Raw genomic sequence first — 142,784 nt, forward strand, 5'->3', positions numbered from 1 at the left:
GAGTGTCCTCCCCTTGCTTAGCATCCACCATTCAGAAGACTCAACTACCACTTGCAGATGATGACACAGGAAACCACAGAAAGTGTCAACATATCTTTCCAAAAACACCAGGATCAATGAGATTCCTTTCTTTTTATTCCCTTTTTATTTTTTTCTCTATTTTCTTCTTCATCCTCTTCTGCCAGTACTACATCAACAAGAATGCTGCATTATCTCTTTTGGCTGCTGTGAACCACTGGCAATACTTTATTGTTGCTAGTAAATCAAACACAGGTACATGCAATGATGCAGAAGTCTGAAATCAAGCACTCCTGAATATGTTGAAGACCACAAGGATGATCTGACTCTAGTAGGAGCTCATTTAGCCCGAAAGTGATTCTGGTATTTTGCCACTCCACATTTGGAGTTTAAATATGTATTGCAAAGATATTTCAAATAAAGTAGAAGAAACTTTCATTTGTGTGATCTACCCACAAGATATAGAAACAACAGAAAATTATTAACAGTGAAATGACAGTGAAAATGGCTCCTTTTGCTACCCATACTAGATTTCTAAAGGCAACTGCTTTAGAATGCACAAAGTATGACAACCAGATGAGATATCAAATCAGTCTTCAAAATACCATTTGAAATACCCAGATCAAGTTAATTCCTTGGCTAATCTTATGAAAGAGATGGATTTACAAAAGGATTGTCTTCAGCAGGCTGAGAACCACTTAAAAATTCTACAAATAGCCCAATACAAAGCAGAATTTGTACTCTCTTCCCTTTAACAAACTGTTCTTTTCTCTTGTGTCATGCCTACTTTTGCATGCATTTCACATGGAAATTCACATCATGCTCTTTTTTTTCCCCCATGAACTAAGAACAGCCTTCTTTTTTTTTTTGGCAGCTTTCCTCTAAAGAGAAAAGATTTTCAAATATGATTTCCCCTCTTATATCTGTGAAGCAACTGTGGCCTCTTGTGGTTATCTAATCTACTCCTAAATCCTCAATAATGGGATTTACGGCTCTGAGCCCTTAAGTAATTCCCAAAGGATTCAAGTCTGTGCTTCAGTGCTTTGTTAAACTAGGGCAAAGAAAAACAGATTTTTTTTTTCATGAAGATAGAGCTGCATTCTCTTTTCCTAATAAATACTTCAAGACATTTAAAACTGCAAAAATGAAGACCTAAAAGGATTTAATCAAGTTAGTTCAGTGTCTTTCTTACGAATGAGGATGTTTGACCATGCACTTTTCACCCAAATTTAATACCAGCAATATCTTACAGAGGTTGTGCAAGCTCTCACAAGATTATGTCATTGAGCAGACAGAAAAGGACCACACCAATACCACTGCTTGTTTGGTTTGCAGGAACCTGTTCTTTCCAGCAGTGCAATAAGTCAAGCTCTTTCACCAAAAATCTCATTTCCTCCACTTTCTGCTTTAAAAATTAACAAGCAATTACAAAAGCCTCCACCATCCAGCCACTCCAAGGTACCTGAGCAAATGCTACTACTGGTTCTGTGTAACCAAAGATGAAAAAAATTACTTTATTTGATTTTTCACTTTATTTTTTTAACGATAACTATTGTAAGAATAAATGAGGATGACCAGATAACTCAGTCATGCTTTTATAGAAATAAAAATCTTTGGTGAACAAACATTACTCAAAAGCAGACAGTGTATGCAAACCAGCTCAGCAGTACAGTCGATAGATCAGGAGAAAAACAGAACAAGATGTGGGGACCAAACACTCTCACCAAAACAAAGCAACTCTGTCAGCTCCAGGTACCAGCACTTGACGCCTGCCTGTCGCTCTTCGTATCCTCACACACGTACCAGCCCCTGTTGAGCCCAGTGGTTCTCAGTCTCTGAGCAGAGTGAACAGAAGGTGCAGGTGACTGTGCTCATGCCTTAAGAGCTGCAACTCAGGCCACTAGGCAAACAGGGGGTGGGTTCTGCTCCTGAACTAACAGGAAATGGAGCTAGGTAGATACAGACACCAGCGCTTCTGCACACAGGAAACAAGGTATGTAGCATAAAGCAGGGTGTACAGCTGCAGAAAAGGAAGCTTCTGTAACCGGGTCCTCCAGAGTTTATCCATTAGAGCGTTAGATCCAATCACTAACCAGAGAAATAATCAAAGATGTACCTACCTTTGTGCTCACAAGGTGATCTCCAGACACAGTGCAATAAGCATTTAAATAAGTTGTTAGGTCAGACATTAAGTTATCCATTAGAGATGAGTGGAGCAGCAGAAGGTTTGTAGCTTTCAGAACAAATGCTTTGAGCAGAGAAACGAGGAAGGTTCTCAAGGACCATATATCAAGATTCTCCTGCATATCCCAGGGCAGATGAAACCAGTTATTGCTGTGGTTTAATCCCATCCACAAATTAAATACCATGCAGCTGTAAGGTCACTCCCCTCAACCCCCATCATGGTAGGGCAGAGAATTCGAAAGAAAAGGTAGAGCTTGTGGGTTGAGATAAAATAGTTTAATAATTGAAAAAAAAAAAAGCTAATAATAAAATAATGATAAGTGGAGGAAGAAGAGAAAAAGTGATGCACAATGCGCCATCATTGAGCAGCAGTCAGCTCCCTTCCAGGTAATTCCTGTGGTTTAAATACTGGGCATGGCATTCTATGGTATGGAATATCCCTTTGGCCAGTTTGGATCACCTGTCCTGGCCATACTCCCACCTTTTTGTGCAGGTCCTCATGGCAGAGCACAGAAAATCGAAAAACCCTCAGCTTAGGGTAAGCACTGCTGAGTAACAACCAAATGATCACTGTGTTGTGAACACTATTCTCATACTGAATCCAAAAACCACAGCACTGTACCGGTTACTAAGAAGAAAATGTACTCTGTCCCAAGACAGTTAAGTTAAAAAAAAAATTAAGAAAACTTTCCATCATAGACTTCCACAATTTACAACATATTTCCTGATGTTGATCTTTATTTTCAGTGCAACTGAATGCTTTCAGTGTCTAAGGCCATCTGTGTACAAGCCTGTGTTGGTTAGAAAAGCAGAAATTTGGAGGGAGGGATTGCTTCCTTAAAAAAACAAAGTAGCAAAAAACCCAACCAACAAAAACATGAACCAAAACCAGACACACACCTATTATAACATTTAATGCTAGATTCTCTCATCTATCTCTGAAACTACACTGGATTCCTAAGAGCTGAAATAAAAGACCTACAGGCAAAAAACCTGCGGCCCATGAAGGGAGCTAGAGAAGCAGCTAGGGGTAGTAACATCAGCAATCACAACTGAAACCAGAAGAACATGAAAATAACCCCCATTTGAACAGCATGACCGTGATACCCTGGGCAAAACTGCACTATGGAGTGGTTTACACTGATATATTTATTGCATGCACATTACATGGTCATTTTCAACTTTTAGTCTTCAGGGCAATAGGATGAATTGGTCTGGTACCATGGAAGGCATGTTGTTATTTGGCTTAGGTTTGCTGTACAGAATTCTCAAAAGAGAAATTTTGAGAGACACTATTGGAATTCTAAAACTTACATAAAAATAAAGCTGTGTTCAAATTAGAGGTTTCACTGAGAAGCTTTTATAGCAATATCAAATAACATTTAATCCAGGCTTTTGAAAAAGATTTTAAGTCTATGAACAGGCAGCACAAACCCACTTGCATTTACTGAGGAAGTTAAAAGACCAGAATGAAGGGATAAAAAATGTTCATGTAGGAAAGACATTGTTCCTATTTGGTAAAAAAATCTTGCCTATATAGAGAGGTCTCATTAAGCATCTGATATCCTTATTTAATAGCTTATTTGGAAGTCTCATCCCACCTCAACCCCTCCCCAGAACAAAAAAGCAAGGTCATGTGATTAAAACGAATCCTTTAGCTTGGGAAAAACCTCAAAGATCAAGTCCACCACTAAACCACATCCCTAAGTGCCACATCCACACATGTTTAGGGATGGTGACTACATCACTTTCCCAGACAGCCTGTTCCAATGCCTGACCACCCTTTCAGTGAAGCAACTTTTCCTCATATCCAATCCAAACCTTCCCTGGCACAGCCTGAGTCCATTTCCTCTTGTCCTGTTGCTTGTTACCAGAGGAAAGAGACCAATCTCATCTCACTACAACCTCACTTCAGATACTTGTAGAGAGCAATAAAGTGCCTTCTGAGCTTCCTTTTCTTCACACTAAACAAGCCCAGGTCCCTCTGAGCAGCTCCCCAGCTGCTCCTCATAGGACTTGTGCTCCAGATCTTTCACCAGCTCCACTGCCTTTCTCTGGACATGCTGCAGCACCTCAATGTTGTTCTTGTAGTGAGGGACCCAAAACTGAATGCAGGGTTTGAGGCATGACATCACCAGTGCTGACTACACGGGGACAATCAATGCCCTGGTCATGCTGGTCACATTCTTTCTGCATTTTACTGAGACTTTTGATACTGCCCCTCAGAGCATCCTTCTGGACAAATTGCCCAACTGTGGGATAAGCAGGTTCATGGGTGAAAAACTGGCTGAAAGACAGAGCTCAAAGGGTTCTAAGGAATGGAGCTACATCTTTCTAGCTGGCAACTGGCACCAGTTGAGGGATAGCATTGGTATTCCTTGTGGTTCAATTCCAGAGCCTGTTTTGTTCAGTATATTTATCAACAATCTGGATGGAGGAGTCGAATGCACCATTAGGAAGTTTGCTGATGGTACCAAACTGGGAGGTGTTGCTGACTCCTGAGGGACAAGAGGCCTTGGAGAGGGATCTACGTAGATAGGAGCACTGGGCTACAATTTATGGGATGAAATTTTCCAAGCTGAAATGGCAGATTCTGCATCTAGGATGGAATAACATTGGACACAAGTATATCTTGGGAGAGTGGCTTGAAAACAGCCCTGCGGACAGGGATCTGATTGCCAGCAGGCTCAGTGGGAGTCAGCAGCATGCCCTGGCATCTTGGGATGCATCAAACACAGCATCAGCAGCTGGTCAGTGGAGATGAAGGTGCTGAGCTCTTCTCCCTGGTATCCAGTGACAGGACATGTGGGAATGGTTCAAACCTGCATCAGGGAAGGTTTGGTCTGGATATTAGGAAGAATTTCTCAGCTGAGAAGGTGGTAAAACACTGGAACAAACTTCCTAAAGAGGTGGTTGATGCTCCAAGCCTAACAGTATATAAGAGGCATTTGGACAATGTCCTTAATACCAGGCTTTCACTCGGCCAGCTGTGAACTGGTCAGGCAGTTGGATTACATGCTCACTGTAGGTCCCATCCATATGAAACACTATTTTATCAAGCTTATGTTCCCCAAATCTTGGAAGTTCTTAACCCATCTAGTTTTCCTTTGCTTGTTCCCATCTGAAAGATGAACAAACCAAAGAAAATAGAGAATGATAATTTGGCTGCTGAACTGCACAAGAATTATTTCATTCTAATAGTGCTGTCAATAAAAGTTCCCTTTTCCCCCACTTGACTCAGGATTCATTTTAAGCAATTTGCTCTGTCGAAACTAGGTTTCAAAATTAGTCAAAAATATTAACAGAACATTTTCCCACCCAAGTTATATATAGCCTGTATTGTACAACCTCTGTGGTTCTTCAAAACCTGAATTTCAAATGAGCTATTAAGAAATACCCGCATAAGCACTGATGCCAACTAATGCTTGCACCTGTCTCTCAAGGCAGCGTTACAAAATGTCCTTAACTCCAGCAGTTTAATCACTGGTTACCACCTTGCTCTTAAAAAAGAACCTCACAGAAACATCTCAAGATGGGCAAAGGACAGCTCACAACTGAGTCTTCAGAAGGTGCCTCATTGAATCACTCACTGAAGTCCCTTGCTGTCTGCACTTCATGATGGCATCCCACTGGAAGGTATCTCACCTGTAATGTGCAGACATGGTGCAGAAGGAAGCCACAAGTTGCCACTGAAAACTGCAGAACAGCTGCAGAGCATCAGCAACCTGTGATGGAAGGGATCAATATGCCATGACCAATGTCCATTAATCCAAGGCAAAGAATGTGGAAGTTTGACAGCGGGGTTGCATATTAGAAGTAAAGTATGCTACGAGCAAATTAATCACCATTCTGACTGCATGCCATTGCAGAGCTAGCAATCTGACTCCTTAAAGCTGTTATGTAAAAGGGCAGATTAGGTTTTAAGAACGACTTATATAAGTTTTATGTTGTATTTTTCTACGGCTCCTTCTAGCCCAATATCAGAAGAGAGTAAACATACAGTAATACTTTCCCAGGATACTTATAGTTTTACCTTTTATCCAAAACCTAAAATAATGATGCAAGATAATGAAAACACAGTGAAAGAATAGGTAAGTTGTCAAACCTTTTGCCTATAAACTGATTTTGCCATTTTGACTCATCTTTGTGAACACATAGAGCCAGAAGGAAAGCAGGCAACAGCATAACATGGTGTTTGCTTGTTTCTATTCCTGGTTTCATCCTTTTCACCAGTTTGCATTGATCTGTGGAATCAGATAGCAGCAGTGAGTTCTTCACGTGTACATTTTATGGTCAAGCCTTAACTCATAGACTCATGGACTTCATGGACTTCTGTCTCATTGAAAGTCTCTCTCAAGCTGTCAAATTTTCTGTATTTTTTTCAGCACACACCTTTAAGAAGAAGTGCAGTATTTATTTTGGTAGTACACAGATATGCAACCCACATTTTACAAAGGCAGGAGTTTCAGAGTGTGAGGATGCCCAGAAAGCAAGAAAGTAAGCACTGACAACAGCCAGTTGCCTGCTCACTATGCAGCTCTTTAGGCTGCTAGAGCCCAAGAGGTACACAACCCCTGCCCCCAGTGAAGTCAAATGTAAAATAGCAATATCAAACTTCCACAAACTTTATTGAAAGTTACTTGAACAGGCGTTTTTTTAAGTATTATAAGAATATCAGTGGGGAAGAGAGTGAACATCAGAACACTGCTACACTCTAAATGGTGTGTTAATTATATTAGTTTACTTATTGTAAGGAATAAACTGTTGCAGCCACTGGATAAAACCAGGGATAACATTTTTCAAATTATGCAGGCAGGATTCCATGTAAACCAAAGTTTTTAATTCCACTGCCGCATTTTTATGCAGAGCCTCACTTGTGCACCCAGCCTGTTCCCATTTTAACAACACTGAGAAGCTGTCTCTAGGAAGTGCTTCACAAAAAGCATCTGCGAGAATTTGCTCACAAGTACCTCCCAGTTATTCTTCCAGCAGTACAAAGTAGGAGACAAGACAGTTTTATTCCACAGTATCAGGTACACTACAGGGTACCCAAAATCCAACTCTGCCAGTCGCTTACTTCCATTAGAAGTAGGATTCAGGCCAAGGAATCAGAGTAATTGAATCTCCAACCCTAGAGAACTAACAGTGCAAGGAAAGCAGGCACAGCAGCTCATACCAAGACAACAGAACAATGAGTGCAATTCTGTGTACCTTGGATCCTACTGTGAGTAATTCTGGTTAATTATTTCCACTGTTTCTGTTACATATTCTAGCCAGTAACTTTGGAAGTGCTGATGGGAATTTTCAGCTCTACCTTTTTCATACAGTCAAGACTTAACACTGACTGATATTTGATCTGTAATGAAATTACATAATTTTTAAGGGCAAAAGGCCAAACTAAGATTAGAAAGTAACTGAGAGAAACCTGTGCCACAGAAAGCTTACTACATAGCCCAGGTTAGGGAATTGAGGAGTTCCTACAGGCAGTCATATCTATTACATTAAAAATTAGTATATATGCAAGCACAAATCAATTATATTTAACATATCCATGCCCATTAAGAAGGATCATAGCCATTGTGTTACCTTTGTCTCTTCAAAAGGCTCTTAATTCTCCTTTTAGTCACATATTAACCACCATACCACCAGGGCCAGCACCAGCAAAATCAGATTTTTGTGATAACTTGGCCTGTTCCCTCCTTTTCACCTCTGTTTTTACCAGCAGATGCTTCCCAGTGCTGGATGCCTTTATTTGAATCTGTTTCTACACTTGTGCAAGGGGCAGAAAGAAAAAGAACACAATGCACAAGCTGACCTGGCTCCTGCTTAAGTCACAGTAGCCTCAGGTTGTTCCAAGTTTGATCAAGAACAGCCAACACATCTTAAAAAAAACACACGTTAAACCTGCTGCTATTTTTGGGTAGTAACTACCTTTTAAAATGGGTCTACACAAGATTCTAACTATCAATCTTGCCCGCAGCTTCTTTCTAGCTAAAACAACATTCTTTCTAGCCAGACCATTCACACGATTCAATAACTGTCACATTCTAGTAATGCTGACCTTCTCTGAGAAAATGCCCTGAAGTTTCTCTTGGTTAAATTTTTGTTCCCAACCAGAATACCTTTGAAGGGCACCTGTGTATCTAAGACGCTAAAGGACACTGTACTGGTGAAAGAGACAGTCTGAGACACAGCAGCAGCCATGCATGACTTGAAGCATGAAATGTCTGATTTAAATGCCTACAGTCTAGAGCATGACCCCAACTCTGTTATTTGACAAAAAACCCCTGTCTGTTTAAGAGTGAACTGCAGCACTACTTTTTGTCATTATGATGCACAATGAAACAAAAAAGGTTTCAGCTTTAAATATTATGTGCACTAAAAACAGAGTGCACCCTAATTTCCAGGCTTGGCTAGGGAAGGGAAAAGATTGCTACAAAAACAAAACTAACAGACAGATCACATCAACCCTTGCCTTTTTTTTTTTTTTTTATTCCCATACTTTGGTATTTGAATTGTTAATATAAAAGTGAGTGGACAGTGAAACAGCTGAAACACTTAGCACCTCAGCTGTGGAGAATATACAAACAGCAGACTATTGTAAAATGATCAAAGCATATATTTTATATAAAAGGAGATGTGGATGTCCTCTCCCTGGAATTGTTCAAGGCTAGAGCCCAACATGTACACAACCCCTGCTGGGGGGTATGCAACCAAAGCGGCTGGGTGGAGCTCTAAGCAATCTGGTCTAATACAAGGTGTCTCTAGAACTAGATTATTTTTAAGGTCCCTTCCAACCCAAACCATTCTATAATTCTATTTTCTCTCCCACTACCCAGGTAAATGCAAGTACCTGTTCTTTAGCCTATACAGGCCTTACACTCTTGTCACCATTCTCTGAGAACAGAAGGAGCTGATTTTGGATCTGTGCCTGTATAAGTATACACCTGCATTTGTGTCAGAGCAGGAACCACACAACCAGATCAGCACCTGACAGCCAGCACAAATCCAAAGAGCAACAGTTGTGGCAGCACGTGCCACAGTTGAGACAGCTACAACACACAAAGTGTCACCATACAATTTCAGAAGGCTTCAAGCATTTGCCCATACAGAGCATCACCATAGCACCTCAGAAAGCTACAAGCATCGGCCCTTCTTGTTCTTCAGCCCAGCCTTTTTTACCCCTCATGTTCATGCATTGCACCTGTGTGCCCTCTGTTCCCTGTGGTGATTGCTCAGTGCACTTGGGCACTCCATGTCTCATTGCTTTCAGTGCTGCTCACCTGCTTTTCACAGCTGTAGCCCATTGGGGATGAGGCTCGGCTGCAGCCCCACTCCCAATTACCATGAACTGTGTGCCTACAAATAGACTAACTGAGCTTTGAGTTCTGTATCATGCCATGTACATTTCAGGAACGAGTACAAGATTAAAATAGTCACCAAGAGGAATGCTCACTGGCTGAAGCACTTTGATTTCTCCAAAAGATCAGTTGTGCTGCTCAGCCACTTTACAGTTGGTAAGAGCTACAGGATAAACATTTTGGAAAGCTGGCCAGTTTCCTTCCGATGTCTGCAGATAACAAGCTCTGTACCTACCTTTCTGTTACCATTGTTCTCTCAGAATACATCTTGTTCTGATACAGACAAACCAAGAGATAACAATCTCTGGGAAAAAACGTCTGACAAAGACTGAGTACATTGCTTGGCTAATATCCACATTACCTCAGAGGGAGTATTTTGAGCTATCTGAAGCCCTGAGATGGCTCTCTAAGGAAACACAGGGAGAACTCCATGGGCCACAGTCTGCTTGGTTCTGTGTCTGCTTGTTTGTTCACTTCAACAGCTTAAAGTGCACTTGAGCAAGCAAGACAACCAAACCTAACACAGAAGTCAAAACATTATTAAAATGTCCACACTGGTGCAATATGAAAGAGAAATATTTCATGCAATACCCTCTGCTTCTGTTCAGAAGATGAACTGCTGCATATGAAGCAACTCCTTAATTCAGCGTGTGTGGTTCTTACAGAAGATCCTGAAGCTAGCCAACAATAAGCTTATTTTCCCCCAAAAAAGCCCTTATCTCAGATAAAATTTCACATTTATTCCGAAAATATAAGGCGAAAGCAGAACCTGGAGAGATGTTCACTGCAAAGATCAGCAACAGTCTTAAGGTAAACTGCAGTTCAAGATACAAAGAATCAAGTACCTGACCAGAGCCCAAGAACGACACAAATTAAATATCTGTAAGTCTTTACCCTGAATCAATAACATTTGATCCATTGTTAGGTAGTGTAATTGGAGGGCAATTATACAAGCTCACCAATGTGAAAAAAACAGTTGCATCACTGAAACTTTAGTGTAGTCAAATTGAAGTTACTAAAATCATAAAAAATGGTAACATCACAGGACCATAAGAAGAAATATAATATTTGAATAAATTATTCAAATGTGGTCTTGTGAGAAGACTTAAAGTAAAACCATCTTGGAATGTGGGTCTGCAAGAGAGAGTTTGGAAAAATATTTTTACTAGCTTTCTGAAGGCACACTTACAAATGTTTTGAGAGCATCTATATAACTCTAACTTCCCTGTGCAATTATTCTGGAACTGTTCCACCACAGATGAAATACTCATGGGAAATTCTCCCTGAAACCACAAGCTGACAAGGAAACAAACCAAGGAAATTCTTCTATCTAGGTACACTACTGGGAAACAAGAAACAAAAAACAAAATCAAAACCAACCAACCAACACCAAACCAACCAACCAACCAAAAATAAAAAAGAGAGAGAAAAATGTGAGAGAGAAGAATTGCAAACAATTCCTTGGAGGAATCTTTTACCTTGGAAGAAGCCTTATACCCACCACCTTGTTCACCTTTTCAGAACTGAGGAAAACAAACTTGGCACAACTGAGTTTGAAAATCAGAATTAGAGTCAATGTGAGTTGTGGTTCCCCCAGCAAGCACCTCCGATCCCTTCTCCTCCTGTGAAAAGAAGGAAGTATTTCAATATACTCAAAAAGCATTGCTGTTCCCTTCCCTGAATCTGGTTAATTTAATGACAGAAACAATTTATATTCTAGTGCTGAAAAGCAACGTTTGGACACTTGTTAAAGACTAGTTAAGTCTAATGACTTAAGCATCCCATCAGAAACAAAGTCAGCATTGAACTACAACTAATTAATTTACAGACTATTACATACAGAATAAAGCAAGTACATAAAAAAGGCAGAATGAAGAAAGTTAATCACTTGGTAAGTCCAGTAGATGCTTTCTAGCTAGTTGCCCCTCAGCACTTTGCTCCTATCCCTGAAGCAAGGCAGATGCCAATAGAAATGCACAAGACCTTCGTACATTAGAAATGTTTTTGTTAAATATTCCCATATTTATGCCCACTAATATTCCCATATTAGTGAAGGAGGCTCAGATAGATCATTCAATAGATTCAAAATTCATTCAAAATGCTTTTGCCCATGTGAATAAAAGTAAGACCAAGTTAACATGAACTTTAAGAATTTTAACTTTTCAGCACAGTCCATAAGGGAAAGTCTTGCACGTGTACAACAGCATATCCAATGAACTGCCTTCTGGATGTAAACAAGGGGCACTCTTATCTCAACCGAATACCTTTGGAGGAGTTACTTTCATTTGCAGTCTCATTGGACATTAACTATTGTTATTTAACCAGGAAGCTTTAATGCAATTCAGTCCCAAGACCTTCCCAAAGTAAGCTGTTATTATTATTATTATTATTTCACTTATAGATAATTGAGGAACAAAAGCTGTCCGATTTATATACCATTTTAATTCCTGCTGATTCTAGGAGAAAAAATGAAACTGAATAATTCAGATGTGACCCAAAAAGGATTTAAAATGCTGAACTATTGGTGGGCATGATCCCCGTGCCCCAAAATGCAGTAAGCAAAGCCTCACCATTGATGATTCCATGACCAAAAATTATCCTTAATCCTGGAGTACTTCTGCCAGTTTCCAAGTTCTTCGCTGACATGAAGGAGGGGGAAAAAATACAGACATACATCTGGTTCCACTCTTTGGGGTAAAAGCTTATCATTACTACTGACCTGCTGGAAAGCAGCTCTGCAGAGAAAGACCTGGGAGTCCTGGTGGACAGCAAGCCATGAGCCAGCAGTGCTCTTGTGGCCAAGAAGGCCAACGATGTCCTGTGCACTGGGAAGAGTATTGCCAGCAGATCGAGGGGGTCGATTCTGCTCCTCTGCTCCTCTGCAGCCCTGGTGGGACTGCATCAGACATGGTGTGTTCAGTTCTTCATTCCCCAGTACAAGAGAGATGTGGAGCTCCTGGAGCAACCAGTGGAACACAATGAGGATGAATGGTCAACTGGAGCTTCTCTCTTATGAGGAAAGGCTGAGGGAGCTGGGCCTGTTCAGCCTTGAGAAGAGATGATTGAGTGTGGACTTCTTCAATGTCTATCAGTATCTGAAGGGAGGGTGTCAGAGGATGGAGCCAGGCTCTCCTCAGTGGTGCTAAGCAACAGGACAAGAGGCAATGGGCAGAAATGGATGCACAGAAGATCCACCTGAACATGAGGAAAAACTCTATCGTGTGAGTGACCATGCACTGGAACAGGTTGCCCAGAGAGGTGGTGGAGTCTCCCTCACCGGAGATACTCCAGAATCATCTGGATGGGATCTTGTGCCAAGTGCTGCTTGAGCAGGGAGCTTGGGCCATTTGACCCATTGCAGTGCCTCCCAACCTCACCCGTTCTGCGATTCTGCGATTTGCAAAACAAAGCAAGACCGCCGGACCGGGAGCCGCTAGCAACTTGGGAAAGAAAGAACAGCGCAGTTCCTTCAGCCGGCGGCTGTCTCGCGGCGCACCGGCGCTTTCCACACGCGTGCGCGCGGGCCCGTGGGCGCTGCCGGGCGTGTGAGGGGCGGGCGGCGCGGGCGGGGCCGGGCGGGGGCGGCGGGCGGGGCCGCGGCAGTCGGTGCGCGCTCGCCTTCCGCCTCAGAGCAGCGCGGCGGCTGCGGTCGGGCCTGTGCCGGGCGGCTGTGGCGCCGCCGTCGCTGCTCTTCGGCTGCGTAACTCTCCCCCCGGCCCCTCCCTTCCCTTCCCCTCGGGCCCAGCGGCGGCGATGGGTTCCCGGGCGTCCACTCTACTGCGGGACGAGGAGATCGAGGAGATCAAGAAGGAGACGGGCTGTGAGTGCGGGGGCCCGAGTGCGGCGGGGCGGGGCGGGAAGTGCGCGGGGTCGGCGGCCGGAGCGGGGCCGCTCGCAGTCCCTCGGGCAGGGAGGCCCTGCCCGGCGCGGCCGCGGCGTTCGCGTCGGGGCAGTGCCCGGTGCCAGCCACCCGCAGCCCCCGGAGCCGGGCATGTCTGGCAGGCCCGCGGAAACCTGGGAAGCGCCTCTCGGTTCCCCCCCACCGCTGCCGGTAGCAGCAGCGAGATCCCAGTGGGATAGAAGGGAAGCAGTGCTCTTGGTGTGTGCAGTATTGTATTCGGTCAGAGGTAACTCCTTGGGTTTTGGAGAGTTGTCTGTCTCGATGCCTGGTGCTGGAGTTTCTCTCAGTTTTTAACCCAAAGAAACTGTCGTTGGATAGTAAATTTTTTCCCCAAGTGTTATTTGTTTCATGGGCTAGTGCTAAAGTTGCCGTAAGGGTATTTGTAATGAATACTGAGTGGCATTTAAACCATAAAGGAAGTAATGTAACTCACGAGAGATAGATATTATAAGCTAAAAAGAAGTGAAAATTCCTGTAGTACTCAGCAACTGGGAGAGCATTATTTAAGCTGGACTCTAATATTTAGATACTTTACCCTACAGTATTTGATCGAGTTGTTCTGCATAAAGTACCTTAGAGAAGGTGAAACTCCAGTGTTGTTAATTTGCCTGATAGAATGATTGCCTGAGAGTTCCAGCAAGTGATAATAAATGATTTAGTTCCACTAAATGATAATAAATGCAGGATGCCTCCCTTACTATCTGGGGAGCAGAGGTCATAACATCACAGGTATCACTTTGCTGTTTGTTTCCCCAGGAAACTTCTCAGGTTAACATGCTGTGCCCAGCTGACAGTTTTTCTTCTGAATATACTTTCTGATCTGTTCTTGCTACTTTAAAGTGCTTTCTTCAGTTTTCTTTCCAATATAAATGGTATCATATATTCTTCATAAGTGTTAGTTTATTTGTGTCAGAAACTGAGTGGCTACAGAAAAGGAGCAGAAGAAGATTTAGACGGCACTGGTGCTAGTGTAGTGGCAGGCTGAGTGAGTTAACATAGTTTCCATAATCCTTTTTCCATCTGTCATGAAAACTTTCTACAGGAAGGCTGTGATAAACAAGTAGAAATGGCAAAGTCTGTTTATCCAGCAATAACTTTCTATGGCTTTTTTCTTTTTAATCACAAAGACAATGGAGTAAAGGTAGCCTCTCTTTTATAAAGATGCTTCAAAAACCAAATCCCAAATCTGGAATATTTTTCCAGAAGGTTTTACATTTTTCCTCACGCTGCTACTTGATTTATCATCTGTGGTGTTTTATTCCTTAAAGTTTACTTACATGATAGTTACATAAATACCATTAAGATGGCTGTATAGGCATTGTAAGCAATAAATCCACTTGACTCTAGTTAGCCTCTAAATGCTTTTCTTCTATCATCAGAGGATGATCAAACTTACGACTGGTGGGTTTCAGCTTTGTGACCTGACGTCTATTGATTTTCCCGTGTTTTTATCTAGTAAATTTTATAATTAATACCACTTGTTAACCAACCATTGCTAATCTCTGACTCATGCTTGCTTGTAATCATCACAGTGTGTCTCATTGACGTTATCAATCATTTTCTTCTTCTCCCCAGTCTGTAACTGCAGTTTAGGACTGTGATTTTTCTCTGCTTTTTATACTTCTCTAGGTAGATGGAAAATTCCGCCAAGGTGTTAGCACTGTTATACACTTCATATAGGTGAAAATATTTATACAAGGTGGGGAAAAAACCCAAACAAACACTGGTTATCTGGATCAAAGTTCACAGGCAGCGTGCTAAGGTAGTGTTACTGAATAGACTGCTGTGGTCTGTTGGAAACTTGATGCTGATGCTACTTTAGCTATTGAAGAGTTGGAGAAAGGGACTTGGTAGATATGAGAAAATCTGGCAGCATTACAAGTCCATCTTGAACTGGTGGTCTGATAAGTGCTCCCAAGGATTGCTTTTTGGCCTCTACTGTGAAATGTGTTTTCTGCTGTTCATCTGGAGTAGGTGTGAAGCACTGAGTAGAACACTTAACCAATTTGATTGAGTTCAACTGTGGAATTATATAACTTCTGCTCAATTTCATGTAGCACAAAACTGAATAGCTAATCATACTGACATGAGTGAGAAACTGTATGTTAATGTTCTTCAGCAGAACGGATGAAGAACATGTCTTTTAGGGCACTATAGAAGCATAGCTTCCAAAAGCTATGCAATGACACAATCTCTTGAATGCAATTTGCTTGGATTAAAACTCTATTTTTTTTTTTTTTTTTGTGGTAGTGAAAAGCACTTTGTAGCATAAGTTCAGAGACTTGTGCAAAGGTAATGCATGAGGTTCTTGGCAGCAGGTGCAAAGCCTGAAGTTGACAGTCCTAAATCTCACATGGTGTTGTCTGGAAAGTGTTTGCTTTGCATGTAAACATTTTGAGATTTGAGCATGAAAACACCTCGAAGTCATCCTAATTGCTGTGATATTTCAGTAACAACCAAAAAAAAAAAAAAAAACAAACCAAACCAGATGAGAAACCCAAGATGTTGCTTCTTTGCATTCTCTTGCACGCTTTTGGAAAGCTGTTGGAATTTAACAGTATTCAAACTATTTGGTTCACACCCTTGTTTCCATGCTTTGAAGCACTCTGCCTAAGGATTAATAATAAATTAATGCTCATACCTGAATTTAGGAGGAAAAAATGTTTGCATGGTGGCAGATAATAGATTTTTCTGATGGATATTTACATATTTTTCTAACTATATAAATATATTTATATGAATTTATGCTACTGTTGTAAATAAGGATATGTAATTGCTAAAAACTTTACTGTTATTTAAGATAAGTAAAATAGAGAGAGCAACTCCTAATTTAGAGGTCTTGACCCTAAATTTTTAGTAGAATCTTAGTGGAGTAGCAGTATAGATAAAATGGTGTTTCAGCTAATTTTAAGCCTTAACGTTAGATTTTCAGTCATAACCTTAGAAGCAGTCATAAATTGCAGCTCTTATTCTCCTAGGTATTCAGGAGAATCTTTATCTTTGCTTACAAATGCTCTGAAAAATGTCCAGTGACACAGCTTTTGTGTGGGATGAGAGCCAAAAGGAAATTACGACAGAAGACAGTGGTGAACCTGAATCATCCTCCTTTTTCACAGAGCTATGATATGCTTTTTGTCTAGTGTGACGCTAATGAAAATATCACTCTTCTCCTGTCAACAGCTACGTACTATTTCTCACATACTAGCTGTTACAGCGATGTTCCAAAAATGTAGATGCTGACATCAGTTTGGGAATGGTAGGCGAGTAGAATTCTCATCACCTTCTTTGTTTACAAGGAGGAGTGGGAGTATGGGGCTTCTAATAGGCGATCCAATTCCAGCCTTCTTTCTTTCACCATTAGTTGTTGTTATGGTATGTAAAATATTAAATCAGAAGGTTGAAGTCTTTAGAGTACTGCTACTTGTGTGTGTGTTGCTTAACTTGAAAGTGAGCAAGCTGCCCAGTCTGATTGTAGAGAAGTTGCCTGAGGTGAAACGGAGCAAATTGCCCAATCCTATGCAAAGAATGCAAGTTGCTGAGGAGCCAGGAAGGCTGAGGGAGGGGGGATGTGTTTGAAAACCCAGCTGCTGGCAGGTCATGCTAAAGGAGGGAACTGTTGAACCTAAACAAATAGCCTCGAGAAAGAAAGAACAAACCTGAAAAAAGAAATTTGCCTCACTTGTCACGGATCAAACAACTACTGTTCAACTTCTTCCCAAATAAGTTTGAGCAAGTAAGAGAAGCATTGTGCATGGCCTGGTGAAAGTTTTTAAACTACCTAATCTGAAAATTACAGTAAATCCTAGTTTAACATTGTAGACAATCACACCTTTATTGAGTACACATTAACATTCAATTCAGTCTTATTTCATGTATTAACTTCATCAGAAGAGACTGAAAAGCCAAGATCTCCTGTAGGGCCTTGTGGTTTAACCTCAGCTGCACACAGATGCTTGCTTACTCCCTGTCAGGGTGGGGGGAGAAGCTCGGGGAGAGGGGAAGTAAAACCCATGGGTTGAGATAAAAAGTTTAATAATTGAAATAAAGTAAAATATAATAATAGTTTAAAAGATGTTAATAATAACAATGATAATACTAATTGTAATGAAAGAGAAATAAAACCCAAGAAAGACAAATGAAGCGCAGTACAACTGCTCACCTCCTGTTGCTCACCTCCTGTTGCCCAGCCTGTCCCCAAACTGCGATTGGCCCCTCCTGGCCAATTCCCTCAGTATACCCCGGACATGATGTTCTGCGGTACAGAAGATCCCTTTGGCCACTTCAGATCAGCTGTTCTGGCTGTGCCCAATGTCAGTTTTTTGTGTACCTCCTCACTGGCAGAGCCTGGGAAGCTGAGAAGCCCTTGGCTTAGGGTAAGCACTACCTAGCAACAGCCAAAACAACAGAGTGTTGTCATCGTTACTCCCCTATGAAATCCAAAAACCACAGCACTGTACCAGTTACTCACAAAAAAATGAACTTTGTCCCATCTGAAACCAGGACGAGTGTTCTTTCAGTGTTAAAGGAATTGCTATTCTATATAGGTTTATCCCACTCACATCACAGACTAAAGATCTAGTTGCCTAATATTGGGTTGTCTAGTGCCTTGGTAATGTTGACACAGTTATGCTGAACTTAATATTGCCTTTGTAATTTATGTTTCAAAGTGCAGATTTATAGTCTGCAATAACTTTCTGCTTGCTTTGTAGCCCAACTCCTTCTCAAATTTCTTTACAAATAGGCTTTTTAATTTTTAATTCCATGTCCTAGAAGCCTGGAAATTAATTTTGTGAGCAATTGGCTCCCGGGTTGGGCGCAGATGGTTTCAGTGAATGGGGTAACATCAGGCTGGTGACCAGTCACTAGTAGGGTTCTGCAGGGCTCCATTTCAGGGCCCGTTCTCGTTAACATCTTTGTAAACAACTTGGATGCAGGACTCGAAGGCATACTAAGTAAGTTTACCAGTGTCACTAAATTGGGAGGAACTGTTGACTCCCTCGAAGGCAGAGAGATCTTAACAGAGGGCTGGGCACCAAAGTATTGCTGGTTCAATGCAGGATCTAAAAAATACTATTAAATTTAATAATAAATCTATCTTTGGCTCCAAGTTCTGGAACAAAGCCTTCCTCATCTCTGCTTTCTGGTCAGCAGTGATAGGACCTGAGGGAAAAGCATGAAGCTGTGACAGGAAAGGTTTAGGTTGGATATTAGGACAAGGTTCTTCACCCAGAGAGTGAATGGGCACTGGAACAGGCTCCCCAGGGAAGGGGCCACAGCACCAGCCTGACAGAGTTCACGAAATATTTGGACAACGCTCTCAGGCACATGGTGTGATTCTTGGAGACTCTCCTGTGCAGGGCCAGGAGCTGGACTCCAGTGATCCTTCTGGGTCCCTTCCAAGTCAGGTTATTCTCTTATTCTATGAACTCCAAAATGTTCAGCAATCCTGAAAAGGAAGAAAAGTAAAGTAAAAATTAAAGCCTCTCTGACCACTTTCCAGATGCAGAGAAACTGAGTTCACTTTCTGTATTTAGGTGGAAAAAACACAATGGGAGTAGAAATAAGCAAAAGAGAAGGAAAGATACTATAGCAGGGGTCTTTAGTGTCATGAGTGATATAGAGGTCATCAGTGTAGGCTGTGTCCAGGTTATTTCTAGCTGTAAAGGAATTAAAGGAAATAAAGTGGAACTGTGAATCAAATATTTTTCTTTTTAATTGACATTTACTGAGTCAGATAACAAAAAATTGTTAAAGATAAAAAATAGAAATGGGTAGAGTTGGACAGATCTTTGAAGAATGAGCTAATTTGTAGATTCTTGAATATTAAGCTGCGATTTATAGCTCACAAAGTCCCTAAATGCTCCTTGTCATGTGCTTTTAATGTAACTGGTTCTACCTGAACTCTTTTTTGAATACAGCTTCTGGCAACAGCGCAGTTCAGTGTAATGAGGTCTTCTCCTATGAGGAATCATTGACATGCTAATTTGTCATCTTCTTTCTTTTGTTCTTCAGTCTCCCACAGTCAAATCACCCGCCTGTACAGTCGCTTCACCAGCCTGGACAAAGGAGAAAATGGCACTCTTAGGTGGGTAATGCAGCTGTACTTGCACTGGCACATCTGCATTGGTGGCTTGCTGTTGCAGGATGTCTGCATGTTTTTCTCATTGGTAGCTCACCGAGGCTGTTGTGACAAGTTCTTTCATACCTACTGTCTACATGAAAGGTTTAATTGTTGGGCTGAGGTGCTCTAAGTACCAACTGTCTTTACTGAAGTGTTTAAGGTTTGTAGTAGTTAATAGAAGAAAGTTCAGATTTGGTATCCAAAGTCTACAGAAATGTTCAGAATTGTGAAACACCACCTTTAGATTGTTATTTCTTACCTTTCTTTATATGTTGCCTCTACTATTTAATACAAGAATGGTTCTTCTGTGTCATCTTTATCCTGGCTTTCATAAGAAAAAAGATCTGTACTTACTTGTTTCTGATATCCAGTGTCTTTAAAGACTACTTGGATCTGCAATCCATTTACTATATTTAACTTTGCACTTCTTGTTGAACACCTATATCTATTAATATGCTTAAAAACAGAAAATGAGCTGGAACCAAACAAACATTCTATTATTTAAAGTGGTAGTGCAGGATATTCTAAGATGTTTACTGATTGTTTCCTATCTACAGTTCAAAAGCTACGCAAGTAAACTGGCTTCTCACAGCTTAGTCAGTTAAATAAAGATGAGTCTTTAGCTTTATCTGCAAAATATGTTTCTTTTTGATGGACCAAATCTGCTAGAAAAGAGTATTCTCAACCAAAAGGTAAACTGTGGTAAGATGATGGCCTGTTAAAATATATCTCTGCCTGCTGTCATTCTGTAGCCTTTCCTGCTCCCATGGATTTTGTTTCCCATTCACCATATAGCCACGGTGGCACAGGAAAGCTGGAGAAGAATGCAGGAGAGAGTAGGAAGGGGAAAGGGACATAGTTGTAGCATAACATGAGATCTGGCTCTTACAGAGTTAATTTCTTTCGTAGCAGCTCTATCCCAGTCAAATTCAGTGATTTGACTGATCACCTGAGGTTTTGTATGTCATCTTGTAAAATATGACTGCAGGATGCACTATAAACCTGGAAAAGCTATAGGCCTACCTATAAACAAACCTAACTGTAATGCTGGAATTGCCTCTTAAAGATCAAAGTGGCAAGTTGTAAGATACACAGTCTTTGGCAGTACTTTGGGCTTACTGCAGTTTCCTTTCCTGAAGGAAATGCGCAGTTCCTTCTGGTGCCACAAATTGCTGACTTCTCAGCATTTAAGTAATTGGATGTGGAATTGTATGGTCAACAGGACTACAGAGTGATTATTTTGGGTTAAAAATACTCTCCCTCCCCTTTTGCCTTGTGTAGGTTTTGAGGCTGATTGATTCCAGTGATTTGGACTGTGGCTGTACTGTAAATTTCTAGACTTGCATAGCTGAAGGGATGACTAAATGGATTGTGCATGTAAAAAATTGGCTTGGGATATGCAAGAACTTCCAAAGCCCACTCTGACACTTAAACCAATGCATTATATAAATTGTAGCATTGGCAATTCTGATGTAGAGATCAACTGATGAGATTGTAGATAAGGTTAATACTCCTTATGTTTAAAATTATTTGGAAAAGAACATTAACAGCCTTTTCAAGCTTTATATGTGAATTTGATATTCATTGATGAATAAAAGTGATGGCTACTGGATTAGCCTAGCACAATTTGAACCTAGGACGTGCTCTTCCTTGACTCTTCCATGTTCTCCTCCAACACTAAATTCACTTAGTGAATCCATAAGGTTTGTATAAATGTCAAAGTGATCGTACTCAGTTTATGTAAGAGGAGTAATTGATTAAATATGCTTTGAATGTCCGTTGCACAATGCTTAGTTTCACAGTATTATGCATCAGGAGGAGGCAGACTTCCATTGTTGATAATCATGTGGTACTTAGGAAAGGAAGTGGATGTTGTTTGGGAAATCCTAGCAACTGTGTGTATTATGATCCCTTAACTTGCAGTCTTGGCCCCTAAGCATAGCCCACTCCTGAACATGTCTGACTTAAGGGTGGCATTCAATTGTTTAAACTTGTCCTGGTACCCTCAAAATGCAGACACTATTAAGTTTCAGTAATGGAAAACTACTTCCTGAAAAATAAAGATTGAGGAGAGAGCAAGAACTACAGCTTGAAAGGTCATAGATGTTGGTTTCTGAGATACAGATCTAAGAGAACTTGCTGCTTTAAGACAAGAAGTTATGACTTGCTTACTACCACCAAACACTTTAGAGGGTATGTCTTCTGTTTGTTTCCTGTGAGCAAGGTTTATTGTTTCCGTAAGGATGACTTACACCTTTGACTTACAAATCAAACATGACAAAATCACTCGTCACCATGATTAGGAAAAGAAATGTCAGTCAGGTCTTTATGGCATGAAATAAATCTTTAAATGCGTACCACGCTTCTGAAGAAGTGCAAAGAGCACTTTGTACCGAAAATCTGGTAGATGATGATTAATCCTGGTAGTTCTGGAACTATAATCAAAAGCAGAAATCTTTTATAGCCAGATGTTTCTGTCCAGTGTACCTATGTGCAATTTCAAGGCACTTTGTTTTTAAAGAGTTACAGAAATGAAATATTAGAGATGGTTATTGATAAAGACAAGGCTTGGTCTTCAAAAAGTTTTTGGTTTTTGCTTCCTTTTTTCCCTCTCACATATTTATTCTCTAAGTGGCTACAGCCATTTTTATCTGTAAAGGTAAAAATGTCAGGTTTACCTTCACCTTTCTTTAAAAGTATAGAAAACTTTTGTATTTTTCCTTAGCTTCACTTTTTCTAAACAAAATGAGAAAGTTCCCTCAGACTTCCACCATCTGAACAAAACCATGTTGGAAAGACAAGACAAAACTGTTCTTGAAAATTCTTTTGTCACCTTTGATTTCAACATTGTGACATGCTGACTTGCATAGCAAAAGATTGATACCCTTGGTTGTCCATAGCTACATCTAAATTATGAAATCTGGAATATACTGGTTCTGTCTACATCCTAACTATAGCTCAGCAGGAAAAGAGTGCATGTTTCCTTACTTACATGCTGATTTCCAATATGAGGAAATAGTATAGCATGAACAGGGTAAGTATGGGATTGCTTAGTGAGTCTCCCTCTTGGGCTGGTACTGCAGTGTACACCACACAGGAATACCTTTGTTCCAAAGTTTATCAACTAGTAAGTAGCTCTAGACAGACATGTATAGAGCTATAAAAGGAGGTACTTATGTACACTGCAATCTTTGCATGTAACTTTTGTGTGGAACCTCCCACTTAACAGTAGTTTCTTGGGCACGGGGGAAAAGACAGGTTAAGCACTTGAGAAGTGGTTTTTACTGTACAGTAATTGGTATAACCTGGTAAGCATGGAATAAGGAAGGAAGGAAGGGAAAATGTTCTGAACGCTGGTAGCTACAGAGAATAGACACACTGAGCTGTTTATGCATGTTTCATGTTTATGAAAACTGTTCACATGTGTCTTCTGGAGAACTTCAGAAAGGGTAACATGAGCCAGCCAGGCCATCTGTCAGTCTTTGTCAGCTGACTGAACCATCTGGATCTGGAAAGATGTCAGGCTTGGTCTTATTAGTTAAAACAGATACTGCAAGATTGCAAAACGTAAAAGCTAGCTCTCTGAATGTGGAATTCTTTACTTTCGCTCAAGAAAATGCAAAGCATTTTTAGCTTTATCTAAAATAGAAAAGACAGGAAGGATATGGGTTTGGATTGGAAAAGACAGGGTACAAGAATAGTCTATACTTGCATCTCCAACCATGCTTCATGCATGCTGCCTTTTTTCTTTCCTTCCTTATTGCTCATCTAATTACCACCTTTTTGCATAGTCCTTGGTCTTACGTTTATGAACCAATTAGTGCTGTGATAGTTATGCAACTTTTAACATTTGTGTAGAGCATGCGTAAGGATGGAGTTAGATGAGATGGATGACACGGTCCTGAAGTGGGGGGGTTTTGGTATTCTTTCCCCATAACTTCTCCAGGCTTCCAGCACCTCATTGTCAGCTGTGGTGCTCTTAGATTTTTTGAAGTTTTTGAACTTCCTCAAGTTGTGAATTCAACAGAAAGCTAATTGGAGAGGGGAAAGGTAGGGAATTTTTTATGGAGGATACATTAGACCATCAAAAGGTTAGATGAATGACAAAGCTGATGTTAACAAGGAAATGGAGCAATGGAACCTCTTCAGTAGTAAGCTCTTAAATCTTTTTGACCAACTTGCATGATACACCTTACTGCTTTTAATTATTTCCCTTCTTCAGGTCATTTCTTGTTACCTGTATCCTCTGGGCATCTTTCCTTTCCTCTACCATTTCTGATGCACATACATGTGGGAGTTTTTTCCTTTCCATTATTTTACTTTCCCTCAGTTCTACATACCCTTCCTCATCCCTCATCCCTCATCACCTCACTGGTGAGGGAACAGTGTTTTGCCAACATCTGGAAGTAACAGAAGAATGAACAACCAGAAATGGAAGGATAAAAAGGGTCTTGTAGGCTTCTTGCAGTCTTTGGGATCAGGCAGAACTACCTTTACAGTAGGGATCTGCTCTGTGCCGTGGAGGGAATACTCATGCTTAGGAACACTTGTCTTGCTTCGAATCTAGAAATTCTTTGCTGCAAATTACATCTAATTGTGAATACACTGGCATATGTATTAAATGGTTGGCCTGCATAGTGTTCACATGCAATTAAAGGTTGCTTTGCCTGTTGCATTTAAGCAAAGATTTCATAAGAGCCAGGTTCATGTGAAGATACCTTAGAAGAGCCTTGTTGCCCATGAACACAGAAGAAGTAGAGGGTATTAAATTTCGTGTAAGCACCAGCTTCAGCCAGGTGAAGTTGGTCCCTAATGACTGCAGGAAAGCTTAGCTTTATAAAGTGGAGAATAACTTACTTCATTTGCTTTTATGGCTGTTGCAGCTATTTCAGTTATAACACTCACTTAGTAATGTGCTCTTAATAAGCAGAAGTGCTCTACTGCAGCCCTGATAATGACAGGACAAATAGATTTGAAACCAGGGAATTATTTGTGGTTAATTGTTAATCTCCTGTTAGAAAACAGAATCACTGGAGGCTGAAATGCCAAGTGTCTACTGAGGCTGAATACTAAAAAGTCATGATATGCAAGTAAAAAATTCTGAAGGATTAGGATTTTGGTCTACATGGAAGAGAGGGCAGCTGCGGCTTTTAGGTTATAAAGTTAGCATTGACATTGAAGTTCTGCTGTTAAAATATTGTTACTAGGACATAGGCTTTCCACATCGCTGCATCTCTTGCTTAAATCACTAATGCATACTTTGCCCTTCAGCAGTAGCTTAAAATGCAGCAGTCCTGAAGGGTCTGGTAACAAGCTGATCAAGCTAAACAGATGTTAACTTTGCCTATTAAAAATAACACGGGACCTGGTCAGAGCAGAACTTTGCTGGGATAACTTAAAAATGTGGTCAGGTCACTCTGTTAGAAGGTCACACAGTTTAACCATGGTGTAACAAATGCACTGTAATTAGGATTCTTAACAGTGCTGTGGTGGTGACTGGGTGCAAAAAGTGCTTTAGAATACATTTAAAAGTAGAACATCTTGCTTCTCTGCCTTTCCCAAGCTAGATTGGTGATAAAAGTCAGCCAATTTCTTTTTTGCCCTTTAATATCACAGCATTATAAAAGGCCTTTATATTTAAATCTCAAAATTTGTTTGTGTTTACTTTAATAAACCAGGTTTTTGGTTTAATGGTGTCATGAGTCAGGCCTTGTTGCCAGTTTAGTTAGTGAGCATAGTTTTGAAAAGTAGCAAACATTCAGTAATCAAGTCATGACAACTCGTATGATTAAGTACCGAAACAATTATTTAAAAACCCCAATGAATATTTTCCTCTTAGAGCCGTAATTTTTTTCAAATCAACTTCAGAAGCTTTCCTTTTCTTACATTGCAAACTAGTTGGCATCACTACAGTAAGGTTTCTAGCACAAATGATGTTAGTGTCTGAGAAATGTTGTTAACATGATAAATGAGCACTGCTAGTTTGTAATGCAATATAGGTTTGGCATTGTTTTTGCTTTATTTTGTGCCATTAGTCATAAAGAAAACATGATCTAAAAAGTTGCATTTTCAAAATCACCAAATGTCTTGCTGCAGAACTAGGATTCCACTGATGTTTTACTGTTTAATTCTTTTTAAGCAACTTCTTCTCTGACTTCAACTTTATGCTGACTGGTTGTGTTCTTGCTTTCCTTAGCCGCGAAGACTTCCAGCGGATTCCAGAGCTTGCCATCAATCCACTCGGAGACAGAATTATCAACGCCTTCTTTCCAGAAGGGTGAGTTTCAATAAACTGAATTTATGAGCAGACACAAAATTTGTAGTTTGTCAGAAGTTTTCATAGGAGTGAAATGCTGATAATTAAAGCACAGAATTTGAATTGACTAATAACTGAACACTTCAAACTTGCCACCCATGTGCAGGTACATTATTTCCTCAGCATATTTTAATTCTCTTAATGAGGAATACTTTATGACTTTACAAGACAATTTTCTGCTTTTTTTACTGACAAACTCAGGCTTCTGTCACAGTTTTCCACTCTTCTTCCTAACCTACTGAACACTTATGAAGAAATTCCAGGCTGTGCGTGGACTTTGGTTCTTAAAGCAAACTTGTATCAAGATTATTCTGTTAAGTAGCATTACAATTAACTAATTTGGTCTTACTGTATCTGATATAGTAAATGTACCCTTGTTATTTGATTGGCTTTTTTGGTTGGTTGATTTTAGGTTTTTATTACATTTAAGACAGATTATGACAATTTTAACACAAATCCAAAGACATGATCAAATTTTCAGTATTGTCTCTCTTCATTATACCTCTCTGGATTGTTTTATGGAGTCTCTTGAACACAGTTGCTATTACTGATTGATGAAGGCTGGATTGTCTGATAAGTCATAATATCAGCTAAAATCAGCAGGGTTTACTGAATAGAAAGCAGACATCCTGGGAAGTACTTACATGGCTGGTTCCCACAGAAACTAGAGAACTCTTGGTCAGAGAGCAGTGAGCAATGACAGCTCCACAGGCAGGGGCCAAGGGTGATGGCAAAGCTGGAAGGGGTGATGTACTTGCTGAAGAAGGGCACACCTGAACACAAAAAGCAGAGCAGGCCCAGTGACTGCAGTCAGGTCAACCAACAGTGCAGTGCTTGACAGTGCTGAAACTAGCATCAAGTCAATCGAGATCAGCAAGATACATTGCTACGCCCGCCTGCGTAGCTCAGGCATGGGTTAAGGGTGAGGGCTTCAGCTTAAACAGACTTTGCAGCTCAGGGAAGGGGAGCCCTCAGTAAGACTTCTCACAGCTTCTGGTTTTTTACACATCATACTTTGTAACAGCACGATCCCAGCGTGCAACAGCATAGGCAGCCAAACCCTGGGGAGGTGGGAATGAAAGAGTTCACATGGTCTTGGTGCTTTAGATATTAATAGTCTTCTTTACTGAAATGAAGAGGTTGTAGAAGGTATGCCAAAAACTGACCTGCTGAATTCTTACACAGAGAGGACCAGGTGAATTTCCGTGGATTCATGAGGACACTAGCCCACTTCCGACCCATAGAAGATAATGAAAAGAGCAAAGACCAGAATGGACCAGAACCACTGAACAGCAGAAGTAACAAGCTCCACTGTAAGAAATATGAACCTTCCTATAGAATCAATTATTTTTCCATCTTCTTTTTGGTTGGGTTGGGTTTTTCCCCCCCCTTAGGAATGGAGGAAAGGGGCTTGGGATTTCCTGCGCAGTTTTTTCCTGTAGAATGATCTCTTCTAATGCCTGATTTTTTAAAAAGCTTACTTGGAACCTTATCTGTTCAAAATGTCAACAATTGAGCCATTGTTACATTAGAATTTGATGGAATTATTTGACTCTTGAGTAATATATATACTTTGCAAAATGCTTCATAATAGTAGTGTTTCAAAATTATTTGTATCAAAATTGTTTCAGATTTAGAAGCCACATCCCATACGTGAATGAGCGTTTATGCTTATTTCTCCAGTTCTTCCATATAATTCTGCTTTTTTTCCCCACCTTCAGCTGAGTACTTTCTTAAGTATTGGATGTCTGCCTGCAGTATATGAGCAGAATGCTCTTTCTTGCTAATCAAAGTTGGCAACAGTCCTCATAGCACTTAAAATTTCTGTCATATCTCATCCAGAATATAGTCAAAGAGAATGAATGATCATGTAAAAATGGTTGGCTCTGAACTTAAGGGTCTGAAGATATCTTAGTGATAATTATTCTTCCGTGACTTGAGGTTTTTAGGAAATATCCTGCGAGCAGAGTGCTTGTGAACATAAAATTTTTCCATTACTGGCAATAATGCTATTCCTGTGGGTGGTAACAATACTTTATGGAACTGAGCATGAGTTTTATGGTGAATTAAAATTCTAAGCTAATTCTCTTAAAATAATTAAAAGTACTTGGTTTTGTTGTTTTTCTTTTAGATACATCTATTGTTAGTAAGAAAAATAATGGCACTTGAATTTAACTGCTCCTTCTTTTTCTTTCTTTCTTTCTTTCTTCCCTGTAGTTGCTTTTCGATTATATGATCTAGATAAAGATGACAAGATTTCCAGGGATGAGCTTCTCCAGGTAAATAGCACAGGGCTGCTTTGAATGACTCAATCATGCTGTTCTCTGTGACTTCATACTCACTCAGAAGAGGGGAGTTGCAACGGTTTTCTCAAAAGAGCTGCTGGAGTAATGTGGTAGCTTTGCTTACCTCTGCCTTAAAGCTTTGGATATGGTCTGGGATTTTATTCTTATTTGGTAGGCTAGGCAGATCCTGTTGCTGGTGACACTTAAATATTCAACAAATACACTAAGCCCCTTAAGAACTACCTTCTGTAACTCTCAAAGGTGCTTCTAAAAGGATTTCAAAAGGACAATCACTGAGGTGGATTAGGTTGTTTGCCTGATCCTCTGTGCATCCTCTGTACACAATAAAACTTCTTGAAATTGCAGCAAAGGTAATCAAAGTTCATCAGTTCTGCATATGTATGAAACTAGGCTTGTGCTAGGAGTAATTACATGCTACTAATCCTGGGAAGTACACATGGCAATTTGTGGTTCCTGATGTAAGAAAAAGGTTTGCTTTTGACTGGAACTGCCCTCTTCTATCTGCTCAGAAAATGCTTTACTGAATGTGGAGGGTAACGGCAGTTGTCACTCGACTGTGTACTTTCAAGATTCCTGTAGGCAGATATCTCAAACAGCAGATATTCAATCAAATGCTGGTATGTTTTCTGAGGGAAAAAGTAGAAGCATTGGACAAAATTACTCATTCCTAGTTCCAAAAGTTTTCTCTTGCTTCTGCCTCTTCCTGCTGCCAAGTGAAAAAGCCAGATTCTTTGTCAATAGTGGCTGCAAAAGATACCTGTACTTCCTGAAAGACTTAATGTACAAAGGACAACAGAAGTCTGGCTAGAAATTACTTCAGTGAAAATCTTGTGTGGTGTTATTTTGACAGTACACATAAAAAGAAAGCACTAAGAATACTTCTGTTCCTATGTCAGTGATGGTTATTTTGTATGCTGCAGGTATTACGGATGATGGTTGGTGTAAATATTTCTGATGAACAGCTGGGCAGCATTGCTGACAGGACAATCCAGGAAGCTGATCAAGATGGAGATAGTGCTATCTCCTTTGCAGAATTTGTAAAGGTTTGTAAACTATGTTTTTAATGACTTAATGAAGCTGCTCAGTAATGAGCAAGTCATTCAGACAAATGCAAATGGGAACAGAGAGGAAGTCATTGAAATAGTTGAGCCTGCATTTGGGCAAAGCCTTCTGCTAGCTTTTTCATCCCTTTATTAGTCATGCTTTGGTTTTTTTAATACTGTCAGGGTGCTAATTAGTCCACATGTTTCTTTATACTCTTAAATAAAGCTACAGCCCTGAATATACTGAAGAGCTTTCACTTTTTGTTTTGCAACTGCTTCTTTCTACACAAATAACCTGACTAGCACAGTTAGAACAGATTAATTCTTCTGCTGTAATAGCACTGATCAGCTTTCATGTGTAGATTTCATCTGTTAGCAACACAACTAGTATTGGTATTCAAGTTCCTAGCTCTGGTACTTTGAATTACATGTTTGATAGTCTGAAATAGGTAATAGTAGGGAGCAGTTTTAGATAGTCAGCAGAGAAAGTTATCCTGTAGCAGAAAAATTTCAGCTACCTAATGGGATACTATTGACAAGAGGAACTAGACTTATCATGGTGGTGACAAAAAGGCGATAGAAACAAGTTGCAACATGGGAAATCATGGTTGCTCTAAGGAAAACTTTTAACTAAGAGGATGGTCATAGCTTCTGAAAGATGTAGAAATTTCTTCCTTGGAGATACTTAAAGCTTAACCAGGACAAAGCCCTGAGCAACCTGATTTAGTAGGTCCTGCTTTAGGTAGGAATTGAGGGATTGGGCTGAAAGACTTCCAGAGGTCTCTTCAAACATAAATTACTTTCATCTTGGAGCACTGAAGTCTACTGCGTGAAACAGCCTGGAGCAGAGTAATTTCTTCATGCCTCAGTATTAATAGCAATTTAGTGAATGAACTTGCCACCCCAGTTTTACAATGATCTTCATTAGTGGTGCTCTGGTCTTGATTTTGCTCTTCAATGATTGCTCACATCCCTTTCTCTACTCCATTCTCCTTTGTTTCCTGGCTGGACATTACCACACAATCTAGTTTTGGAAATCGAGGCCTTTCTGTGCTGTTGGTAGACTGAAACCACATTAGTTACATTTGGATAGACAGCCTTCTTGTGGCTTTGATGGCTAAGTTCCTTCCCTTAGACGGACCTTAGCCCACAATGAGAAACAGCAGTCTCCATCTAGATGAAGGACTGGCATGCTGAATTGAAGACATCCCATGTTCCTGCCCATTTCTTCACTACTAGAATAAGAAACCTTGTAGGAGAGATGTACAGTAACTTAAGTAGCTGTTTCTCAATTTTATTGCAGGTTTTGGAGAAGGTGGATGTAGAGCAGAAAATGAGTATTCGATTCCTTCACTGATGGATGGAGAGCCTATTCCTTTCTACTCCAACTATGTAATGAATAGAACTTCATTTTCTCCTTAGCACCATACCCCAGAGCATTGCTACTGGTGCATATACAATACATCTCCAGCCCCTCCCTGATTTGTTCTACCAATGTGAACATTCCCTGTGCAACAGGAACAAAGGGAAACGGCTGCCATGCAACTTGGAAAAGGAGCTTTTTTAATGCTGTCCATCCTGGGTTTTTTGCCCTTTCTCTTGTCTCCTTCTGCACTACTGTTTCAGTAAAAATGTCTCTCCTTAAACACTACTGTTAAATCTACAAACTGATTCTTCTGAGCTCTGAATCTGAGAATGGAAAAACAGGAACATGCCACAGAAGTGCCCTCTGAAACATTTCAGAGACAAGCATCTACTCAAATACTAGGTGCATTGATAATTATTCACTTTTACCACATTACAGCTGCCTTTTTTTAAAAAAATATTTTTGCCCTTTCCCATTTGGCTCTATACATGCAGACTTGTTCCTTCAGTGCTTCTAAGTCTGCCTTTTACTTGAGAACTTCTCCATTTCTATGGCTTCATTGCACAACTAGCACAAATGCATGATGATAGCTAAGAGTACTTTAAAGTACTGTGAATAGATTTTGTTCTTTGTGGAATGAATTCACAGGGACAATAGTAGAATCTATGGTGGGGACAGGCTGTGGTATTCTCAAAAGGAATAGGAAATCTGCACTGTGTCACTTGAACTGTTCTAGCAGCAGAGGCAGAAACTTGTTTCTTTCCTTTGCATAGCTTGCAGGCTTGACAGCCGGTGGACCATGAAGTGTCCTCTCTAGATTGTTTTTGTCTAAGATCCCTCCCTTATTCAGGGTGGTTTTGCTTCTGAAAGTGTAAATTTGTTTACCAGTGTACAAAATGCAAAAAAAACCCAGTCATGCTAAAATCTGGAGTTGTAGTTCTGTAACTGCCCCCTGGTAACAGTGTCATGAAACACGAAATCGTGAGACTGATTTCCCAATTATAGTTGCCTGCATAATAAGTAATTATTTATATTTTCCAGTATGAAAGTCCTAGCGTGTTATATTTGTGTTGAGGGTGGTAGCTGTATTTAAGAAAGCTCTGGCATAAGAATACAATTTGGGAAAGATCATATTATCCCAGATATTTCAGAATGTATTTCGATACAAATCTCTTTGCAAGTGTAAGATGATTAATACCATTAATGTAATGCTGATAAATTCAAGAGATTGGAATCCTTGAAGGTTCAATAGTAACAATTTTCTGTGGCTAGATTGACAAATGATCTTGTGTAGTTCAGCTGGAGCATTCCACAATCTGGGAGATACTTCCAATAAAACCAAAAAATCCTGGGAGCTTGTTTTTTGAAGAATCGGTGTTATATGACTGCTTCTCTGTCATGTGTTAATGTTTCTATAAATCCTTACCAGTCTCAAAACTACTGTTAAATGTGCATTTCCTTTTTTCTCAGTTCCTTCAATCATCACTTTCGTTGAAAGATAACTGGCTCTCCCGGTTTCATTTTTCGTTGAAAATCCTCTGAAGGATTTTTGATTTGTTATAAATAAAGGAATTCAAAAGTAAAATGTTGCACTTCATAGTTTTGCAGAGTGCAGCACAGTTCCAGAAAGAAATGTAAATTAAAAAGCTCTACTCTGTATGAGAAAGAAACATTATACTTTTATAACTGCCTCATGTAAAATAGGAATGTTAACAGTACTAATGAAAAGTAAAAATTGCTTGTAGGCTTTGTGATTTGCTTAGGTCTTGCTGTCTTCTGACACTAAAGTTGTAACCTACAGTTGTGCCTTATTGTCCCAGTGAGCCTGGATATTGTATTTATCAATCCATAAATAAACCTGCCACTGTATAAACAAAACCCAAAACCAAACCATCCCCCAGGTCTTCCTGTAGGACAACCAACTATCCTTTAATTACTGGCAAAGCTAAATACCAGTAAGAATGGTGCTAGCAGGTCTTACAGATCGGTTTCTTATAACTGAGCTTGTTTTCAGAGTATTGATAATCCTTTATTGTGCTGGCAGAAGCTAGTGCAAAACATGAGCTCCAGAAGAGGACACGCAGGGCTCGTTTGTGACATTTGTTCCTACAAACTCCCACCTCAGATGTCAGATATTTTTGCTAATGTGCTTGAAGGTGAACACAAATGGTCTAACAGATGTACTGCAAAAACAGCCCTCATAACACAATCGATCAAAGAACAACCAACCTTCCTATAATAAAACAAAGATTCTCAACTATCAGAATCTAACTTTGCCATTAGCAGAATAAATCACATGTAAATAACTATCTTACTCAATATTCTGAAAACTGTATATATAACATATAGTTTAAAAGGTGGTAGACAGTAAGAGGAGTTTTAGAGACCTGAGATCTTAAATTTGTTAAATTTAACTAAGCTGTACAGATACAAGCAAATTTCCACAAAAGTAGTATTTTTAGCATGCCTGGTTGCTTATAAAAGTATTTTTGTCTTGAGAAAGGTCATCTTGAAGGTGAACATGTTGGCAGCTCAGAGACAGAGCTACTTAATATTTCGTCTTTGTCTTTTGAAAAAGTAGTACAAGGGATAGGATTTTTAATACAGATGAACCATTCTCCAGTCTATTTAGGGATAGTCTATTTCCAAATCTGCAGCCGTAAGTTTGAGACTGGCTGGAGGCTTGACTGCAGAAATAAGTGGTTGCAGCTGGTTACCAGAGTATTGTGAAGACTGTAGAAAGCAGAAGTAGGTTTGATATCCAATCAGTACTGAAACCTGTAGGGCCCTTAGCTTAGCAACAACTGGGAAAAGAAAAGAATCCAAATACAGGATTTGACTCATGAAGAGCAGGGGTAAAAGTTATGTTCTGTAACTGTACAGTGGGACATAAAAACGTGCTTTTGGTTCTTTGAAACTGGAGCTTTGGTTGTAAATAGAATGTGGGCATAATACTGAAGTTAGCAAAGGCGTTTCATTGCAGTCTGCTCTAAAACGTGACGCGGCAGAAAAGCGTTGTATTAAATGTTTGAACGCACGTGTTAAAATTTCCAGCGAAATGGTTTGTAGTAATCTGGGATGAATCACGGTGAGACGGGGGTGTTTCTCGAGAGTTTTCTGAATGGGTACGTACTCCTCTTCACACTCTTCAATGCATCCACCCGTCAGCTTGAAGTGCAAAATTACCGCTGCTAAAAAAAAAAAAATAAAAAAAAAAAATCGCGGATGACAAAAACCCGGCAGAATGACTGAAGGCAGAACGACTGAAGGCCGCCTTTCGGAGCAACCACGATGCTCGGTGAGCTCAGCGGGTGCTGTAGGGCCGCCGGACCGGGACCCCACGTCCCCGCCCCGGCCGCCCTTGCGTCGCGGTCCCTTTAAATCCCCGTGGAGGTCACCGGGGGACTCGCCCCGGGCCAGTCCCGCTCGCGCCGCCCCAGCCAATCCCTTCCCTGTGCCCTGCCCAGGGCCAATCAGAGCGGGCCGCCTTGGAGGCGGGAGGCTAGTCCCGTGATGGACGGCGCCGCTGGCCAGTCATAGCCAAAACCGGAGGGCTGATGCACGGGCACGGCACCCAATAGGCTCGCGGTCGAGTGGGCGGGCCCGGGCGCAGCGAGCCCCCGCCGGGAGGCCGGGGGAAGGAGGGGAAGATGGCGGAGTGAGGGGCGGAGGAGGCGGAGGGGCCGGGCCGGCCGCGGCCCCGCGGCCTCGGCCGCGCTCAGGTGAGTGCGGCGGGAGCAGCGGTTGCGTCCAGCCCGGAGCCTGGTGCCGGATCCCTGATTGGGCTGGGACCGAGCGCCCGCGCACCCGCCTCCCCGTCCCGCCTCGTGATTGGGCTGGGCCCGGGCTCGGGCTCGGGCTCGGGCTGGTTCCCGCGGCGCCGGGCCGGAGCAGCGGGAGCGGCTGGCCGCCCTCGCCGCGCCGGCCCCAGCGAGCAGCGGGCCGGTGGCCGTGTGGGCACGGACCGCAGCCGGAACCGGACCGGCCCCACCCGACCCGCTCGCCGCCCTCTAAAGTCTGAGCAACTTCGGCGCTGGGGACGAGGGCGTCCTGCAGCTCCGGCTCCGGGCTGCAGCAGATGGCCGAGCGGCAGAGCCTGTTCCCAGCACAGCGATACCCCGAGCCCACTGGCGACACCTGCGACCCGGGGAAGGGAAACCGAAATGTATCATCTGAAATGAGGCTTCGCGTGTCTGGCTACGAGCATAGCGCCGAATACAGCTACGCTGCTGTTACCGTTCTTATTCATGCGATGTGTGGGCTGGATGAATTCCGTTAATCTGAATGGTTATATCCTTTTATGATATAACCTTTTATGTCTGTAGTGCTGACACAGAAGTGCACAAAAGGGATGGCTTCCTAGTTGTTTGACAAAACCAGAAGGTACAAAAATCTACCCTGCAAAACAAGTTTTATGGAAAGTGGAGAGATTATAGTGGAATTTGATTTAACCTTATAAATTCATGTTGATAATAAGATAAAAAGAATTTAAGACACCATGAAACATGTGAAACTATTGCTAAATGCACTATCTCTTCTTTCCAGATTAGTGCCGTGCAGGCCAGGTATGCCCTGAATTCTTCAGAATTGTCTGTGGTATTTTCTGCAAGAGAATGGTACTTAGTTTAAAGCTGAATTTAAAAAATGGGGGAATCAACTGTTCTTACTGAAAGCAAAAGAATTAGTGTCACTAGCATGAGCCTCCTTGTGTTCTGTATTTGATAGCAATTCTTAGAATCTCGAGTTCATCCCAGAATTGTGACTGCATTTTCAGTCTGCATGTCAGGTACAAGAAACAAGTTGAAGTGGTTAAATGAGAAGCATAGCTTCAGATTTTGTGGAGACGTGGTGTGTTAGCACACATGACCTAATAATGAAGTAGTTGCTTGTAACTGGTGAAGTAACTCAAAAGAAGTATAAGCATGTCTTATAATTAGTTCTGAAAGCAGTAGCTACTTAGGAGAAAAATTTCTTAAGGAACATTTTACTGGTTTTCGTGTGCAACATTACTCATTTAGTAACAGTAATAGCATCTTAGCAGCAACATAACACTAAGACACAGGATGCTGCTACTGATGAATATTTCTACTTATACGTGTCTGTGTATGAACTTTTAAAATATGCCAGGGGATTTGTCTTTGGCATACTGCATATAAAGACAATTCCGTTTTATATTATCATTAGAAGAATAATGAGTGATCAGCTTGCTTTTGTGTGAAGTTGTACACTACTTTAGCCGTAAGAAATTCATATGGATTAGTATTTATTCTTAATTGCTTTCAATGCATAAAAGCTGTGAGAAGTAGTATCTTAAAAATAATATCAGAATTTCCTGTTGCTCTGATATATGTCAAATCAATATGCATTGGTTTACAATGTTGCCCACAGTGCTGTGGGTCTGCAGTGTGAAAATTTGCATGAACAGGCTATGCATCTCATGGTTGTCACCTCTTATTCAGAAGTCATGGGCCAGCCAAGGCTAAAAAGACCTGACAAAGTTTGTGAAGAGTCGGAGTATCACTCGAACACCTCCCACGTTCCTTCTTAAAAACTAAAAAAGGAGCAGTGGTTGAAACCAGTCCTGACATGCCAGAGGTTACGTGAGTTTGAGATGCAAAACCTGCACAGTCTTCAGGGGATTAAAAAAAAAGAAGAGGATTTTTCTAAAATAGAGCGTGGAAGAAGGGTTTTTCTTTGCCTGAGCAGTATTCCTAGAGCACATTCCTACAGTGTGTGTATCACAGAATTGAAAGCTCGTCTTCAAGCAGTTTTCCCTGTTTCTCTGCTGTGGTGCAAGGTATTGTTAAAGTATCGTACCAACAATGAAGTAGATGTGCTCTGGAAACCTGGTAAAAGGGGCAAGGGGTTTTATTTAAAAATACAGAGTGAAACAAAAACTTAGGGTGGAGTGTGTGTGGTGCCTGAGATGTCTCTACAGCAGCCAGGCACCATGGCAGCATGCTATGGATCCAGCAGACTGGCAGATTGTGTTGACAGGGGACATCATCTGTCAGGTCCTTACTGCCTCCTGAGCTAGGCTGGCAGCCACTCTAGGCTTCAGATGTGCCTTTGTGTACTCTTCCAGAGGGGACATTGCCCTGTGTCTCTGCATTGTCCTGACTCTGCGGGTTATCAGTGTTGTCTGCAGATCTGGGTGTCTTCTGAGTGGCAGGGGGATGTGACCTGCTAACCTGGGTGCTGCTAACATAAGCCCCTTAGAGCCCCCAGTTCCTGCTCAGTGTTACATTTGGCGCCTCCACACTCAGGCACTCGTGTTCTTTCTCCAGTCACACCAGTCTTAGATTTTCTTTTGCAAGTTCTCACCTTTGCCTTGTAGCTTGGATTTAGATGCTTAGTTCAAAGTTGCCTAGAAAGCCAAAAGAGCATGAAGGCAGCTAATTTTTTGCAGGACTGTAAGCTGCTTTCTGTTGTATTTGTGTTTGTAATTTAAGCGTTCGTCGTTGTCCACTTTCCAGGTTAAATTTGGCAGTTTTTAAGCCATAGGGAAAACCACAGTGGACTTGTGTAGATCTAATTTTGCTTTCCATCTCTCCATAGGTCTTCACTACAGTTTTTTTGTGTTTTGGTCTTTCTATATAAACCTCTTTCTAGATCTTTCCTTCCTTGCTTCCTCATATTTCTCAGGCTCTAGGCAAGAGAAGAGGAATAATCTTCTGAGTCCTTTTAGTTCTGCTCATTTCCTGGAGGATTTGTGTCTGTGTAAAAGTCAAAGATAGTATTTTGGAAAGCCAGATCTGATGGATCTCAGTTTTTGTTGTACCTTAAAACAGAGCATGAAGGGTGGAGTGAAAGTTGGTTGCGTAGCTGTATACTATTATATTAATATAGTCTCCAATTCCAGTGTGCTGATTATGTCAGAACACCGACTTTTGTGGGTTTTTTTTTTTTTGCCGTCCTGGTGGATTGGTAATACAGTATGTTAATATATATGAGAAGACAAATATTGCAGTTTTGCTGGTAAATTTATTTGTGAGATACTACTTCATCTCCTTTTGGCTTTGGAATTCCTGAAGTTACCGAACTTCTTTGATACAGGCACCTATCTGAATGTGAGATTTAAAGTTCATGGAGTCTAATCTTTAGTTATGGTAGAGCAAAAAAATTAATGGGCAATAGGTCAAGACTTAATGAAAATAATACATTTTGAATTTTTAACAAGGAGTCGTGTAGGCAGTGTTGAGCTTTCACAGTTATTTCTTGCTCCACATCAATTGATTGTATGTTCAGTACGGTATGAAACAAGAAAAATGGCATTTTTTCTCTTTGTAATGTCCACTAGCTTTTATCTGAAGAGGTGATAGTGTCACCATCAGTCTCAGTGCCTGCTCATTTTCAATAACCTTGAAATATATCCAGTTGCATTTGCAAGTTCTGTTGGACTGCTGTGAACTCTGTGCTCATGTAATTGATGAAAGTCAGGTAGAGAGTGTATCAAGCAGAGTAGTTAAAAACTGGGGCATTCAAAGTCAGTGAACTTGTTAAAATTAAAAAAGTAGGTTAAAGCGAACTGAATTTCAGTGTTGGATGAACCATTCCTTTGCTTGAGTTGCTTTAAATGTCACCAGCTGCTTTCTTTTTTAATAAGACTTACTGTAGTGTTTAGTTGAGTTAATTCAGTCTTATTGAAAGAAGCCCCAGCTTTTCAAAGATTGGATTGGTTTCTGCTATGTGGTTTCTATTATGACAAGGCAGTTTGGGATTATTACCAATTAATTACCACTCCTGGTAGCTGTTTCCTTTCAAGGTAGTTCTTTTGTGAAGCATTTTTGTGAACCATTTGAGACATGGTTCCTTAATGTCTCAAAGTCACATAGTGCTTGGCTGGTTCTTGAGGGAAAATTTGAGTAGGAAGGATCAGAACTGACAACATGGGAAGAATGTAACTACCCTGAAATAAGGATTGTCTGACAGCTGGGGATTTTCTGAAGGTCCAGGTGCATGGTGCTTGTAGAAATGCTGTGTTGTGCAGGAATGTGGAAGCTAATAATCCTTTGCTGAGGAATTTTGAATAATTTAGGTTCTGTGTGATGAGATAGTTCTGCTTATAGCAATCCATTATTCTTCCAGTTAGGTTGTCAGCTCAGCATCCTCACTACAGTAGTTTGTTATTAACGTGAAAGAGTTTCTTGCCTTACTGGAGACTGAATATGTGTCCATCTCAGTTCCCATGAAACCAAAATGTGTGCCTCCAATTATTTAAAGTTTGTGTGTCCTGGCTCTTCCACACTTGGGTCCAGTTCTCTTGATTTAAACTAAAAGAGGGGGTATATCTGATAATATGAAAAATAACGTCAGCATGTTTTATGTAGGAAGTCTAAAAATGTTAACTGGTTCATGGAAGGTACAGCTAATATTTTGTGTCTTGTGCAGATATTCATGTATGATCTGAGCTGCTTCCTAGATGAAAATTTAATTTTGTTTATTATCTCTTTCTTTCTAAGCTCACTGAAGAGGATGTGGAATGATCAAAAATAATGGTGAGTACAATTGGGAGGTTATTTAGGTACTAAATAACTTTAGTAAGGTACTAAACCAAGTTTGTCAGCTGTTTTAGTTTCCTTTTTCCTGACCAAAGAAATCTGTCATTGAGATTTTAATTTCTTATAGTGTGCTTTCGGAGAACTGGAATGTTGCCACAGTGTCAGATTTATGCTTGGGCTTCACCTTAAAGAAACATTGATTTGACTATTAGATGTTCTAACAAGAATAAATGCCTTGAAAGTTATAAAATCTCTGTCCTGAGATGTCATTTGCTCTGCTAAGACAAATTGTATTAACTTGGAATAGTTTTCCTAAAAGTGTTATTAGTTAAATGATAGGATTTGAAGGATGATAAAATAACCAAATGTAATTTATCAAATGGAAAAAAAGTACATTCAGAAATTCTGTGATTACAATAAACTTCTGTAGTTTTGTTTTATTTTTTCCAGTGAATGAATTAAAGATATTCTGGTAGTTAAGGTGTGCAACAAAGGGCTATATCCTGTTCTCAGCTCTGTCACAAACGTTTGGCATGTTTTATTGCAGCTCTCCAGGCCTGTTTTTCCACATCTTCATAAGAATAAGACTTTCCCAACAGTTGATGGTCAACCCCATGATCAGCTGAAATATTTGAGTGACTCAAGAGAGATATTGATAGTGACATGTGCTATATTTCCATTTTCATGGTCTACTCACAGCTTCTAACACAGGAGCTGAAAATTGTCACTGGAAGACTATTTCTGGACTTGGTCAACGGAATGGTTAAGGTAATTAAAATAAGAAATACAGACAAGGAAAAGAGAGGAAGAGGTTAGTTATTCTCATGTTCTTGTATGTGAGAAAGATTTTTTTTCCTTTTTTTTCTCTATTTTGCATCTCTTATTTTAGCACAAGAGAATGGTAATAAACATTCTGGCAATAGCGATGCAGGAGTGCACCCATGGTAGCTTCCAACTTAATGCAAAAATATAATGTCTTAACAGCTGCTGTAACTAGGTAGTACCAGGTGAGTATCACTGATGGAAGGCCAGGAGATCTGAAAAGATGAGTTACTGAAATTTGTCTATGCTGTGGATATGTGGGGAGACCTGAGTAAAAGTAAGAAGCTAATGTTCGTGATCTTAAAACTGTTGTAAGTGCTCTTCTCCTCTCCAGCACTGACAGTTTCATTAGTTGGGTGGTAGTTTATGATGTCTCTTTGAGCTGTGACCTGCTAGAGCAGAGTACAGAGCTCTGTGCCATGTGCACTCTGCTGCTGCCTCGTCGTTGTCATCTCTGTGTTGGAGGCACGGTTGAAGCCCCACAGCTAATTAACAGTGGTGTATTTTTAGCTGCATCGCTTCTGAGTAAGTGTACAGTTCAGCATTTCTGAAGTGTTTCCTGAGCCAGTATGGCCACCTAAAGTTAGATACAGAATCTTACAGACCAAGGGATTATTGCTGTTTGTGAAACCAGATAATTTTATCCATTGGAGTCAGGCTTTTAAAGTAGTGAACTGATGGGCATTTTAACGTTGAATGGATTTTATTCTGATTCCTAAACTACCTTCCCTGTTTTTTTAATTTGGAATTTCAGATCCTCTCTGAAGAAGGTGAAGAAGGTGAAGAAGGTGAAGAAGGTCCTCTTATTTGCTCAAAGGCTATAAAATGTGGATATTTCTCTTCTAGCAAGCAAAATCCGTCCTTCATTTCCACAGAGCTGAATGAACAAAGATCTGTCCACTTCTGTTTGAATCATCTCACCAAACATTTGATTCACCAGATGACTTTCCTCACAGAAGTAGCCCACTGTTTTATCAAAACTCAGAAGCAGAGTAACAGAAATCGACATTTGTTTTCCTGAAAAAATGTCTTCTGTGCCAGCTCTTCAATCAGCTTTCTTCGTTCTGTTTTAAAATGAAAAATACTTTGTAATCAGATGCAAGTGGAAGCTGGTGTTTTTCACTGGTATTTCCTTCTTAATTTTAGGAAGGTTAAGTACTTCACTGTGTCAAATTGGAATTCCTAGCAGATAAAGCGTCTGCATGCATTGCTGTGTCGGACTGACCTGATATATATGAAAAGTTGCAGCAGGAAAACCAGAATGTTTTCTGCTCTGACATGAGGAAGAAACTTAGCGAACAACTAGGGGCATCTCATACAGGTATTTTCTAGTCCAGGTCCCAGGCTTGACTTTGTAGATAGGTGTCAACTCACATAAAGCAGCTAATGCACAAGAACAAATACAGAATCACCTTGTCTATACTGTGTATCCCAGGCTGTGATCAAAATGTATATTTGCATGTGTGAACCTCTGTAAGTGCAGGATATGAAGAGCTTTCACCTGAAGAAGAAATTACTCTGCATCATTTCATTTTTAGCAAAGAAAAAGGAAGCTTTGAAGGCCTCTGGGGTAACAGCATAATGACTAGGTTTGCATTAAATCATTACCTTCCTCAGGCTTCTAATGAATCCTTAGCATCAAAAGGAACAAGACCATTGTACAGTAGAAGAGATGGGCAGAACATCTTTCTTTATTATAGAAATTAACTTCTGATGGGATGGAAGAGACCAGAGCTGTAAAGTTGCAGTTTATCTACCTGGCTTCCTTGACACAATTTCAGCTTTTCCTACTGCTGATGAAATCTTGTTTTTTGATTCTTTCGTGACTGGGAGGACCTTTATGTTTCCTCCATCTAGGTAGAAATAGGCCCAAGAAAATGGAATGTTAGCCACGTAAGAGGGGTGAGTTGAGAGCAGAAATACTTAGTGCAGTCCTTTTTCTGGCTCTTCTTATTCCTTCCCAAACTAAGGCACAATCTGGTTGTTCTCATGTTTACACAAGATTCTTTGTCTATGTAATTTGTGATTATATAGGATATTTTCTGTCATTCTGAGATGGGAGCATGTATTGTTTACATGATCCCTGCTATGGGATTATCTATAACAAGTAAGATTTTTGGCAAAAAACTACCAGAACTGGGATATGTATTATATTCCACCTGAAATCTGAAACTCTTTTTAGTGCACCTTATTCCAAGCTTGTGATTTAGAAATGTGGCTTGCTAGCTTAAAGTACGGGAGAAACTAAAATAGTTGGGGAAGTGTTCTAGATTTCTTGTTCTATTTTTCCTTTTAGAAAACTGCTGGAGAGAGCCAGACAGCCTGAAAATGGCTGAAAAAGCAAACAATTGAAATCCTTCTTAAATCTTGGTGATTGATTGCCAGGGCAGCATTCTAGTATCAAATATGTGGTGACATTTTATGGGACCAAGTTCCATAGCAGAGTGAGGACAAGTGTTGATGTTGATCCTAATCCTCCAAGTAATGTTGATCCTAATCCTCCAAGTAATGTCTGTGTTTAGACTTGTTTTGTTAGAATAGGATTTAATGACAGCTTTACCCATTTTGTGTTTCCATGAAGCAAAGAGCAGACATGTAAGCTTGAAGAGTGGTGGGCAGGACGCTGCATATCCAAGTAATGCCACCTTTAATGAGAAGACAGGTGCTCTGAAATTGTGTGTAACATTGTGGTGAGCTGTGTGATAAGAGTTAACATTGAGCTTGATGAGGCAACTACCAGCTTGGCCTGACTTTGCTGATTATGGTCTGAACTTTCTGGCATTGGAGGCAACTAAAAAAGCACACTTTGTTTTAGGACCTCCTTACGTTGAAGTCAATAGGATTTAATGGAGATGTCTGTAGAAGCAGGATCCATCTCTAAGTGGTGGAAAATACTGTCCATATCATAGGATTATTGGTCGGGAGGTATGTGGTATTAGATCTGGGAATTTTCTTCCTTCTGCCCATACTTACCCCTCTTGATGTTAGAGATAGCAGTTGTTTCTTGCACAGCTTGATGACAAAATACTTGGGGGACAGGAAGGTATTTTTTGTTTTCTGTGGACATGTACAAAAATTGCAAATTTGCCTGACTAGAGAGCTGATAATCTAAGCTCCTTAAACTCAATATTTTGTAACCTGGCATTGTAACAAAAAAGTAGAGCTACTGATTTTTTCCTTAACTCCTGTTCATGACAGTGTAGCAGCATTAGTTTTCGAGTTTAATTTTAGAACATCAGGATTTTATTAGGTTAAGGGTCTGTGGCTTTCACAGAAGTAATACTCCAATAGTGCATGCCCAGAAGACCCCCATTGCTGTACCTTCCTGGCCAGCACCTTTAAAGAGCTGCTGTGTTTGGAAATGCTGCTTCATCTGACTCAATTTTCCTTGCTCCGCTTTTTCTTTATGTTGGTTGGAAATCTTCCCATGTGAAAGATTACAAAAACAAGGGGCATGTGCAATAGCTCATATATATATATATATACATATATATATTTTAATACTTGTGGACAAAATGATGTTACAAGTTGTTTGAAAACAACAAAATCACCAATGTCTTCCATTTTGAGATGTGTATAGTTCCATAAGCATTAGTGCTTTGTAGCAAACTGTAGTGCCATGTTAGGACCAGTGCATGAGCCTAGTAGTCTTTTTACAATTTCTGAGTGACAAATTTATTAGTAAACAGTGATGATAATGTAATTAACACTAGAAAGGATACAATAGGAATGTCACAAACTTGGTCTAAACATGCAGTATCCTCCCTTTGATAATGGCAATGCTATCCTTAGAAATGGAACTCATTCACTTAATGGGCTTCATAGAATCATAGTTGACTTTTTGATATTTGTCTATCTGTCCAACTGCAGAAGTAAGCTAGAGTATGCAGGTATCCATAATTCTCATCCCTCTGGGTGTGATTCTTTTCTTTTAAATCTTTGTTGGTGTTTTCTTCCATTTTCAATTTTATTGAACCATCTATTACCCATCCTGTGATATACTCACAAAAGTATGAATATGATAAGGAGTTTGTGTGCATGGTGTACACATCTCTTACCTTCAGTTAATTTACAAAGTCTGCTAAGTAATCTTGTCTTTTTTTCAGATCTGACTCTGATTATTACAGCTATCAAAACATTATCCTCATTGTGTGATGAGTTAATAGTTGCAAAATGTGATGTGCTAATTATGCGTAGAAGACTTTTCTCCTTTATTGCAGGAATGGGGAACCTTTTTTGGCTGAAATCCTATTGAATCTTAAAATAACTTTGGTGGATCCTGCATTTACATACATCTTAATAAGAGATAATACGTTAAGGTCAAAGGCTGTTGGAAAATGATGTTGCAGGTTGTTCTGTGCAGCAGGCTGTCTCTAGCCAATGGATCAGAGATTCCCCACCCCTGTATTATTGAGAATTCAGTATCTTGTATTTTAGGTAACTTCCAGTTTTGCTTTCCAGCTCTAAGCTCAATTTTAATGATTTCTGTCTCTCCCTCTGCTTTTTTCAGAAGGAAAGTTTAGACCAGGGAAGTAAAATTGATTTAGCACTCAATGGGCAGCTTGGACTGGTCGAATAGGAGACTGGTATGATTCTTGAGATGTGCATTGCTCTGTGGATGGCATCCTCTGATTTCCTAGGCAACGTCTTTTATTTGACGCCAGTGCTGCTCTTCACCCATTTCTCTCTTTCAGCTTAGAGAGGATACTGCATCTTTTTTTCCTGAGACCTGCCTGTAAATGGCCATTAGGGGGAGGGAGGGAATGGGTAGCTTGGTTTTGTAATTTTGGTACGATATATCTTTAAAGTAATTAATCAAGAAGCATGTACTTCCGTGCAATGACAGTAATCCAGGCAGAGTTAATGTATGTAACAGGGAAAAAAAATACCCCAACAAAACCAACCAAACAACCCTCTGCATCTAATAAATTTCTGAGAAAATTGGACAGGTGGGCCATTTACAGCAGAGCTCTGGGGCACCTGTGCTAAGAGTCAGGTTCAATTCTAAATGGACGTAGCTGTACCATTGAATAAAGTAGTTTAGTGCTTGGGAGAATCAATTGAAAAATACCTCTGAAACTGGAATGCAAAATAGCACAGTATGTAGGGGGAAGAATCCCTGATGCAAACAAAGCCATAAGATGATTTAATAAGAAAATAGAACTTTAGTAGCAATAACTGTTTTGCATGTGATAGTAAATAACTTGCATTAGCAAGACTGTACAGTAGAGTAAGTGGGTAATAACCAAATAAGTTTGTGGCGCTCTGTGCTGCGGGGAGTTGTGTGAAGAGTCTTCCTGAGAAGAAGGGTGAATTCTTCTTATGTTCCTCTCATTGGAGGGAATTTGGCACTTGAATACTAAGTTAATGAACTTGATATATATATTAAAAAAAGAAAAATTAGCTTTGCCACATGTCTGAAGCACTGTCAGTGAGTGCTGGGGGAAGGGCAGACAGTTCTCTTTGAAAGGATAGCTGAAGTTTCCCTGTAATTTTTTTCTTTCTCTGTAGCCTAGCACTTGCTCTGTTTCTCTGAGAAACTAAACTTTTCCAAATACTGTGCTGTGAAGAGAACCCGATTCTAAAGTTAGAAGCTTTTGTGGTGGGAAGTACTTTTTGTTTACTTTGTTTATAAAAACCAATCTGAGGTAGTCTTAAAATAAACCCAACAAAACATTGAAGAGCACTTGACACTCAAAACAGTTGTGCATGCCAAGCACAACTGTAGAATTCTAAAGATGTTACAGCAGAAAATAATTTCAGCTTTGCTAAACACTGTTTCAGACCATAATTTATTTCATTTGATGCCTGAAGTTTTGCAGAGGAAAGCACTGTGAGGCCTTTGGTAACACAAAGGGTTATTGATCTTCACCTGTAGATCTGCATCCAAAAAATTGCTTGCTATCAAAGGGTTGCATAAAAGAGCCACAGGAGTTCTAAACTGTTCCTAGTTGACACTTTTCAGTGTAGATACTTCATCTATGGACACAGTGTGGCCCAACATATAGTGTGTTCTGAACAGAAGCAGAGGTTTAGATCAATCTGGCTGCATTTCTTCTGAAAAGCTGAAGTAATTTAGACTGTAAGCTTCTAGCTTAATGGAAGCTTCTTGTGTGTTTTTAAAGCACGGGGGTGAAGCACTTTGGCTCTTCATAAATTGATAATGGAACTGTGAGGGCTGTGAGCATTTTTGCAGTATAAAGTAACAGGATAAGCATGAGAATGTCTAAATTAAGTGTTGGCTAATATGTAATATGCTTATGAAAACTAATTGATCTGAAAGATTGTAATCAGCTTAAATTCCAACTATTGATTTTTTGATAAAATTGGAAGCTGGCCATAGGCGACCTTCATTTGATTGCTCTCTGATTACATTAGAGAAATTATGAAATTACGTGGTCTGTGATCAGCAAGTACATTTACATAATAATGAAATTATAATGAAAACAAAGTCACATTCATGCTTCAGAAGTATGAACTTTGTGGCTGAACAGAATTCTTCGAGGGTATATCCACTCAGAACAGGGGGGAGGAAATAAAGACTGATGTAGTCAGGCAAGCTATCCATATACACTTCCCAGTTCAGGCTTTTAATAATGATCTGAATTCTGTGGGCTGCTAGACCAGGAATTACTATTCACAGCAACAAAAGGAATCCCTTTGCCTTTCAGCTCTTGTACTATGGCATGACTTTTGCTTCAACCTCTTTAACAGCTTCTAAACCTAAGTGGAAGTGTCAAGTGCTGCCACTCTTGGGTGTGGTATATCAAAAGGTATAATGACCAGTATGGACATGCCTCCTTTAGGAGTACTAAACCCAGATGATACAAATATATTCTGTTTGTATATCCAGTAGTGCTGCTGCAGAAGGTCTGGCCAGTACTTGTGTTGGGAATTGTACCTTCTGAAACTGAGGGTATTTGTCAAATTTACGAGAAAAAAGAAAGTCTTGCAAAGACTTCTTGGTAGTAAGTGGGAAGAAATTGTACTGAGCTTGAGGATACTGACACTTTACATGAGGATTACATTGTCAAGAGCTGGCAGTCTGGTTTTTAAGGGGGCAGAAAAGGAAAAAAAATATTGAAGGTAGAACTATTATTGATGTATAACGAATCTTAGAAATTACTGCTTCTTGCATCCTTAGGAAACTGGCTGGTCTTCCTCCAGAACTAATAATCCTGCTTGCTGATCAGGTACAGAGCTGCAGAATGACAGTTCAGGTTAGATTCCATTTGATTTCTTTCATGGAACGATCCAGCATTTTGCCCCTGTAGCATTTTGACTGGCACACAAAAGCCAACAGTTGAATCAGGGTGTCTTGTTCAACTGTGCAGAACACTAACCATGGATTCTAATGTCTGTTCCCTTTCAATCTCTACACTTCCTCCTGTGTTTTAGAGAAAGTGTCAGTGTTCATGATGTCAGCAGAGTGTGTTTGTATCTCTGAGCCTGTGTACCGGGTTATAATATAGACAAACTCCCAAGACTTTTACCCCATCTAAAGTTAAAGATAGAAGGTAACTTTCTGTTCAGTGTGTCCTATGTAAATCCTGTCTGCTTCTCTCCACTTCCCCTCCAAATGAGTGTGTTTGCAGGTCAAATAAAAGGCAGGTAGTTTGTAATGCCTGAGGCATGAAGAACTGCATGGAGAAACTGAAGGAAAGCGGCACAGGCCCACAAACCAAATCTTAGAGCTAGTATTCTAATTATGCATGATTCAAAATGTCTAGTGTAATGTAGTTATTACCAGTAAATTGAGATATGCATTTATACATAATGAAGCAATAGGAATTAATATACCAATAGCTTGAACTTCCTGCTTTGATTCTCAGATTTTGGGTTTTTTTTAGAGAATGTGCTGCCTCTGTAGAGAAGGGGGCAGAATGTATAGATAGGGACAGAAGCATGGCACCAAAACTGTAAATCAGGAACCGGGATCAGCAGAACTCGCCTTTATAACCTCTAGTCTGGTTCATATCACTGTCCTGAGCATGTAAAAAGCAGGGCATGAACTAAGCATGTTTAGAGGCGAGATGAGGTTTCTCACCTGCTGCAGCTGTAGCAAGGAAAAGGGTGCAGAGTTTCTTAAATGGTGCAGGGGAGCAACTGGTGGGAAAGAAAAAAACCAAACCCACAAAAAAAATCACCCCAAAACCCAAGGCGACAAACGAGTAACAAGAAACCACAGACTCAAATTGAGTGTAGTATTTGCCAGACAGCAGTAAGTAATAGCTTGAGCGTGGTGACAGAAATTATTTGGAGAATACTGAAATTAATAAGCACAGTACTTATTTTTCAGGTGTTGAATAGCTTTTTAAGAGACAGTATTTTCAGGTAACTCTAGCCACATAGGCAGCTGTACTGAAGCATACTGGTACCAGCCAGCAATAATGGCATCTGCAGGAATGAACCTGAAAATACTGGTAATCTTGTATATTTTTTAAGTTCTTTAAAGAGATTTTTAAAAACAGAAATGAGATTTGATCACTGAAGGACTTTATCTTCTGCAACAGAGGTTGCAATTGTCTTTTTATTTCACTTTCTAGATAAAAGGGAATTTGGGTGCCATCTTTCTGTAAACTCTTAGTGTGTTCTCTGTTATTCAAGTCTCTTAGTGGATAATATAGTCAATTTCTTCTGGCAGTTTGAAAATAAGAGAATGTGTGGCATAGCCTACATCACTAATACTTTTCCAAGTTTAAACTTGTAATTAAACATGTAGAATACTGGCTTGTAATTGCAGAATTCCATACTTGTAGCTTAGCTTAATTTTGTAAGTGGGCTTAACTTGTGCAGAACACTTCTCCATGTACAGAGGCTCAGTCCTCTCTCTCTTAAGTAAAAAGAAGTGTCTTGGAGGAAGAAAAGGTGTGTCAAGTTAACTCCTGTTCATACTTCATAGCCAACCATTCATAAAGCACTGTGTTTTGGGTTTAGAATGGGAATTATGGTTTTACCCATGAATGCTCTTTTTAAATATGTAAGGATTGCCAAATGAAGATAAAAATATTATAAGAGAAGATAACTATTCCATGGTATCACAAGTTAGACTGAATGAAAGTCTTTGAGCCAACTTCTTCAAGAAACAAGAAAATTTCTAAGACAAAGTTAGCCCAGTGGTTAACCATGGTCATTTTTAATTCTTTAGAACACTATGCATGGTTTTAAAGTCTGTTAAATATTGTAATGAGTAAGCCATTGTATCCTTTGTATTTTCCTTCAGTATAACCTGGGGAATAAGCTACTTCAGGATATCAGTGAAGTTATTTTCCTTTAGAAAAATATAACAGCAAAGGAGAAGTATTAGGTATAAATTCCTAAAAATTACCTTAGTACTTAATAGGCTAAAGAATACTTATACTGAACTTCTGATAGCATTCTTGCATGGATTAGTGGAGGAAATTATTGGTGTGACTACAAACTATGTACTCCCATTGCACATGTTTTACATGGTAACAGTGAAAGAATGTTTCCCTGCAAATTCTGATTTTTTCCAAAAGGCAGCTTGCTTTTATATCTATGCATCTTTGAGGATTTCAAGATAAGATTTTATTCTTTTGACACTGTAAAGAGGAACTGTTTAAAAATGAACCTGGAAACTCTGCACCTGTATACAAACTTTTTTAGCAATAAAGCAGCACAGGCTGAGAATGCACTAAAACTGGATGTGTCATCTGTTCAGAAGAGAAATTAACCAAATTACTGTACATTCCACTCCACTTCTGAGGTGTACTTGCTGTAGCTTTATCAAAACTTAACAACTCGAGCTGAATTCATATATGCTGGATGTCTGCTTTGGGGCCAGCTGTCCCAGCAGACTTCAGGCACAAGAGTTTCTGACTTAAACAGCAGCTAAACAAAAATTGTTACGCCACTCATGCTAAGATGCATAACTTCAATCCCTTCAAGGGTTTTAGAGGGTAGCAGAAACTCTCTGCTTCTTGTATTGATTGCCTAAAATAACAACCCTCAGAAGACTGTTTTATGGACATATTGCTTATTGTTTTGGTGACTGCACTTCCAAAAAAATTCTTCTGTGGTTGGTGGAGGTCCTGCCAGTTTCGAAGATTACAGAAATGCAGTTTAAAAATTCACCAGCTATTCTTCAGCACATACCCATTATTTATTTAAATCCATGCCATGTAATATAATTTGTGGAACCAATACTTTAATGCTTCATAACAAATGAGGACCCAAGCAAGATAAAGTGATGGTTTTTCTCTGCAAAATAATCAAAGGAAAAGAAGTAGGCCTGTGACTCAGATAATATTGGCAGTGATTTGGACTATATGAATTTCTGCGTTTCAGTTTTTATTTAAGAAGTTCCTTCTTCACAACTTTAAATATAGTACAAAAATGTAACTGAGAGCTTTCTTTTTCTTTTAGGGATCAGCACTAATGAAGCAAAACAATATAGCATTATTCATAATACAGATATAAAAATACAGTCTCAGTGCCAAAACTAGAATGAAAGAGCAAAAGCAAACAGTCCCAATCAGTCCCAAGCAAACAATATCAATCACATTTCTTAGACTCATGCAACAACAACACAAGCACTAAGGAAATCCTACAAAGGTAGTATTAGAATTTGTGAGAGTCCCTCCTCTCCTTGCAGAACAACTGTTGGTACTCTATGGTTTTGCTTACGACAATGAACAGAGACCATAAGAACTTCCAAACAGAAAGCAGCACAGTGAGCATTAGTAGTAGCCTAAGTACCAGTTGCCCACCTAAAACCTCTGAGGTGCCTTACAGTGAGTTTTGTTCCCTCTGCTCCAAGCAGTTATTTTACAAAAAAGACAAAACACAGAACTGGCAGCAGCAGCAATGAGGTCTGCAACCTGCTGGTCATATATATGGAAGGAAAAGGCAATTTGCATCACTGGAATTAAGCAGATCAAGTAAATAGAATCCTCTCTAGACTACTACAGACAATGACTAAACTTTCCGTAAAGTTCATTATCCCTTTAGGGAAAAACATTAGCCCTTTAGGCAATAAAGGGGAGAGGAAAAGGGACCTTAATCTTCCAAAAATAAGAATTAGGGATATGCTGTCCCAGTAACAAAGGGTAAGTAGTGCTTTCTTTTCTGTAAAATTATTTTCTAAATATTTGGAAATAAGCAGAACCAATTTTTAACAGAGACAGATGCCAATGAGCCACGAGTAGGTATGTTTTATGAAACATCCTCACTGGCCAGTTGAAGGCAACAGGCAATCATAGCTTCAGGAAAGCAGTACTTCTACAATTGTGCAGAAGACTGTTCCTTGGTTTCATAGTTAGCATTCCAAAAAGAAATGCTCAAATCTGTTCAAGGCAGTTGCTCCCAGCCTTAGCTGGCAAAATTTGACTCAGTCCTGTTCCTGGGGCTGCACTTCAGCAGACTTGGCAGGCATGTGGGTTGCCTGAAATTCAAAACCTTGTGTTCTGCCTCCATGGTGCCATCCAGACTCATGCTCTAAGAACACTGCAGCATCTGTGACGTCTGCTGCTTTTGCAGGCAACACAAACATGCAAATCTCAAAACCCTTCAGGAGTCCATTTAGCAGTGGCTCACATATCAGATGTAGCTACTGAGCCACTTGACCAAAATCTAGCTGCCATTAAAACCAAGGCTGCCATTAACAATGTGTCTGTATTAAAAGGTAGGACAAGAGCTTTAGGTTTTTAAGAATGTTCAGTCTGTAATGGTGGCTCTTGAATAGCATCACCTGGTTAAGTATGTTTTGCATAGCTCCAGAAACCTGACTTCAGTATTTCAAAGGCTGGTTTTCCCCTTGAAGTCATTAGAAATACCAAAGTAGATTTACACAGCCTCAGAGAGTAACATGCTGCATGGGTGAGCTATTCAGTCTTCCAAGCATAACTTCAGTATGTCAGATTCTCAGGTGTTCCTGAAGGGATGCACTTCATCATCAGTTCTTTCCACACACATGACAGATCAATACTCAAACCTGGTCTGGTGCATTATTTCTTTGTAATGACCACACTCAGCAGAGATGCAGAAACAACGCCAGCAGTTCTTGAAAATGGGTATTAGTTGGCATTAACTCTTGCATATCCTGATAGTAAGTCATCTGAATCTGTGGAAGAGTTTGGCCATTCTGTTACATAATTATTTGGTTACATAATTATTTGATCCAGCTTCCTTGTCAATAATTCTACACGACTACTTAACTCCACAAGCTTTTCTTTCATCTAGGAAAAAAGAGAAGAGTATTAAAATTAGCAAAAAAAGTCCACAGGATCTTTGAGTGACCTGCACCCCAATTTAAGTGGCTAAAGAGCAGCTGACTTTCAAGATGGGAAAATATAGAGGGGCTTGATCTCTATACTGCATGTTTAGTACTGACAAAACCAGCACCCAGATCAGAGGGCTGCACTAAAAACAGGAGATGGATCAATGTGTACCAGTATCAGCCCTTCCAGAGACATAATGGCAGATGGAGATGGAGTTGCTGCAGTTTTACTATGATGAACCTGATCTTTCCTAGTTAACTCAAGTTTTCACACAGCCAGACCTTCCTTGACAATATGTGGACAAACTGTTTCATCATTAGCCTAGGAATACATGTGGGCATTATGTCTCGAAAAGGCCAAATGCTGAGCTTGTTGTAGTCAACAAGCAAACTCTCTACAGTCACATGATTTGCGTTTGCAATGAAGTGCTGTGGTATTTTTACTTTAATTATGTGTTATTACTTAATCATGTCTTGACTTCAGAAGTTTTATCTAGGTAAGATATTTGTATCTTAGCCTCACTTGAACTGTAAAAACACTCTCATCTTATAGAAACTGGAAGATGACTTGGAAGAGGACAAAAGAAATGTAAAAGGCCCATTACAAGAGAAACTAAAACAAACTCACCCCCCTCCCAAAAAAATGAACAAATTATCACATAAATACTGGATATGCTGCCTGTCTCCTAGACACAATAACTTCATTTGAGCTAAGGCACAGGCAATTAACTAACATAACAACTGGTCAGGTTACAGATAAGAACATCCAATTTGAACACCAAAACAGGAGGGAGGTCCTAGAGTTCTCTCTGAAACTACAAATACTGCCATGCTGTTTTGAGCTTACACAAACATAAAAATACAACTCTTTAAAAATACCTTTCAAATAAAAAAAAATCTATTTTTAAATTCTTCAACAATGACAACACAAGTCGTAATACTTAGGCCAAGTCTGTATAAATGATTGGGTTTTTTTCTTTGCAAGGTATAGAGATAAAAGGATAACAAACTTTTGTCAAAATTTAGCTAGATTTGGGTATGTTCTGCAGTTAGAGGTCTTACAAAACGTTTTACATCTCATGCATTGAGTCAGTTATTGTCAAATAAGGCAGCTTTTTCTCAGTCTTGGGCACTAAAAAACCTCACATTTGTGTCAATGGTTTTGAATTAATGTCCAAAATTATCAGCATTTTAAAAGTATTTTCCATTATTGTGGAAATCTTACATTCTGCATGTGTTTCTTTAAGGTCACAGCTGGAAAATTCACCTTAGAAGCTTCTATAATCATTTGATTTTTTAAGAGGTAACTGGAAAACAAAAGGGGAAAGGAATAAAAACACAAGAAAAACAGTTTAAAAACCTATAGTTGCATTATTTAAACAGATTTTAAGATTAGATTAAATCTTAAACAGGTTTAAGATTATTTTAAAGCAGATACAAGGTTGCTGCCGAAAGTAGTAATTACGAAAATATTCAAAACATAATCAAGATCCTCTCATCACCTGCTATAAGTAGGTGCTATAGTCAAGTCCTACAGCTGTTACAGTCGGGTCCTCACCCTATCATGGAATCACTTTGACACCTTACGTTAGCTAAATTAATCTGGAACTGATGAGATTTCAGCATTGCACACAACTAAATATGAAGTCTTACATTACACAAGGACTCTCAAGATGTGCAAAGCAAATCAAAGGGATTCATATCAACATAATTTAGACATCAAGAATATTAAAATCCCACACCAATGTGCTCAGACAAAAGTCAAACCACTTTTGTTAGTTGTAGGCTAGTTGCACAGTGACTTACAACTACCTGTGAAGTCACTGACCATACGAATGCAGTCTACTCACCACATGATGCTGTCCTTGAAGAAACAGAACAAGTCCCGGAGATGCGCCAGGTCACTGCCAGAAGAATAAAGAATGAAGCCCACAGACGAGCCACAACACCGACAGAATAATAAATAATAAGCACTAAAAGGAGAAAGGGAAGCGTTTTTAAACAGAAGCTTTTGAAACCACAGATGCTGTATATTTGTCAGAGAGCATCAAATCTTCAGTTCCGCTGGGGCAAAATCCAAGGCATAGTAACGCCTCTTCCTCAAAAAAGTAATATGTACAAAAGCAACATAACAGTAAAAAATTTGGCATGTTGTGAAAAAGTAATCTCTCTAATAAGTGAAGTTGCTATTAAGGAAGAAAATGCACATCTTATCATTACAGAGTGGTTTAGAGTATTCTACTCAAACATGATTTAAGTAACAAAACAATACATGTGCCAGTTGTAAATTCTTTCTAATAAAATAGATTATTACCCCATGTGGAGAGAAAGGCAAGGAAAAAAACTCAAAAAAAGAGCAAGTCTTATATTGAAAAAGTTCCCAGTCCTGACAGTTTGTAAAACAGCCTTTAGAAATAATTTAAACAAGGTACTGGTTCTGTAAGCCCCTAGATGACATTTGACATTCCTCCCGTTAGACTGAGTTACCAAACCTTGCAAACCGTAGGTTTCTGAATAGGGCAGCACAAGTTTTTTGTTTTCAGTATTAAGAAAAGCCAACCAACCAATAGCCACCCCTTCCCCCAAAACCAAACTGACCAAAAACCAACCAAACCAAACAAAACCCAGAGATGTTTTAAGTAAGAGACCTTTTAGGGAAGGGAAGAAAGGGACCTACAAGTTAATCTGTCTTCTACTGCATTGCTCGAATGTTTCTCTCTACCTACCGAGGTTATAGCAGCAAAACTCTTTGATTTCAAGTGAAAACTACATCCCTACAAAAGGTTTCTCTATCTGGAGTGTGAAACAGGCACAGAAGTCACTTGGGAGTTTGCCAAGCCCCTCAGAACCCCCGCGCACAAGCCGGAGGAGCTCCCGCCCTTGCCGGAGCCCGGCTTTCCCGCACGATTTACCGCGGCGGCCACTCCCGGCATGCCCGGTGCCAGAACTACGGGAGCTACGCACCAGCCCAGGAGGGCTCCCTCCAGGCCGACCAGCAGCGAGTTCTCCCAGGTCACATCGCTGGTGACTTCTGAGGAGAAAGAGAGAGACGCGCTGCAGCCGAGAGCTCCCGGACCAACCCCGCCCGGCCGCCGCTGCCCGCCCCGAGGCCCGCTCGGGGCAGCGGCGAGACCTCAGCACCCGCCGGCCCGACGAGGCACTGACTGAAGCAGACGAGGACGCTAAGCCCCGGCGGCTCCTGCCCGCACAGCTGCAGCGAGTCCCCCAGCACCGTCCAGCAGCCACGGCAGTGGAACACGGCGCACTCGTCCGGCAGCCGACCCTGCCGCCGCGGCGGCGATGCCGGCACCGCGGCCGGCGGCAAGGAAGGCGACGGCGGCGACGGCGGTAGGGCTGGCAGAGGTGGCGACGGCGGCGGCGGCGGGGGCGGCGGGGGCGGCGAGGCCCAGGCGGTAGCGGCGGACGCCCGCTCCAGCACAATGGATCCGACGGGGCGCGGGTCCTGGAACAGCTGTCTCAGCCGCTGCCGCACCGCCATCTCCTCCCGCCAAACGTTCGGGCGCGGGGCCCGCCTCTCGAGTGCCGCGATTAGAGCGTGGTTCGCATGTCTGCATTGCCATTGGTCAGCGGGCGTGTCAATCTTCGCCACCCGCAGCTATTGGCCAGCGGGCCGCACGGCGCGCGCCTTTCTCTGCAAGGAACGCCTCATCGCGCTTGAAAATAAGCACGCGCGGCGGACCGCGCCGCCATTGGCGGCTCCCGCGCTCCGCCCCCCTCGGCCCCGCCCCTTCTCTGGCCCAGCCAATGGGCTGGCGCAGCGGCCAGTTCGAACGGCGGGGGCGGCGCGCGCGGTGTCGGTTGGCGCGCGGCGGGCAGGGCCGGGCGGTCGGGCGGTCGCGGCTGCTGTCATGGCGCTCGCTTCGCTGCAGCCTCTGGAGGCGCTGAAATACGCCGAGCTCCAGCGCATCGCCAAGGCCGCCGGGCTGAGGGCTAACCTGCGGGTGAGGCGGGGGCGGCTGCGAGGGAGCGCTGCCCACGAAGCTCCGGGTTCTGGGGCGTCACCGTGCCCGGTAGCGAGAAGGCGTACCCAGCCTCTCGGGGCGCACCCTCCCGGGTCTGCAGCGGCGCTGGCAGCGGCACCGCCCGCGGGGGGCGGCGGTGGCTTCGCGCTGGGCCGGCCCGGGGGCTGTGCTGCCGTGCGGGGTGCGGGCACGCGCTCGGGGAGGGGGAGAGCGGGGCTCCGGCGTCCCCGGGCTTGGAGAGGGGCGGCTGCCCCTCCTCTGCTGGCCCGGCCGCTCCCCCACGCCCGTGTCCCCGCGGCGTTCGCCCCCGGTGCGGTTGCGGGCGGTTGTGTCTGTTTGTTTGCTTGGTTTGTTTTGGTTTTTTTCCTTACGACTCGGAGTGGGAGGGACGGTGACAAGAGAGTACCTGGAGGGAGGCGAGGGCGCGTTCGCGGTCCGGGTGAGGGCGCGCCAGGGCCCGGCCTGCGGCCGCAGGTGCGTGTGAGGCACGGCCCGGCTGCCCCTGCAGCAAGGGCACAAGTCATAAAGCCTTGAAAGAAAGATCTTGGGTGGACAAGGCAGCTCCCTTCCTTACAGGACTAAGAGTTTTTCTGGGAATGTTAGTTTTGGGGTACTTCGATTTCCACTTAGGTGTTCAAGAGTCTTTCATAGCCTGAATTATCAATAGTGTGTTTTCATTGTTGTTTTGTTACTGTTACTGCTGAACGTATGCGAGGGATGAAAAGAATGCTTTGCATGTAGTATGGGCAAAACAGAAGCAATTGCAGAATTTGACACAATTATAATTCAAGTTCAGCTGCTCTGTGGGGCTTAAAACAGTTTGTTTCCTTCCTTGAACAATTGGCCTCCTGGAAAATAGACAGAGCAGGAGAAACCTAGTCAAGGAAATTTGCCTTTGTGCCTCCTTGGAGAATATGCTGCAGATTTATCTGTGGCCTTAGGCACTTTCTCTAAGAGACTGACTCGAACAAGTCCTAGGTGTGTCCTTACGCTGCTGGATTCAGGAAATGTTCTGCTCGCTTGTTGGGTCAGTTTATAGGATGCAGGTTGGGCCTGGGCAGCTCTTCAGAGATTTTATGGACTGTTTGGTTCATGTGTTATTTTGATTTCTCTTTAGGCAGACAAATTATTGGAATCATTGAAGCAACACTTTGAAAGGACAAATGAAGAAAGTGAAAATATGGTAACATAATAAATCAGACCTTGCTTTTAAGAGATGTAAACCTTAGTTTGTAACCCATGGAGCAGGCCATGTGCTGAAGGGTGATTTTGACCACAATGGGAACTGTAATAGAAATACCTTTTTCTTCTTAGTGCCCTTAAAGTACTTATATACTGATAGAAACAGATATACTAATGTCAGTTTTGAAGCAGCCTCTATGACTGAAGCTGATTTCCTTTCAGATGCCAAAATTAACCATATATTTTTCAACATCAGTACAAACTTATTCTCTGTGAAGAATAGCATTTAATTTCCACTAAACAAACCTTAATTCTTGCTTGTTTGGCTCCAGACACTATTCAGTACCAAATATAAAAATATTTTATTCATTTTTCATGCCTAAATGAAGGGAACTAGGTACTAACTGGAAAGCTTTTTGCATCTACTACAATTTACTTCCTCTATAATGAAAGCAATACAGTTATGCTACTTCCTTTATTTGCCTCTTAGTGTTTTGTTTTCTTAGCTTTAAAAAAAATTTCTGTAAGCAGAATTAGTTTGTTGAGTCTGGCAATGTTTTTGATTAAAGTAATTTGTTATCTGCTTTTTCCTAAAATACATCTCCCTTTAACTGCATCCCTTAAAAAATCTTATTTAAAGGCTGGAGGAACTGGTGTAAACCTTGTCAGCTTTTTAAAAATTTTCACAAGCAGGAAAGGAGCCCTGTTTTTACTGGTGAAGAGTGTTCCACAAATATATAAGTATGGGAGGCTCATGGCATCATGCAAGTTAGATTTCAAATATGAAATATTAGGCTTTTATAATCTCATTAAAATGAAATATGATAAACCAATCATAGGAATTGTATTTAAAGTCTCCAAACAATGAGCTTTGATGCTTATGGGAATCTAGATAGTGCCAGTTTCTTGATTACTGTGCTATGTGGTATGCTACTGTTTATCCTTAGTGCAAAATACTTTTTTAAATAATAAAATTGAAACTCCCTGGAGTATTTAATTCATATTTGTGTCAGATATCTTCCAGTTATAGTATTTTTCTGCTGCAGGGTCCTGTAAAGAGTGCATCTGCATCCATTAAATCGGAAGAACTGAGCAATCAGGAGGAAATTATGTCTGATTCAGTGTGTTTTGTTACAAAAAAACGTGGTAAGGATAAGAAAATAACCAGAAAAACGAGGAACTCCCATGAGGAAACTAATAGCAGTGAAGAAAACCCGATGCTTTTTGATGAGAAGCAGGTGATTTGCTTTGCATGCTTTTGTGTGCTGTCCTCTCTTCCTCTGAGCATGATTTAAGCACACTTAATTTCTTTTCAATCACCATTTATAGATGGTATGTGTTCATATATGTGTGTTTGTGTGTATATAGACACGTACAGAAATTGATATGCAAGCATTCTGGTCCTGGTCTTTTGTGTTCTGTAGCACTGACTTTTGTCCATTTATGCACTGTCCCATAACAAACAGACGTTACTTCTGGTCACTGCTTCAAGAAAATAAATTCCTCTAAGAATTATATAGGAAATATACAATTCTCTAGAAAGAAATATAAGAAATATACAATTCCAAACACTTCATCTGAGAGTAAGACTGCTTTCACGAGTTCATTGTAATATTCTGAATCTTAGGCTAGTTTCAGAATTTATCTAAAATAAGGCTGTTCTCTCTTTTTTGATACAGAAAAAAATTATCAGAAGTTGCACAATTGCCTAAACCTCATAGCTTTGTTTATTGTGAGGGTTGTGTGACTTAGGGAGAGAAATTTATAAGGTGAGATGTAGATTGAATTTTTTTTGAGTTACAAAGAGTAGGTAAATTAAGAATTGTCTGAAAGACTTTTACTGAGGTAGAGGAGGAAAATGAGAAAATAAGGAGTGTTAGTCTTTTAGTGTTGGAGAATTATACAGTATGCAAAAATACAACAGTAAAAAGTAACATCCTCAGTGAATTTAATCTTACTTGCAAATAATTGACTTTAATCCATAAAGGCAATTTTATACTAAAATGTGAGAGCTATGCAGGTCAAAACTTTCTAATATACCTGAGTTTGTGAAGTAACACGGTAAGTATTTCAAAGTTTAATTCAGTTTGAACTTCAGAAAATCTCTTGCTCAATCTCCCAATCAAAGCAGACTCAGCTATGCTGTTAGAGCCCAGTGCTTTGGGCTCTATCCAATCTGATGCTGAAAACCCTTGAGGATGAAGGCTGTGCACCTCTCTGGGCAATCTGTTCCACTGACTCACTCACAGTGAGCAACAGAACAACAGCCTTGCTTTATATCCAGTTGGAACAAACTGGTTAAACAAAGTATGTTTCAATTGCAGGTGCATTCTGAAATGAAAGAAAATGAAGTGCCTCAGGATGAGCACAAAACGGGACAGAAGGGATCACAAAACAAAATCCAAGTAGCTGAGGAGAGAGCTATTGAGAATCCAGGGATGGGTGCTGGACAGAAGAAACAGGAAGAGAAGACTTCTACCAAAGGCAGGGGAGGACAACGTAAGTAGAAAATTGGATAAAAGTAACTTTAATTTGTGCTACTTAGAATAACCAAAAGATAATTTTATTGTGTCTTCGTACCATTTTTGTGGCACATCTGTTGATCAGTACCTTGTTTTAGGGATACTGGAAGAAAATTGGTCTGGTTTGAGTTTGTGTTACTTGTTTAACATTATAACACAAATCCACAAATTCTGCATCGTAGGAGTTTTGCTGGCTTTGACTTCAGAACTCTTATTTTTAGTGAAGGAGTTTTCAGAGAGCTGAGTGTATTTGAGTTTTACACTTCCAAAAGGATCAGTGCCTTTTGGAATACCCTTGAGGTGTTGTTTGGCCTCTAAGAGGTGGCAAGAAAGGGAGGACTTGTTTCCTCACGGTTCGTTTATCTTTTTCTACAGGTGAACAGTTTTTTGTTTGCTTTCTAGGAGTAAAATTAGCAGAAAACATAGAATCCTTTACCATTTGTTTGAACTATCTAAGAGTATCTGAATGTGTTCCACTGGATGACTTTTTCATCTGGTAGTGGTTTTAGCCCTTCAAACACAATGCCACTGAAAATATGAATTAATTTATCCTCTGCTGCTTTGTGTGTGCAGCTGACATGAAGAAATGAGTTTGTCTACCTAATCTGATAATTTCTTGATATTGAGGGGTCTGTCAAGTAAGATACCCTTCTGCATTTGCTCTGTTAGGCTCACTGTATTTAGTTTGTAAGTTTATTATGTATATTCTTGTTGTTCCATAGAATTTACAAGGACAATCTTATGGGAGACCACCAATAATTTTGAACTAACTCGAAAATGGGGGCTTTTCTATGAAGGTTGTTTTTAAAAACAAAAGGAATAGGGTATGTGGGAGAGGCTTGGGGGCATCACTCATCCTGACAGATGGTACAGTGCTCATCTCTTTCTATAGCTGTAGTACCAAGTGAGTGCATTTAATGTCAATAAACTGATTTTTAGCTGCACACTGTCATTTGTTTCCAATAAGGGTTTCTTTCAATATATTGTGGTCATCTAAGTTTACTTTTGAGAGGATGTGAATGACCAGAAATGCAGGTGTTAGCTGTTGGTAGGCAAATACTGAACTTGATGTAAAGTTGTTACCTGATTTTTTTTCTTAAGGAAATTAATCATTAAAATGTGAACGTGAGCATGTTACTACACCTGGGAACCGAGATGACAAAAATAACTTGGACTTTGTATGTAAATAAGGCAGGGGCAGAAAAGTTGGTCAGAAGGTATTTCTTCTTTAGTAACAACATTTAAAAAACACGGATCAAGGCCTGTGAATTTAAAGTTTTTGTTTACCATGAGCACAGTTCTCTTGTAAACTTTCCCTTAAAAATATTTTACTATCATAAGATACTAACCTAATATGACTTTAGGATTCATGCTGGGCTTGTGGTTTGTCAAGATATATTGTTAATGACAAACCAATTAGAGCATACCTGTTCCAGCTGGTTTTATTGCTTAAAACCTAAAACCACTTTGAAGAGGTAAAGTGTGCTTTGAAACAAACATTGGAACAATATTTAAAAACACTGGGATTACTTTAAACCATCCAGGAGTCGTAATGATTTTGTCTAATCTTGCTGTACCAGGTAATGCTCATCCTGCAGGAGGGAAGATCCCTTTACATGTAAGCCGTGCATCTAGGTCTGCAGGAGTGACAGCTACCACACCAAGTAAGATAACCTGCCATCTTTAGGAAGAGTTGTTTTCTCTGTGTAAAGAGAGACTTGACTTAGTTTTTTAGAACTCGGATTTCTATTCCTGCTCAAATAAAAGAATATTCTCTCTTTAAAAAGGAAGCAAGAAAAAAATCCCCAAATGTTACATTTCAAGGTACATATTCCAGCTTGTAAATTCATAGTAGTAAATGACTGGCATGTATGTTAAAAAACTGGTTTATTGAACATTTTGGTGACTTCTCCATACAATACTTGTATTAATGATCTCCAAAGAACAGGAACACATACATGCTGTTATTCCTGCTTGTTTAGTTTTCACTTTATAGCTACTATGGTTGTGCTGTACTACTATACATTAGCTCATGTTCATCACTTCTTAAAATGTGTTAAATCATCTCAAATGTAGAAGTATTTGTTGTTTTCTTTAACTGCAGAGTTTGGGGGTTGGGTTGGATGATCTTTAAAGGCCCCTTCCAACCCAGACTATGATCCTATAATCCTCCAGATTACCAGATAACGGGCCATGTAGCTGGTGAAAGAGATTCTTTTGGTCCTGTTTAGTCAGCTGTGTCTACAGCCTTTAATTAGAGGGATGCATTGGCCATGACAATAGGTATCATAAAATTCTCCTATTACATACTAAACTCCCTTAGAACCATATTATATCTGTCAATGTTCTTATTTTTGGAACTTCTTAGACTTTAAAAAGTTGCATGAGGCTCAGTTCAAGAAAATGGAATCTATTGCTGACTACTTTGAGAGGAAAAAAAAACTGAATGAAAGTTGCTGCACAGTCAAGGTAAGAGATAACACAAGAAGATACCCATTGTTGGCATATCCAATTATTTCCAGGGCCTTTCTGTAAAAGTCCTACCAGGTCTCTTTAGATCAGTAAGTAGCTGGTCATGTGAACATGCAGTGGACTATTATAACTGATATATATTGTTATTTGTATATAACAATACAAGGTTTTACATGTTAACAGTGTACAGCTGTAGAAACCAACAAGTAACTTGTTGGTTTTGAGTAAAAATAATTGTCACAATTACTTTTGTGAAAGATCTCCTGGATCTTTTGTTTATAACTGAATTGCTGCAAAATTTAACCAAGGGGATAGGTTATTTTTCAAAGAGCAGGAATTAAATATTTTCTCTTTTGTGCCTGAACTATCATCCCATGGCTGCATATGATTCTCCTTAAAAATGCATTCAATATGTGTTGTTCTCAGTTCTTGTATTTCACCCTCACATGGGTAAAAGCTGCTAACAGGGCCTCTCACAACGTGCAGTAGATCCTAAAAAAGTGACAGTAATGTATCAATGAATGTGTGAATGAATATGGCAATGGCCATAGAATTGTTCAGGTTGGTTACTCTAGCACTGTCCATATCAAACTGTAACAGGGAATGAAACTCTTGAACACTGCATTTATTTTTTTAATGGCATAGATTGTATCAATGTATACTTCAGACAAATTACTATTGGCAGGTGCTGACCAGAAAGTCAAATCCCTTAAGAGCATCAGAAAAAGACACTTGTATTCTAAGATACGTGTTGTCAGGTCAATTTAATAATAAAAATACTTACATTTAAAATATGCTTTTAAAGAGGAAAAAAAAAAAAGGGAAAAAACTGAAGAGGCCATATGCTTTAGATTCACTGTGTGTTTTCCCTTCCTCTTGGCTGCTTTGTAGATAAATTTTCAGCAGTCTGGTAACTCAGAATTTGCTTTTCCCTAGAAACAAGCCAGCGGCAAAAGATTTTTATTCAGCCCAAATCCAGACAGAGGCAGATTCTCCACCACCAGCACTCCTTGTAACCTGCGGCGCTCACCACGCAATTCTCTGAACGCTGCTAATCGGAGCATCTTATCCCAAAAATCTTCGTTTCATCCTTCTGTACTTTCAACATCCAAAATGAATGTCAGGTAAAAAGAACAAACCAAAGCTACCAACAAGTCATTTGATGTTATACACGTGAAATAATCAACACTGACTGTGATTTTACTATGTTGTTTCTCTTCCAAACATGAACTATGCAAGACTAATTCTGATTACTAACTTCCAGCCTGGCTTTGTGGATGGTTTAAGCCTCACTGTGCTGTTACTGTCTTCATTCTTCATTTTTATGTCTGTTAGAATCATCTCAAATCCTGGCTTTCATTTTTCTAAAGCCAAATGATGTGAAATCAAGCAAATTATTTTTCTTCTATTACTGTGTTGGGTTTTTTATTTTCCCAGGCAGCCTAATAGTTTCTGTTTATCCTAATTAATTTTTCTGTAAATTTTTTTTAAATCAGAACTCTCTTCAGTATTCCAGGTGAGTCTTGCCATGGTTTTTAGGTACTTTCTTCCTTTTGCCCTCTACTTCCCCTCCCCTTCTGTGTCACAGCAGGGGTCCTCTTGTGATTGACTGCTGTAAGCAGACCATTTCTAGCACATGGGAACTGACACCAGAAGTCATGAGGAATTGCTAAATGGATGAACTCTTGCTCAATGCTATTATACCTCATCTCATTTCCTTTTAGAACGTCATGTGTATGTCATCATTCCTCCACAGTAATTTAATTCTCTATTAGTGTTAATACTTCATGAACTTCTGTTATCAGTATGTTTTATTCACTTCTTAATAATTCCTAGTCTTCATCAAGAAACCTTTAAAAAAAAAGGAATTGAAAGGACAGTCCTTACAGTATCCTATTGACAAATGGTCTTTTTGCTTGGCTTTCTAATGAAAGCCTTTATTTCTACTATTTCTTTGTTGATTTCTAACTATTATACTGATTTTGACTTCAGTTTCCTAAACCTCCCACAGTGACTGAAGTTCTGATTAGATATTCTCCCTTGTGTTCCTTGATTGTGTTCCTTTCTCTGATGACCTTCATTTTTCCACTTCTGCATGTCAAAAGCATGGCTGCTGGGGCTTTTTTTTGTCCCTGACTAAAGTGTGTGTGGGATTGTTGTTTTTAAGTCAGATAATGCAACTTCTCATATTGCTGTCTGATAATATATATTTATGAGACTTTGGAATGCAGGTCTTCTGCTGTTCAAAGGCAAAATCAAGATTACAAATTTGATGGCTTTGTTTTTACTTTAAATGTCTTTTTTATTTCAATAGATAACAAATGTAAAAAATACACTGCCTTTAGTGTCCTCTTGGATGAGCTTGATGCCCTCACTGTAGCCCTAATAGATTTCTAGCAATATGTGAACCAAAACATTACTTTCAGAATTTGTTTCCAAAATTCCATTCATCTGAAGTTGCACTGTGGTGGACCTTGCAAGCTGTACTTCATCATGAGCTTGCTTGCCCACGAAAACAGCTTTCTTCAACATTTATTTCTTGTCTTTCTAAATCTTGCAAGCTCATGGCTTATTCTCATGCATTTTTGCAAGATTTTGCATTTTATGCATGTGCACATATATGAGTAATCATAGGTGTTCATTAAAAATGTGTATATACACATTTGGAATACATATGGAATGTGTGTGTCTTGGTATGCATGTAACTTGCATTTTTCAAAATTTTCAGCTTCTTCCTCTTGTAGGTCTTTGAGGTCCAGAATTCTGTTAGTTGACATTCAGTTTTTCTTAATTTGAATTTTAAAACTAATGAAATATCCAGTACTTTACTATAGAATCCAGGTCTAAAGTAAATTGTATCTGTTGGTGAATAAATCTACTAGCTTATTGCACCCAAGTGTATTTGCCTTTAAAAATAACAAGAAAGTCAGTTCTTTGTAGTTTCTAGTAGTGCTTACTGCTGTTCTCGAAGCTAAAGTGTTATACCAGCAAGGTATTTTAGTACAGTTTTTGTATGAGCTGTGAACATCTTTCACACAGTAAATCTTTCTCTCTGTAATAAATAAATTACCAATAAATCATATAGAAGGCAGAACCTTCTATACTCTGGCACTTTGCTTACATTCCTGGTAGGTGACTAAACTTGTCTTCATATTTCTAAAATCTTTCAGGTTCTCAGAAGCCACAAAAGATAATGAGCACAAACGCTCTCTAATCAAGACTCCATCTAGAATGTCTCCATACACGGAGGATATCTGCACACCTGACACTCAAAAGAGCTGCAAAGTATTAAGTCAGAAGAACAGTAAGGGAAATGCAAGAAATAATGATCTGGCTGCATCAAAGGGTAAGGTGGATGGTGAATATTTGGCTCTTTCAGATCAAGACTTTTGTCTTACTGAATTACTCTACAAGTTTTTAACAGCCGAATGTCATGCAGACCCAGGTTTTAATTTCATTTTTATTTATGACTGGTTCTTCAGAAACTGCAGTAGTTTCTTTGTTTCCTTTGTTTTCCAGTGGTTCGACTAAAATGTTGAGGTGCTACAACTTAAACATATGGTACCTAGCTACCTACAGAAAAGAGGATAGAAGACCTTTTAGGGAATACACAGCAAAATATTCATATAGCAGACACAGGGACACTCCATCTGCACAGAAAGGAATTCCTGACACCTTCTCAGAGGTCTCATTCTCCTTGTGGGGTTAGCATGCATCAGGCTTCTAGCTGTGCTTTAGGACAACCTGTTATTAGCCTCAGCACCCTGATAACTCAGGAACTAAAATTAAGAAAAATCAGAAATCTTCTGATTACTAACAATCTCTGCAGCAGCACAGCTCTGCTATCCAGCCATTGACACCCTTAGCATCACAGAGGTATTTGCACAGGTCAAGAACCCAGAGCTTCCTGGTTTGCTGTGTAATAATACTGATGTTTTCAAGGGGCAGGCAAAATTCCACACTGATCTGAAGCTGACGTGTTCCAAAAGAATTCTTTAATGCGAAAAACCACTTGGTTCCAAATAGGCATAGAAGAAACACAATTTGCCTTGAAGGACTAGAAAAACACATGGAGCTGTATGTGTTCTTCCACAGTATAATCATAGCTAAAGGGCCGGTACTCTACAACTCTGGCCCCTCCCTACTTCAAGTGAGAATTGCATTGTTTGTGCAATTCTATCTTTAGAAGTAGCAGCGGGGCATTTAATGGCTCTTTGGTCTTGATAATCGCGGTGTGGTCTTTGTGTCCATCGATGCTCTCGCTACTCTAATTATGGTATCTCGGTGCCTTTTGCAGTTCTTACCCCCTTCAAGTTTGGAGCTCAACCTGCAGAACCCACAAGTGGAAAGAAGACATTTGATCTCAAAGCAAGTCTCTCTCGGCCACTTCGGTATCAGCCACACAAAGGTACTGGGACCCTGTGTGGCCTGTGCTGGTCACACCCCCTACACTCAGCTGCTCCTACAGGGCACTTTGATACAAACTGCGAGAGCAAAGTTTACAGTCTCTTTTCCTGTCCCTTTTCCTTCCTCTCTGGGTTCCCACATAGTCTGATGTTAAATTTCTTCATAATATATGCTTCAAGAGCCTCCTTACTAAAGATTAGCATTTTAGGACCCATAAAATACGATAATAAATATCCTTGCATTCCAATGAATAGATCCAGGTACAGGAAATAAAAAATATTCCTTACACAATGAGGTGGATTTTTTTAATCTCATGTGAGAAGCTGAACTTTTCATGTTGAGTCTTACTTCTAAGTACAGTCACCTGTTTCTACTTACAGAAGAACTACCTGTAGGGAATGGGCTGGTGAAACTGATAATACAGTTAAAGAGGCATTTCATCTTCAAGACAACCAGGAAGAAACAGGCTAGCTAGGATAAATTCATGATAAGAAGCACACAATTAGTTACTAAATGATTAAACTAGTCTCTCTTTTTGCTCCTAAATTGTAGGACGACTAAAACCGTGGGGAGAATGTAAAGAAAATGCTGTTCTCAGTAGGTCTGGTGGTGTCTGTTCACATAGGAAAGATTACAAACAGCCACATCTCCAGACAAGGTTGGTACACCACTGATCTTTTTATAGATAGTGTTACTTAAAGTAATATGATGATTCATTCTTCTTAGGATTTAAATGTAGTTTAGGAAAGAATACTTTTGTATTAAAGCCATTTTTCATTTTCCTTCCAATGCCTGTTCAGTTTCAGGAAGGCCAACAAAAGCCTGCTCTGAATTTAAGACTTTTTTTCCATGAACAGTATCAGTTCCAGAGTTTGGAGATTTACCTTCATCTTGGAAGAAGCCGTCAATATTGATATTGCTGTTACCTCAAGTGTTAGACCTGCATGTCTCAGCAGATGTATTTGCCTGAATGTACTCTTATCTTTGCCTATGGCAAAAGCAGCACACTGATTAAACTTGTGTTAGGCTGTGGTCAGCCTCAGATTCCTTTGGTTGCTAGCGTCTCTATCGTTAATAAAACTTGACATGGTCTCTTTTTTTTTTTTTTTTCCCTCCAGGGAAGAAAGGCGTGAGACGCTTGAGCAAGACAGAAAAAAGAAAAAGGCTCATGCTCTTGGAAAACGTAGAGGCCTATCTGGGTGTTAGGACGAACAAGAAGTATCTAAGACATCACTGTAAATACTGATCCTCTCATGTAAAGGCTTGTGCTCTGTGTATGGTTTATGTTGCTTTGAGCTAGTGGAATCCAGAAAGCAATTCATGAGACCTTGTAATGTGCCCTGAGCATAATGTTTCAATGGTCAATTTCTCCACTGAGATAAGAGTTCTAAACTTTCAGGGGATTAGAACTCTCTTGTTGCTTCATTATGTTTTCATTTAACTAACTTACTTGACTAAAATATGTTAAAGAAGAAAATATAAGTGGAAAAAAGATGCTCGAGAAGCCTCCTTGCAACTTAGGATAGACTTGTGCATCAGAATGCACTTGTTGTGTGCTAGAATGCAAGCTTTAGATAGCAGCAGCTTTAAAATGTTCCACAGTGTTCAAAATGACCAGATTTGGAAGGACCTGCTTGCCCTGTTCTCCAGATCAATCCTTAAATGCTCCAAGTTACAGCAATTCTTCAGCATTTGTAATTGAATGCCTATGAAACAGTAGGGAATTTCAAAGAGAAGAAAAAATATGCAAACTCTGGCAAACTAATGCATAATTGTAAGCTACCTTTTTGAAAAAGTCACAACTAAATTTACAAATTAACAACTAAATGCTTTGAACAGTTAAGGTTTTCTTCCTTTCTATGGTAAATAGCAGATGTTAAAATTCTCTTGCTTTTGACCTCTAAGATGCTTAAAAGAGGTACACTCAATACCTTGTTTTTAAAAGAAGCTGTTATTTTTACATTAAAAAATACATAGAAAAGTTGTATGGATTTTTTAGGGATAGAAGTAGAAAGGTAATTTAGAAGTTGAGCAAATAAATGTTTCACTGAATTTAGTGTCCCATCAAATATATGTTGCAATGTCAAGAAAAAGCAAATTTTTAAATAAATTTAATGGGGTAAATAAATATTTTCTATATGTCCTGTTTATCACTGGCTTTATCATTTATTATAGTAACTACAACTGCTTTCTTACTCTGGCACTCTGTTTTGCTCACACTTTTATTTACTGCTGTGTTTTCCTGTGCCAAGTTTTCCTCACCAACTCACCTGCCTCCCACTCCATGAAAGATGTTTGCTCTGCTATCTTCCTGGTATGATCCTTCTTCTACAATTAAGCTGCTGAATACAGTGCAAAAGGAAAATGACAGTACAAGACCCTCTTTCAGCTTGCTTCATTGTGGTCTCTTCCATATAAAATACAGGTACATTTAATATTTCTAAAATATACTTAAACAAGGTCACTGTGGAGGAGGTCAGTGCTTTGGTTATTAAAATTTGACAGCTGAAACATACGCTTTACAAAGCAAGTGCTGAGTTGTTATCTTGAATTACTGAAAACTAGATTTCTCTGCAAAAGGGAGGTATTAAGGTTCTGTGCCACCAGTTGAGGATGTGAATTCTTTCAACACAGCTGAGTTAGGCTAACTGCAGAAGTGGGATCTGCCCTGTAATGGCGCTAAGTAAGCCAAGCTCTGCCTCCTCAGGGAGCAGACAGAGCTGCAGCTTTCCTCCCACCCCTCCTTTCCAACAACCTTGGCTCTGTATCATTGTAGGATTATCTTCAACAGCTCTGAAGGAAAAGTCAAGCCTGCTGCATAGCTCTTGTTTCCATCTTGGCAGTGGCAGCTTTTTCTTTTTTTAGCTATCTAGAGGAGCCAAAGCTAAAGGTTGAAATACTTCTGCCTTTTCCACTTCTGGTGCTGCTCTTTGTAAATTTCAGTAGCTGAGTCACACTTAAGCACCAGTCCTCAGAGTACTAATTCTCATCCCTTTTTCAGTTTAAAACTAGCAGATGCAAGTGTTTTACAACTGTTAACAAACCACAACGTAGAAAATGAAAGTGTTGGACAAGAAAAGAATAACAAACTCGGGAAATACTTTTATTTCAGTAAAGGTCAGGACAGAAGCCAAGAAGAGTTACTACTTTGTAAGAACATCACAACTGCTCTCAGGCTACACTGCAGTCCATCCATCTATGTATAGTCTCTCCATGATTTTCTGTATGAGGGCATTTAAAGATGCCACTTACCTCTTTAAAGTTTACATAGGCTCTTCAAGTTGTTAAAAGCCACATGGTAAGTATTTTATAAAAATAAACCAAATAGCTGATGAATGTTCTAAAGGACACCAGCCCAACTTAGACTGGAGTGTTCTTGTCATATGCTTCATAGGCAAACTTTTCTCTATGAGCTCTGTCATTTAGCAGACCAATAAAATCGATCTCCAGCTGGAATGGACCATCTACTTTATCTCCAATGGTAAATCCAAGGGTTCTAATCTAGTTAAAAGACACAGAGGGTAGAACAGTATTTATAATATTACAATCAAACTCAGTTGTATCTCCCAATTCAATATTTTACACACTGATCACATCCATAGTCTTTAAACTGGTATTTGTTCCAAATGCAGCAGCATTTTTTAAGGCTTCACTACCCCATTTTCAATACAGGCCCCTGTAGGAAATGACTCCACATCTGCCTTTCTACCACTGTGTTAATAAACCCTTGATTTTAAATGGCCCAAGCCTAAAGCAACAGTTACTTTTATCCTTCATGCTTTGCAAATAGCAACTTTCATCACAATTTCTAAAGACATTTTCATAAAATCACAATTCTTTCATTAATAGGAGAAACAAAGATGTAATTAAGGATGGAAGGGATCATTCTAGATAGTGATACACCATCTACTCTGTGAAAACACCAAACCAGACATTTTAGAACTTAATTTTAAGCTGGCATGAAACTTAATTACTGAGTTTAATAGTAAGACAAGGTTCTTAGCCACTGTTTTCCAATTAGAATAATGTTCTTAAATATAAGAACAAATCTGTGTGGCTCATGCATGCTTTCTATTAGCCTGTGGCTCGCCTGAATGCTCCCTCAACTCTCATATGTTACAAAACACCTCCATCATTAACAGCTCAGTCCAGCAGGCCACCTCATAAACTCAGCTGCCCCAAAGCCTTGCTGAAAGTGCAGGCCCATGATTTCAAGGATGGCTGTAAGTTTGGGAAAATAATGTCTAGGATGTGTCAGATGAATGTGGACTGAATCTAAATCGATATTGCAACTGTATGCTAAATAACTAACAGAACAAAGCGAGGTAAATGCACTGACACTCCTCCGGATCATTCTAATGCTTTCAATGCTATTCCTTCCCCAGCAGCAAGCTCTACAAGCAGCCCCTTGGCTTTTGGAGTCCTGAGAGTTTTTAAAGCTCCTTTTTTCCAAATCCCATTGTAACAGATAATCTACAGGAGTCACCTAAACTCTGCTCAATCTATTCCTTTGCAAGCCCTAGATACGTTTCCTGCCTTTTTTATTCCTATTTAAACAATTATTTTCTGCCTTTCCAGGTTCCTAGGAAAACATACATTACTACCATGAAGGCCATTCTTTTTAAGAGTTGGACTTCATGGTCTCTCTGATCCCTTCCAACTCCCAATATTCTGTGTGTAACCAAGACATTTTATTAACATTTCTTAAACTACCTTCATACTGTTTCCCTGATTTTTGGGTTTCTTTAAAAGATGTTTGTAAAATTACACTGCAAGTGCATAATTTTTTACTGTCAAATGCTACGCATAAAATAATTATCAACAAAACTTCAGTGGAGGATACTTAGATCAAGTACTGATTTGTTCCTTTAACTCCTAGTAAATATTTTAAGTAGCCCATCTACAACTTATGTTTTTATTTACCACACATGACAATAAGTACCTTATAACATGAAGAGGCCCTTCAATTGCAAATTCACAAACATTAGAGAATTTGTAAGTTATCTAGATAAGGCCATCTTAAAGGAAATTCTGAATTTCATATAGAGCAGTGTGTGTTCCTTATACTGCCTTTTCAAATGAAATTTCAAATAAAGTCTACAGAAAACTTGCCTTGTCTAACCAGACAGGATGCTGGTTATCCTGGACTCTTCCCCGACTGGAGAGAAAGAATTTGGAGAATGGAATCTGACATAAACAAAACAAAACAAAATCAGACTTTAGTGTCACCAGTGTATAAAATAGAAACTTAGGGAAAAGAATATAACGTGTTAGTAAAGTAACACTCTGCTGTATCTGTACTAGCATTAGCTGGGTACATAAAACTGGCACAAAGAAATGGACCACATTAACCCTTCAAGTGGTTACCACAGAGAATATTCCAGGCAACACCTGCTAAGTTTCAATTATGTATCTATCCTATTACTCCAGTAAGAGCCAGCAGTAGGCATTCAGAGAAACATATGGTGGATCAATTCTTTAACACAATTGACACACTGCGCCCTCCCCATGTCCAGTTTTGGGAACTCCCAAACCAAAGGCACATGTCTATTGTATAAAGAAAACACTGAGTGGACAACAATATAAACTAACTGAATGTGGAAAGAATTCCCCTTCCTGTGTTTTGGCCAGGACCCCAAGATGGTCTCATTAGTTTGAAAGGTTCATTAGCTCACCTTTATTTCCTCCCAGTACGGGCCTCCTCGGGTAAACATGAAGTAGCTGTAGAGGTCATCCTTTTGGTGAGAGAAGTAGGGGTCTGTATAAATGTTTACCATCCAAGGTCTGCCATCACCACGGACACGTAAATACAGACTGTTGAAGTTTGACCAGTCATAATACTTCTTCCTGTTAAAAGAGCCCTACAAATCATTGATAAATAGAATTATTTCTCCTTAATAGAGGGACACTTTCATTATGAGGAACAGAGCATCGCTGCTTTGATCACTGCCCTTGTTATTATGTCAGATAGTATTTACTGTAGGACAGTGAACACAGCTAGTCTGTTGTCACCCTGGCTGCTGAGCTCACTGAGTTTCCTTCAGCACTATATTAGAGACCACAAATTGCAATATTGCCGCCTGAGGACTCACACTTTCATTATAAGCCACAATCTTGTAGCTATCAGAAATCAGACCTTCTTCCTAGGACTGAATTCCCTACCAGGCAATTACACACATGCTGCAGTGATAGATCAGCACTTAGGTAGTTCACTAAGTTTAATATTCTGTGGTCAGTTCTAGGTCATTCAGAAGTGATGGCAGGAAACTGAAGCAGTGAAATAAATTATCCCCTTTGACAACTTCCCAATGGAAGACTAATGGACACTGTGAGCATTTAATGTTTTCCAACTTTTTTTTTCATTAACTGTGTAAAATAGTAAGATTGCAAGCATGTCTAATTCTTTATTGCATTTTTCCCAAAGATCTGAAAAATCCTGATGTTGTCATTTCCCTGATGACATATCCAAGAATCCTCAGTGAGCTACACTGAAGTCACTTGGAGCAATGAGGGGCAGAGGGCAGGGTTATCCTTGGCCAGACTTGCCAAGAAGTCAAAATTAGCACCAAAAATTCAGATGCTGCCCCTTTATTTTAGAGCACTACCATGATTACCTATCAGCTATTGTTCTACCAACTCATCTTGTAGGTAACAGAATAGGTAGATTATGAGTATATAAATACAAGGCCTGTAGCTACTTCATTTTATGCTTTTAACAGTTTTGAGCCTTTCTACTTAAATAAGGATGGACTGATACACTCCAGTGGAGGTGAAACTTTGAGTCACATTTGCACAAGCCAGTAGCTGAGAGCTTAACTCAGACAAGACTGCACTTGTTGCAGTCATCTGATCTAATGGCACCGCTTTAATCAGTGTTCATATGTCTCTCATTTACCCATTGATTTTGCTTACTCATATTCTCTGCTCCCCAAGATTTCGGCCCAGACATTATTTCACCTAAGCACCTGTGCCAGGACACAAACAACAGAACACATTGAGGATTTTATCCAGTGCGTGAAAATGTTCCTTTGCTTTAAAAGGTGCTTAGAAATAAGGGATGAAACAAGCAGTACCCATAATAAGCACACCCATTTCTGGTTCTATTTTGCTCCATTCTGAGCTATCAAAGATTTGTGTCTTGCTTTTTTTCACAGTAGGAGGCAGACCTTTAAAAAGTACATTTCAAAGCACTGTTTTCTGTTCCTGTGAGAAAACGATTCATTCACCCTAACCAAGTCTGATGAATAGATCAAGTTAAAGCCCAGAAAATTCTTACTTATGACACGTTCAATCAACTTCAAATTTAGAAAGATGTCTATTTTAATTATACCGATTTTGGATATAAAGATTCATTCCAGATCCTTCATTTGTAAGGATGCTGCAAACAGGTCGGTCTATTGTACATAAGTAAATGATCAAATAGGTATTATTCCTTTTCTAAGAAAGGAAAACGAAATCCAAGAAAAAATTTAAGTTCCTTCCAGGTCAAAGCGGGCACAGCAGCTTAGGGAAAATGCAGTACTCCTGAAAGTGATCAGCAGGTAAGAGCAGGCCACTTGCTGTCACTGGGATTCCACAAACACCCTCAGATCCAGTATCAGAAGCTGTGCAAACACGGAGCTGTACTCACCACTGCTGGTCGGGATCTCATACTGCAATATCCACTGTATTGTGTCTCCCCATCACGAGGCACTTCTGTATTGAGGGTTCCATACAGCAGAGCAGCCTGGTTATTCCTGCCCAATTTGATGTAAACTTTACTTTTCCCTCCAATCTCCACATCAGAGGAAATAACCCATTTATTTAAATCTTCTTGGCTCCTAAACTGCCACAACACCTTCGTTTGTTCCAACAAGTGCTCACTTAATGGATGGCCTCCAGGTCCTTTTAAGTAATCTTGGGTTTCCTTCTTCAGCAAGCTTAGCTGAGTCTTCAGGTGATCAAAGCTCTTCTTAAAGCTGAAATCAGCATTCCGCCAAGACAGCTTTTTCTCAGGCTCTGCCCCGGGCCTCCTGTAGCTGCTGTACAATTTTGAATTGCTGAGGAGAGGTCCAAGTGAGGAGAGCAAAACTTTGTGCCTGCAGCATCCACCGTGGAAGGAAGCACCATTCAGCAGCATCACAGCCAGAGCCATACTGGCAACTTGAAGAATTCACGTCCAGCAAGGCAATTAATGGATTGAAAGTTAATTTAACAATAAAGCTAGTATTCAGAGCTATCTTACTGTAGTTACTGTAGTTATCTTCACCTTTAATGAAAAAGAGAAAAGGTTATAAAAAATTACATATGGGATGCTTCTGAAATTATTTAACTTTTATAATCAATAATAGCTAGAAATCCAAGTCACTGGAAAACAGAATGAAAAAAACCATCAGGAATGACACTTCCTCAGAGCTTGAATTTATTTATTGACTTCCACCTTGTGCTTTCCCCTCTCCACATGGTGTAAAACCCCCATGCAAATAAGAGAACCCAAGTAAACTACTTCAAATAAAACTGAAAATAGAAAAGAAAATCAACTTCTCTTCATCTCTTCCACCAATAAGTTTAGTGTTATGGATAGCACCAGCAAAAACAACCCATGGAAGTTTCTAAAAGATGACACCTATATAACTAAAGTTTTATTCCTGCATGAAAATCACAAATTCACAGCAGGCAGATGCTGCTGCCACACAGACAAACATGACAACCTCATCTGACACAGATGGCAAGACTTTTCAAATTCTGAGTCCTGCAGCAGCCATACCACATTCTTCTTCCAAGTCATTCTCAATATACCTGTGTTAGGATTACTGAGACATTTGCAAATACTTTAAAGTTTAACATGAAAGACTACAATTCAGTATGTTTTTGTTTTTTTTTTTTAATAGGGCTTCAGGAAAACTCTTCTCAATGCTCTGTACAGAGGCTATTCTCTCTTACTTGTAAAACTAAACGGGTTTTTGTTTGTTTGGCTTTTTTTGGGTTTTTTTTTTATGCCACAGAACAAAACCAAAAATTATGTCACATGCATTCAACTCCTGCGAGCTTTTAAGAATGGAGTCAGGCACTCCCCTCATATCGTCTATATGTCACTCATCTTCCTTTACTCACTGTAAGATTTACTACTGTTATCGTCACACTCTAATTAAGTTATGTCTAAAGCTACACTGAAGAAATCCACATTTTGCTCTATCGCGCACTTCCCACGATCGGAGGCAAGCTCGCGATCAAGAAACCCTGTGTCCTCATTGCTTCATCCGAGCACAAGGAGAGAACGGAGAATTTGCCCGCGTTCTACATTAGTCCGGTTTTTGTCCCTCGCCGAGGCTTTGGCAGCCCGCCGGTGCAGCGCCAGCCGGTGGCTCGGCCTCCGCCCCGGCCCCGCTCGCGCCGCACCGCGGCCTGGGCACCGGGCCCGGATCCGCCCGCACGACTGAGCCCGGCGGGCAGAGGCGAGGCCGGGACGGAATGGCGGGGGCCCAACCCCGTCCCCGCAGAGACCGACAGACCCCGGCACCCACACCGCCTCACCTTCCCGCCGCCGGGTCCGCCGCGCCCGGGCCGGCCAAGGAACCGGCACCGCGCGCTCCGGTTCCGCCGCCAGCGACGGCGGCCAGCGGCGTCCCGCCCACAGCGGCGGGCGAGGCGCGAGGCGCGGTCCGCGAGGCGCGAGGCGCGGTCCGCGCGGCTCTCCGGGCGCCGCAGCAGCGGCCGCGGGGACAGCGCGCGGCTCCGGGAGGGACAGCGGCAGCAGCGGCCCCGCCCTCGCCCCGCCCCACGCGCCGCGCATGCGCGGTGCCCTTTGTGTCGGGCGGGCGGGCGGCGCGGGTCAGGCCGGGCCGGGCCGTGCGAGCGCCGCCGCCGCCGCCGCCGCCGGGGCGGGGAGGGGGCACCGCCGGCTCCGCCATGGTGAAGAAGCGGAAAGGCCGTGTCCTTATCGACTCCGACACCGAGGACAGCGGCAGCGAGGAGAACCTGGACCAGGTGCGCGGGCAGGCCCGGCCCGAACGCGGGGCCTGGGATCGCCGGCCCGCGCGAGGCTCGGCGCCGCCATCCCTCCCTCGCTCCCGCCCGGTGGTCCCGCGCCGCGCTCGCCCTCCGCAGCCCGATGGGGCCCCGCGGCCGCCGTGGGGAGAGCCCGCGTCCCTCCGGCGGGTCCCCGGCCCGCCCCTGGCAGGAGGCCCGCGTTGGCGGGGGCTCTTTGCAGCGGGCCCGGTGCTCGGCGCCGGCGGGACGGAGAGGCGGTGGATGCTCCGGGGCGATGCTCCGGGCGGTCTGGCCCTGAGGAGCGGTTAGCGAGGCCCGGCTGCCAGCGATCTTCTCACCTCGAGTAGTGGGGAAAGAGGCCCAAAGGGCTGGGCAACTTTTCCATGCTACTTTGGTACGCCGGGAGAACAGCGTGTCGGGTCCCTGCCTCTCCTCGGGGCAGGCAGGCTGCCGGAGTGTTAATGCGTGTTTAATGCGACCCTTTCAGTCTTGGTGACCGCGCTGGGGAGCTCTGTTGATGGGAAACCAGCCTGTAGATGTAAGAAGGGGTAGTATTTAAGTATTTGTCATCAGAGCATCTCCCGGGGTTTTAAGTGCGATGCCTGGTGTGAGTTCAACCGTGTCAGGGTTGCAAAAGGGGTGTCTCCCCCTGTGGAGCGGGCTGCTTTCAAAGATTCACCTTTTGGGGTAGCAGGTATTGATGGTGTGATTCCAATGGTAAATAAAGACATTATAGGTGAAGTGTGTTGCAGCTTGTATGGCAGTGCTTGCTCCTGGGAGAAGTTTGGTGGGTCAAAGATGCTGAAGCCGACGTGTCTGATGTAATTTATGTGTTGGACCTTCAGAGTTTTTGATATAGAAGCTGTTGCTATGTTGCAATAAAAAGCCTTCCCCCACACACAAAAATACGTTTGCAGATTGGGGCTTCAGAAAAATCAATCAGGTGCTCTGTTAAAACAAATACACTGGAGCTGATGTGGTTGATCTTGCATACCTGTAGAGTCCTTAGCACTGCCACTGTATCAGTTTGATAGTTTTAGAACTTGAAAATGGGAGTTGGACTAGCTTTAGCATCAGCCAGACCATCAGAGTGATGGTGGTAGGGGTAGCCACGTGGTTCTGCATCTGTTCCATCCCTCCCTGGCAGCAGGCATCTGCAGCTGTACCTGGGTAGTAGGTGCTTCCCCTGCACTGAGCTGTGGGTAGCAGCTGTGACAGCGGGGAGGTGGGTGTGCAAAGGTGAAGATCAGGGAGCAGGGAAGCCATGTTTTTGAGATGAGAGAATACTGATTTAAATGTTAAATACTGAGTAGATTAAATGTTTGACAGCTTCCCATGGCAATCTAGGCTTGTTGAATCAAAGGACTAGAAGCCTTTTAAATATAGTATCTTGGAAAACAGAGAACAAGTGTAGAAAGAAAGAAAAAAAAAAGGAATATGGCTTCCCAAAGAGAAGCACTACTGAAACTTCTTCAGGAGCTTCCAGAGATCTTTTGATTGTACAGATGTGCTATTTTGATGTTGCAGGGCTTCTTTAGAGAAGGGTTGGTAAGATGCCATTACTAATGAACTAATGAAAAGTTTCTTAGTTGTTAAGTAGGCAGACCATCAGTTTGTGCAGTGTTTATGTTCTCATTTGAGGTAGTAAATTGTAATCAATTTGTTGAGGTAGTCTTCCAGTTGTGAAACTAATGGAAACTAATCCAGCATCAACTTCCCAAGACTGCAGAACTTGGTGTGGCTGTATTTCTACACACAGCTAAGACTCATCAGCCCCAGAGTAATGCTTCTGAGAATAGGTTCTGTGTCCCAGACTGCAAAGACAATAACACAGCTTCAAAAATGTTTGCTTTGTACTACTGCTTGTGTCTCCTGAACAAATGATGAACGGTAGATGATGAGAGTATTTGAGAGCCGTGCAGTTCTTTGTGTGGGTGTGTGTTGCCTGTGAAAGTGCTTCCTTTTGAGCAGAACAACTCTACTAAGTTTCCCAGACTTTGAGTTTGATACCAGCTCTGTGTCTGTCCAGAGCTTTAAGTGCATTCTGGGGCGGGTACCAGCAGTGAAAAGGAATTGAACATGCTGACTAAATATTGCCAACCATGATGTAAAAGTGATGCCTAAAGCATTTATCCTTTAAAGTCTATAATTGCAAACAATCTCTGTTGTTTAGGAGAAGAAGCTGCTATCTACTGGTATTTGGCTTTTTAGGGCTGATGCTTCATGGTATAGTTAGGGTGGTTTTGAATTATTACCCAATCCAAATAAGACAAATCTGGACATGGCTCTGAAAGTAATTTGTCTTATGTTGTTAATGCCAACAAAGTAATGGCACTAATAGTTACCTTTTATAGCTTGTTATCTTTAAAATCCCTTTGTAGCAAACAGTATTAAAATTGTGTGTGCACATGTATATTTATGAAACATAAGTAGAGTTGTTCCTTAGTAGGTGGCAATACTCATGTTACTGAGATGTGCTCGGATATTGCAGAGAGTGTGCACTGACCTGGATTGATAAAACTAATTACGACACTTTGAAATAAATGTGTGTGCTTTTACACCAGGAGCTCCTGTCATTGGCCAAACGGAAACGCAGTGACTCTGAAGAAAAGGAACCACCTGTGAGCAAACCTACAGCATCTTCGGACTCTGAGACATCAGACAGTGATGATGAGGTGACTTTATCATGTTTTCAGTGACATTGCTATGGGTTATTTGTCTGATCATACCTAAGCAGTGGAAATGTATTTATCATACAGTATATTTAGCCTGCTGACTTCATAAGGTGGGACTGGATATCAATGATGGAGACTGATGGAAACCCATTAAGGCCAGGGATTTTTTTTTAAATGAATATGTTTTATATGCAAAATAGTCTGTATAGAGAAAAGATGATTGCCAGTTTAATCCCACATTCATATGGCGTGGTGAGCTGTCTGCTTTAAACTAGAGTTTTTCCTGTGTCGTGCTTGCTGTTGAAGTAGCAGTGAAGCTGCTAAAGCTGGACTGTGAATTCGGGGAGCAAGATTTTCACCTTTTGAGTGGAGCTTCCTTCCTAAAAGAAGGGTCAAGGCAGATAGTACTATTTCACAGGTAGTAAAACTGTTCTACTTAGCTACTTTTATTCTCCAAGAACTGTGCTGTGAATTAGCTGTCTGTCCATTTGGATATGCAACAGGGTGTGTTTTGATCTTTGAAGAAAGAGGCAAGAAAGAGTTGAGCATTACTTTGTTCTAAGGTTTCTCAATTTCTTGTATAAGAGTGCTTATCTGCTAGTTCTGTTTTTAGCATTTGTTCTTGGTACTGTGGTCTAGAGCTGGTTAAAAGCCTGTGCATCTAGAAAAGAAAATAAAAAAAAAACCTATTAAAACAGGCACTGACAAATGTTATACAGGTATTTGAGTAAAAGCAATTTCTGGAAAGCCTACAAATATTTTTGCACACTTTCTGCAAATTATAATGAGGTCATTTATTCCACCTATTCCTAAATATTTGACAGGGAGATGTTTTTGTATGTTTTTTCTTCTAAAGTAACAGTACGGATTATCCATTGTGGCAACTTGCAGACTAACAGGGCAGGCCAGTGATAAACTATAAAGCGTTTGTTAGTGTAGCAGAGTTCTTCCAATAAGTGTGAAGAATGTGCAGTTTAGTTTTCTTTCTGAGGCATTTTTTAAATGAATATGCTTGGAACTGTGTTCCAAATCAATCATTTTCCTAAAAAAACCTGCTTCTTGTATATCTAATACACATTTAAGGCATAGAGACAGACAAAATTGTGAACAACCTAGATATATTAGGTTTCTTTTTGGGGAACTACGCAGTCTGTCACGGTGTGTGTTCAGATCTGCTGGCTCACAGTTTATTTATTCTAAGTTATGTGGAGACCAGCTTGTCTGGAAAAAGTAGACTTGGGTGTGGAGAGCATGTGGATGATAAAGCCTTCCATTCTGCGTTTATCCTGAAAGCTGTCAGAATTTTAACTTGTGTAATAAGTAAGGTCTGCCTTTCTATTATGTGTAGAGTGTGACAATACCTCTTTGCAAATTTGCACAGACCTTGCAGATCAGCAGTGCTACTGTTGCACCCAGCACGTTTGATACTCTTTCTAATCTGTGTGTCATTTCAAATTGATACTATGTTCTTTCTGACCTCCATGCAGCAAGAGGAAAAAGATTTAGAGAAGAGGTAATTAGGACACTTGCTTCTATTCCTGTGCCTGAAATATGCATTCTGAACTGCTGCTTGTCACAGCAGGATGAGCGGCTGGCTTATAACAGTTCTGCTTCTGCCAGTCATCCCGTTCTGTGCGTCCCTGGGCTTGACTAAACTAGTCCTGCTGAATAACTCACGTTTTAATAAGTATTCTTGTGGTTGGTTTGAAGTTTGTTCAGCCTTGGGAATTGGAATAGGGGGGGTCTAAAAGTTGAATTTGTATTCTTTGACTTCCTGCAAGGTGAAGACCTTGAGGCAAAAGCATGGAAATTGTTGGACAAATGTGGACAAATGTGCCTAATCATACCCATGTGTTTCCACAGAGGCTTTTCAGTGTGTGTGTCCTTTGTGATTCCTGGAAAGCACTAAATGTTCCAAGATTGGCACTATGTTGTGTGTACAGAAAAGAAGCCTAAATCTACTACAGAGTGTAATGCAGCATGCTGCTTTATTTTAGAGGGAGGAAAGTTTGTGGGTCATAGGGGAGAGAAAAACATTTTGGATTACTGAATAACAGCAGGTACAAATCATGCTGCATCTATACAATAGTGCCCAAGGGATGTCACTACATCTTTAATGTTATATTTATGTATATCAGTGAGAATGCGCTTCTTGCCCAGATGCTGAGTTCTGTAGCACTTCTGTAACCACCTCTGTGGTCTGAATCAAATTTCCTAGCCACCAGACTTAAAGTGAGTTGCAAGCAATGAAATAGGAGGGATGCTCTAAACTGTCTTCTGGTGGGGCTGTGGAACATTCTTGACTGAATTGCTATAGTCTTTTGTTCAGAGAGCTGATAAATAGCAATGGCTGCGGGGCTTTGCAATGAGGAGAGCTACCTTTGCAAAGAGATGTACTAATCTGGACAGATATGGCTCGTTTTTCTGGTGTGTGACCATGTCTGCTCAAGAGCTCACCATGTCAATCTGGTAGCTTTCTGCATGTAACCAGTTTGGTTAGCCAGGTTCCTGCTGGGGCTACCATGCCAGAGGTTTGTGTGTCCACAAAGTGTTCTTGTTACTGATTGAGGGCATTAGGTGGATGATGTTCCTCAGCTGCAGTAGGTTAATTCTGGGCTCTTCCTTTTAGGCATTTTTGCTTACAGTAAGATAATTCATTCTATTGTGTGAGAAGAGTGGATGACTTCTGCAACAACTTCACTGACATTAGTGTTGATTGGACAGAAACCACAATGTTACAGGAGCTCCTGTTTGTTTGTCTTGAAAAGTACACTCATCCTAATGTCTGGAAGCGTTCAGTTCTGCCTTTCAACACCTACAGGGTAAGGACAGAATAGCCTTCCAGAACTAGAAAAATTATATAATGAGTGCTTAGTACTATTCTGGAGTTTAGTGAGGATTATCTGTTTATACCTTTTATTACAAATGTGCTCATTTGTTAGGGAACTGTATAGCTGAAGATCTTGTCAAGAGCTATGGGACAGAGGAGGAGGTGAGTAGTAGTCATGCAGCTAGTGAGGAGATTGGTTTCAAGTAACAGCCTAGAGGGTTTTATGCCTCTTTGTAGCTCTTTACTGCTACTCTTTACTTCAAGTTAGAGCACTCCAGCAAAGCACAGAAGAACAGAATACTGCATGTGTTCTTTCTGGTTTGGGGATGCCTTTTTGTGGGTTTGTAGAAATTACAGTACTGAATATTGTCTTTTCCTGTGTACTTGTATTTTGTAATACTGTTTAATTAAACCTTCAAAAATGAGTGGGTTCTCCAGTCCTATGAGGCCTTTGCCACACATTTTTTTCAAGCTTAGGAAATTTGAAGCAGGCCTTGCTTTAATCTTCTTATACCCAGGTTATAGACTGTGTGCTTTGTAACTTTGACTTTTCCTGGAGACAGTTTCCTTCAGCTATTAATGGGTGCAATAGTAAAGCTTTCCTGAAGATAGAGAGGTGGTGTTACTTCCTTCACTCCAAATAAAGTGCAAGTGCAAATCTGAATAGCACAAGCTAATTGTATGAAGGCTGGCATGTCCAAAGGAGTAATGTGAATAAGCTGTGGACAAAATCGGTATAAAAATTTAGCCTGTAACTAACTTCTTTAAATTGCCAACTAGCATGGGAATAACTTCTTCGGATTTGATTTCTGGGAGCTTTTTGGAGCTGTACTTGAATGAAGAGAGTAGATCAGGTGTCTGGTGATACTCTGGCCCATGAAGCCTTCTTCAGCCAGTTCCTGGGGAAGCCTCTTCTGTGGCTTCCAAAGGTGTTTTCTTTATTTGCTTATTTCCTTTCCATTGTGGTGTTTGTAGCTAGAGTTTCCTCTCTGTGTCTAAAATAGTTCTTAAAATTTTCTGATTGTTAGGCTATTGTCATCATGAAAGTGTTTGAGGTGTTCAAATGACAGGTGTAGATCCTGAAAGGCAGGATAAATAACAAGGGCTTTTTATTTACTATTTTGTTTTAAAAGTAGTGGTAGAGAGCATTTTCCTCCCTGAAGCTCTTGGAGTGCTGTCTGTAGAGTTTTCCAAGCTTTGAGAAAGCCTGAAGACAGTTAATACTGCCTTATTTTCATATCGGTGCTTCCTGCTGTTGAGTTCAGACAGGCTGAAACTGTAGTTTCATGGCTTGCCTGGTGGACTGCCTTATTTTTTTTCCTGTATGAATGCATGAAAGTTGGTAGCTGAGCTGATGTTGCCTACCTTGGTGCACTTAAATGCAATGACAACAGGACAATTGTAGTTTATCTGACCTTGGAAAGGAACACATTGGTAAGGGTCCTATTTTGCTTTGATGTTGTGGCTTGTAGTTTGCATTTTGCTTATAAAGCCATTGGATGTGGCAGGAGGGAAGGAAATGGAAGACATGCTGGCAACCTTACTTGTGCATCTCTGGCTTGATAGGGGGTTAAAAAAAAGCTGGGAGACCACCTATTTGCAAACTAAAATCTCAGTGTGTAATACATTTAGGTAATGTGTGAATAGAAGGAAACAGCAGCTACCTGAGCAGTAGAACAATTCTGCACTCTGAGCTCACTTCAGGTCTTTTTTCTTTTTTTTTTTTTCTCATTTCATTTCACAATCTCATTTCATTTCCCTACTGGAAATATATGCCAGATTTGCTGAGCTATAAATTATTTTCTTAAATTACTTTGTTTAGTTGTTTTTTAGAAGCTGACTTATAAATCTAGGTAATTTCTAATGTGGTTAGTTGAGGTTTTTTTTTCCCTAAGTCCATTCTGATTACTGTGTCTTAATTTGGACTTCTTAGAATCAAAGAATTATTTAGGTTGATGGGGACCTTTAGGATCATCATGTCCAACTGTTTCTTGGAGGAAATATGCAAGCTATTAGCACTGTGAACCTTGGCAGCAAGAGGAAAATTCAAAAGGCTCTTCTGGCTACTTCTTGTGAGAGAGCCATAAAGCGCTGTTGTTTGGTTGTTTGGTAGTGCTAAACAATGAGCAGAAAGCCACGTTGCAGTACACTTGTGCACGGGTTTATTAACTTGCTGTGTCTGGAACCATGGAGGGTTCCAGATGGTGGCCGAGGAGACAGCGGTGAATAGAGGGGCTGTTCCCAGGAGGCGACAGTCATGGGAAGCATGTGAGAGGCATTGACTGGGGCTGCCTGACTGCAGTGTGGAAGAGGGGACCTGGAGAAACTGCAGTAGAGGACAGATTTTGGAAAGTGATTGTTGTTTGGAGTTAAGGGAAAAAGAGCAAAGAAATGTTTCTGACTGTAACTATGTGCGCTTTTACTTGATGTTGCATGTGAACATGTTGCATTTTGCTGGTGTGCTGGAGCATGAGGAAGGTACTCAAGGCTTTAGCTTTCCAGTATTTCCTTCCCTCTCCCTCACAGACCAGCTAAGCTGTTGTGTCCTCCTGTGTTGGAAGAAGAAATTCATATTGGCCACTCTCTGAGCAGTGCAGATAGGTCATTGAGTGTCCAGACGACAACTGCAACAGCGTCCAAATGCAGAGCACTTTGTGAGCCTAGGAGTCTTGTGCTTGGTTTTGAGTGGTCCAGGATTTGTCCTAACTCTTGTCTTGTCTTGTAGTTGTTCTCGGAATAAGCAGGCATTCATGAGAGATTGAGGTAACTGAATAAGCCCAGAAGCAACTGGGTTGGGTAAGAATTTGGCTTTGTGACAGCGCTGAAATTGGAAGATGGACATAGAGGTCACTTGAATGAACAAAAGTGAGATGAAGTGTTATCTCCAGGGTGAAATATAAACCGAGGCGCACTTTCCTAGATGAGAGAGCAGATTTTTTAATTACCTTGTCCTGTGTTGGTTTGTTTGGGTCGTTTTTGGGTTTGGTGGTCTGTTTTTTTGTTTGTGGGGGCTTTTGTTTGTTTTTGCTTTGGAGTTATCTGGTCTTTTTTGTTGTTGTTGTTGTTTGTTTGTGCGAGTTTGGGATTTTTGTTGTTTGGGTGGGGATTTTTTTGTTTGGTGTTTCTTTGTGGTTTTTTACACATAGATTTCTCTTCAGTCCTATCTTCCTCACAGGTTTTCTCCACAATTCTACTAGTGAGTTAAAAACAGAAATCAGTGATGTGTAACACACGTATGTACAGCTATTAAACATTTTATTCACTGAAGTCCTGCTGGTTTTTATCTGATGTTAGCTTCTTTCATCTCAGCATGACCTCTCAAGGTCTTGATATAACTGTGCTATCTACTGTGGCTTTCTGTGTGCTGCTTCCTTGCTGTGCAGCATGCTGACATGACTTACAATTCAGCATTAGAACACTGAAAAGAAGTGGCAGAGCTCTGGGAGGGAGGCACCTCTTGCTGTTGTGTCTTCTCTGGTGTGCTGGTGGTAGGTGAGTGTTTGTGCAAATAGCAGAAATGCACTTTTCTGTTCACCTGGGAGATGATTCCTTAATGCTGAGATTTGAGTAGATTTAGACAACAGTGCAAGTTTATTCTTTACTGGTTTATATGGGCATAGTAACCAGTAATAATATTAGACAGCAATATTGTAACACTGAACAAGTAACACTTTAATGCTGAAGCCAGTAAAAAACTTCAGTACAAGATCAGGCCGATATAAAGTCAGAAGCTTTCTGTGCAGTTTCTCAGCTCTCCTACGGACCACAATAGGCTCTGGCATACCTGCAAAGAGTATGAATTGCAAGGCTCACCACTGTGCTTTTACCTCAGGAAAAAACCAAAAACAGCTTTTGCCTTGACAGAGACTTTTGAATATTCTGATGGTGCCTAAAGAGCATGACAAAGCATTTGGTAATATGGAAAGTACAAGGCTGGGTATGAGAGTAATTAAAACCTGGGAAATTCCAGAGGTATTTGTTCAGGTATTGTTAGATTGGGTAGTAGCTTATAACTACTTGCTTGAGTTTCATCTAGAGTAACTGAACACCAGGGTTCTCTGAGGATGGTGTCTTATCAGGCAGAGCAATTTATCAAATTTGATGGAATGATGACTGTCTGCAAGAGCTAGACTTGATTCATCCCCCAGGATAGAGTGATTGGGTAAGAAGCCTGAAGTTTGTATGTGTTTGAGGTCAAATCTAAGGTGGTGGTTTTTTCCACTTAGAGCAGTTTTAAGTGCAAGACTTCAGTTATGCACAGTTGTATTTGCTCACTTGCATTATGACTGGTTTTTTAAGATTGCATGTTCAACCGGATGGTAATGTGCATGAAAGATGAGAATAATATACAGGTATTTAGAGGATTTGTGTGTGTATGTATATATATATATATATATATATATATATATATATATATATATATATATATATGTATTTATGTATGTATATATATAAAGCCTGAGGGTCTCATGCCTGGAGAATTTCTAGAAAGAGGTGATGAAGTGCAAAATATTGTAATGCCTTTAAGTAATATATGGGCAATCTTTATTGCGTCTATTCCCTTCTGGCTTTACCCAGGTAGTTGGAACAATGTAAAAATTGTATTAAGAAATCACACTGTAAGGTAAATACTAGTTCCTCTGGGACTTTGGGATTTAAAATGGCTGTCTATCTGGTGTATGTCTGGTGTTGTAAGTCCTGTACTTGGAAACTGTGGTCTAAGTTAACTGAAAATATGACATTAAAAGAAAATTAGTATTAGGACTTGATACTGTATTTTTTTTTCCTGACATCTGTGATTCTGATTTGATTCTACTTTGTGTACATAGGGGGTAGTGCCACCACCTGCATCTGTGAGTGCGCTCTTGGCTTGTTGCATAGAAATACTGACACTTTGTACTTTCCGTAAAACGGAGATTTTGAAAAGGCTGTCATGTATAATTGGTATCCTTCATGAAATGTAAAATCTGCTCCTGGTTAAACTAGTTCTGGAAAAACATCAGTTGCTTCTGTTTAATAATAAACTGAAACTAATCTTTACAAACACGTTGGACACATTTTTAAAAATTATTTTCTTAGGGAAATATTTTCAATACCTCCTCGCTTGGCAGATGTTGCCAACTTTGAAGTCTTCATTATCTTTTAAAAGCAGTGACCTACCAACTGTTAAAACTGTTGTTTGGTTTTTTTCAAAGAAAAAACTTCAACCAACCACACAACACTCTACTCCCAAAAACCTTGTAAAAGGCTCTCATTTATGTGATAAGTTTCCTATTGGCTTTTTTTTTTTCCCTCTTCTTTACACTTATATGATTTTTTTGCCGTCAGGTGTTGGGCTGTTTCTCAGCTGGTTTTACTCCAGTGTTCTGGAGAAGGGAGAAGAGAGTGGTGTTAGTGTCTCACGATTCCTTCCTTGGTTCTTTCCTTGCAGTGGACTGTTGGAGGTTCTAAAAACAAAAAAAAGGGAAAAGCGGGTAAGGCAGAGAAGAAAGGAGCCATGAAGAGACAGATGAACAAAGCCGCCTCTTCCGGCAGCTCAGATAAAGACAGCTCGGCTGAGAGCTCGGCGCCTGAAGAGGGTAAGATAACACACGTGCATTTATTTAGAGTGATTCCAAGTGAACTTACCTGTTATGCACCCTGAAGAGAAATGTTGCATGGTGATGTTGAAGACCATCTTCAAAGATTTTTAGTTGTGTAACTTGCAGTCAGGGTAACTTTTACATTTACTGTGGCTTAAAGTAATTCAGTGTAGCATTGCTGTGAGCACTCCATAACAACTACAAACTAAATGCTATATCAGCTGAAGAATGAATGACATTTCATTGCTTGACTTTCTCCTGGAAAATTCCTTGTTCCTTCTGGCATATCCTATCTATCCATGTTGGTAGCATTTTTGATTCTCACTGGTGTATTTTCCCATCCCAAACTTCTTGTGATAACAAAGGGAAAGGTACACAGTGTTTGTGATGCAAATAAGAGCTTATCTTTTATGCATTTGCTCTGAATTGGAATTCTTGCACATTTATACTGACATAGAAGAAGAAAATTCATTCTATGACTTTGTTATAATTTTTTTTACATGAATATTGAATACATTTCAATGCTGGGCAAACTTTCTGTCTTCTGTTTTCATCATATCCATGAAGGTTTGCAGGTGCTTACTTGCTATTTCCATTGATGGAAAAAGGAAGTTAAAAAAGTATATGAAGGAGCTTGCAGTTTTAAGTGTATCAAGCACAGCAGATACAGACAAAGGCATGGAATGACTGCATCTGTATATACCAGTCTTTACAAATCAATGGTTTTCACAGTGTGAGCTTGCAAAGCTGAAAGTTTCCAGAAATACTAATACCAGAATGGAAGTGAAAGAAGGAATCCTAATGGCCTGCTTTCGTAATTCAATGTAATTTAGTCAATTAGGTGAGATAATCAAAGCGCTTGGACTTGGATCAAGTTTAAAGGTGGTATTACCCAATACTGTAGGGGAGTCAGCTGTTCCCTAAACCCCTGTGTAGCTGGGAGTGCTTATTAAAGTAACAGGGCTAGTGTCCGGGCATTGCCAGTATCCCTGAGGATACTGGTTTCAACTTTACCTTTTGGTGTAGCAATTCATGGTGTTGTAGTCTTCCCATGACTGATTTTGGTCCTTCAGGTTGCTATAATGAAGTAGATAATGTGCAATTCTCTGGTGGTTGATCATGGTGTTTGAGGTGTGTGCACACAAATTCATGGCTGTATAAGCAACTTGTCAGGGACGTAAGGATATGGGCATAGAAGTTTAACTTTAGGACTGCAACACATTACTAAAAGGCCTTTTAAATTTGTTTGTTCTACTTAGAATTTTTAATTATAACCCAGTTTGTATTCAAATGTAGTACCACTCATTTTATAATTTTTTTAGCATACATATATTATGATAATTTCAGTCTGGCCTTAAATTTCATTATATGTATGTTTTTAGTATAGTGGAAGACAAGTGTAGAATTATTTCATGTTATCCCTTGCTAATATGCTATAATGAAGTGATTGGGCTTTGCCCCAGCTGAATCTCACTACCTTATATTTTTGATTTAGGAGAAGTCTCTGACTCAGAAAGCAACAGCTCCTCATCTAGCTCAGATTCGGATTCTTCATCTGAAGATGAGGAATTCCATGATGGCTACGGAGAAGATCTGATGGGAGATGAGGAAGACCGAGCTCGACTGGAACAAATGACAGAAAAGGAGAGAGAGCAGGAACTGTTTAACCGGATAGAGAAGAGAGAAGTGCTAAAGAGAAGGTGAATTTTATATCTGTTGATATTTGGTAGCAAATTCCTAAAGCCTGCATAGGGAGTATGCTGACTGTGCTCTCAGCACTGATAATTGAGTTAAGCTTGATTGTATATTTTTTGTAACTAAACTGTCCCTGTAGTAGTTAAAAAGCACACAGCAGGAGTTCGGCATATTCTTGTAGGAGACCGTATCTAAAAGTTTCTCAGGTGTTGGATATGCATGGTTCTATCAGCTACCCTTGTAGTTATGTTATTGCCCCATAGGTTAGATGCCAGACAGTCAGAAGGTCTGCTTTTTCTTCATCTTTTTCATGTTAACTGTCATGTGCTGATACTTTGGGAAAAGGCAAACAAAGCATAAGGTGTACATGAGTTTCTGCAATTTTTCAGAAAATGACGGTGAAGCACAGATCAGTGTTAGGGTTGCCTGTATATAGGGTGTGAAACTGGTTTGAGCCCTAATAGAAGGTAGGGATACTGAAATAATGAGGAGTGGTGTTGGATATGTCCTTTTCATGGAATCTTTTGTGGATTTCTACCTTATGTACTGTTGTTTTGTTGTTTGTCTATAACTGTTACACTGTCCAGGCAGCTTCTTTATAGTAAAGGTATTTTACTTCCCATCTGTCTTAATCAAAAGGATTTGGCACGTATGGGACAAGGTTTTTCAAGTTTCTTTCTTCTTTAGAGCCTTCTCTTTTCTCACTTGCTGAGAAATTTCCCTAGAGCACTGACATCTGTTGAGTAAATCATGTCAATACAAGCGACTGCCAAACTGTGTTTGTCCAAGCCATAGCTAGAGCACTGCCTGCCTGCCTTGATTTTAACACCACATTCAGAATCTTATGTGGTCTGCTGCTCTCCTCAAAGGGGTCAGAATGATTGAAAGTTTTGATTTGGATCATGTAGGAGGACATCATATCTTTCAAATTTTACTCTCTATTTCATGGTAACTGAATGTCTCTGTTTTAGGATGAATGCTGGAGAATACTTGCTACAAACAAGCTAAACAGTCAAAGCTTGAGTTACTGATTTAATCTTAAATGAATTTGTGCTATCTGTGTAGTCTTGGCAGTTAGAACTAAAGGGATGGTGGGGTAGACATTTATGATAAGTTGAATCTTTCAAAAGTTCTTTGTATGCACATTATGCTGTGAGTTCATTTGGATTACAGAAGACATTGCATCTGAAATAATGCCTGTGCCTTGTGTGTCACGCTTCATGTTAAGGGCATAAAGGGCAATGAGCTCATCTGACGCTTCAGTTTGTTGTCTACAAAATCCAGGTGTAAAGGGCTGAAGAAGAATGGACTGTGTAATGTGCATGTGGATAACACATTTTGAAATTCAGTTTTTGGAAGCTATTTTTTTCCTAGTGTATGTCCATATGCACACTTCACTAACGTCCAGGGTGCAGTGGAATCTTGGTCTTGGGTCTGTTCCATTGAAATTACTACTCTTCTGAATTCAGTGGCTGAAAATAAGACATCAGGGTGATATATTTCATTAAGGTAGACATGGAAGTGCCTAAATTATTCTGCAGAAACTGAGTCTGATGAGAATTCAGCTGCTGAAGGAGGACTTGAAACATGGCAGTCATTCTTACACAGACCAGTGCCAGTAAAAAGGTGAAGTTTAAGCATGAAAATGTTAGCATGATAGTGGCTCTAAAGAAAAAAAAATGTTTAGCTGTTTACGTTCAAATTATGTGAAATAGCCACATGATTTTAGAGTTGAAGGCAGCATGCAATGATCGCTGCACTGGCAAAGAGGAAGATGGAGTAAGAGCTTATTTCTGTGGAATAGTAATTTCTACATGGTCTCATGAACCCTTTAGGATAGTTCTCTGTAAGACTGCACTTGGTATGCTCAGCTTTTCTTCACTGTGTTTTCTTGGGGAAGGGAGGGGATGGGAATATGGGACAGGATAACATAAAAGGGACAAGCAACAAGCAGTAGAAGCGTTACTTGCAGCCTAATAGCAATTGTGATAGCATCTGAGCAATCCTTTGCTCTCTCAGGAAGAGCATTCTTTCATACATTCTTTTTATTCCAATAACTTTTACTAGATTTGAAATCAAGAAAAAACTAAAAACAGCAAAAAAGAAAGAAAAGAAAGAGAAAAAGAAAAAGCAAGAGGAAGAGCAGGAGAAGAAAAAACTCACACAGATCCAGGAATCCCAGGTAGGAAATGAAACCGTTCTTGGTAATAAGCCCTTTTTCCTTGGCGAAAGGAGATAGGATATGGCCTCTCTACCCCTAATGTTTTCCTTTAATGTCAAAGTAGTAAGCAGATCAGAATTTAGTTGATTTATATGCTCAAGCTATTTTCAGTTTTTCCAGTTCATTTAAGGAAGTTGACATCTTTGTCCTAAAGTTGCAGCTATGTTTGCAGTTGCTGTGATAGCCTTTCCACATGAGAAAAGGAAAGCAACTTTTTACAGTTCCTTTAGCCAAACTTCTGTAGTTCAGTCTGAACTATTCCATACATGCTCTTCTTGAAAAGTTTAAGAGAGCAGACCAGAAACTGCTCAGCTGTTGTATTAATTATTTTGCATGCACATACATACAGTGGCAAAGGTGCTTAGTTTCCTCTGGCAGGGATGTCAAGGAAAAGCTTGAATGTCAGGAGGAGCAGAAGTAGTTCTATAGTTTTTCTACCTCCACTAAAAAGAGGACAGCACTATTTTCTGAGGCCAGGCCTCTGTAACTGAACTGTGGTTTCAAATAGTGAAGATCCTGCCATTAATATAGAGTCAGGGCAGGTAGGCTCCCAGAGTGGGATGGAGATTCATCTTGACTAACTCCAGCCGTCTAAGAACCAGTTGATTGTTTACACATTTTGTCGCCTATTGTTTTGTGCAATGTAAGAGGGCATCTTCAGCTGGCAATTCACTCTGTTATTTTCTAGTGAAAGAGATGTTGAACACCTAAAATCAAATTGGGTGGGATGAATTTTCCCATAGGCACACCTTGAGTGGAATGACTCACATTTCCCTACTCCCTCAACTCCATATATGTACATGTGTGTATACTTTAATAATCCATTTATAATACACAAAGTGTACTTTGAAATACATATATGCACGTGTAAAAGGATCTTATTTAGAGTTCTTTTACAGTGCCTTGCAAAAATTACTTCAACTTAGCTGAAATGACTGTCTTTAATGCTTATTATAGAGGCTGCTTTCTCTATAGAGATAGACCTGTTAGAAATGGAAAACACAAGAAGACTTTAAACATTTAAGATTTGGATCCATCTTGCAGATTTTACAAGCAACTTTATTTCTGCTTTAAATATTTTTAACATAACTTTTTTCTTTGCTGCTAAATGAAAACTAGTGCTTTGATTTGGCCTTGCAGAAGCAGCAAATGAGAAGACTATTCATCCAGTTTTCCTCATTACGTGTTATTTGCTGAATTATTTCTGGTTTATTTCTCTAATCCGTTTTTAACTTAGAGGAGAAATTTTGAGACTAAGACTTGGTGGCAGAAATGTTGAACTATAAATATTTTCATTATTTTTTATGTGAAGCAGAATAAAGAAATATGCTCCAGATTGATTTCCCTCTCTAGCTTCCCTAAAAAATGAACTGAAAAAAACTGATTTTAAAAAGGAGTAAGTTAGTAATTTCTATTTGAAAAATTTTCAAAGTATGCGAACAAATCTTCATTTGATGCTTTTCAACTTCTGGATTTCTGGTGTTGAGGAATTTTCTGTACATGTTTTTAGGTCATGTCACATAACAAAGAGCGGAGATCAAAGCGGGATGAAAAGCTAGACAAGAAATCTCAGGCAATGGAGGAGCTAAAAGCAGAAAGAGAGAAAAGGAAGAACAGAACAGGTATGAAAGGATGTTGCTCTTACTGCAGTTTTTGAGGTATTATTGCAGCTTTCTGAAAGCACTAATTCCTTTTTCAAATGAATACAACTATCCTACACCTTGGAGTGTCTGTGTTTTCCTTGGTCTTTGCCCAACATGACCATCTCAGCTGATATTTGGCAATTGCAATTTAACCACTGATGGAGTGTTCCTCACCCTTACCCCTCCCTGGACTCCTGAAAACAGAACTTTCATTGCAGTCCACTGAATGGCTTTTAGTGGGGTTTAATTAATGTATCTGAATTGGTCACTTGGATTCAGGTTTTTAATCTCTGAATCATTCAAACCCCTATTTATTGTACTTGTGATGCCCTGTCTACATTTGTTTGTTTTGCCACTGGCACAGCATCTTGTCCATCTTGCCACTGACTTTTGACACAACCAGTTTTCTTACTCTACTGGATTTTATTGTGATCCTCTCCAAACAGGAGGGTTTTTTTCTTTTTCCTTGTAAAATAGCAATAAGTTGTCTGATCATAATATTTTTTCTTGTATATCCAGTTGTTACCCTCATCTTGAATTACTATATGCAGTCAAGTTGGGAGTCTGAAATTAAGTACAACTGAGGTTTAGGATGATTTTAAGTACTTCATGTATATGCAAAGAGAGAAGTCAATGAAGTGCGCAGCTTACTAGTGGATTTGAACATGTGCCACCTGTATCTAGTGTAAGATGAATACCTGTCTGCCTCTTGGATTTTTTGAAAAGCAATTAAGGTTCAGCTCTTATAGGGAAGCATTTCATAAAATATTTATAGCTTGCTTTTCCTTGTTCTCTGTCCTTCACCCAGCTGAATTGCTTGCAAAAAAACAGCCATTAAAAACTAGTGAAGTATACTCTGATGATGAAGAGGAGGAGGAGGATGATAAGTCTAGTGAGAAAAGTGATCGCTCATCCAGATCGTCATCCTCTGATGAAGAGGAAGAGTAAGTAGTAAACACTGGGCTATGATTACTTGTAAGTATGTTCAAAAATAGAGACCTACTTTAGGTAGATGCATGCTGTCTTAGAGGATTGTTTGGGGCAGTTCAGTGTCTCTAAAGTGTTTTTGCCTCTGGGCACAATTGCATTGCTCAGATTTGAGTCCTTGGCACTATATCACGGTTCGTGGAACTTGTTTACCTTGGGTGGGTTTGCAACTTCAGTTCCCTGCTGTCAGGTTTAGCCCAAATGACACTGTTGTGTACTGATTTGTTTAGTCCTGCAGTTCAGCAGCTGCAGAGCTCTGGCATATATCTGGACAGATACATGTGCTGGCTTATCTTAAAGCATTAGTCTATATAACTGCCTTGGTGTGTGTCATTTTGCTTCCTGGTAGCAGGGGCAGTATTTAATAAATCTAGGATTTCACATTAAGCCTTTCTCATGAGTGCTGAATTCACACAACTACAGTCAACTAGTGCATGATGAATCATTCCTTTTACTGGTAATTTAAATTAAGTAAGATGCTCATGCTGCACCCTACTCAGGACCCCCTATTTAGGCTTTGATTATGTCTCTACTTTTTTCTTTATTCCCTCTCACCTTTCCCAAATCAGGAAAGAAGAAATTCCTCCCAAATCCCAGCCAGTGTCCTTGCCTGAAGAACTGAACCGAGTACGGTTGTCGCGGCACAAGCTGGAACGCTGGTGTCACATGCCCTTCTTTGCCAAGACAGTCACTGGCTGCTTCGTCCGAATTGGCATTGGCAATCACAACAGTAAACCTGTTTATCGGGTGAGTTTAGCTCTGAGGGATTTAGTTCTTTGTTGTGTGCTGTAATAAATTATTTGCAGCTTATCAGGTCTCGGGTACCGGTGACTGTTTGACTGATAAAAAAGATTGCTTATAACCGGAAAACGTAATTGCTGCCAAAGAGGTGGAGGAGGCTGGTTTAAGAGTAAATAAATCTGTGTGACCACCTAGAGGAGGAGATAAATTTAGTGAGAGAGAGGGAGCACTAACAAAGCCTGATCTTCCAGTCTTGGTTCATGTTGTATTGCAAACTAGAGTTCCAGACTCTGCTTAGACCAAGTAAGGATGAGTAAGATTCTTTCCTTATTTCTAGGACTGTTCTCCAGTTATTGTGTGGTCTTGACTCTTTTTTTACGAAGTTTCTAGTACACCCTGTGCCTTCAGAAGAGACTGCATTGAGAACACAGTTTTGTTTTTCTGTTTCATTGCTGTAATCATACAATAATAGTCTCTAAAATTGCCTTAAAAAGGCCCCAGAAGGGTTGTGTTTAGTCTGAGCAGCAGTAGCGTATTTAATTTGAAACATATGTTAACCCAAACCAGCGTTATTTGAGAAGGAAATAGGAAAGGTAGAAGAGTGTACACTATTTAGGCAGGAGGGCAGAGCTGAGAAGATACAAAAACTGCATCAGGCTTTCAGATAGTATCATTTATTAACTCAAAAATTATGTATTAATCAACTCATTCAGTACCTGATAATGTATACTGAACAGTCTTGCTTTCCTTGATCTGGTTAGAATTGTTAGCTAGATTAAGGTTTTTTATTTTTAGTGAAAAGGCTTGAATGTGACAGATACATTCCAGGAACATGAAAAAAACCCCTAAATTTCTCTTGCATTCTTCTTCTCATATATTTTACTCTGTGATACAGGTTGCTGAAATAACTGGTGTGGTAGAGACTGCAAAGGTTTACCAGCTTGGTGGCACACGGACAAACAAAGGACTACAGTTGCGGTAAGATACTAAAGGAATCCTCTTTCATTCATAAATCAGTGTCCTTTTCATAGCAAATAATAGTCTGTGTGGGATTTGGAGGTGAGAACTGAAAAGCAGACTGAGCCTTGTCACACTACTTAATGCTAGAATGTTTGGCTTGGGTTTATTTGGGGTTTTTTTTCCTCCTTAGTGGAAATTATAAAATACCCCAAAATTTCCTGCAGGGAGTTATGATTATGTGGACAGGTGGTTGTTTATTTTTGGACTTCTTTAATCAGATTACACATATAGATCCGATGTCACCACTTTACACCATCACAGCGGTATGCTTTGCGTTTTATTGTTGCAGGCATGGCAGTGATTCACGTGTGTTTCGCTTGGAATTTGTCTCAAATCAGGAATTTACTGAAAGTGAATTTATGAAGTGGAAGGAAGCAGTAAGTTTGCCAGACTTCAGTTTCTTTTTAGCAGCCTTCTGCCAAGCATACTTTAAGTGGAAAGTAACTCTGTCTTGTGTTTAGATGTTCTCTGCTGGGATGCAGCTACCCACACTAGATGAGATAAACAAGAAGGAAGTGTCCATCAAAGAAGCCCTCAACTACAAGTTTAATGATCAGGACATTGAAGAGGTAAATGGTGCATTATAGTGAAGCTGTGTCAGTGCTTAAAAGTGACAGGAATTCATGCAGTAGCAGTTACAAAGCAAAATGGTCATGGTATTTCCTTTCCAAGAAGGAAAGAAAGGGCTCAAAAGGAAGTTTCATAACTAGATAGAGTAAATTGGTGATCCTGCTGTTATTTTGCATTCATGCCTTCTTTTCTTCATCATTTGTGCCCTGTTATCTCCTCTTGAACTTGTGTTGCGTATCTCTGAACTCCTGAGTATGGCAACTTAGTTCTCCAGTTCTGAAAAACTTGACAGCATCATGGTAGTTGGGTTTATCACCGATTTTGCAGTTTTGTATTTGCTTGGTACTGACCAAAAGTGATTAGCATCAGGGTTTTGTAGGTAGTGAGGAAAATAGAGCTGTAACTCATTACCAAAGGCACAAACTGAAAAACAGAACCATCAGAGCATATGTCAAATTCAGTGGCAATAAATAAATTTCTTAGTTGATACTTAGCTGTTGCTTCTAATGTCCGAGTACTGAAATAGAGATTTCGTATTTGCATATTCATGTTATTTCCTCTGCACCTTACAGATTGTGAAAGAGAAGGAAAGGTTCAGAAAAGCACCTCCAAATTATGCCATGAAGAAAACTCAGCTATTAAAGGAGAAGGTGAGAGATGAGATGATGCCTGCAAGCTTAATGCAGTCTTTGATTTCAAAGAACAGAAGCTCATCTGAGTTGGCAGTAGTCAGCAGTAGGCTCAGCTTTAACTGTGCAGCTGGAAGGTGGTTCTCAAGGTTCATTGCTGGGATCAGAATACTCAGAATCCAGTCAGCTATTGCACTCTTTTTTTTTTTTTTAGGGGTAATGCCAACAATTTAAGCCATCTCTTCTTGTGTCCATTAAACAAGGTCTTAAACTGGTCTGCCTCAGAAACTTTTCCTTTTTTCTTAGTTTTTTCTTTTTCTTTTTGGGTTTTTTTGGGTCCGTTTTGTTGTTCTTGTCTTTTGTTTTGGTTTTGTTTGTTGTTTTTAGAGTACTTCATAATAATGTTAGAAAGTTGATTTCCTCTTCTTATTTTAAGATAGGAAAAACAGAAGTTGTGTTACATTTTTTACTCAGGGGTAACTGAAATGTCACTTTATGCCTGGTAATTTCTATTGAACAAAAAAGAAGTGGCTGAAAGGTTTACTTGCCACAAACTGTTTTTACCTGTAGTCTTCCTGGAACAAGTAGACCTAACTGCAAAAAAGCCAAAGCCAAGAAGTGAAGAAAAGGAGCAGTCTTAAGTATCTCTGAAGATAGGAATGCACAAATAGAACCAAAATTTGTCTTTCTCGAGACATTAAAGCTTCATATACAGTAAAACCCAAGAGTTTCTAGTACTGTACCGTTCTTGGTTCCTTGGTGTAGCTGTATTTTTGTGGTCACTGTTTTACTATGCGCGAACATGTAAATGGCTGGGTTCCCGTCACAGGGAGTGCAGTTGCTTTTTGTTGTCACCAGGTGGCGCGATAAGCTGTTGTCGTGCCTCAGGGGACTCTCCGCTCCCTGAAGGGAACGGCAGCTGGCAGTTGTGGCAGTCGTTATTTCCCGGTGTGCTAAATGGGGATGTTAAACTTTAATAAAACTTGTAACTTAATTCATCTCACTGACCTGTCCTCCCCATGCTGGGACTGGTGTTTCTACATCCTCCTTAGTGTAGGGCTTTTCAGAGTTCTTCAGAATAAGAAATCCAGTTTTGTCCTGAGCTGTAAGGAAAGTGTAGCTCCTTTTTTGTACTCTTACCATGCAGCAGGGAAGAATGTTCACGACTGGAGTAGGGTTGGCTGACTGATTCACAGATATATCTATTGTCTGTCTGAGTAATTCTGGGTAGAGAGTAGTGCCTAATGAGTTCCTGTTTGGTTGAAGGCTATGGCTGAGGATTTGGGGGACCAAGATAAGGCCAAGCAGATTCAAGATCAGCTTAATGAACTTGAAGAGAGAGCAGAGGCCCTGGATCGTCAACGAACAAAAAATATTTCTGCAATCAGGTAAGAAGCAGATATTGGGAATTTTCTTACTTAAATAGTATCAAACAATATTTTAAAAAGAGAAACTAATGCATTAACAAATTAACTGCAGGATTTAGTTTCTTTGTTCCTGTACACTGTGTTAATGTGTATTGTAATGACTCTGTTAGTGCTTGTCTATCTTCACTTTCTTGTATCTGTCATGCAATTAAAACTGTCAAAAATGTAAACTCTCTTCTATATACTCCAGGGGGCAGTTGCATTGCAATAAGAATAATTTGTGGTCAGGATGAAGCTACAAGAATGCTTTCAGCTTTTTTGCTGTGTAGGGACTGATAAATGACAGTCACTTTCTTTTTCTTTCCCCCACCCTCCTTTTTTTTCCATTCTGCAGTTACATCAACCAGAGAAATAGAGAGTGGAATATCGTTGAGTCTGAGAAGGCTCTTGTGGTAAATAATGCTGAATTAATACTTTTCTACAAGTAGAGATGAAATGATGCAAAGAGGGATAATTGCATGGCAAAGTCACTAATTTCTTAAAATTATCTGTAAAATCTTTCATATAGGTAAATGACATGATTTGAAAGCACATTGCTTTATCCTTTTGCTCAATTCAGTTATCAGCAGATTAGTCACTATAAGAGTGACTTAATGCTTTTATTTGGGAAGGAAAATAAGTCTCCTCATAAAGGAGACTTCAGATACTAAAAGAGTGAAGGAGATACTAGGTTCTTTGTAGTTCCATTTTTATTAAGGAAGAGTTAAGCTTGTTAACAAATGCTTAAGCATTAACCTTCCTGAGAGTTGTGTGCCTATTTTCTGTTGTTGCATGCAATAAGGACAGCTTTGTCCTGTGAAGCACAGGACGATGGGTGCATTAAAATCTTTCTAATCTGTAATGTTGTTGCTGGTTTTTCTCTGATCTCGGTATTGTACATAGCAGATGAGTAATTGCATGGATGGGGGGCTGTGGGAGGATTTAAAAGAGTAGAAGTAGCAAACTCTGCAAAACCATGTGCTATTTCTTCTCCAGGCTGAAAGTCACAGCATGAAGAACCAACAAATGGACCCCTTTACTAGGCGGCAGTGCAAGCCCACGATAGTGTCTAATGTGAGTGTAAGACTTAAGTTCAGTTGAGGCAATTTGCTGGAAAACAGAAACCAATGTAATGCAGAATGTAGGAACAAAAATTCCCAACTGTGCCATATGCTATTAACGCCCTGAATGCCAGTGTGAGATACAGCTGAGTGAGATCCTGGTCCCTCTTCTTTTTTAATGCAAAGTGTGAAGGACATAAGTGATGTGGGTATGTACTGCAAAAGCAACCATGATTGAGTCCATCTATGTCAAATTATTCAGATTTAGTTAGCTCTGGGAAGACAGTTTACTTTAGGTGTAAGTTTCACTTCTAATTAGCTGAAAGTTTCCTGAAAGATCAATTTAAGGTGAGAGGAGAACAAACATTTTGGGCCTGTGATGGATGAAGTAGTTCAACAGAAACCTCCCTTGTGATACTGTGGCAAAACCTTCTTTTGCAGTCCCTCCGTATGTAACTGATGAGTAACAAGGTGATCACTCCCTCCCTCGAAGTAATCTGGCCTTGTTGAGGTCTGTTCTGGAAGAGTATGTGGTTCTGGTGTAGGTACCTTAAAAAACAACTGCTCAGATTGGCTTTCATCAGTCTCCATGAACCAGCAAGGAAATAAAAGAGAAATTCTATTGCAGGGCTGGAATGAAATATTTCTGAAATACTTCTTTATTAGAAAAGAATTGTAAATGAGTAGCTTTATTATGCTATAGAATTATTAGGTATAGAATTATTAGGTAAAGAAAATAGTCTTATATAGATTTCTTGTCTGTGTTTCAGGCAGAAATGTAAGCTGAAAGCAAATACATTAAGTAGCATTAAGAGTAATCACAGGAACAAACAGTATAATCAGGCAATGTATTTCTGGTTTTTCCTGAAGATGATTTTTAGTTTGTTATTGTCAGATAATGTCAGGATGATTTCAGTAGCCTTCTGAGATTATGAAAGTTGGGTGAATGCATATACAGTCTCTTATGGTTTTAGATTCATGGATATGAATGCTGTTTTAACAAAATGTCGTTCTAGCTTTTGCAAATTTAAATGCATGAATTTTTTATTTTTATTCTTGCCTAATATTTCACCTTTGCAGTCAAGAGATCCTGCTGTTCAAGCTGCCATCCTTGCCCAGCTAAATGCAAAATATGGATCTGGTGTGTTACCAGATGCTCCAAAGGACATAAATAAGGTAAGGGACCATTTTGGTCTCTGTTATGTTCCTCACACTGTCACCCTTTTGTTCTGTGAAGCTTGTGAGTAATAGCAGGTGTGCATGCTTCAATTCTAGAACAGGGTATCCTGTAGAGCTTTATCATAAAAAGCAATAGTTTCTTGGTTACTGGAAAAAGGAAATTTAAGTTGCTCTAGCAGTATGAAAGCTACACTATGTGTGTTTATGACAAAAGAGGGGAAAAAACATTTTTATCTCTGTTTTTGTGGCCATATAAGGTTTGGAGACTTACCTGTAGTTTTCATTTCAGGGTCAAGGAAAAGATAAAGATGTGAACTCTAAATCAGCTAGTGACCTCTCAGAAGATCTTTTCAAAGTGCATGATTTTGATGTAAAGATTGATCTTCAGGTTCCCAGTTCAGGTAGGTGTTCCATCTGAGTTGGGGGACGTGATTGTCTAGCCCATTTTGATAGAACTTACTTCTTCCAGAATAATTCTTTCAAAGATTTCGTGGGCTTTTGGAAATGGGAGTAAGGTCTCTGTTTACCATCTTGGCAAGTATCTTGAACTGAGGAGGAGGGGATGTGTGACAGTCACATCCATTTCTTTCATTACTTCAAGGATTAGATCTGCAGTTTCTTGGAGGACAATAACTTAGGAAGTACTGTAAGAATGCACAAAGACAAACCTTGTCAAGAAGCAAGAGCAGGAGAAGCTGTTTTTCCAAACGAGGTCAATATGGAAACTTTGGATGTAAGACTAGAGAATGAGGCAGGAGTTCAAGAACAAGAGACTTCATGTAACAGCTAGTGGGAGTTACGGACTTGAGAGTTAGCAAGCAGATGAGGGTTAGGCACTGAAGGGCACTGAAGAAAGAAGGATGAGGACCACAGTTTTCCTTAGACAGAACACCATTTTGGCATCTTATTTTTTGCAGTCTCCTTACTTAGCAGAAGAATATGGAGACTGATAAAAATGTGTGTTGTAGACATAGATAGAACGTTTGACTTTTTCTGCTTACTGTCTGTCTCTGCATTAACATGTAGAGTCAAAATTGCATGTGCAGCATCTATATGAGTATAAGCTCCCCAATACTGTCTGTATTATTCACTGAAGATGTGTACTAGTGAAGCCAAACATGATTTTGTGGTGAAGTTGTCAGCAAAAGCAACAAATAAAATTTTTGCCTGTAGTTTTATCCTAACTCTTTTCTTGTCCCCAACAGAATCTAAGGCACTGGCCATCACCTCCAAGGCCCCTCCAGCAAAAGATGGTGCCCCTCGGCGATCATTGAACTTGGAGGACTACAAAAAGAGACGGGGGCTTATTTGAGCATGCCCACTCTGCTGCTTCTGATCCTGCATGCTCCATGATGATGTCCTATTTTTTCTTCCTCCCTTTTCAGTTCTCCCTTCTGGGTTGGAGCAGCAATGGAGCTGGGAAGAGACTCTTTAAAACTGCCAGTCATCTGTAACATAAACCATTCAACTATTTACTGTATAGACCTCCCTTCTTGCCCTTTCCTCTGCTCCCCTCACAAATGTGGATCTGTGCTATTTGGGGTTTTCCCATTTCTTTTAGTTTGAGTTTTGTTTTTATTTTGTTGATGCAGCTCGTTGGTCCACTCTGTGTTCAGTATTAGCCTGAGGTCTGGATTTCCATAGGAATCTCTTGGCAGTCGCAGAATCAGCACTTGGTGATCTCCCCTGACATACCACCACAGGCACAGTGAAAAAACATTGATGCAAGACCTTTGTGGCTGGAAGGTCATCTGCACTTTCTCCCTCTTCTTCCTCCTTCATCCTAGCTTTGGAGAAGGGAATCTTCAAAAACTGGCCTAGGTTCAAAGTGTAAATTTTTTTGGGAGGGTTGTGTGACTTTTTTTCAGGTGTTTTTTATCATTTTTAAGCTGCAGTACTATTTGTATCCGTCTGTCACAGTTCTTTACGGCTGTTTGAATTTCTACCAGCTGTACTTGAGCATCTGAAATTGCAAGAAAGAAACTCATTAAATGTGATTCTTCTTACTAAAACGGCTTGGCTGATATAGCTATTTAACTTCATGTTCTCTTTTTTAATTACACTTAACTGATGAGACAGAGGTGCACAGCTCTTAATGTGGGACTTGTCATCTATAGCACATCCAGACTCTACAGTTGTAACTGGCTGAAGTAGCTTTTTATGGGGTGATCCTGGGGAGCTCATTTGGTTGGGCTTTAGTTTCTTCTCCAAGCCTTCAATATTACATATTTGTTAAGTTATCATGTCTTCAGTGGACTCCAGCTTACATTGTTTCTTGCTTTCTGAACCATTTAAATGGGGCTTCTATCAATAAACAAAAATTTTTTAAAAAATCACGTTCTATGGAAGGGGAAGGACATAATAGAAAGATCAGTGGGTAATATGAGAGTTAGGTTATGGACATTTTTCATAGATAAACTGATACAAGTGGAGTGCAACACGAGCACAAGAATTATATGGCTTTATGGAATATTTGACTAGGCACAAATTGACAGCTAAATTATCACTCAGGTGTAAAAAAGAAAAAAAAAATCAAATGTAAATATAAGTGACATTTAACAAAGAACTTTTCCAAACAAGATACAACTGAATATATGAAACTAAGAACTAAATTAAAAGAGAATTATAAGTCTAAAAGGTTAGAGGCCCTTGTTCAGGTAAGCGTGCAAGCACGTGTGTGTTCCTACTCAGGCCAGTACGTATATAACAACTTAAGCATTGAACTGGATAGGAATGTTTCTGAGGGACTCTAAGGAGTGAAAATGCAATGCTCTTCTTGTGTCAGAGCATTGCTGTTTTTCTGAAATCATACACTGGTTATCTTAAAACCTGTGCTTGATACTTTCTTGTTGGATTCTTAATGAAACTTTAATCTAGTTCTTATTTAACTTTCTCTTCCTTTTTTTAACAATAGCTTTAAAGAAACATCATGTAATGTGTGCAGATTGATTCTACGAACTGTGTATAAAAAGAAAATCAACATATGAAGCCTACCATGTAAACAAATAAATAGAAATATTTCAGAAATATTTACTGAATAGTCCATAGTTCTAGGACTTGTGGATTATTCTGTAAATATGTAATCATAGACTACTTTATTTGGTGGCCTATTTTAGCAGCTTCTCTGGAGTTACAGTAGGCTGTCACATATACATACTTATAACTTTTTAAGATTGGATTTATGGGATGTACCATCACAACTTCATAGGAAACATTGTGATTCACTGTGTAGATAAGCATTTGATATGATTTGGTTTTTTCAACAGCTAAAGTGATTTGTGATAAAAAAAAATTAAACTTACTTGGCAATAGACAGTTTTACAAATAATCACTCGCTGATGGTTTGCACAAATAATTGCCAAATCAAACAGTTCAGGAACTGATTTTTTCCACAGAAATGCCTCAGAGCTCTGAGATACAGTGGTCTCTAAAGGTAGACTTAACCCAAATACAGTATTTTTAATATGCTTGGCCTTGTTGTATTAGTTTTACTTAACTTCTACATTTGGTAACACAAGACTATCTGTAAAACACCAAAATGTGGATGAGACCCATACAGTGTTGCAAGTAACCTTTAGTAGAGAACACTGAAACACCAGAGATGCAGTGAGTTTAGGATGCCAGTCTGAATGATGGACTATGTCCTAGTTATCTGCAGTTGTGAAGCTGCCACTTACCTTCTCAAAGTCTCTGGGTTTTGCTAAAATACTGTTTTTCAGAGAAGGCAACCGTCAGTAAATGATGCAAACCTCTTATATTGAGAATAATACATGAAGAAAGTACTCTTGAATAGTTACATAATTATATGAAAGCTGTAATCTTTTTTCCTTTAAGTGCATGTAAAGGTGAGTGACTACACCTCCCACTTGTTAGAGAGGGAGAGATTTGTTTACTTCGTTTCATTGGTGTCCTAGCATAGTTCATCACAATTGTACAGACTTATATAAATAAACTTGGTTTGTTGGTTTAATAAGGTTGATTGTTTATCCCTTGATCTGAGGTGCTAAGGGTTTCCTGTCTGGATCTTGTTTTTTCAGAAACTGACACTTCATTTATCAGTCTGGACTATTATATTTACTACTAATATTGTGAAATAATTAATGGAAAGTAAGCCCTCTTTCTTAACAAGAGCAGTTGTTGACTCCTGGATCACTCTCTAACATCTGGAGTTAGTCCTTATCACTAGACTCATATGGAGCCTCTTGGAAGGTTAGTTCGCTTGCACCTCTACTACATCTCACTTAAAACACTTTGCTTGTCTTGTAGAAATCCAGTCTACTTTTGTAATCAAAAATGCTAAAGCATATAGCTGAACTTAAAGAAGCTACTGAGTAATGTGAGGCAAGATTTCTCAGGGGTGCTCAGTGTGAGGATGAGACACAACATCCTCACACATAATTTGAAACAGGGTAAGTTCTGCCAAGATGTAATATTAAAAAAAGTTACCCTTAGGACAGTTAAACAGTGAACTAGGTTGCCTGAGAGATTTTTCTGTCTCTTTTGGAGGTTTTCAAGAGAATGCTAGATTAAGGCATGAGTAACACGATCCAATCTTGTAGCTTACCCAGCTTTGAGAAGGAACATGGATTGGGGATTACTCTGAGCTACTTTCTGAACTGAATTAATGTATGAGTTTATAAGTAATTTTGTACTTTCTCCAATTTTGTCTGTCTTCCCTGCAAGTACTACCTCCTCCCCATCCCCCTTTTGACATGCAGAGTAATGCAGCGCCCAGAATCTGTCTCACAGCCGTGGTGGCTTAGGATGAGCAGTGCAGGATTTCCCAACACACATCCTTTCTGAGACTCCCTGGTTGTGGACACCTGTAGGGGTCCTGCTACGTCTGTCTGTGAAACAAAATTGTCCCTAGAGATTAACCACTAAGCAGGCTGGAAGACTTGGCCTGGAAGTTTGAGTTAAGAGCTGTAACTGAGATTTGCTTAGCAAAGTGTTCCTTTGCTGTACTTGTGAGTTGTAAATTAGGTACTTAAGCTACTGATACATATGCAGTCTCACTTTCAGCACACTAGCTTTGTCTTTTAGAGGGAAATGCTTAAGTAGCCAAACAAATAGGTTGGGTTTTTTTTTTAAATCTTGAACTCACTGGTTTTACCTTACCACCATCATCAATTGCTTCAGATTTTAGATCACCTTCACTCTCAGTAGCTGAAGGAATGAGCAATTTCAAATGAGCAATTTCTTATGTCTATTGTGTGTGGAATTATCTGGGTAAAAAAAAGCCAAACAAAACCCAACCACCAGCTTAGGTTTCTGCTTGGTTAGTTGGACTGTGGGGCTAGTAAATATGGAGAGTTGTAGTGGTAATATCTTCTACAGCTCTTTAAAGCCAGCCATTCAATACTTGCTTGGGGTTCTTTATGCATTGACATGTATCAAGATGTTAAAGGCTTCTGAGGCCCAACTGTGTCAGGCTAAAACAGGTAGGCATTACCCACATAACTCCAGCCTTTGGAGACTTGACTCTTTCTATTTAGCATACTTCTTTCTACTGAGAAGAAGCAGTATTCAGCTAAGAGAATGAGCAGTTAAAGAAGGGAAATAAAGTAGGAACTTTTCAGAAATAGCTAATATATTGCCATTACCTATCAGTAACAGAAGGCAAGGTGAGTATTGATAGTACTTAGAATGATATATCTGGTATTTTATATGAGACTGCATGTAGACTGTGTCTAATTTTGGGGTTCCCCAGTTCAAGGAAAATTTCAGCCACCTGAAATAAATTTAGTGAAGATTTCCATATACTAATAATAAATTCTTAGCTTTACTTGTATATATGTTATGCTTCCCCTTTACCCATAAACAAGATCTTCAGTGTAACAAGGTGTAACTTCAGGAGGAGCTAATAGCAGCCTTCCAGTGACTGTGGAGAGGTGGTCAGGAAAGCGGTCTGCTTTTTACTGTCGTGGGTTCTGGGAGGATTAGAGACAATGGTGTAATTTGAAACTAGAGGTTTTGATTAAAATCAAATTAATTTAAAGAGAAATTAGAGGTTTTGATTAAAAGTGATGGAACTCCTTTATGAGGACAGTGAACAGGCTGCCTGGAGGTTTTCAACTGGATAAAGCTGGAGCAATGTGGCCTTGGATCTGATCCTGCTGGGTGCAAGAGGCTAATCTTGGGGACCTCCTGAGGTCCCTTTCAATCTAAATCATACCATGACTCTATTTGCAGTAGATTCGAAGTGAAGCCTGAGTTTACTTTGCTGTAGCTTGTCAGTTCCCCAGTGAAACTGCTTTAAGAAAACTTGATAGGAGTTAGCCAGCTTGCCAAACAGGACTTGGCTATTTGCCATTGAGTGATTTCTTTAAGGTCTGACTTCTCTAAATATACAGTGCACATAAGTTTCTTATGTTTTGTCTTTTAACTGAATGCAAAATGAAAGCTCAGTTCTGTTACTGTAGCCCACTGCTGGTGTGGGCAGCAACTCTCTCATTGGGAAAATCCTGAAATTTAACAACTGTCTTCCTAATTTCTGTGTGCTGCATTCCAGTAGTCTGTGGATTGTTAAGTGTATTTTCTATAGAGCAAATAATTTACCTAAAGGTGATTAAGTTGCATAGAACATATTTTGGGTAGAATGTACTCTGTGTCATTAACTTGGCACTCTGTCTTTAGTACTGGAACATGAGTAATTACTTGAAATGAAAAAGAATTGTTTCCTTAAGTGCTGGCACTAGGTGTCAAAGTATGAGGTGGATACTTTAAAAAACTCAATACCCTTGAGCAGTATGAAGCAAGGGAGTGTATTAAGAGTGATAGTTATGGAGGGGTGTTCTTTGTGGGTTTTTTTCTTCATATCAAGCTTTAGAAAAAGATTTGGTTTAATTTCTTGGTGTGTTTGATTGTGACAACAGCTGATGTCTAATTCCTGAAAGCTAGCTGCAGACTCTCTGGTCCACTAAAACTCTTTAGATGCCATTTTGAGCTTCTGTCTTTCAACACATATGTAATCCCCTGGCAACAGAAGAGACACCAAGGCATAAGGAGGGTGGGAAAAGAGCGGCCATAGCCTGAAAACACTAGGAACCTCTGGTCCATGAGGAGGAATACTGTGCAAACTTAAAGACCCAGTATATTGCTTTCTGCTGGCTAGCCTTCCACTTCTGCCAAATGTGGAACCAGGTTTGAGTGGAGCACATTGTTTTCACCCATGGCACAGAAAACCATCATGCAGGAAGTAATTTTCTAAAATTATTTTAAAGAAACAATAAAGTTTTGAAATTGGTAAATTGGGTAATTAGTGGTTACTCATACAAATGCTTGCAAGCAACATCCCTGACTTGAGTGTGCATAAATTATTGTGGATTCTGCACAAGTTTATTTGGTTTTAGTAAATGTATACCATTTTGCTATATGAGAGCTATGGTTTTTGAGGACTATTCTGGAGAAATTAGAGTAGGTCAGTACAGAATCCCATGATCACAAAAAAAGAGAAAGGGAAGAAAGCCATTGGCAAAAAAACTTGCTGGAAGTCTCAGGTTCATATCCTAAATCTCACATTAACATTCAAGTAAAATCTTTATATTTCCTCAGTCTTCCTGAGGCAGCTTTTTTGTTATTAAACCTCTGTCAGCTTGTTCTGCGGAAAATACAAGGGTGGATAGTGTAATAAATTACACTGCAGATGAGTAACTTTGTCAGCTTGTTAAAGACCATGTTAGACAAGATTCGTAAATAAACAGCTTAATGCTAAGTGAGCATTGGAATGGAAGCAAAGAATACAGGTTGTTTTCTGGCATGAGTATATATGTATGATGACCAAAAGACATCAAGTCTTTGGGGAGATTGAATTTATGATTCAGTGGGTTGAAGGAAGGGGCAGTAGAGTAGAACATTAGAGGCTGGGAGTGATCTTTGTAAATGACATAAACAAGATCACGGTGCCTTGTTTCAATGTGCCTGCTTCAGGAAAGAAATTCAAAATATCTTCCCTTTAGGGCAGGGAGGGGGCTATTTCAACAGCTGTAAAATGTGCCCTTAAATCATACAGATAAAATTTTATGTGAGTCTCAAGATGATTTGGGCTTTATTGAAATGCCATTCTTGAATAATTTGTTGGCTCTTCTTCAAGACTACAGACAAACATGCAATTGTCGGATACTCCTGGCATGCAAGAATACTTGCCTGCAGTGCAACAGTGTAAATGGGGTCTACTTCATCGCTTTGTAATTCTTCCTGGTGGTATATCTGCCAACAGGTAACTTGCTTCCTTTATTTTTCAAAGTGAAATTGCTGTGTAAAAGCTCACCTCCTGAAAGTAGCCACGTGGCAATCAGTTTTCAGGCCGTGTGCTGGAAGCGGTCGCAGAGGTGGAAGCAATTTGAACGCCGGTGACTTGGCAGCTGTTGTGTGGCTCTTTTTAGACAGGGCAGTTCTAGCGAAGCTGTTGCTGCCCAACTGACTTTTTGTACTGATTAATGCACGGAAATTAGAGCAAAATTATTGCTCATATATCCCACGTGTGCTTTAGAAGGTTACTGTGACAAATTACAGCTTCTCCCAGGAGTGGTGCTAAAGCAATGTTTTTTCTGGCCGCAGTTAGCACAAACTCTCACTCAACAGTCAGTTTAATGTAATCTTCCTAGGTTGGGGGGAAAAAACTGATTGGTGACTAGAAAAAGCAGATAATATACACCATATATACTTAAAAGGAAAAAACCAAACTTATTTTTCATGCTTTGCTCTTGAAGACTTTCCAGTTGTTGAAAACTGAGAGTAGCTATTTTTACTGTAATAAAGCTCTCCCCCCAGAAATATTATAATGGACTATGGAGGCAAATTGGTTTTCCAGTATTGAAGTGAACTTTAATGTTTGAATAAATGCTGTCTTCATCTGAGAAAGACTAGATGAATTTCAAACACAAAGCAGTTACCTTTTATTTTGAATCAGGGTTAATTAATTATTAAATTGATTATTGATTTATATTTCCATTGCAAACTTCCACAATATTTTCTCAAATGATCAAAGATAGGAAATTGAAGACAGCAAACTATGATGGCCAAACTTGAGGTGAAATATAAGCTGAGTACCGTTTTAGCATTTTGTAAAATTCTCTTCTAGCTCTACTTCTGGTAAAGGATTTGCTATGAAGAGCTCTGCAATTTACCTTAGCAACCAAAGTCTGGAAGTGGGAATGAACTTTTGTAACAGCATGGGGTATATGGTCTTTAACAAACACCTTTGCTTTGGGCTAACATCCCTTTAGTGCACAACAATGAAGAGTTTTTAATTTTAGAATATTAATATTACAGAGTCTACTCTTGGGTTTCCTGTCACTGTGTTGCCTGTTTCAGCTAGCACAATCTGTTCACAGCAGCTCGTGCTCTTCCAGAGGCAGATAAGAGTACAGAGTGGGGAAAAATAAGTTGTATCTTGAAACACTTTTGGGTTGAATGCCCAGAAGCCTGAAGACATACAATCCCAAATATTATATCATGGTCTATTTAGCCAGTGTTACAATGAGAGGGAAGACTGTGGGAGGCAGGGGGAACTGGATAGAGTCCTCATGAGGAATATTTTCACTCACGGGTGACTCGAATTGCAAAGTCATAGGGCAGGACTGTTCCTGTGGTGATTATTTTGTGTTATTTACTAAAAGTGAAGGCAGAGCTCATTGTGGACTGCCGCACACTAAAGCTTTGACTTATGGGCAGAGACAGCCTGGGTAGTTCCTCAGGTCCTGCTCTCTTCAAAAAGTGATGCATAAAGAGATCCACTGTAATCTACCATAAAGTGACTCATCACTCATGACAAGTGTGTTGATGCCTGGTTAATAGTAATAATCATTAGTTATTACTATAAAATTAGAAAGCATTTAAAATCTGAAGGATTATTGCCCCTCTGTTTTTCTCTGTTCCTGCTCAGGAACTTCCACCGTGAGTAAATTCTTCATTTTATCACACTTTGCATATTTATATGGTATATTAGTTCCATTTGCTGCAGCCCCTTTTCAAAGGGAGTAATGATGCTAACTTACCCTTGGAGGTAGAAACTAAGTTCCTTTAATTCCAATAAGTTTTAAGATAACCCATTTGCTGGGCTGTCTTAACATAAATATGTCTCAGCTAACACTGTTCTTCAAAGTCCCTGGGTATTTTTGGCTTGGCTGCTTAGGGATGGAAGCAGATGGCCACAGCAGAACAGCAGATGTTTTTTCAGATGTTAAAGTAGGGCTGAATTGAAGTGGGAGCTTGATAAAAATATAACAAATATGATCTAAACCCCAACCTTGAGAGGAGGGGCTGGCGGAGCTGGCTGTCACAAAGCAAGTGGTCCAGGCTGCATAAAGGTATTTCTGACTCTTGGTCTCTCAGCATGGCCTTTCTCAAACACCAAAGGTGTGATGCTAGAGCTGCAGTGCCTGGGCAACAAAGAGAATGAAAGGCAGTGCCTCAAAGGCAAGCCCATTCAAACCTGAGAACTGTGCTTCTAAAGCAGGGCCTGGCTCCATTTGTGGTCTCTTGGCTTGTCTTTCCAGTTCCCTGAGCTCAGGGAGGTAAGGTTGCTCCCAAGCATGCTGAACAACTGCCATAGCTCAGCAGCACTCCTAAGCGCCCTTCTCCAAATGCCTGCACTGGCTTTTTGCCACAAGCTTGTAATAACACAGCCGTACCTGATCAGGTTTAGAAAACAAATGTGTCTGTAGTTTACTATTGCCTTTGTTTTCTTTATAAAACAATATACATATTTATGCATACTTCTGTTCTTAACTTATTACCGAGCCTGAAAATTAATCCTGTGGAAAAACCAACACGGTATTGTAGAAAGTCATTCAGTATTAAATAGAACTGATTTGTCAAATTCAGGGAGGCAAAGCACTGTTCAGTCATGGCAGGGAGCTGTGGTAACAATCCACTGGGCAAGCACATTCAGAAATTATACTTGCAAGTGAAGTGAGTGACAACATTTGACCTTTTTAGGGTCAAACCCTGGTTAGGAGCCAGGCTATTGTTACAATTCTAGGTGCCTTTTTAGCTCTAACATTGAACAAGCACTGCAAAAGGTGAATATCCTGAGGGGTTTCTCTTGGTGTGGGAGGACTAAGACTACAGTCTTTGGATGTGAATAAAATTGTTTGGTTTCCTGGCGCGGTTGTGGAAGGAGTTAGTGGCTCACTGGCCCAACAGGCTGAGATGGTGCTCCATCTTACACCTGTCAAAATGTTTACATGCTCTTTTTTATTTGATTTATCCCAGACTTTATCTTCAGACATGAACAAAGCTAAGAGAAAATGCAACTTGCTCAAAAAGTGGTGTTTGCATTAGAAAAAAGAGAAGGAGAACTTGCTTGTCATGATAGAATACTTAAGGTGAAATTTCTTGTTCCAGACAACAGCAGACCATGAGGCTACAGAGCTAACTTGCATCAGATGTGAACACTGCATTCAGTTTCAAGAATTAAACAAACACTCCTGAAGCTGGTAATCAGGCTGGAGAGACAGGGTTTTGTGGCATCTTTGCTAGTCTCTTTGTGATCTTGAAATTGATTTGGGATTCATTTAAAAAAATAAAGCAGAAATAGAATCACAGAATATGCTGAGTTGGAAGGGACCCAAGAGAACCATTGTGTCTGACTCCTGGCCCTGCACTGAACCATCCCTTGCAAGGATGTCTCTAAAAATGTAAAGACATCCTGCATGGGACAGATGTATAACTATAATAAGCTTTACTTTCTTACTTGTCTGACCAGGCTGTAGAAGATTTATTTCTCTCTTTTCTGTCAGGGGACTGAAAACTTCACAATAAAATTGTGTGGTGAGGGAGAAATATAGTAGGTTTTCTGACAGGTTCCCAACAGGATGGTCTTATAAATACTGCAAACATGTCCAGTGGAGAAAGAAAGTTGTGCTGGGTGGGAAGGGCTTCCACAAGAAGGCACTTAGACTGTTAGAAGTTTTGCCAGGGAATACTCCATTGCTTCTTTAGAGGGAGAAGCAGCATTCCCCTTCTAGGCAGAGCTGCCAGGCTGAGTCTGATCAAATATCCCTTTGAGCTGTTATCCTGTCTCAGACAACAGCCAGTGTGGGATGATTAGGACATGAACATAAGAAATAGGCCATGAAGAAACTGTTCTTTGAGAACTTCTTAACAGCTGCAGTTCAGGAACATCCTGAGCCAGAGGTGGTTTCAAAACTGTTACACTTGCTTGGTAACCATCAGCAGACCTAGCCTCTTTCTGTTTGATCACAATCTCTTTTGGAAGCATGAGAAGACTAAAGTGGCAGAAAACACAACACTTTTGCAGCCAATAGAAGTTAAGAAACATGAAGAGGATTCTCTGGGATTCGGTCGGGAGATCTCTGGAGGAGGAACAAGGGTCAAGGAGAAACTATGATGGCATTTGATGGACCCAAAATTTGCAGAGGAGTTGCGTACTGTGGGTGTGATTGTAGACTTTAAAAGTCAGTCTTTAACAACAGCCTTGTTGTTAAACATCTTGAGTTCTTTCTTGTTTCAAGCAATAAATAGGTGAAGAGGAGCTAAAAGGAGGTGTGGTACTGCAGGAAACAGTATTGTGGTGAGCAGGTGTCAGTGACATTTTCCAAAACCTCTGCTTTTTGTTGGATAGAGACAACAAACTGCAACATGGGCAGTGTGAGGAGCAGAGTTTCTGCCCAAACATCATGCTTTTTAGCTGGCTGGCTTGCTGGCATGCGCTCCTTGCTGAGATGTAAGCAGAACCAATACCGGAGTTTCGCTGGTGTGGGGCAACAAGCATCATTCCTCTAGTAGGTATGTGTGTTCACAATCTCCTCTGCTGTGAGGATTCAGCTGGCTGTGCTGCCCTGGAAAAGACTGGGAGAAATTGCTATAGTGTCTGTCACTTGCTGTCCACATGTCTTTGCCATCTTTCTTGATTTGATTACAAGATCACTCTGCTTGGGACTTGTCCTAAGGTCTTATTTGGTTGACAATATATAATCCACTCTCTCCTTCTCTTCATATCCCATTTCTGGGATATACTTTTCTAATTACATCAGACATTGGCTATATGCCTTCATTTTTAAGGCTTTGTGCTATTTATCCCCACCCTATTAATTCTCTTTCATTGTTAATGAGGCACTGACTCCTGTCTCTAATCTCTATGGCTGATTTAAATATCTTTGAGCAAAGTTCCTCCATGCTTCCTTCCCATGCTGCTTGTCCAGTTTTGAGGCACTTTATGTAAATATTCTCAAGGATATTGATTCATCCTTCTGTTTCCTCTACAGAGCCCCAGTTCCCCACCCTGGCACCTCCAGCCACACTATTTTCCTTTTATGTTCGCTTCCCAGCCTGTCAGGCTCAGCCTTCTGCCCCAAATCTTCCCTGGGCAGTGCACCACAGCTATCCAGCAGGAGAAAGCAGAAGAGTTAGCTTTTTTTCCCCACTGAGTTTTTAACCTCACATTTAGTGGCAGGTGCCAGTGCAGCACCAGCTCCTGCATTCTTATTTTGGGCTGCAAGTCACTGACAGAATTTTCCAACAGGCAGTTAAAAGGGAAATCATGTTCCAGGCTCAGGCCAGGCTACAGACTCACTGCTATTTGGTTTTTCATCCTACCAGCTGGCAAAACACTGCTGCTGAACTGCCACTTCTGTTTGTAAATACCTGGTGCAGCTTTCCTTTCCTTTGCTTTAGTTTTCTGTTTTAATGTAAGGTCAGAAGAAGAGATTTTGCAAGGTGAATTTTGTGAATTTGCTAGGTGAATGTTGCCCAAATGCAGAAGAGAAGATAACACAGGGTGAATAAAACAGAGACCTGTTTTAAGGAGCAGGTATGTGAGGGAAAGCAGAAAATTTAATCCTCTATGACAAACAGTGGTGAGTAAAGCAGAGAAGAAATTTTTTCAAACTTATCGATATTTTCTGATCCTTTGGAACCTATGCAGCCACCATCACAACTATATGTAAAGGGCTGAAAGCTGAAAGAAAGCAGTTTTGCCATCTCAAGAGTTTGACTGTTTGCTGGAAGCTCCTGTTCCCCTTCTGTGATCACTGGAACATTTACTACAACATCAGAGGGCCTTGGGACAAGATGCCAAACAGGCCTTAGGCATACTCTGCGGGGTTTAAGGGCTACATCTCAAAGGAAAGACTATGGAATTACTGTTACCCATGACTGACAACTTAGAGCAGCTAAGTCCTGTGCAAGCGAGGCAAGGTAAGAAATTCACTGAATCACTTACTTTGGAAAAGACAGCTAAGACAGAGTCCAACTCTTAACCTAGCACTGACGTGTTCACCACTAAAACATGTCCCACATTCAAACGTTTTTTGAATGCTTCTGGGGATGGTGATTTCACCAGTTCCCCAGGTATGCTGTTTCAATGCTGACTACCCTTTTAGTGAAGAAACTTCTGCTACTAGCCTGGTCTCTTTGGCACAACTTGAGGTCATTTCCACTATTCTATCCCTTTTACCTCCTTTTAGGAGTTTGTAGAGAGTGATAAGGTCACTCCTGATCCTCCTTTACTCTAGGCTATATAGTCCCAGCTTACTCAGCCACTCCTCACAGGACCTACTCTCCAGACACTTCCCCAGCTCCATTGCCCTTCTGTGGATGCACTCCCACACCTCAATGTCCTTCTTGTAGTGAGGGGCCCAAGCTGGCTACAGTGCTCGAGGTGTGGCCTCACCAGTGCCAAGTACAGGGGGTCAATCACTGCCCTGACCCTGCTGGCCACACTGTTGCTGATCCAGGCCAGGATGCCATTTGCCTTCTTGGCCACCTGGACACACACATACTCGATCATGCTCAGCTGCTGTCACCATCCCCACGTCCTTTTCTGCTTTGCAGCTTTCCAGCCACTTTTCCTCAAGCCTGTAGTGCTGCCCGGGATTGTTGTGATCCAAATGCAGGACCCAGCACTTCACCTTGTTGAAACTCATACAGCTGGTCTCAGCGCACCAATCCAGCCTGTCCAGATCCCTCTGCATGGCCTTCCTACCCTCCTGGAGATCAACGTTCCCACACAATTTGGTACTGCCTGCAAAGTAACTGAGAGAGAACATGATCGCCTCATTCAGATCATGGCCTCTCCAAATGTCCACAAGTGCTATTTTTTAGTTTTACTATTCCTTTAATGTGTTTGAAAAGGAAACAAAACTCTAAGTCTTAATGCTCCTTAAGTGTTCCAGTTAAAAAGTTTACATCCATACACTGGGTTTTCAGAATATTTATTTTCTCATCTACCATAAAGATAATAATTGCATTACATTCCACATATTTTCTCCTTCCTTTCTTCAAACCTGAGATTTTTGTAAGGATGTTTGAAAATTAAATTTTTTTATGAAAAATGCGATAAATAAATTTTTTTCTTTTTTTTTTTGTTCTCAGATAACTTTTAAATAATCTTGTCCTATCTCCATATCACACATTTTTCTACTTCAAAATTTTGTGCAACACACGTTCTCTTTTCCTCTTAGGAGTAAATAAGTACAGAGATGAACTGATTAGAATGTTCTCTTTTTTTTTTCCCCTGAATCTCAGGATGTTTTTAAAGGGAATATGAGCAAGTATAACCTTTAGATCTTATGAGGAAGAACTGGTAGTGTAAACCTGGTGACTTCATTTTTTAAATACTACTCCAATAGGTAATGAACACAGAGGTTAATTTTAAATATACTGATCTCTTGTCTGTTAGTGACAATCCAGTTTGAAGCAAACAAGTATTTCCAGTGTTGCTAACATTTTACCAGTCCCACCAAACCCACAGAGGAACTCTTGTAAAAAGTGTCAGATCAGTATCACAGAAAGGGCACAATGACTTGATCCCTTTACTCTGTTCAACACTTAGGAATTTTTACTGAGGTATTTACCATATGAATCAACCAAGTCTTGTGTGAATGTATTTTATGTGACACCAACATATGAGTTGTTTGCTCTCACTAAACGTATTAATTCCAGTACTTCCTTGCATTAATCATAGGACTTGAATGAAAACTTCTGTCTCAAAACATTGCCTCTTTGGTGTTTGTGCCCGCTTCCAACATCTTTGTGTGGGCAGAGGACATTGTCCAATGCAGCAACTGTTGCATTCTGTGGCCTTGGAAGACAGTGCAGTCCATTCAAACTCCAGGTGCTATTTTCCGTTATGAAAGAGTCAAGTCATCATGAAGTTGTTATGGTTAGAGCTCAGAGATTGCTCCTGTATTGAAGAGTGGGTTCATTGCTGATTGTATCTCCAGACTTCATAGGATGGCAGTTTGAAAGGACTCATACCAACAGAATTTGTAATTTACCTATTTTTGACTGTTTTATTAAGCTGAAGCCAAGACCCCTTTTGGATTAGCCAGACAACACTTGTCTTCAGTCATTGTATGATCACAAAATCATGAAATGGTTGAGGCTAGAAGAAATGTCCAACCTCCATGCTCAAGCAGTGTCACTTGTTGCCCAAGACCATGTTCAGGTGGCTTTTTAATAAATTTTATTTTTTGATAGGGAGATATCACAACCTCTTCTCGACAACCTCTTCCAGTGCTCAGTAAAACATTTCATGATGCTTTTTTCCCGATTCCCTACCCAGCACGTATGGAGTACATCCTGGGCTCTCAGCTGGCTCATCATCCATGCCCAGGCACAGCTCCATGCACACAAGCTGTTCTGTCACAAAGAACAACTTCTTCTCATCTTCTAAGCCTGTCCTTCCTAAGAGCTTGTATCCTTCTGTTGGAGCACTCCAGCCATGACAGCCATTCCACTGTGTCTCCATGATCCCAAAAAGATCATGGCCTGTGATGGCAGGCAGATCTCTAGCTCCTCATGGTTATTTCCAATGCTGCATGCATGTGTGCAGGCACTCCCACGGGGCACACTGGTGTCCTGCTGGGTTTTCCCATCGCAGTGCCCTGTGGGCGCTCCTTGCTTCTGCATGGAAGAGCAGCTGCTTGTAAGCAATTAAGGTGATCTTGCTGAACCCTATTTTGCTGATTTTGTGTTCCTCTTCATACACACATTACCCTGGGGCCTTTGCTTGTAATGGCGTCTGTCATGTCCTCACAGGACTGCTGTTAACTCTCTTCTTTCCCCACCATAATGCACATAACTTTTTGTTCTATCTAGATCAGTTTTGCAGTATTGCTTGTGCTTCCTGGAAAAAATATGAATAAAACCAAGTCAGGCTTATTTTAAGAATGTATGATTGGGACAGAAAATTCTAATCTGTCCTCAAATATTTATGCTCACTGGAGTTTCTGTTTCTTTCATGCTCTACAGAAAAAACTTCACAATGTGTGCATTGGAGCTGAGTAAATGTAGCTAGGAGGAATTGTCCTTTATCTTTGACAAAAACAAATGTTATAAAAGTCTCTTCCAAAAACCTGAACACACAATAAGCTTTCAGAGAAGAGAAATTGCTCACTATGTTCACATGTTTATTCATATTTCTCAGTAAACTCAAAGGTCATACAGTTCTCAAATGGTCAAACAATGGGTATACCACAACCGCTGTTTCATCATATCTTTCCCTCTCTCTCTCTCCAAGCCTGAGCATGCTTTCAGCTTTACTTCATGGACTAAATGAAGACATTAAGTGCTTTAGGGTTAGGACTGAATATTTCTGACACACAGAATGTGACTTTCACAGAAAACTGAGGAATGAAGAAAACTATGACTGTCCTCCACAGAAACTCATTCTTTTGGATTAAAACAGTCAATTGTCCAGGCTCACAATAACGTAATTAAACTGGTGTGTTTGGTGCAGAATGAAGGAAAATGATACTACAGAAAGATCTAAATTTCACTCAAGAGGAGCTGAAAATCTCAGTATTATAATGCTACGACAACCCGGTTTGTTAATGTTTTGATCTGCAATACCTTAGCCTTTGTTTACTCTGGACAAACACGGTGCTGGTGAAAGGTGCTCATCTTGCAACCCTGCAGAGGAAAGTGCTTTGTCTATGCAGGGAGCACATAATGTGCTCACAGTTACTTCATCCCTGCCACCACTGCACTGCTGCCAGGCCCTCCTGTCTGCCCTGCCAAGAGGAAACCTTGGGAAAAGAGAAAGAGACATGGGAATGCCCAGCTGGGGAAGCTAATGGTGTTTTATTAAGGTCTGGAGTCTAAGTCACCAACTGACTTCATTCTAGCTACTGTGGCAGAGTGCTCCTTGGAACCAGGACCATCATCTTCACTAGCCGCCAAACACAGGGAGTTATGCCAGGAGCAGGGTAGGAAAAAGAGTGTGTCAAGAAACTGCATAAGAACTAGTTTATATGAGACGAGGAAACCAAACCCCCCCGGGTGCCTGAAATGCTGCAGAATTGTGGCAGGCAAATTGGAGTGGCATGTGTGCGAGTCGTGTTTAATCCTGAGCACCATGAGGATGGGAAGTAAAGCAGCTGCTAAAAAATGCTGATTCAGAGGCTAGATATCTGTCAAAAATAGAAGGCAGATTAAGAAAAATCATTTGGGTACCAAAGAACACAGAATTTCCAGAAAGAAATAAATAAAGCCCTTACAATAAAAATGAGTAAAAATATGTTGGGGAAAGGCTATCTGGTCCAAGGCCATCTTGTAATAAGATGTCAATATCCACAACTGAAGAAAATATAGTTAGAATTACCCAATTTGTACTTAGTAAACAACAATCAAATGCACCAGGAAGCAAAATAAAACCAATAAGGCTCCAAGAGAGCCGTGACAGGGAGCAGCACACAGGACTGCACAAGGAAGCAACAAAGGCTGAAGTGACTCCCAGCATTTCTGAAGTGACAGTACAACTGTCATAGCAAAAGTATTTCACTAAGTCCAAATACAAGGACTGGAAATGCTAACCAAGAAACTTAGTAAATGGATTTTGTGCAACACAATTATGTTGAAAACATTAAAAGAAGAGCATGTCAAGAGACTGGAACATATACCTGTAGGCTGAAATCTTAATACATATTTATCAGGCAGTGACATATTAATGTACATTAAGGAAAAAATTAGAAAAAAGTATTCTTGTTAAACATGACTCAGAATATATTGCAAGAAATAACATCCCAGGCATAAATAATTTAGGTGTAAATATAAAATCTTGGAAATGCATAGTTTTCAATTGTTTTAGAATAGAGAATATTTATTCCATGCCTGTAAATGTGCCAGGGCTTGTCAGGAGAAAGTGTACATTAGGTGGACATATAGTCACAGACAGGATGATCAAAGTAGAAATGTTTTGAAATGTGTTAGAAGGAAATTGCCATAATACAAGATGTGGCAGTATTGCCAAAAACCTACAGCACACCTACAAATGTTTCTTTAGTGTTCCAGGAGAAATGTGGAGATGAATTTGTTAAATAGAACCGCAGAGAGAAGTCTATCAAATTGCTTAATTCTGTAGTAACTATGGAAAATGAGAGTGTAAAAGTTTATTTAGGTTTAGCTCAAGGGAATAATGCAAACTAAAAATGGCTAAAATTGTATGCTATTAGACTCAAAGGAATGAAGATTTAGAAATATATCAAAGAATGGGAAACATGAAAAAACCCAGAAATACCCCAGAAAAATTTGCAAAGATAACTGCAGAGACTTTTCAACTACAGTTGAAAAACAGTCTCGATTTGCTTGCATGTGCTTGAAATTCTCTTCCAGTTTGGATTATTTTCTCAATTTTCAGCAACAGTTCAATTCAAGTACTAAATATCTAATGTAATTTTTTTAAAAGCTATAAGTAATATCCGGTATGTATGTGATGCCATGTTAAATGTGATAACTGCTTTTAAATAGTATCCTATGTGACTACCATAAGTTCAAATGTTTTGCAAAATGATACAAATGTGTCCATCTTCTACTGAGTGTGGAGTATCCACAACCCATGGAAGAAAAAGTACAGTTATTTTTAAACTAGTGAGTTAAGCCCAAACTCTTAATTGGCATAGCTAAAATTATTTGAATTCAGGTAGTTTTCAATAAAAATTTGAGAACTGAAGTTCCTTACAGCATAATTGGCAGTATTCAAAATGTGAATATTGTGATCTGCTACTTGCACAAGCAAAAAATAAAACTGAAAGTATTCTGGAAAAAGCAGACTTGAGACAGTGCCAAACAAGTTGGAAAGACTAGAAACACTTCTAAATTTTCATCAGTAGGTACAAAATTATTATCTAACAATATCAGGTGCATGAAAGCAACAGTGAAAATACGAATTATTGCATAAAAAGGGGAAGGGATGGGAAAGAGACGTGGGAATTTTTAAGTTAAAATACAGAACAGACTGTTAAATTTTGACATCTTTGAGGAACAGGAGTGAGCCAATCACTGCAGAGAGTAAATGGTAGGAGCTGTTTTGGAAATCATCAAATGACATTTGAAAATGCCTTGTGTTATCTTTTTTCTTATGGAAGAGAGGGTTGTAAAGATAATTGTTCCTTTCTGAAAATGGCACAATCAACCCAGATCAGCTGTTGATCTGTGGAAGTGCAAGATGTACCAGATTTCTATCACTTATTCATTCAATCTTATGCTCCATGTTTACCCCCCACAGTCTTTTAACTCTGTTAAAAATGTACCCATCTTAAAAGTTTTTTGATTCAAAGCAGAAGTTTTGGTGTGATAGATTAAAACGTTCAGTGTTTTATGCAGAAAAATCAGGAAAACTAGGGTTTAAAATTGGACTACATTAGTCTAACTGGTGGATTAATTGTAGCAGCTTGGTGCATGTGTTATTTCTGGTTTAATTACTCATACTCGCCCATTTTTCAGCAGAACAGTGGGAGTGAGGCACTGAGCAAACAAGATGAGGAACAAAAAATAAAGATTTTAAGCTTGAATTGCGAACTGAACATTTCAGAGGGCTGAGGGTCTGTTAGAAGCTGAATGTAAAGAAAATATGCAGTTATGGCACAGCAGTTTGATTGTTTCCATTCACTATTTATCTGACTTTCTCCAGCAAATGAGATTAAAGCTCCAACAGCAGATATGAAATTTTGTGGGAAGGTTGCTTTTCAAAAATGATTAACTACATGCACACAAGAGAACAAGAGCTCATGAGCATTCCACGGGAAACCAAATCCCTGTACGCCTCATCCGTGCAGTCGTGGCTGCAGCACTGCAAGGACAGGGGGAGCTGGCATGGAGAGCATTGTGGAGGCTGCTGCAGCTCCAGGGAGCTGCCGTTCACCAGGACTTAGAGGGGACCAGTGGTTTGTCTCCAACACGAGTGTGGGGACCTAGTGAGAAAATAGCACAAGGATTCCCCTCAGCCGTAGATTTAGGGAAGCTGTGGCTCCCACAGATGAGCTAAATCCTCCTGGGGACCAATCAGCTCAAACAAAAGAATGAGTTTAAGGAAATCTACTAAAAAGCGTTTTTCACAAAGTGCAGCAAACCAGTGAAAATAATGCAAAAAAAAGGATTGCAAAGGAAGAAATAGAGGAGTACAAAAAGCAGCGATAGAAGAACCTTAGCACTGTTACTCTGTGAGGCGGCCAGGGGGCCCAGGCCCACAGCTCGCTGTGAGCTCCCATGTCACCTCCAGGGCCCCCCAGACAGCAGCGCCAGCTCTGGGGGTGCCACCCGGCCGGACCTGCCTCAGCCGGAGCCTGTCCCCAGCCACAGGCCCGGGGCTCGCTGTAAGCCCAGCCCAGGGCCCTCGGCCTCCGCCCGCCCTGCCGGGGCTGGCCTCCAGCGCAGCCGTGCCTGTGGACACCTTGGCTCTGGGGCTGTGTTTGGGCCAATGCCCTGGCATGGCCTGTCCCCACGGCCATGACGGAGCTGAGCCCAGCCCTGTGGGTTGGCTTTTTGTCCAGCCCTGACCCAGGACCACGAGCCTGGTCCTGTCAGTGGGACCCGGCTGTTGTGTCCATCAGCAGGACAGGCCCTGCCATCCTGGGGATTTCCTTGGGCCCCGTGCTACAGGAGTAGCCACCATCCTGCTCTCCATCTTGGATGCAGGAGCTTCTCCACGCACTCAGTCTTCATTCCAGGACTGCTGCCCTGAGGAAGGGTTGTGGCTTTAGTCTCTAGTCACTAGTGCAAAGCTGTGGGGTGACCAACATACAAGTGAGTAATGCATTTAATGTGACTCTGTTTCTATGCCAGCCAGGTCACACCTTTGCCTCATGATTGTTTTGTGGCACTTGAACCCCCCAGCTCCCTCATGTTCCCCGTTCTGCCTGTGGAAGGTAAAATCACAGAATCACAGAATATGCCAGGTTGGATCCACAAGGATCATTGAGCTCCTGGCCCTGAACAGGGTCAGCCACAAGAGTTAAACCATATGCCCAAGTGTATTGTCCAAACAATACTCTAGAACTCTTGTCAGTCTTGTGACCACTTCCCTGGGGAGCCTGTTCCAGTACCCAACCACCCTCTGAGTGAAAAAACTTTTCCTAGTATCCAGTCTAAACTTCCTGACACAAATTCAGGCCATTCCCTTGGTCCTGTCACTGGTCATCACAGGGAAGAGATCAATGTCTGCTCCTCCTCTTCCCCTCACAAGGAAGTTGCAGACTGCAGTGAGGTCGCCCCTCAGTCCTCTCTTCTCCAGGCTGAACAGAACAAGTGACGTCAGCCACTCCTCACATGAAGGGCTTACCCTCGAGGCCCTTCATCGTCCTCATGGCCTCCTGTGGATGCTGTCTAATAGCTTAAAGTCTTTCTTATATTGTGGCACCCAAAGCTGTACACAGGACTGCAGCTGAGGCTGCTTCAGTGCAGAGCAGAGCTCAAGCCTGTGCTGGTATTGTCGCTATCTCTTAACTCCCTCCCTTCCCTTAGCTCTCTTTTGGCCCAGGCTAGGTAAAAAGCCTAGATTGGTAAAATTAGTACATACACTGTATTTTAAAGATGTAGATTTTGTTTTCCTACTTCTTTTTTTTACTGGTGGTTCCCAAGACACTACAGATAGATTGCTTTACCTGAAATTCTTCTATTCCTTCTGTTAACAAGAAATTTCTTGGTTTGGTCCCTCAAAAAGTAGCCAATATCCCCTAGATTAACCAGGGAAGATTTAAATATAACATTTTAATGCCTGCAAATAATCTCAATCGTTCATCAGTCTTATACCACAAGATCCAGCTCAGATGATTTCTAGAAAACTGTGGTGAACTGACTGTCTGATAATAGTGATCAGCAATACAAAGGCCCATTTGGAGTACAACAACTGCTTTTCTGATTCACTCTCCTGGAAATACAGTGCCAAGCTCTGCATGATCAGAAAAACACACGATAGTCACCATCCATTAGTCAGCTCTTACCCATCTTTGAACACCAGTTCAAATGTTTTATTTACAGTACAAAACCTTTTAAAATTATGTATCTGTTTTCCTTATTACATATCATATGGAAATTTATGGAATAGCTAGACCAGGAGAAACCAAAAACCTGCAGTTTCTGAACATTCAGAAAAGTATCACATTCAGAAAAGCAAGATGCCTGAAATTCTCACTTTTTATCTCCAGGCAGATACCAGAGTTAAGAGTCATGTAGGAGGAAGAAAAACTGGCAGAAGATCTAGATAGGAAGATTGCCTGGTTCTGTGAGTGAAGATAGAATGTGCAGTGCTGAGTACAGGAAGACTGTCAGGTAACTTTCCACAGCTAGTATTTTTCAGTAGGCACTTACAGTGTTTCACAACTTTAGAATTTCCCCTGGAGTGTGGAGAGCCTATGTTTAGTGCTATTTCTCCTCTCATTGTTTCTGTATTTTTCATCTGCTTTCCCAAATTAATATTCTGCCAAGTCCCTGCTAAGAGAGTCTGAAATCTTAATCAGATTTCCTGTAATTTTTTTCTGGTTGGAAACTTTTTAAGTGTCTTAAGGAGGTACTCTTAAAGAGAGGGCAGGGGTTAAATTCAGCAAGGTCTGGCCTGATTTACCTTTATTGCTAGTTTTACAAAAATGTAAGCAAAAATAGGATACAGGAAGAAAGAACCAGCAGTTCTTGAAGACAAATCTCTCTAATGCTTTCTTGCAAGTTGTTGGAAAAAGCCCAGGCTATTCTGTTTTATTATGAGATGGAAGATAACCTTTAAACAAAATCATAAAAAAAATCATTTCCTCTTCCCCAATTACCTGTTGCTTTTGTATTAGACTACACAGTGCTTTCACACCTCATCCAGTCTTCTGCAAAGGCTGGAGTCTTCTGTGTGGCAGAGAAAAAAATGCTACTTTTGTGACCATTTGCTCATAGAAAGAGGAAGCATTCTCTGCACTTCTCTGAAGGGATTCTTGCAGTCTCTTATCCCAAAAATATTCTGGCTTCTATGGCAGTTTTGAGATGATAGCCCAAAATATATTAGACTGTCTTTCCCTTAAGATTTGCCTTACCAGAGCCTTTCCATTTCTCCTCAGAAAATGTACATTTCCAGTGCTGTTTAAGCACTGCTTAACATTATAAAATCATATCACTCTTGGCAAGATGTAGTTAAGACAAATACCTTTATCCAACTTTCCTTCCAAGTTATCAAAAATCTGAGTAAATGTAAAAATCTGTAAATGTATAGTGGAATTGGAGAATAGGTTGCACAGTGGCTATATTGTATGTCACTGTTCTGAGATACCATCAGAAAGCTGGTGGTAAATTTACTCTTCCTACAAAGCAGAAGAAAGGAATTAAGACACACTCTCTGAAAGCCACTCAGCATAGCTGGCTGTAAGTGCTGGCATTGCACAATGTAAATACAAGGTTATTTAACCCATCCATTTGTTCTCAGCTGTACAGCAAGAGGTTATGGAAAGGGTCCCAGGAGAGTCAGACATGCAGATATTCTCCTGCCTCTGAAATAGACATAATGACCATGCTGATGCTAAGAAGATTGCAGGAACCTTCTGAGGAGGTGTCTTTAGAAAAAAAAGCTGTCCTCTCATATGGGGACAGGTGGAGATGGTCAGGAGCCAAGGCCTACACAACTGCTATCAGAGATGGTATGGGAGCACTACTTTCCTTGTGTATTAGGGTTATCAGAAAGACTTCATTTAATCAGATTCTGACCAGTGTGGTCTAGTTGAACATGTCCTTGTTCATGGCACGAGGGCTGGACCTGATGACTTTTAAAGATCCCTTCCAACCCAACCTATTTTAGGATTCATTAGCCAAATTCCTTCCTGAACTTGCCTGAATTTAGTGAGTATGCACTGATCCCTTCTCAATGGGAAAACTTATTCTGAGTGTCAGGAAAAACTTCCTGACAGCAGTTTCTAGACACTCTAGGTGACAGCCATATCATTGATTTCACTCCCAACCCCACTATCCTATTTTCACACCTAACACTTCTACTATCAGGGAAACATCAGCTGTGACTCTTCATGAAGCCTTAGCTCTTAATTTGGAGCAATTGTTTGGATGAAAACTTTACTGTGGAACAGAGAAAAAGACAGCTATTTTTTAGTGTTGCTTAACTTAATACACCTTGCTGTTCATGACAGATTTGTGATAAATGATCCACGTTGCTCTGGGATTTTGCCAAAGCAATCATTAACATCCAGGTAATGGAAACTGTCATTCATTCTGTATTGCAAAAGGTAAATAAAGAGATTATTCACCTCAGATGTCTTCAAACACCTTTATGTTGTATTGCAAGGACTAGAGCATAGAAATGTGTGTATTCAGAACAGTGTCCAAAGGCTTTTGTCTCCTTACCATTGCTGCATCTCAGGGAAATATTCCCTGTGAATGACACTGACACTGTGCAAGCTGTAATAGTACCCTCCTACAGGACCTTCTGCCTTTTTATGCTTCAGTTTTTCAAGTCTTGACAAGCCTGTGGATGATGTGGTTTGGTATAGGTTATTGTCCCACTTTGAGTGGGGGGTTGGACCAGGTGACTTTCAGAGGACTCTTCTGACATTTTTTTTAATAGTCTTTGACTATTACTTATCAGCACAATGGCAGCATTTGAGCAGAGAATATGATATTCCAAATAAAGCATGCAGGATATCAGAAAACTTTGGTCTTCGTTTAGGGGAAAAAATGTGGATAGAGTTGAGACAATGAGGAGACTAGTTTTTAAAAGAATGAATCAGTTTGTGGGTAGATAAAGAATTGTGGTCAGAAGGCTAGGATCCAAGGACTGCTCACCTACACTACATCAGTAGTCAATAAGTAAAATGAAGGAACAAAAGATTGCACTAGCTTCTGACAGCCCCATTCTTGATGACTACATTTCTGTTACAGCTAGAGGAGCACTGTCAGAAGCTTTCTAGAATTATTATACTGATTGGTGCCAGCACTATTTTAATTATTGCAGCTGAGTCACAGATTATTGAATTTTAAGAATTGAACTGCGTCCTTACCTTTCTATAACAACTCACCCTTTGCTCTGGTGGCTAGAAAATTTCAGACTGGCCTGATCTCTGAGAACAAGAAACCACATTGTTCCATATTATAACCTCAATGCAATGGGCTCAGACTTCAGCCTTCTGTGGAATCTGAAGGCAATTACATAATATCTGTCCTTTTTTCCCTTGGCATTCATAGCCTGCACATCCCAATTTTTCTGCCTAGTTGACAAATGCATTTTCTTGTATGTGTATGTTGCATAATACACCCCTGGAGGTATATCCCCATCTGTAGAGGTATGTAACAAGATAATCATCTTAGCATGCAAACAGGTGACCTTTGACAAAATTGTGACCCTGACTTGACTGAGAAATGCTCATAAAGCCAGGAAAAAAGAAACCTTTCTTTCTTTCTTTCTTTCTTTCTTTCTTTCTTTCTTTCTTTCTTTCTTTCTTTCTTTCAGACTGTAATGTGTATGCTTTGGGCTTTTGGAAGTGCTCTTCCAGCAGTTGTTTCCATCAAGAAAGAAAGTCATTGTTCTTGTCTGTCCGTGGCCACTGATGTGCTCATTGTGTGGTACTCACCGTCAAGCATGAAAAGGCAGCAACCCCAGCATGTGTGTGGGGGTATGCATAGAATTTCAACAGAACAGAATTTTGGTCCATGTTTTAGATTACCAGGGCAGAACAAATCTTCTTTGTGAGAGAAGATAATGATGGTGCTCCGGAGGCACCTCTGCGGCTGTTGTACTGTGTGGCTGCATAGGCTGGGGCTGAGAACAGCAAAAACATCCCTCTTTCACCCTCACAAAAATGAAAACCATAGTTGACCCTCTCATGCAGAGGGCTGGGTCTCATTAACTCTGGTCTTTCAGGAGGGGTAGCATTGAGAACCAAGAAAACCACATCATGAGAATGACAGAGAAGCAGAGTAGGGATAGACGCAGATCAGCCACAAAAGACCCAGCTGGCAGAGAAACCACAGCCTACTTAGACAGCCTCTTGCTGGAGTTTAACAACATTATCACAAAATGTTTATTTCTAATATCTGACTGAAGTTTCTCGCTCTAGTACACACAAATTATTTCTCATTTCTTCCAAACTCAAGAGATTATTTCCTTTTCTTTGCAAAGGTTTCTTTTACTTGAAGATGGCTATGTTTCATGTCAGTCTTCTCTAAGCCTAACAACTTCAGCTTTTACATTTCTTTTCCAAGATTTTAAAGAAAGGAAGTAATTAAAGCAGAAAAATTAAACGGAACATAAATTATTCCAAAGGTAGATTATGTTGCACTGATCTGATACCTTTGATAAAAGTTATTGTGTCTAGTTAAGAGGAATGCTCTTGATTTAATTTTCTTCAACTCCAGAAGAACCAGTAATACAGTACCAGTTTGGCAATCTTGCAGCTGAGAGAACACTTCTGGTGAACACAGCAAAGACATATGGAGTCTTCAGAACCCAGACAAGCAATTGATGTGTGGTGTGATCAAAATGAAGGATTGAAAGGAGATGTAATGTCAGACTTCTGAATATAGTGATTACAGCAAGGTAAGACTGCAGTTATTAAAGTCCGAGAAGAGCACTGTGAATTACTGGTATGTGAAGGGAAACAGTCTAATTATGAGTTTTATTTTTCTGAGCCGTATTAACTGAGGGACCATGGGGGTTTCTATACATATTTTCCTTTCCTTTTTATGTTCCTTATTGAATATTGTTTTTTTATGCGTAGCAAGTGTATGTTACTTTCCTTCCTTTCTCCCATGAGGAGAGAAAACATTTCCCTTCCAAATTCAGATCACAGCATCAACAGTTTTGTTTGGGGTCGTCTCTCTCTGTGTGTGTGTGTGTGTGTGTGTGTGTGTGTGTGTATTTGGTTTCTTTGGTTGGTTCGGGTTCTTTTCAAGACTTTTGAAGGAATTTGATTATAAAACAATGAGAGCAAACCTTATTTTGCATTGGTTATTCAAATAATCAAATTTAAATAGTTTTGAATCATGGAAAAGCCAGCTGGCATATCAACCATCCAATGATTAAGAGAGCTTATGCAGAGAATGCAGCCCAATGACTATTCCTGGTATCTGCTTCCAGAGGTCCTGCTGGTCTTTTATTAGAAAACCCTGTCACTTAAACTGTTTGCCTCGACACTCAAACATATCAGTAACATATATGGGTATTATTGTAATTTTATTTTTTACATGGAAAATCTTATCCCTCGATCAAGTGCTGAAGATCACCCTGTTTGACTATGACCATGATTTTTCCCCACCAAATGTTTGTTTGAGACACACCTGCACTTAGAAAGTTATCTCCAGGAGATTTAAATATGTATCACCCATTTTCATCAGTTTACTTGGGACAAATAATACAGTGGTTTGCAGTGGTAACTGATATTATTATGCTTCTGAACAACCAGGTAAGTATGTTAATGTTTATCCATGTATGGATGTAAAGGTTATACAGCTACTCCTACTTTAAACTTGTTCAACTTTTTAGCATTTTAAGAATTTTTTCTTGTAATCTTTCCTAAATTTTGTTGTTCAGATTGAAAATGTTTGTTTGTTTTTCACTTGTTACTTTTTTCCATTTAAAACTAAGTTTATTTGGTATTTTCAAAGCAAGATCAAATGTACTGTGTTGCAGGTCACTGTTTTAAAAGATAAAGGATAAAAGACTGTAATGATTAATGCCTGCAATAAATCATCATATGACAAGACAGCATGCATCCAGCCCTCTAGGCTCCAGTGTGTTATATTCTGGGAAAATACTGCATTTCAAATACTGATTAAATGAAACTGAAACATTTCTCAGTTATACTGATATATGCTCTTTCCTGGCACCAGCTCCAGTACTTCTGTTTGTACTTCATGGATGGTATTGAAGACTGGGAAGGGTCATAAGAATAACCAAAATAACTGAAATGTGTTTATGTAGAGTACATTTCAAAGTTACCAGCTGCTCTTGGTTTCCTTTTATTCCTGTCTGTGTTCTACTTTGCAGAGCAAAGCTTGATGGCAGAAGTAGGTTCAATCTGGCTGGAGAAGTGTTTAACAAGATTCTGGCCCTGGTGATTGAGTTTTCACAAATTCAAGCTGGGAAAAAGGTAGCTATTTTTATTAGGGAAGACTCAAGTGATGGTGAGTTAAGATGGAAGAACAGAGGATGGATTCCTTATCATTAAAAACACACATTTTAATATCATTAAAAACAGGGTTGGGTGCTTCTTGGAGAAGTGTGTTTTAGCCCAAACATATGTATCTAGTTTCAAGTGATAACTAAGTCAGACATGAGTTCTGCAAGAGACTAGCCTAGAAAACCAGATCTCTTGCCCATTACATCTAGGAAAGCTTTGCCCAAGCTAAAGGTTTCAGTAATTCCACTAAGAAGCTCTCATAAATCTGTGATGTGAACCAGGATGGTACAAATATTGTTCTGGGCACAGGTCTTCATGATACTACATCTATATTGGGATGCTTTATATCTCTCTAAAAAGTCTCTTAAGTCAGTGACAAGCTGGATTTTCCAAATTTGCAGAAGCTGTGGGACATTGTAACACAATGAAACACAACTGAACAGGCACTTTTCCCCTTTGCTATACCTTCTTTTCCCATCACAAGTAGAAATAGAAATAAATTTAAAAAAACTCAATCAAAGAGTTGTTTTAAAAGACAGAGATAGAAAGATTCTCTTCAGTTTGCACTACGTTATTCTGTAAAAATACCAGCATTTGCTTATTTCCTTCACATCTGCAACATGATCTGCTTATTCCTTTCCTGTACCACAAACATGTTGCCCTGTTCTTCTCATAAAAATATGAGAGTAAGAACCCTCCCTTATTTCTCTAATACCAAAGTCACTTTTGCTGAAACATTGGAAGCTTCTGCTTAGCCTCCCTAATAATGAGCATATGCCATCCAGGTTAGTTTGCTCTATCAGCAGTACTCCTTTGTAATTTAGGTCTTTTGGGTAGAAAAATTATATTCTGATTCTTCTCTAGGTATTGCTCTCCTAAAAACAGTCATAACTGAAAATAATTGCCTGTATATCATACTTATGTCACAGTTGCTTTTGTTGGTAGTTTAACTTCTGAAGATAATGTATAACTGATCCACTTGTGATTTTATTTGATAAGGTGTTGTTCTGCCTCAGGGTGCAACCTTAACAAAGGTTATCTGCAAATTATTAAATCTTATAATCTTATTAATTGTGATTAGCTAATAAAGTCAATAAAGTCCATCATTCACCAGAGGACTTCTAAGTCACTGACAACAAAGAAAACATACTGGGAGGCAACTTCTAGTGAGCTTCTGTTGGTTTTCTTCCATTTTGTTTAAATGTACGGTAGGTAACATAGTGCTATACCTCCAGAAAGCACAAAATCAGCAAATTTATCAAGAAAGTCACTTGTACTTTTGCATTTTTTAATTGCAACCACACCACCTTTAGGCTTTACAGAAATTGAAGGAATCAGGTTCATGCTGTGGACTTGATTAGAGTGTTGATCTTCTCTTTGGATAGGTGAGTACTAGTGATATAGGTCTTCAGGCAGTCACTGTGGCCCAGTGATGTGGTCTGATTTTCTTCGGTGTGTGTGAAATGAGGGTGTGTGAAATGAGGGTGTGAAATGATCTAAAAGATAAGCCTAGGCAAATCTGCTGATGCAGAACTACAGGGCACTACTGTAACTCAAATTAGACGTAAAACTTTCATGAGCTCAAGTTGCTGTTAGTTTCAGTAGGTAATAAGTTAGGCTTGAAGTCCAGCTTACCTCCTCCAATCTGCTTCCTGCCCATGACAAAGGGGCAGTCACAATACACGGGTTGCTGTGCATAGGACAGGCCCATATTCTATTTATGTATTTGTTAGAGTTGAAAAACTGTTTTCATAGAATCATGGAATGGTTTGGGTTGGAAGGGACCTTAAAGATCATCTAGTTACAACTACCCTTCTATGGGCAGGGACACCTTCCTTTGGATTAAGTTGTTCAAATCTTCATCCAGCCTGGTTTTGAACACATCCAGGGATGGGGCATCCACAGCTTTTCTGGGCATGTTGTTCTAATGTCTCACCGCCCTCATAATAGAAACCACCTTCCTTATATCTAATCTAAATATACCCACTTTCAGTTAAAAGACTTTGCCCCTTGTCCTGTCACTACAGGCCCTATTGAAAAGTTTGTCCTCATCTTTCTTATAAGTCCCCTTTAAATACTGGAAAGTTGCAATTTGGTCTCCCTGGAGCCTTCACTTCTCCACACTGAATAATGCCAACCCTTTCAGCCTGTCTTGACAGGAGAGATGCTCCAGCCCTCTGGTCATCTTTGCGGTCCTCCTGTGGACTCAGTCCAAGAAATTAATTCCTTTCTGTGTTGGAGTCTCCAGCGTTGAATGCAGCACTGCAGGTGGGGTCTCACCAGAGCAGAGCAGAGCAGAGCAGAGCAGAGCAGAGCAGAGCAGAGGGGCTGAATCCCCTCCCTCGCCCCTCTGGCCACGCTGCTTTTGATGCAGCCCAGGATACAACTGGCTTTCTGGGCTGCAAACACACATTGCCAGCTCATGCCCAGCTTCTCATCCACCAACACCCCCAAGTCCTCCTCAGGGCTGCTCTCAAACATCCCATGTCCAGCCTGCCTTTGTGGTTGGGATTGCCTCAGGCCAGAAGCAGGACCTTGCATTTGGTCTTGTGAACCCATGACATTTTCAAAGGCTCACTTTTCAAGTCTGTCAAGTCCCTTTGGATGGCACGGGCTTCAGGCATCCCCTTGACAAGGGTTATTTCATAGTATCATCAGTGAGCTGTGAGAGAGATAAGGACAGATATTTAAAAAATATTTGCAAATGCATTCTATTCAAGTATTTAATTCCTTTTTCCATATTCTTCAATCCTTCAATCAATGTCAGTCTCAGAGTTAATCCAATGCATACACTTTCATCTCTCTGAATACTTCACATATGCACTTTTGTCCATCCTGATGTCACCAAACAGCTCTCGACACCCAGACAGGCTAGAAGTGAAATGATTGCATACCACACCAGAATAGGTAGAAATCAATGTATTTGACATCAGTGACTGAAATGTCTCAGAAGAACTTCTCTGAGCTTTGAGTTAGACATTTTTTGAAGTAGAAATTGAAAAGTTGCATAGTGCAGGGACAGGGAATGGATGAAGGAAGTCATTTAAAATCGAGGAAGTTTTAAAAATTAAGGTAAAGGTCACTCAGCCTAAATACTCTCTTCCCTTTTTTTCAGAAGTGAAATATTGCCAAGGAAAAGATCAAACTTGCTTGCTGAAGAAAGACCACAATGTGCCGTGCTGTACGCATAGTATTCAAGGATACACCTTCTTTTTTATCTGAGCTAAGGCATTAAGTAAACAGAAAGCAGTAACCTCAGCCAGACTTGCACAAAGCTGTATCCAGCAGGAAGCTCCAGAGACAGAAAATGTTGTAGAGGTACTTATTTTTTTATCTATTCCTTTTAGAAGAGTAGTAGGATTCTTTTTCTTCTTCTTTTTTTTTTTTTTTTAAATCTTCTAGGTGTTTTCTTTGTAAATTAAAACTTTTGTGCTTTCTGTTTGTGTTTTAAAAGACACTTGAGTTCTGATTTATGTTTAGTGATGTCATGGGCAATTGGCTTTTCAACTGATCTCCTCAGATGCAGAAATAATTTTGCAGTTGTTAACATTTCCATGTGGTTTGCTAGTTTTTTTTGTTATGTTGCCTTAATTGCAGGGGGAAAAAAAGAGAGCAGAATTTAAGCCAGATATCCAGGATTAATTCCTATTATCTGGGAAGTATTATGTGTAACTATCCATGTAAAGGAGATACACAAATCACATAAGAAGCTAAATGTTTTTTAGATAGTAGATTTAAAGTAGTACTTTAAACAATAAATGTTCATATTGTTTATAGACTCATTTGAACTTCATGGGTTATTACATTCTATGTTTTCTGTATTTTTGTTCTGTCTGCTTTGATCGAAAACCAGAACACGATCTTATCTAACTTCTTCAGTTTCTTCACTGATATCTCAAACTCTTGGCCTCAAAACCATAGAAAAGCCTCTTAATGCAAGAGATTTTTTGCCCCTTAAAATTTCTGAATTTTTTAATCTATCAATGTGATGTATGAACCTATTTTCTTAGTAGTGCAAGGACTCTCATTCATGAAAACATACAGAAAATGCAAAAGCAATCACAAGTTTCTTTTACTGTAATTTTATTTTTAAGATTATTTCTAGAATACTCTTTCCTTTTGGATTCTTACATGTCAAAATCTGAAGCTACTTGATAAACCTTTCCACAATAAAAATCCTAAACATCTGAGCACTTTTACCTGTGGGATGGGTTGTACTACATTATTTTGGAAGTAGTAAATTGCCTTTTTTTTCAGCTCTTGTAGCATTTGAATAGGGGTTGTGAGCTGACAATACAAATGAATTAACAGATTCTTCTATTTCTTCTATTCCACACTCTACTTAATTTTTTTTTTTGGCCTTTTGAAAGATACAAATAGCTCTAAATTTGAAACAAATAAAACTGAAATGAAGCATCACCTTGTGGGTTTTTTCTCCTTTGGGCTTCACATATACTAGCAGTGCTTCACTAGTTAGAAATTCTAGTGAACAGTACTGGCTTACAGTACTCAGATTTTCTGAGTAAGCATGTAAATGTGTAACAGAGACATGCTTTAGACATTTAGTCATGCCTGTGTGGACAAAGCAAGAGATAGCTCTAACAGCGCTACCAAATTGTGACTGCACAAAGGGCTTCTGCCATCTTCCTGTAGACATTCCTCATTCTGCTTTCCCATGGTGAGTGAGCCCTAGCTCACAGCTGGGCAAAGGCACAGTTAACCACATTTGTACAAGCCATGTTATGGTTACACAACATGGTATCATGGCCTGTTTCTTAAATAACTGTTTAAAAGGCCATTAAAAGCCATGTTTCATTTGTATTACTACATTCAGGCTAAAGTAGGATCTGAGGGGGAAGAAGTGAAGAGTCAATAATTAAAAAATTTATGATCTTTCCAAACAGTTTCATTGCAAGGTTTCATGCAGAACTGCTTTTCCAAGGTTGCATTATTTATCTGAAATCTGGATGCTGTTAGTGCTACTTTTCCTTCTGGAAGAGTAGAAGTTATAAGAAAACAAGTTTATCTGACTTATTACTTAATTTTAAATAGCGTTGCTACTAATTAACATAGTTTACCATCTCTCATCTTTGAAGCCTTATAGGAACACTGATATTATAAAACAATTCCACATTGTCAGAAAAATCTATCTCATACCCAAAAATGTCATTGACATCTTTTATCTTTGAGGAAACAGGATTTTTTAAACCATTGCTTGATGTACTGGAACTTGGCCCTGGGGACTCTGTTTATTAAGTTTATTAAACTTTATGTTGCATCTTAATTTCAATGGAACATGGGTTCAGAAGCACAGCTATTGGCAGATCCTTTGGGACTCAGTCACTAATGCTGCCTTGTGGGTTTAGATGGATGTGGCCATAGTTGCTTAAACAGAGGGACAGACATTGCTTTTAGATGTAAAGTTTTTCCCTGATTTATAAAGTTTTTAAAAATTCTGATAGTATAAATGAATGGTTTAGTTTATTTGTTCTTTTCTTCTCAGCCTTATTTGATGTGAAATACCTAGCCCTCATCAAAAATTTACTTCAGCAAAATCTGAAAGGTTTACCCAGAGAAAAATTGGAGGCTAATGAATTCATGGAAAAAAATATTTGTTGTATGACTCCTCCACTATGTTATTATAGAGTAAACATGAATTTCATGCTCTGCTGGATATTTCTCTGAATTTGAAAAGTATGTTTCACTGAAAGAGATTATTTTGTGTATTTTAGACAAATGCAGAGTTCAATAGAAATTCAGAAGGCGAGAAAGGAGTATCAAGTTGATTTTTCCTGGTTCCAATAGTTTATAAAATGTGAGAGATTTATTTTTTCTGCAAGATTAAAACCGCTTCAAAGAGATTTTTTTTCTGTACAAAATCACCTGAACGTGTCTATAAGCAAATTGCAGAGCAATACAGGTAATGACCAACACTGGTATTTGTTAGCAATGGAGTCACACGTCCTTAGAACTTCTGTAATGCACTAGTGCAACCAACCTCCCTCTATGAGATTTTCTTTGAGTTTCCTCCCAAATTTGCCCCAAACCAGGACAGCTGATCATCTATATGATACAGTTCTTTGGCCAAAAATGTCTGTATTTGACAGAATTGGATCTTTGGTGGACTGCAGGCAAAAGGAATTTAATCATTTCTGACAAGTGAGGATACTTTATTAAACACTTTATTATGATCTGGAATTTTGAATAATACAAAGAATGAGCACATGAAAAAATTGTTAGATGAAGCAACCTGATTCTGCAGCCCTCTAACAAGGTGTGTCTCCATCTTTTCTGCCCACATCTCATTTCACTCAGTTCTGTGTCTTTCATCTCTGATCATAATAAGTAGACCCTGAGGCAAATGAGTTATGTGTCTTGTTAGCAGCTGGTGGAGTAGCTTAACAGAAGGGCAGGCTTCAGCAGATAAGAAGACTTCTCTAGCAGACTCCATTGGAATCCTGAGGAAAGAATAAATTTATGGCAGTTGAAATAGCAGTGTACAACCATTAAATACCAGACACACTACTTTCCAGAAGATAGCAGTGCTTTTGCCAAAACTCTTCACATTTCTTATGAAAGCTAATGGGATTTATAGTAGAAAAAAAAAAGTGACATCATGCCAGTCTGGGCTGTGTTAAGCCCCATAGTGTCTTCATTGTTTCAGAGTCATTATATTGAAATAAGAGTCTGGGTTTGTATAGTTTAGCATGAAAACTTTGATAAATGTAGTTTTTGTAGAGAGGTATGATGGGGCATCTAAATTATATGACAGGATGAACCACAGACTTAAAGAAAAGGAGGCTGGAAAAGACCTCAAGACTTCATCTTGTGCATTCTAAAGCTCAAAAAGAGAATCAACATTACCTCAGAAATGAAAAAGGATCTAATTGTGTTTACTGTTAATAAGGTTCTCTTAATATTTAGCATAACCTTCAGTGTCACAGTTTGAACCCATCACTTTATCCACTACAGATAAAAAAAAATATAATTCCTCCTTACCTCCCTAGAGGTAACTTGTGTAGATGATAGTTCTCATGTGTCTAGTTGTCCTTCTGTTTTTTAAACTGAGTAACCCCAATTCTTTCAATCTCTCTTTCTCGTGACTTTTCTTTTTTCCCAAGACAACTGACCATTTTCTCTGCTTTGCTCTGGACTCTTTCCAGTTGGTCTGCCTTCTCTTGGAACAGTTTTGCTTGAACAGGACACAGTGCCACTGGTTGCTGTGCTAGACAGAAATATAATAGGAGGTATTCCTTAATGTTGTATCAACCAAATACACAATTAAAGCAGTTTCTTTTCCTAATATGCAGTTTGCATTCTTGATATGATGAAATGCTACTTATTTGTGAATAATTTGTGACTGACTGATACCCCTCTTATCCTTTTTTTTGGCAGAATGGCTGCCACATTTTTATGAACTATTATTCCCCCTTAGAACCTGACACTTGTAAACACAACTGCATTGTAATGTGTTTTCTCCTACAGATAATTTATCTTATTTGTCAAAAGCATTCTGAGTTTAATGTACCATGCTATGTATTTACTGTTCACATGGGCTTATTGCTATCTATGAGGTGGAAGCATTGTTCCTTTATCCAAATTATTAATGACCTGAACCATTACTTAGCCCAGAATGGACCCAGCTAGAATCTTACTGATTATATTTTTGAGTTTGATAGTGAATGATGAAAAAACTAATCTTAGTCTGTGGTTTTGGTGTTGGGTTTTTTTCTTTTTTTTTTTCCTTGTTTGTTCCCTATGCCCAGGTAGTTTTTCACTCTTCCAGAAATAGTTTCACTTTAATATACTTTTGAAAATGTTATGAGTCAATGCTATAATGTCGATAACATTGTTAAAATTAATCTGTATCATGTGACCTACTGCTTCTCTATTTGTAAGACTTCTTATAATGTTACAGAAATTAATAGCCAACATGCCAAAAAATACAAAGCAATGTAGCTTGATAATCTCCAGCCTTTTATGAATGATCTATATTTTCATTTTTCCAGGTATTTTTTCCAGAATTGATCTCTTTATTTCTTGACTTTATAAAGGTGAGCACTGTGTTCACTACTTCACACATTTCTCACACAACTTCTGAGGGTTTTCAGACAAAGCAAACAGATCTGACCTTGCTTCTCTCCCTTGCCAAGGTAACTTAACATGCACTTCCTCAGGCTCAGGTGCCAATCCGTACAGCACCCACTTCACCTCTTTAGCAGGCTATGAAGGAGCCTCCTGTATCTGTGCAGGGGTGTAGGTTCCTATATCAGGGGTGTAGGTTCCTATATCAGTCCAGGGACACTTAGTGCATCGACAACAACTAGAGAACTCTCCTGGAGACATGCTGTGGTGGTATACTTGAGGATGATGTGAACAGCAGTATGTTCAAATTATTTTTGGTCCTATTCTTTTCCTATTTTAGATAGATTATTTCTTACTGAGTTTAGTTATTAGTCATGTAATTACAGTTCACCCTTTTATCAAGAATGATGGAAAATGTACATCAGCCTTCAGCAAGTGAACTGTCACTAGGTTTTTCCTTTCCTTCCAGATTTGTTTTCTTGCTATCTCTTATATCCATTGCTTTTTGCAGTTAAATTTGTGCTTTATCCTTTATGACTTTGTTTCAGCATCCACTGCTATTCTTTCATACTTGTCCTTAGGAGTTTGACCTGGTTTCCACTTTCTGTACATTTCCTTCTTGTGTTTCAGGTCACTGAAGACTGTGCTGCTCAGCCAAGTAGCCAAATTGGTCTCTAACTATACTTCCTATCCTCCTACTGTGTAGGATTGTTTGTGTTTGTGCCCTAAATATAATTTCTTTAAGGAAGTGCCAACTCTACTGAATTCCTTCTGCTTTATCCATGTTTCCCATGAGAACTTACCTTCCAGTTCCCAGAGTTTATTGGAGTCTTCTTGCATAGAGTTCTTTGGGTTTGAATTGATCTTGCCTCCTGTTCTCCATCTAAAAATAATGCATATTATCACAACACAATTGCTCTCAACCAAATTACCTTTGCCCTCATATTCCCAACCATCCCCTTTCTCGGTTGCTTAGCAGGCAGCCTCTTGGCAGGCTGTTCTTGAAGCACTTGGCAGTCTCTAACAGCTGCTGTAGACCCTGCGCGGGGAGTGGTTAAATGCTGCTCGCTATACCTAGAGACAGACACAGCACAATGCTTTGGAAAGTGCAACTGGAGATGCTCACCTAAACATTCAGGGAAACACTGGCAACTTTTGGTGGAGCATTTAATCAAAACAGAGACAAATACTATGTGTATAAAGTGTTTCAAATGCTCTCCTGTGAAAGCATCTGTGTGGATACAGAAGCACTTTGCCCAGCCTTAAAGATCGGGTAAGGAGAACACAGAATCTTTCCCCTATTTCCTTTCCATCCCTAGGCATAAAATTAAAATGACATGTTTCTCTGGACTGACTTTTCTTTGTCTGAATCTTTGTTGTTTGTTTAGCATCACTCAGAGGCATGGGAAAGCTCCACTGAGGTTGTCTGATTGGTGAGTAAAATTGGATTGTTAGTAGCTTTTCATGTCACCATGATTTTGTAAGTGTAGGCAAATCTCTGCAAAGAGGGATTTATTTTTCAGAGTTGGTTGGGTTTTTTATTTGTTTACATATTTAGAAATTTACATCAAATATTTTAAGGCATAAGCTGAGACATTGTTTAGCTTTTGAAATCACACTGTGATGAAATGAATCTGCAGAGTATTTTTTTGGCAGATGGCTTTCCTCAGTTAAGAAGTTGATGTTACAAGGATTCTGGTGCCTGAAATGAAATTACAATGGCTTTCATTCACCTTCTGACTTTATTAAGGGTGGTATACATCTTGATTCTTCTAATTTCAATACAGTTTGCATCTACATAGGATTTTGTCACATTTCAAATATTTCAGCAGAAGTTTTTCAGGCTAGATATCTGCCTGAGGATATTTTTTAATCTCTTTGAGCAAAAATAATTTATTGATTTTTATACAGGAAATCTGTGCTCTTTTTTCTTCTCTTAAATTATTCCAGTGACCTTTTCTTTAAGAAGTTCAGGTACATTGCAGATTTTGAAAAAAGCATTTCAAAAATGAGGTTAAAAGTTTCCTCTTGTACATTCTGAGTGAAACCTCTTCTGCACAGGAGACTAAACAATTAATTTTAAGGAACAAGCACGAGCAAGATTTCTAGAGAGAAATTGTTGAGGTTTGCTGGCAAAATAGATTCAAGGAACAAAATCAGCAGGAAAATGTGCCTGATGACTAGTGTGAAAATGGATGTGGGAGGGAACGAAAAGGAAAATGTGTCAGTGTAGTTTGGGAGATACTAAAATAACTATAGAAGCTGAAGTGTAGAGCCTGTTCTCTGAGAACAGAACTGAGAGTGAGAAGCAGTGGGGCTGTGTGGGAATCTTGGAAGTAGAAGGAGAGACTGTTCTGATGAGCTGGGCTCGGAAGTGTGGTTGTTGGAGGGGGGGCTGTGAGGCTGGCTGAGGAGACAAAGGGAGGACTGGCAGGGGGAGCCAGCAAAGAGCTGGCTTGTGCATGAGGAAGGCTGAACGGCAGAATCAGGGTGAGATCTGATGGGTGTTTGGGAAGCTGGAAAACAAGATTTGCCGGGCGAGCTGCCTGGGGACGATATGAGGAAGGCTTTTGGAGGTGAGAATTTGCTGGAGATTGGGTTAAAGCTTTGCCTAAGGAGTAGAAGAACAGAAGTAGAAGAAGAGACTGGGAAAGATGGGGTCACACCTGGGATGGGGGCTAAGGGAAAAGCTCTGGTGCCCATGTAAATAAATATGTGTTGAGCAGGAGTGTTGGAGCGCTGCTGGACAGTGGAGTGCAAAGAGGTGGGGGTACCAGCAGAGGAAGAGTCTGGGCAGGCTAATGCTGGGAGCAGGGGAAGCAGGGACAAGCTGTGCTATGGACCATTTTCCTTCAGTGCCAGGAATGGCATCCCACATGGACCAGTCTCGCTGTTTTGTTGCTTCTGGCAGGTAAAATTGGTGAGTTTGGGACTTGTCATTGTTGATGCTGGGTTTGTTCAGAAGATAGCAATCTGCTGCCACTGTTGGTTATTCCATTAGAGTGAGTATCATAAGACTGTTCAAGGGAGCTGATTCAACCCTGACAATTATTTTTGTGTATGTTGTTATGATACTTCATGAATACTTTTTTGAGTAGCTTTTCAACACCCGGTTTTTAAAGAAACAAAATACTCCACACAACTTGACATGTTTGGTTCAGAGGATGAACATGTTCTTGAGACATTGTCCAGTAGGATCCCCACTATCTATGGCAGATGAAGGAAGGTGTGCAGTGAACCAGGCAAGAGTTTTTAAGGAGAGTTAGTGTTCTTTGTCTGCTATAACAATCCCATGTGGTGTGGGGTACCCACCTTTTCAGAGACTCATTGACTGATCATTCTTCATTTTCTGGATACTTGAACAGACTCTGGAAACAAGATTTGCAGATTTTTCAAGCATTTCTATCTGCAACTGAATCCACAAGACTATTTTGAACTTAGAGTGTACTGTAACATGAAATGGTCTGAAATGTCAAGTCTTTAGTTTCAACACTGTTCTGCCAAAAGCCAGCAGACACTTCATTTTATGCTCTCTATGATTTAACTTATCAGTTTAATCCTACTGTCTCCAAACGTCTTGATTTTTGATACTGCATGTGTCATAGTATGCTATAAAAACGTGCTTCATAGAAACAGACTTTAAACATAACATTTCTGAACAGCTTGCCCTGCAACACAGTGGAGAGCAGAAGGGAAAGAAAGAATGAGCTTAGATTCATGTAGGAAGAGATAAAAAGGTATACACACAGTTTGTCAGTAAGGGTCAGGATGTTTTAGGCAAAGAGGTTATTTCTGTAAAAGAGCAAACGCTGAATCACTGGTGAGAGGACTTGTACATGATTCCTTTGAGGGAGTCTTTGAAAGAGTATAAAAAAGAAAGAGTGGGGGGTAATGAGAGTAGAGGTATGGTTTCAGACAAAATTAGTTTTGGATCCTGAAAATAAGGTTCAAAGTCTAGACTAGAATGACAGGAGGAGCTGGAAGAGATAGGAGCAAAAAGGAAAATCATTTGAGCAGAAACGCTTTGTATTCACTGGAGTGTAAAGAGGGAAAGAGAGGTCATAGCTGTCATCAATTATGGTTAAGGGGTACTAGGGGTGGGGACACAAGGGTGTAACAAGGTGTACAGCAAACAGGAGTTTGCCTGGGGGTGGTGTGCTAAGTAACTGGGACATTTACAAATAGTTTTGACTGTGCTATTTCGTGTGTAATGGCAGGAATAAATGAATCAAGCTTGCACAGGGAGGTGAAAAGCAGGAGGGGACAAAGAAGTTCTAGGCCTGAGATAAGGCAGGCAGACCTGAATGGCAAGGAAAATATTGCTATTACTGACATTAACTGAGAAGAGAAACATGGGAGGGGACATTAAGACATCTGCAAAGGCAGAGAGTTAGTTATACACGTGACAA

At 40.0% G+C, this 142,784-nt stretch overlaps 6 protein-coding genes and 2 long non-coding RNA genes across 16 annotated transcripts in view; 5 read left to right on the forward strand and 3 right to left on the reverse strand.

Annotated features, from left to right (window-relative positions):
* The first annotated feature begins 13,167 nt into the window (after nucleotides 1–13,167).
* CHP1 (calcineurin like EF-hand protein 1) lies at nucleotides 13,168–32,494 on the forward strand. Its single transcript, XM_038138981.1, has 7 exons — nucleotides 13,168–13,383; nucleotides 19,477–19,549; nucleotides 25,782–25,862; nucleotides 27,087–27,214; nucleotides 28,119–28,180; nucleotides 29,128–29,250; nucleotides 30,554–32,494. Exons 1-7 carry the CDS (start codon nucleotides 13,317–13,319, stop codon nucleotides 30,605–30,607), a joined length of 588 nt encoding a protein of 195 aa, XP_037994909.1. The 5' UTR covers nucleotides 13,168–13,316; the 3' UTR covers nucleotides 30,608–32,494.
* Nucleotides 32,495–34,349: 1,855 nt separating this feature from the next.
* LOC119701830 lies at nucleotides 34,350–40,725 on the forward strand. 2 transcript variants are annotated; one of them, XR_005257198.1, is made up of 4 exons: nucleotides 34,350–34,999; nucleotides 39,079–39,114; nucleotides 39,665–39,885; nucleotides 40,694–40,725. It is a non-coding gene; the product is annotated as an uncharacterized LOC119701830 (long non-coding RNA). The 2 variants fall into 2 exon arrangements; XR_005257199.1 differs by lacking the exon at nucleotides 34,350–34,999 and adding an exon at nucleotides 35,014–35,232.
* Nucleotides 40,726–42,794: 2,069 nt separating this feature from the next.
* Nucleotides 42,795–55,681, reverse strand: OIP5 (Opa interacting protein 5). Of its 2 annotated transcripts, none has more exons than XM_038138980.1 (5): nucleotides 55,343–55,681; nucleotides 55,142–55,208; nucleotides 54,028–54,081; nucleotides 53,403–53,484; nucleotides 42,795–52,136 (listed from the first exon to the last, which is right to left on the reverse strand). In XM_038138980.1, exons 1-5 carry the CDS (start codon nucleotides 55,674–55,676, stop codon nucleotides 52,062–52,064), a joined length of 612 nt encoding a protein of 203 aa, XP_037994908.1. In that variant the 5' UTR covers nucleotides 55,677–55,681; the 3' UTR covers nucleotides 42,795–52,061. The 2 variants fall into 2 exon arrangements, with proteins under 2 accessions (XP_037994908.1, XP_037994907.1); XM_038138979.1 differs by having other exon boundaries at nucleotides 54,028–54,150.
* A 301-nt stretch (nucleotides 55,682–55,982) lies between these two features.
* NUSAP1 (nucleolar and spindle associated protein 1) lies at nucleotides 55,983–68,796 on the forward strand. Its single transcript, XM_038138097.1, has 11 exons — nucleotides 55,983–56,139; nucleotides 57,278–57,343; nucleotides 58,389–58,580; nucleotides 59,667–59,841; nucleotides 61,445–61,528; nucleotides 62,233–62,333; nucleotides 63,273–63,460; nucleotides 65,507–65,682; nucleotides 66,634–66,744; nucleotides 67,296–67,401; nucleotides 67,862–68,796. Exons 1-11 carry the CDS (start codon nucleotides 56,047–56,049, stop codon nucleotides 67,947–67,949), a joined length of 1,380 nt encoding a protein of 459 aa, XP_037994025.1. The 5' UTR covers nucleotides 55,983–56,046; the 3' UTR covers nucleotides 67,950–68,796.
* A 1,026-nt stretch (nucleotides 68,797–69,822) lies between these two features.
* NDUFAF1 (NADH:ubiquinone oxidoreductase complex assembly factor 1) lies at nucleotides 69,823–76,397 on the reverse strand. Of its 2 annotated transcripts, none has more exons than XM_038138100.1 (5): nucleotides 76,257–76,397; nucleotides 74,374–74,991; nucleotides 72,419–72,604; nucleotides 71,856–71,930; nucleotides 69,823–70,239 (listed from the first exon to the last, which is right to left on the reverse strand). In XM_038138100.1, exons 2-5 carry the CDS (start codon nucleotides 74,875–74,877, stop codon nucleotides 70,213–70,215), a joined length of 792 nt encoding a protein of 263 aa, XP_037994028.1. In that variant the 5' UTR covers nucleotides 74,878–74,991; nucleotides 76,257–76,397; the 3' UTR covers nucleotides 69,823–70,212. The 2 variants fall into 2 exon arrangements, with proteins under 2 accessions (XP_037994028.1, XP_037994027.1); XM_038138099.1 differs by having other exon boundaries at nucleotides 69,823–70,244.
* A 101-nt stretch (nucleotides 76,398–76,498) lies between these two features.
* RTF1 (RTF1 homolog, Paf1/RNA polymerase II complex component) lies at nucleotides 76,499–104,921 on the forward strand. Its single transcript, XM_038138098.1, is given in 19 exon segments — nucleotides 76,499–76,536; nucleotides 76,538–76,709; nucleotides 79,277–79,387; nucleotides 87,649–87,796; nucleotides 89,295–89,499; nucleotides 91,562–91,676; nucleotides 93,226–93,337; nucleotides 94,167–94,302; nucleotides 94,915–95,092; nucleotides 95,982–96,064; nucleotides 96,396–96,483; nucleotides 96,568–96,675; nucleotides 97,249–97,326; nucleotides 98,572–98,693; nucleotides 99,067–99,124; nucleotides 99,708–99,785; nucleotides 100,853–100,948; nucleotides 101,241–101,352; nucleotides 102,157–104,921. Coding segments are annotated over 19 exon segments (2,130 nt in total). The 5' UTR covers nucleotides 76,499–76,513; the 3' UTR covers nucleotides 102,264–104,921.
* Nucleotides 104,922–130,173: 25,252 nt separating this feature from the next.
* The window catches only part of LOC119702068 (carbohydrate sulfotransferase 9-like), a 21,241-nt gene continuing 8,630 nt past the window's right edge, over nucleotides 130,174–142,784 (forward strand). For 2 of the 6 annotated variants that reach the window (XM_038139515.1, XM_038139518.1), the window contains exons 1-2: nucleotides 139,416–139,648; nucleotides 139,764–139,808. The gene's annotated coding sequence lies outside the window, so the exon portion shown is untranslated. Of the gene's footprint in view, nucleotides 130,261–133,405; nucleotides 133,609–139,415; nucleotides 139,649–139,763; nucleotides 139,809–139,930; nucleotides 140,952–142,784 lie in introns of those variants that run through there. The other 4 variants (XM_038139521.1, XM_038139516.1, XM_038139520.1 and 1 more) reach the window with 4 other exon arrangements.
* LOC119702069 lies at nucleotides 136,279–139,327 on the reverse strand. The gene is made up of 3 exons (XR_005257241.1): nucleotides 139,179–139,327; nucleotides 137,290–137,515; nucleotides 136,279–136,748 (listed from the first exon to the last, which is right to left on the reverse strand). It is a non-coding gene; the product is annotated as an uncharacterized LOC119702069 (long non-coding RNA).

Source organism: Motacilla alba, chromosome 5 (assembly GCF_015832195.1).
Source record: "Motacilla alba alba isolate MOTALB_02 chromosome 5, Motacilla_alba_V1.0_pri, whole genome shotgun sequence".
Lineage (NCBI taxonomy): Eukaryota > Metazoa > Chordata > Aves > Passeriformes > Motacillidae > Motacilla > Motacilla alba.

Coding starts and splice junctions, on each gene's coding strand:
- CHP1 (XM_038138981.1), top strand. CDS start 13,317: ATGGGTTCCCGGGCGTCCACTCTACTGCGGGACGAGGAGATCGAGGAG. Junction 19,550..25,781: donor GGAGAAAATGGCACTCTTAG/GTGGGTAATGCA, acceptor TGCTTTCCTTAG/CCGCGAAGACTTCCAGCGGA. Junction 28,181..29,127: donor CCAGGGATGAGCTTCTCCAG/GTAAATAGCACA, acceptor TGTATGCTGCAG/GTATTACGGATGATGGTTGG.
- OIP5 (XM_038138979.1), bottom strand. CDS start 55,676: ATGGCGGTGCGGCAGCGGCTGAGACAGCTGTTCCAGGACCCGCGCCCC. Junction 54,151..55,141: donor GAGGGAGCCCTCCTGGGCTG/GTGCGTAGCTCC, acceptor TTCTCCTTTTAG/TGCTTATTATTTATTATTCT. Junction 53,485..54,027: donor TTCAAGGACAGCATCATGTG/GTGAGTAGACTG, acceptor TTTGTTTTCCAG/TTACCTCTTAAAAAATCAAA.
- NUSAP1 (XM_038138097.1), top strand. CDS start 56,047: ATGGCGCTCGCTTCGCTGCAGCCTCTGGAGGCGCTGAAATACGCCGAG. Junction 62,334..63,272: donor AAAGTTGCTGCACAGTCAAG/GTAAGAGATAAC, acceptor GCTTTTCCCTAG/AAACAAGCCAGCGGCAAAAG. Junction 65,683..66,633: donor TGATCTGGCTGCATCAAAGG/GTAAGGTGGATG, acceptor TGCCTTTTGCAG/TTCTTACCCCCTTCAAGTTT.
- NDUFAF1 (XM_038138099.1), bottom strand. CDS start 74,877: ATGGCTCTGGCTGTGATGCTGCTGAATGGTGCTTCCTTCCACGGTGGA. Junction 72,605..74,373: donor TGAGATCCCGACCAGCAGTG/GTGAGTACAGCT, acceptor AATGATTTGTAG/GGCTCTTTTAACAGGAAGAA. Junction 70,245..71,855: donor ATCCTGTCTGGTTAGACAAG/GCAAGTTTTCTG, acceptor TCTTTTAACTAG/ATTAGAACCCTTGGATTTAC.